We start from the raw sequence: 144,179 nt of genomic DNA, 5'->3' as shown, positions 1-144,179 counted from the left end.
ATCAATCGACAAATATTTGTTAACAAATCCAAACTAGGTAGGTAGGTATTAGGAGTTTTCGCTCTATAATCGGTTTAATCTTTCTATAGGCTTTTATTTCATTTGGCAGCTTTCATAATGATGTAGTGAGATGCTACGTTTTATCGCATTTTTCAACGATTAACTGGCCATCGTTAACTTCTAAACATCTGGAGTGAAAATCAGAAAACCGACTTTGACACTGTCATTCACTTATTACTATAAACACCAGATAATTTTACTTCCAACCTAGGTTGCATTTAAGTAAAAAAGAAAAGTATGATAAAAAATAGCTCTCTCCATTTTTATAAAAAGGACGCCATCATTATATGAATATTTTTCCACGATCATGAAAAAATCAAACTTGTTGATATCCTATTAAACACCGGCCCAGTTCCAAAATAAATCTGGCAACTGCGCGCCGGAGATGTTGTCTATGCCACATTGAATTGGATGTTTGGTGGCGTAAAGTTCGGAGGAAAACTTTGCTATTCGCAAGGCAAATGGATTAAGCATTATAGAATCAAAAGTAGCGGGAGATAAGATGTAGCGACTTCTCTATCGTAGTCCCGATTTAAAGGGGGATAGATCCTTTTGAACGGAATGGTGACCGTGTTTGTGTGTGTGTATGTATGGGGATAACGTCGAGTACGACAAGGGGGAATATGTAGCGTATAGTTAGAATCAAAGGCGAATCGGTCTCGAACGGGAATGTTTAGAAACTAAACACGTAGAATGGATTTCTTTATATACAAATATCTTGGATATATTGAAAAAATAAAGTCAATATTCCTGTTTTGGTTCAAAATTGTTCAGTTTTATATCATCGGGTAATGAAAATAACATATTGCTTTAACTACAAACGATATATTGATATAGTTTCCGTGTAGAATTATCTGAAAGAACATTCGCTGTGACAATAATAAATACTAAATATTAAAACGTTCCTATATATCCTGATTTTTCAATAGAGTTTACTATCATTGATAATCATTCTATATGTTACATTTTGCTCACGTTATCTCTTACTAGGTTTATATAATAGGTCAATTAATAGTCTCCGGCCTAACATATAGATGACGTTACTAGAATTAAATTCGTATGTTTTTTAGTTAACCCTTATTCTTAAAAGATGCGTGTATAAATTTGACAGATGTCGGATCACTAGTTTCTGAATTACAGCATTTTGAGTGAACCAACTTTTGTTATTGTGAAAAAAAAATTGGATAAAAATTAATTTCGCGTGTTGATAAAACATTGTTTTTTGAAGGAAAAAAAAATACAGTTGAAGCAAAAACTTGACTTGATGCCGAGTTTCCAGATACTGCCCAGGAAAATCAACCATCAAGAATTGGTATGCTAAGTTTAGACCTGGAGCACCGAAGACGGTGAACGTTGTGGATGCGCAAAAGAGGTTGTTACAGACGAAAATATTAAAAAAATCCACAAAATGATTTTGAATGACCGTAAATTGAAATTGAATGAAATAGCAGACACTTTAAAGATATCAACTCAGCGTGTACATCATTTAATTCACGAATATTTAGTATGAGAAGACTCTGTCCAAATTGGTGCCGCTCGAGCTCAGTTTTGACCAAAAACAACGACGAGTTGATGCTTCGGAGCAGTGTTTGAAGATGATCAAAATATTCATCCTCGTAATAAACCCGAGTTTTTTCGTCGATATGTGACAATGGATGAAACATGGCTCCACCATTTCACTCCGAAGTCCTATCGACATCCGATTCGCAACAGTCGGCTGGCAAGTTTATGGCGTCTGTATTTTGGGATGTGCATGGAATAATTCATTGTCTACCTTCAAAACACACTCACACAGAGCACTCACCAGACACTCCGATTGCCATTTGTCCAGGTATTGGATTTCGAAATGTAAAAAAGTGTTAGATAATTGGATCGCTAATGGGTAACATCATTTTTTCAATACCGTATTGTTTTGTTGTCAGAAATATAGAGAAAAATTGTAGAACATACTGGAGAATATCTTGATTAAAATATCTTGTACCAATTTGTCTCAATAAACGCTTTTTTAATACCCAATATATTTTTCTAATCAGTACGAATAGTATTGCATTAAATCACTTCAAAAACATTTGAGGAGCTCCAGCAGGTTTCTTGCAGTTAAAACCGATAACCCACACATTAGCACGACTAATAATAACCCATAATGTTATGTTGATAGATAGTCAAGAATAGCCATCTATTGGAGTGGTGGCAAAAAAATTATATTAATATATTATATATAATATTATATTAAGCATTCTATTGCTTTGATCAGTAATCTGATATACATACAATTTTAAAACTGAACTAAAGACCCTACGTAGAATACTAAAAAGTAGAAACCCGACCGGATGAATAATTGATGCAAATTCCAAGTGAATATTTACTGACATAATCAGCTCGAATTTTTCCATTTTTTAAATGGTTGAAATTACGAGGGTTTTTTAATACCTGCTCTGAAATATTGACTTCCCTAAGAGCTTTAAATTGTTTCGCTTCTAATGAAATTGATAAAATAATCATATCATACTTAACTAATTTTGATCCTGTTCCTCTTCTTTTCTTATATTTTTGTAGTTGTGTTGAAAAGTACTGCAGTTGTACATGCAGTTTCTATTAGTTAGTTATTATGAGAAACTCTGATACACCCGGGGAAAGTATAAACCTATAAAATTATAAAAGTACATAAAATTTGAAATAAAATAAAGTGTTAAATGAAATGTTCAAAATTTTAACTAATTTATTGGTAATTTTAAATTTTTCCTCTTCAAAATCTTTCAAAATATCATCCAAACTCATTAATACAATACGAATAGAAAACTTTGTAGGGGACAACAATTACATAGAAACTTTTCTTCTTTTCAATATACTTCCAATATATTATACTTTAGGAATACAAAAATCATCCAAGAACTAAAATTTTGGAAGACAAATTTTGAAAAATCATTGGACTTAAGTTCATTATATAATGGTTATTGCAACAACACAAATATTCTATAATTTTATATAAACAAAGGAATCACCATGGTTTTGCTGATACATCTCACAACATTTATTTCTTTTGGAACCCATTACTTTCTCCGAAAAACCTATTGTTTTGGCTGTTCCATTGCTTTTCTAGATATATTGACTTTGGAAATCCAAAACTCATATTTTACATTATTATTTCTATAGTGTAATATGGCTAATCATGATTCTTAGTAAAATTGATCGTTCTCCGTTAAGCCGTGCGCTGTACTTTTTAAACAATTATTGAACGGGCCTGGTAATCCTAAATATGTCCAGTGAAAAATCGGATATATCAATTCGAATAAATCTACTCTATTAAATAAATTCCAATATACTCGCATAAAATATTCTGAAAATTGTTTCCCATTAAAGTTGGATATAATTAATGACGTTGTATCGAAATTTGGGATTATGCCTATCAAGAAATACTTAACTAATAATCAATAACCAAATAAAAATTTAATGAATTTCATATTATAAAGTTCGTACGAAGAACATGGAATTTCGCTGAACGTTTACATACACATCAGGAAATATTTTTGGAAGTATCTATGGAATATATTAAATTTCATTTATTATTAAATGTACTTAAATGAATGTTATGATATTAAATTAAATTTATCATATGACGTAGAAATCAATAACGTGTTCAGATATTTAGTTTTCAAAACTTGACGGCTGTATTAATACTATGTATTTATAATAACTTGAAAACTTAGTGCCTGGTGTAAAATGAGTGGTGTTTTTAACATAAACTTAATTTGATTCACTTGTTTTATCCTTATATAAATATGTAGGGTTTAAAAATAAAGATTTGTATTATACTTTATAAAATAATGTTATTTAGTACAAAAATCTAAGCATATCTCTCATCACAAGTTTTAGTGCAGTATAAACATATCATTTTGTATTATTTAGAAATCATGGCCTTATTGGTTGCGCAATGTAACACCTCCATCCTAAAGAAAGGACATGATCGTTGTTCAACTTAAACATTTTATAACAGCAACAAAAGTTGTAGTAAAATCGTGTGTAAGTAAAGCTTATAGTTTCGTCGAGGGTGATTTGTTTTTGAACAGTAATGTATCTATTCAAATTTCCCAGTATGGAATGGTTTACCAAGTTTGGTGACTCGAATAAACAATATTCAACCTTAGAGTAACTAAACTGCAAGCTGCTGTCCAAATTCTAGTAGACTAGGTTATGTCATAGCAACTTCAATCGGCCTTTGGTAAATTTGTACGAAGGGTGTTCTTCAGAGCATGGATGTTTCTTAATTATAATGGTTTATGGCTAGAGATCCCCGAGACTCTTCAAATCATCTTTTGTGATGTTACAGCTTCAACTGTGATAAATTTTGCCGAAACTTCATCTAGCAACATTGCAATATTTCGACGTCACAAATATCCATGATGCATTGCTAAAAAAACTTTGAATAGACTATATGTACCTGAGCATTTTTCGCTGTGACTATATCAGTCAGTTGAAAACTTCATTCGATGGATTATTTGGTTTTTTTTAAGTTCATAAGTTCTATTATAAACTTCAAAATATGCATTTCTTAACAGTTCTATTAAGTCAGATGTTTTACTACGTTTTGCTCAAATTTTATATTTTATGTATTACTTTTTGTGTAGTTTATATATTTCTTTAAGGTAAAGCGAATACATTTATTGTAGTGACTAAATATAAAATGGTTAATAATAAAAAAATATCCATAAGTGTCTCTCGCACAGCTAATTCCAATATCTAATGTTTGAATAAATGAAATGTTTACGCTTGTGTGAAAATCTTAGCTAGAATAGAGAATATACCAAGTTCTGTTGCCTTCTTATGGGAATAGGATACCTGTACAAGATATAAACCCTGCCTAGTGGAGAATTGTCAACAAACAGCAAGCTTAAGCGCTACAATCTAAAATGTATCATAAAAACTTTAGTGCCAAACAACATTTTTCGGCTACCACTTCATATTAAGCAGCGAGTTATAAAACACTTCATAACAAGAACACATGGCCTAAAGGAGTACTTTCAATAACTACAAACAAAATGTTCTCGAATCGGTAAATTGAAATTAAAAGAAGCTATATTTGTAGGTCCGCAAATCCGCCTTCTAATGACAGATATGTATTTAAATCAATGTCAAACAGAAAAGAAAAAACGGCTTAGAACTTGGAAACATATCAGATGAGCATGATGAACAACTTCACCAGTATACTGAAACGTACTACAATAAAAAATGTCTAGAAGCAATGTTTGCCGATTTATGTTGGTCGATTTACCGTGAAATTTCATTTGGATATGGATTAAACTATAATACTTTATAACTTATTTGCAGTTGTTACTCTAAAAACAGCTTAAACTTCAGCTAGAGTACTTTATAAGTTTTTGTAGTTGTGCATCAAAAAATAGTGTTTCCTTAATTAAAAATCATAATATGTAAAATATATGTGCTGTATATATTTTCATGTTAAATTTGGGATATTTGAGAGAACCAAATATAACCTTATCATACATAACACTAATGAGAAAAAATTCAGACCGAGTTATAATTAACAATTAATTCCAACAAAATGTTTAAAAAGAACGTAATAACTTCTAAAACTATTCTCAAAGCAAATATGTTTAAGTTGTATAGTTTTTAATCATATTATTTACCACATTTTATGTTTGTTATATATTTTACTAATAAAATATTTCGACAAAGTTACCTGCAACAAAATGCATTTTTTTTTCGTTAAATTCCCCATCTCATTCAGACACTCCCTTACCCCCAACAAACTGTTATATTTTCACGCACCCATTTTCTGGTTTCAGCGCTAGACGTAGCCGGGACGAACTTTATACGACACCCCCGCTGAATTTGCATAAAACTGTCCAGGAATCTGAATTTTGTGTGCCGACCAGATGCCAGTTCCGAATACGTGTAAAACTTGTTGTGTCCCGTGTCTAAACCCCGTTTAAACTTGTTCGGAACTCATTTGCACAACGGATGCTCGGCGTTTTGGTTTGCTAATCAGCCGGAGACCATCCAGTTTAAAAGATGACCACCGGAAAAAAATTCCGACATAAAACGACATGAAATAAATAAATTTGCTATATATATAAATATATTATACAGTATATATATATATATATATATATATATATATATATATATATAAATAACAGGTTAATTGAAAAGTCCCCGGCCTACCATAGTTTAGGCATATACACATTTTTTTGGCAAAATTAGTTTTTTTTATTCAACATAATTCCCTTCAAGGGTGATACACTAATTATAGCGACCCTCAAACTCTTCCATGCCATTTTTGTAATGCGATTTCTCCTTTGCTTCAAAATTGGCCTCAATTTCGGCGATCACCTCTTCATTCGACGAAAATTTCTTCCCAGCGAGCATTGTTTTGAGATCTGAGAGCAGGAAATAGTCGTTGGGGCCAGCTCTGGAGAATACGATGGATGAATGTATTTTTGCCATCATTTTCACGGACTTGCGACACGGTGCATTGTCAAGGTGAAGCAGCACTTTTTTTCAAACGCGTCCGTTTCTCGGCGATTTCGTCCTTCAAACAGTCCTACAACGCTATGTAATAGTCGCTGTTGATGGCCCTTCCTTTTTCAAGGTAGTTAATGAAAATTATTCCATGCGCATCCCGAAACTCAGACACCATAACCTTGCCAGCCGACTGTTGCGTATTCCCACGCTTTGGAGCGGATTTATCTTGTGTAGTCCAGGATGACTGTCGATTGGACTTTGAAGAGAAATGATGCAGCCATATTTCATCCATTGTCATACATCGACGGAAAAAGTCGGAATTATTAAGCTTGATCATGTTCAAACACTGCTCCGAATCATCAAGTCGTCGTTGTTTTTGGTCAAAAGTGAGCTCGTGCGGCACCCACTTTACACAGAGCTTTCTCGTACCCAAATATTCGTGAATGATATGATGTACACGTTCAGTTAATATCTTTAGAATGTCTGCTATTTCATTCAAGTTCAATTTACGGTCATTCAAAATCATTTTTGATTTTTTTAAGTGTTTCCATCGCCAACAACCTCTTTTGGGTGTCCACTGCGTTCACCGTCTTCAGTGCTCATTTCACCACGTCTAAACTTAGCGTACCAATCCATGATGGTTGGTTTTCCTTGGACAGTGTCCGGAAACCCTGTACCAAGCCAAGTTTTTGCTTCAACTGTATTTTTTCTCTTCAAAAAGCAATATTTTATCAACACGCGAAATTCCTATTTATCCATTTATTCACAATAACAAAAGTTGCTTCACTCAAAATGCTATAATTCACAAACAAATGATCCGACAGCTGTTAAATTTATACACGCATATTTTGAGAGTCAGGGCTAACTAAAAACATATGGATTTAATTCTAGTAGCGCCATGTATATGTCATGCCGGGGACTTTTCAATTTCCCTGCTATATTAAGACAAAAAGATATAACAAACACGTAAATATTAAGAGAGATTTATTAGAATATATTATATAGTAAGTAGTTCAGCGGAACTGACAGAATCTGTAGTTAAACTGTCTTCTACAAGCTGCTCACTTTTCACTGTTGATATAGAAGAAGAAGAAGAGTCCCCGTAAATTCTAACCGATTTTTTTGTATGTATTTTCCTCAGGGTTCTTCCAATTCTACCAAAAAAGTTATGATGATATAGTCCCGTATAAACAAATCAGTTCGGAATATAAGTCTTAATCTTATCATCTTGATAAAATCAAACAATGTAAGATTGTTAAATATTTTTAATCCCAAATTACAATTGATATAAAATTGGTGTATTCTATAAAAATTAATAAAAGGGCCTGTTTAAGAGTATAGTAATGGGAGACACGCTTAACCAATTCTTTGCTCATCTTATTTATCAACATTCAAACATACAATGGAGATCGATAATGATTCCGACAATTATCCGACCTGAACTAAACCTAGAAAATGAACTTAGTCATGTTATAAGTGTTCTTCCTCAGAATACAGCTAATTGGTAACATCTAGAAAACAAGCGGCAGGATTAATTTGGATACATGATATATATTGATACCAGATTTGCTCCCATAAGAATGGAAAGAAAATACAAAAATCAAGACCAAATAAATAAAGTATTAAAGAAACACAACTTCAAAACCACCTTTAAGGCATACAAAATATTTCAGACGCTCTCTAACTCGAAAACTATCAGTTTTGGGGAAGTTTAATAAGAGAAACATGTAACATTAAAAATTGCACTATCAAAAAATATCGATAACTTTAACATTAAGGTTCATGTTAATATATTTGGATGTATATCCATATGCGATTATTTGTTGACTTATATATACAGGCTTGGGCATGATTCTTTTGTTGGTGAAATCAATATGCACTAAATCAGTTTTAGTCAGTTTCAATTAATTTAGATTTGCTATTTTTTTCCAGCATTGAATTTTGAAAATAGCTGTTTGTAAGTTTTCGGTTGATTCAGTGTTGTTGTCTCTAATGGCTAGGATTGCAATGTCATCTGCAAAAACATCATTTTCATTAGATAATTCATTCCATTGAAGAGAAACCCCAACGCTAGAACAGATAAAGCACTGGTCCCAATAGTCTTCCTTCTAGCACAACTTTTAGTTTGGTTTAGTCTATATAATCTTTGAATATTGTGAATATAGGGAGAAGCATTTGAATTTTATGTTTTTAAGTTCGAAAACTGTATTCTAGTGATTTTTCTATGAATCGCTGATTCAGGTTCACAGAATCAATCGCGGAATGTTCTTTCCTGAAAACAAACTGGTGATCCGGAGTAAGATGCTTTTCCTCTATAATTGGTTTTATCCTTTTCAATAAAGGTTTCTCAAATAATATAAACATTGTCCATAATAATAATATTTGCGGGGAATGACGCTGTATTATGGGGTGGCTTTCTTGTCTTAGGAATGATAATTACTTCAGTCACTCTCCACAGTTTTCGTACACATTGTAGTATTAATCAAGCATTTATTAACTTGTTAGAATGATAAATATAATTTCCTTAACAACTATGTGGAACTGATTAAAGTATGTGTTAGATAGGAAATTATTCGCTTAAGATGTTTCGCATTGACAGTCACAAGGGTTCGGGACAAATTCAGAAACGCAGATTATAAAGATATGGTGGATATGTGTGTCAGAGAAAAGCTAAACCCTTTCTTCAGAGAACTCTGTAAAGCAACGGCGCAGCAAACACTGCCAAAAATATTATGAACCAAGATCATAGAAAACGATATAAGTCATGGCATCAAAGAGATGTTCACAAGTTGTAGATGCATGTATCCAAAAACAGTGTGTAGAACATGGGGTTTTTGCATATTTCAATATACCTCCAAAATAATTTAAGCAGTTCTAGAAACACTTTCTATAAACCAGTTTCATAAACCTGAATACTATAGATTTTTCTTGGTTCAAGCTCATAGCAAGAATGAAAATCTGTAATGGACAAACATAAAATCAGACTCTTTAACTGACCAAAATTCGCCATCAAATCCCTCGACCAACTAGCCAAATTTCTTCCTCGCTGGGTGCACTCGATAAAACGGTTTCGGTATAATTGAACCTTTTCTTCGCCCTGGTTCGTGAGCGTCCCCCGCCGTCCGCCCGGTTTCCCTTTCTCGCGTCAGACGCTGAAAAACTCCCAGTAATTTCCGAAAATGTTTATCTCTGCAACGTTAAGAAGTTGGATGGCCGTCGGAAAATGGTCTCATTAACATTTTTTAATTAAATGGCCACCCTCCCGATGACGGGGGCGGCTTACTTTTGTTGGCTTGTTGAGATTATCGCGAAGACGATGGAGTCCTCAGTTGGAAAGGATTACGTCGTGTTTTTGGGATTTCAGTTTCGTATATTGTGAGTAATCTTTTTACGACTGTTTTGCATAACAAACACGGACGTGGGTCTCTTCGTCGAATGCCAACGAGAATGTTTATAACAACATTTATTAGATATGTTCTTTAAAACAAAATAATTTTAATAAATTAATAATAAACCCACTAAAAAGTAAAAAAATAATCAAACTTAGATTTTTAACTTACAATAAAATATGTACATAATAATCGTTGTAATAACTAAATAAAAATAAACAAAACCTTATTTAATCTATCTACTACATGTATTTTATATTCTACTATATAGACACAATTTAGATGAATACCTACCTAAACCTATTTATTTATTTACAATATTATTTTAAAAACTATTAACTAATCACTTTGAAGTCGGTGCCGAACTCAAACAGTTGTCTTAAGTGAGATTTGTTTTATTTGTCATTTAATTTCGTTTATTTCCCAGAAATATATGTATTCTTCAAGGTATCTTACTGTTGTAACTTATAATGTGATATTGAGAAAACTATTACTGCATATTCTAGACTATTTAATAGACGTACTTTAGTATAATCCATTTTATTACATCTCATATTCAAATAAAATTATAACAGAAAACATATTCCGACCCAAATGCAGTTTGTAAATTATTTTTTAAATCAGACTTTATTATTTTAGAACCCCATCAGCCTCTTGGGCTATTAAGGGTCGGGTTACAATGTAGTATTTAAATAAAGTAGATATCTATTAATATATTTATATATATATATATATATATATATATATATATATATATATATATATATATATATATATATATATATAAACAAAATAAAGACATTTAGGTTAAAATAATAAATAACACAAATTGCAATAGAACATTGCTTAATATTTCAAGCTTTCTACAGTCCAGAAGGATGTGCTTGACGCTCTGTTGTATTTGATATTGATCACATAGTGGAGGGTTTAGTCCTTTTAACAAATGCTCATGAGTTAGTCTGTTATGTCCTATTCGCAGCCGAGCGAGGATGCTCAGTTGGAACCCGGTAAAGTCATTAATACTAGGATATTGATGAAAGACCCTCTTGATCTCCCACAACTTGTTATTTTCCATAAGGAGATCCCAGTTTAGTTGACCCAGGTTTTTGCATAGAGTTCCTCTGTGCATTTTAGCGTCTTCCTTACTAAATAAAATGCTTAGTTTAATTGAATCTTCCTTTCTGCTCGCCAGATAGTCAGGTCTTGCGTTACCGGATATTCCCCTGTTAGAGGGAAGTGTTTATGGCACCGACGAAATCTTCCCGTTTAGAACCATCAGTGTAAAGAGGTCATTTAGGTAATTCTCTTCAAGTGTCTGTGCGAAGAGCTGTTTTACTATGGAAGAGCTAATATATTCTTTATTTAGTACCCTCATGTATAGGTTTATGGATAAATTGGAGTACTGCCAGGGTGGTATTGCCGTAGTTCTGTTGACTGCAGCAGGGATTGTTGTATTTAGTCGATTGCAAGTCCTACAAAATACTGATGACGGACTTGTATGCTTTTTTATTATAGTGTTGTTGTCTAAATTGTTAGAGAAGAAATAGCCGAATTGATTCAGCTCTGAATGAAATTTGAGGCAGCTTGCATAGTTCATGAGAAGGAGCTCTCGCCGTGAAGCAAGTGATGGAATGTCTGCCTCACATAGAAAGCTCTCAACCGGACTAGTGTGGTATGCTCACAGTATAATTTCCAATGCAGCATTCTGGACTGGGTCAAGTCTCCTCACATAGGAGGGAGCTGCAGCGACGTAACATTGCCTTCCATAATCCAGCTTACTTCTAATTAGTGTATTATATATGTTACTCAGTGAAATTCTATCAACACCCCAATAGTGATTAGAAAGAGTCTTCAATAATCTGTCAAACATTTTCCCCTTATATAGTTTATGTGAGAGATCCAATTTAGTTTGTGATCAAATATCAATTCAAGGAATCTATGTTCCGGTTTATTTATTAAATTCTTACCATCCATCGTCAGTGCAACCATCTATGGGCAATTTCTTCATCTACAAAAATGTATATTTACGGATTTATTCTAGTTTAAAACAGATACAATACTCTCTGACGTGTCCGAGCATGTAACGGAGTCAGCGTATAAAATTCATCCGGTTGCCTACAATACGCTGTTAGGAAACTGACTTAAATATAACCTTCTTGCTTCCAGATATTGCTTTTGGATTTTCGGGCCTTTGAAATACCTTTGGACTAGATGATCCCCATGAGACCTAATAAATAAAAAATTGTCAAGACATTAGGTATGCTTAGTGCAATCTTAATTTACAAATGAATTTATTACTACTGTTCTGTTGTACTTGCATTAATGTACAAGCAAAGCGAGTACGGAATTAATCAATATGTATATCCGAAAAATTAATAAATTATTCTTAATTTTTAGTCAATAATTCTCCAAAATAGGAATCATTGAGCTAAATATATTTCAATATATAACTAAATATTATTTTCTGGACATTCCATTAATCTCCCGACCGAACTAGGACTTAGTAGTAACGTGGCCAACCCTAAATATTTTATTTGAAACACAACCGTTGCTCTTTTAATCAGAACCAACCCTATAACAAGAGAGAACGCCACCCTTTAAAAAGTAATTCGAACCTTTTTGCCTTTACGAACTGCCAGTGTCACTCAGCCAATTTAAAACGCTTTTATTGCCGTCCTATTTACCTGGATTCACTTACTGCGATACGAATTGAACAGTTTGTTAACTGTCAGTCGAACTAATTATTGGCCGTTGCAACCTGATCGCTCGAAAAGCGCAGCAGCGTCGAACGAAACTTCGAACCAATTAACGATACGTAATCCCAATAAAATAAAAAGCAACCATGGCTTTATTGATTACACAATTTTACCCGGTTTTATAATATAACAACAACTTTACGCGTAAAGATGACAGTTTTAAAATATTTGTTATTTATCAGATTTTAAAGTTTTATCACACAAAAACCTTTTCATATTCATTCCAGTCAATACTATTACTACTCACGACTAGGGACCTCAGCCCTAGTTGTGAAGTATACTTTATATACAAGAAAACAACAAAGAAAATATACTGTATGTCACGAGCATATGTTTTTGCTACTTAATTTTTATGGGCCAAAAATATAGATAATTTTAGGCCTATTTTTCCACAACCTTGGTAAATTCTTCGGATGAGTAATACCTGGATTGACCGTTTAAAGAACAAAATTGCCATTCATCAGCATAGTAACATCTGAATTACTACAGACATATAATCCCAGATGTTGAACACAGGCGGGGTGCCAGCAGCGCCAACTAGAACCCGACAACGAATAGCTAACGGCAACCCCGAGACCTTTATCTGGGATGTTATTGAGGGGTATTTCGATTCATTCAGTGCTCAACCCTCGTTTGGTTTAGACATGCCACCGTCGACTGCCCAAGCCTCGTCTCCAGGTATATTTTTCACATTTTTTATATAGCCAATAAATAACGGTCACATAATGTAAACACCACTATTTCATTTCGTTTTACCTCCATTCACCGAGCCACATCATTTACCCTAAAAATTTCAAGAAATATTGAAATAACTCCTTGATCAACTTGGAGACGGTTATTCTCATGTAGCAACTTTGTCATATACTTCTTGATATAGCGCTGGATAGTCATCAAGTATAAATTAAGTTTACGATAAAGTTTCTTAGGCTTCCCCTGAGTCATATATAACTGACCGATAATTCAGAGCCAAGCAAGAAGATGCCTATTCTAACTTAGGAAAAATACGAGCAGGTGTGCCATAGGAAGTGTTTTTGGGGCAATCATTTATTTGCTGTACCCCTTAAGACTTGCCTACATTCAATGAGAATGTAGTTTCAATGAACATGCAGATGACTAACCTTAGCCTGTGGATATAACAACACTGAATCAACCAAAAGGTTACAAACAGCTATTGCCGAAACAAAATACTGGACCGAAAAATGAAAATGTTCTAAAATTAATCGAAATAAATCAGTGCCTATTGATTTCATAAATAAAATAATTAAGCAAGGGCGAGTATACATGAATTAATAAGTAGTCACATATGGAAGTATTACCTAATATCTTGGCATGAGCCATGAGGCTCAACTAATCTTAATAATTTAATCATGCCACTTCTTAAAACAATGTGAAGAATCTGAAGTACAAAATATTGTACTGAATATTGGATAAATAGTCAGCTCTGTGATTGAATAGTAAGGTTTTACTTTACGAAGTCCGAAGTACGAAGTAGAAAATATTGTGAATTCGTGGGGTTCAACCCTGGGATTGTATTAAATTATGTAATAGATGTATATAAAATCAAAAAAGATAAAATAAAGTACTGCAAGGTATCGTTGACGTTCCATGGTACACTAGTAATGACGATCTCTAAAAGGATCGAAATGTAGAAGAGTTTCGAGGGCTATGCCCAAAGGCACGAAGAGAGATTCCATCAGCACATTAATGTTGTGGATATCTAGCTTCCAGATAATGACTCCTTTGTCAGGAAACCATTTGATCCAATTCAGTGAAGTTATTAGTAAAACTCAGTGTACATTAAAAACAGCGACATATATGTTCTATAGAAATGTCTACCGTAGAACAAGTACTTTATAATATTAAAACCGTAGCAATTTAAGACAGAAACAAATAGCTTATTAGTGTTAATTTCCCCGATTGCTATGACAAATAATAAAAAAGAGACTCAACAACTTTTTGTCCTGCTATATATCGAGATACATACGAGCATCGAAAAAGATATCCTGGTGCGTAGACTGAAAACAGGCGATAACAAAAATGCATCTGGCAAATGGAGGCATAAACGTCACCGGCCTGGCCGGGGTCTGACGTAAAGTGGCCGTCGATCGGGCGCGTTCACACGGACAGCTGCATTTGCAGTTCTAATCTTTCCGCCGTGGTGAACATTTTACCCTGCGGCCGTCGGTTAGAATATGCCATCGATAACTGGCGCCGATCTATTTGCTGATTCGATTCAGACGCAGCAGCGTATTCGGCACGATAGTCCAATATGGTCGATTATGTGTCCAACATTTAACTTTTCAACAATATTCTCACATATATATATATATATATATATATATATATATATATATAATCCTCTTAAAGTTGCAGCTTTAAAATATATATGAATTTATACATCGTAATTATGTTAACCAGTTAAATGGATGTATAGTCTACCCAAAGTAGCAGTGAACTCACGTCATCAAGGTTCTTTATAATTGCCTATTGCAGTTTTTAAATTCGTTTAAATACCTGATCTTTTCTCTCCTTTTCATTTTATTCCAGATATATTGATAAAGATTATATTGATTAAGAATAGATATATTGCTGTCTCGTGCGTTTGAACATATAACCGAATTAGCGTGCAAAAGTCGCTGGGTTGTCAAAATTCTTCAAAACATAAAATGTGATAATAAAGGGTTATAAACCGGCAAGTGCTTTACCGTTTTGCTTGTTTTGATATATTCCAAATTACTGCTTAGTACTTGTGATTACTCTAATTGAAAATTCCGAACACTTCAATTGAAAATTCCCCGACCTGACACATAGATGGCGCTATTAGAATTAAATCCAGACGTTTTTTAGGTAGCCCTAACCCTCGAAATGTACGTGTATAAATTTGACAGCTGTCAGATCATTAGTTTGTGAATTATAGCATTTTGAGTGAAGCAACTTTTGTTATTGTGAAAATAGTGGATAAAAAGGAATTTCTCGTGTTGATAAAATATTGCTTCTTGAAGGGAAAAAATTCAGTTGAAGCAGAAACTTGGCTTGATGACGAGTTTCCGGATACTGCCTCAAGAAAATCAACCATCATTAGACGTGGTGAAATGAGCACCGAAAACGGTGAATGCAGTGGACTCCCAAAAATTCTGTTACCGAAGAAAACATTTAAAAAATCCAGAAAATTATTTTGAATGACCGTAAATTGAAATTGAATGTAATAGCAGACACTCTAAAGATATCAACTGAACGTGTACATCATTTCATTTACGAATATTTGGGTAATAGAAAGCTCTGTGCAAAGTGAGTGCCGCGCGAGCTCATTTTTTACCAAAAACCACGACGAGTTGATCATTCGGAGCTTTTTTTGAAGATTATCAAGCTTAATAAACCCGAGTTTTTTCTTCGATATATGACAATGGATGAAACATAGCTCCATCGTTTCACTCCGAAGTCCAATCGACAGTCATCCTGGTGGACGGCATACAATGAACCCGCTCCAAAGCGTGGGAAAACGCAACAGTCGGCTGGCAAAGTTATGGCGTCTATATTTTGGGATGCGCATAGAATAATTTTCACTGACTATCTTTAAAAAGGAAGCCCTTCAACAGCGACTATTACATAGCCTCATTGGACCGTTTGAAGGACGAAATCGCCCAAAAACGGCAGCATTTAAAGAAAAAGAAAGTGCTGCTTCACCAAGACAATGCACCGTGTCACAAGTCAGTGAAAACGATGGTAAAAATCCATGAATTGGACTTCGAATTGCTTCCTCGTCCATTGTATTCTACAGATCTGGCCCCCAGCGACTATTTCCTGTTCTCAGATCTCAAAAGAATGCTCGCTGGGAAGAAATTTTCGTCGAATGAAGAGGTGATCGACGAAACTGAGGTCTATTTTGAAGCAAAAGACAAATCGTACTACAAAAATGGTATCGAAAAGTTGGAGGGTCGTTATTATCAGTGTATCAGCCTTGAACGGAATTATGTTGAATAAAGAAAAATTGCCAAAAAAATATATTTTGTTATGGTAGGCTGGAGCCTTTTCAATTGATCTGTTACTACTTTATTTCAAAACACATTGATCTAAATCCGCGTACTCACATAATTTCAATATTTTGTTGTTTGTACGCTACACATCTTTGCTCGGAAAATATTTCTTTATACTATAGAATTGTGGTTAATGAAATTATGCGAATTTCAAAATGTTTAGGGATTTCTTGTTTTTTTTTGTAGTAAAAAACCTAGTAAACTCTTCTACGTACTTAATAATATTTTCTTTTCTAGGGCACTAATTTTACAATTATAAATATTATTACTTAAATGTTGGAGAATATTTTGCATTAACTTCCCGGATAGTCTTAGGGAATATCCACAAATTCCTTAAACTTAGGAATTCCTTGTATTGAAGCTCGTTATATTAATATTACATTGTGGTTATTAACTTATTATTTCATAATTACGGATATTTTCGATACAATAATACAAGGAAAAACAGAAGCTATATGGTTTTAAGTATAGGTAAAGGTGAAATATGAAACCTTTTTTGTTGAGAAAATAAAGGTGAATAATCAAGTTATGGCAAAATTTTGGAGCAATAATTCTCGAAAACCTCCGGACAAAGAGCGTACCCGATAAATCTATTAATATTCCGACAGCGTTAAGTTTCGATTTTCTGTCGAGTGAAATTTTTATTAACCTAATTAATCGAGTAATTTGTCTGTCTTTCTTCACCCTTTCGCAAGCTGTAAAACCCATAAAAATGGCCGGGAACAGGTCCCAGTCTTTTAGGGCCTTATATTTTCGCTTAATGGCGGCACCACTCTTAGCTAATCGACAGTCTGAGGTTTTCTTTATTTTTTTCTTGATCGATGAAGGGGGTTTTTACTTTCAGGAAGTATATCTCAATGCCGTATAACTTAAAAGCATTGAAAAGTATTCGAACGGCACGGAAACGCGAGGCGACAGAGACAGAACGACCGAGCAATTTTGAAAAAAGGTTTTACTCGTCTGGTTTTTCTTAGATTATCGTTCCGGATTAAAGGGATTTTGATAGATTTAACTCATTTATGCTAAAACAATTTTATATATTATAAGTATTAATTAATTCCATCAATAAGAACGTCGATATCGAAACATTGGACAAGGCGTAAACAAAGATCCAAAAACATATCATTGTATATAAAAAGATATTTAATTTGACTATTTACGAATACTAACGACCATACTGTGGTCGAAAGTGGACCATAATTTAACTTAAGAAGTCATGTTTCTGTCATAATAGAATAAAGGGACTAATTTTAAAATGATATGTTACTAAAAGTTATCTTAACAGCATTTTTTAAACAAAATAAGAAATATATTTGATATATAATATGAAGTAAAATAATAAAATATATATTAAAACATATTAAGATAACTATTTCAAGAACTAAAACTCACCAACCTTTTTAACATAAAAGCATTAAATTAAATCTAATTTCTACTAAGTAGTTTCAACAATAATCAACGTATTAATAAGTAATAAGCAATAATAAGTAATAAGTAATAATAAGTAATAGGTAGTAATAAGTAATAAGTAATAATAAGTAACAAGTAATAATAAGTAATAAGTAATAACCAGCAGAACCTACCAGAATAAAATATATTTTGAGCTAATCATTATTCAATAATACGTTCTTCTATCTCTAACAGTATTCTGATTTTATGTCTAGGTATTTTCAATTGTTTTCACTGGTCATTCTAATGGTAGTTCCATTCATGAGCTATCGAAGATGCTTTCTAATATAGGTACTTATTAAATATTGTAGAATACTTATTCGACGAGAAACCAGCTTAAATTGTTAAAGAACGTGCAAGAATCTTAGCAATAGACGAATCGACCACTTGTAGACCTTTACATGTTTTGGAGAAGAACTAATAGCTCATGCAACAATTATGATGGCATTTCCAACCATTTCAAGATAGCAATTTTATTATTGGTGATAAAAAATAGATATATTATAACAATTCCAAAAAAGCCCAGGACTGATCTAGGAAATCCAATCATATAGATATACATATTGTTAAAAAAGTGCTCAGCAATGAGAAACAGGCATAAATCCATCCTTTTGCATGACAGCGCTCACGGATACACTGTTGCACCTATAATGGGATCCAGCTCACTTACCAGGTTTAATATTCTCTGATTATAACTTAGATTGGTTGACTTGATTTAGATTGATGCTTGTTGTCATGGCTTAGCAGGCATGAGTTTTCGAAATCTTAAAAAAATTCGTTGACATATTCATTGAAACTTGACCATCGAACTAGATCACTGTCAAGCCAACTTCGTGCTCTCGACACGGTATCGCCCTTTATTACCAAAAGAATGGAGAACATGTTGAATATCATTTAATGGCATTAAAAAAAAAACAGAAGTTTTGTCAATTTCATGCTCTTTTTCTAGTTACTATGGCACCAACGCACTGAATTTGGTGAGAAATATTGATACTTGTCTGAATTATTGAAATAATTTTTGCAGCTGATCGTTGCAGTTGGAATCACTAAGTGGTCGTTGATCAATTTATGTTTACTGGTGTTACCTACATTTTTAGTACATTATTTAAGTATAAAAATATCAAACTCAGGTAAATCAAGTACAACAAGTATTTAAATTTTTCTAATTCTATTTTCTTCTATAGTAATTATAGTTATATACCGGAATATAATTTATTTTTTAAAAGAAAAGGAACAATTAAGTATTTAAAGAAAGCACGCCCCGTATAGGAAACGGTTCCGATCCATTTGTAATCCGACACTCTGTACACACGGTTTAATATTTCTTCTGATATCGATTTTCTTTCGCAGCTTCCGTGCAATCCGTCCGTTTCCCCTTACCCGCATACGTCTTTTAAGACAAACCGCATAAATTAAAGAGCACTTAGGATGCACTTAGACTGCGCTTGAAGGGCCCCAGCACGCTCTCTGCATGTATAGATTGTGTAAAGAAAAGTTCAAGAAACACGAACGTAGTTTTTCGTAATATGCAGTTCAAATAAGGGCGGGCGGTGATTAGGGTTGCAGATGTGTTTGTCATTTTGTCTCGCTCTCGACCTGCGGGAGACGTCGGAAATGTTCATCATCACTATCGGTGTGCAACAAGCGAAGGCTCGTTATATCTAAGTATATTTTTAATAATATCAATATCTTTTACTGAATAATTTAATAATAGGTCAATTGAAAAGTTCCCGGCCTGACACATAGATGGCGCTAGTAGAGTTAAGTCCATATGTTTTCTAGTTAGACCTAACACTCAAAAGATGCGTGTATAAATTTGACAGTTGTCCGATCATTAGTTTGTAAATTATGGCATTTTGATTGAAGCAACTTTTGTTTTTGTGAAAAAAATTAATAAAAAGGAATTTCGCGTGACATAATATTGCTTTTTGAAGGGAAACAATACAGTGGAAGCACAAACTTGTCTTGATGCCTAGTTTCCGGACACTGCCCCAGGAAAATCAAGTATCAAGGAGTGCTATGCTAAGTTTAGATGTAATGAAATGAGCACCGAAGACGGTGAACGCAGTGGATGCCCAAAAGAGGTTGTTACAGACGAAAACATTAGAAAATCCACAAAATGATTTTGAATGATTAAATGAAATTGAATGAAATAGCAAACACTCCAAAGATATCAACTGAATGTTTACATCATATCATTCACGAATATTTGGGTTTCAGAAAGCTCTGTGCAAAGTGGGTGCCGCGCGAGCGTAGTTTTGACCAGAAAGAAAGGCGAGTTGGTGATTCGGAGCAGTGTTTGAAGATGATCAAGCATATTAAACCTGAGATTTTGCGTTGATATGTGACAATGGATGAAACATGGCTCCATCATTTCACTCCGAAGTCCAATCGACAGTCACGATGAACCCGCTCCAGAGCGTGGGAAAACGCAACAGTGGTAAGTTATGGCGCCTGTATTTTGGGATGCGCATGGAATAATTTTCATTGGCTACCTTGAAAAAGGAGATACCTTATTACATAGTGTTATTGGACCGTTTGAAGGACGAAATCGACGAAAAACGGCTGCATTTGAAGACAAAGAAAAAGCTCCTTCGCCAAGACAATGCACCGTGTCACAATTCAGTGAAAATGATGGCAAAAATCCATGAATTGGGCTTCAAATTGCTTCTTCATCCACCATATTCCCCAGATCAGGCCCCCAGTGACTATTTCCTGTTCTAAGATCTCAAAAATAATACTCGCTGGGAAGAAATTTTCGGCGAATGAAGAGGTGATCGTCAAAACTGAGGCATATTTTGAGGCAAAGGACAATGATATTGAATAAAAAGATGGAGGCTTCAAAAAAATTCAAATTCTTGGATTCCTAAATCGATGCCATAACTATTCAAGAACATACTCTGAAAATGACGACGTAAAATTCCTGACCATTCAATAGATATAAGCTTTAGTGAACCTCGTCCAATCTAATGGGTGAATCGCGTGACGTAGGACGAGATAGTCTTGGAAATATTCTTAATTTTTTATAACAATAGAGAGTTTCAGTACAAATATACAGAAGTACTAATGACCTAGATAGGATATATATATTTTAAAATCAGTTTTAACTTAACTTTCATAGTGTGCGTTTTACTTCTAAAAATGTCCAACAAAAAACCCTTTTTTAAAATAGGTTATAATTTCCGAAATATTTAATAAACTTATTATTTTACAATTTTTTACCATTATCGGCAATTTATAGCATTAAAAAGTAAAAATCAGAAATAAATAAGTGTTTGAACTGAGTATTTTATACTGTGTGGGACCTGTTTTACGCATTAAAACCTAGTAATCAGTAATCGCTCATCAAATTGATAATTGCTTTGATTGCATGAAATGTTCAGAATGAGCCCGGAGTCACGGAAAAAACACGATAACGCGGCGTCTTATAAAGTAAACCCGGCCAAGCGTTGAAACCACTTGTGTGGGACATATTATCGCATTCACCAGACCTTTCCCAGTCCGACTGTCAACTTTTCGGATGAGTGGGATACGTGCTTGCAGACCAGCACTTTAGCACAGTCAATTTCGAAGAAATTAGAAGATGGCCCAATGAATGGTTTTGCTAAAGGACAAACAGTTTTTTGAGATATTACTAAAGAAATCATCCATGAATTACAAGAAACATAGGCAAGGAGTGTAGAATCAAATGGTCTATGCCTTGAATAGATAAAATTTGCCATATTCCTGAAAATTATGTAGTTTTTTCCCGAAATAACCGGTAATGACGTTCCGGTACACCTGATATCTCAAACTAAAACAATTGTGACTGACGGCCAATTGTGACGAGGTTTAATACAGTAACACCAACCGCAGCGTAATGATTGAGAACTAGATACTCGGGCCGAGGGCCTTCTATGGATTGATGATGACGATGATACGCCGAAATTTCTGAGAGTTGGTTACTGCCTATATAAACTGAACATTTTAATAATATCAAATGAAAAACTATTATTGGAGCTAATGGCTAGGATAGTTTATTTTATAGTTAGTAAATATAGTTTTTCAAGTTTCGAATTGCTAAAATAGCAACAAATTACAAAATATATGAAAAAGAGTATGCAACAAAATAATAATTTTCACGACTCCACGAAAAAATTTTCGTTCTCTGCCTTATAGTCTATTTTATAATTATCCGCTTAGTTATGAACAAAAACGAAAAGAAAATTCTCTTTTTTTGTTTAATTTTAGTTATTTTTAATACATTTAAAAAGCGATCAAAGTGGGGTTTAAACGTCCACACAGCGCTGATAGATGGCACTGGAGTGATAAACAACGATCATGTGTTTTGTATAAATCTAGAATACCTTAAAATATCGTCGCGAAAGTGCAAAAATGATGCTGATGCATTTTGTTATATATATGGGCAATTTATTAAAGTTCGAGACGTAAATTACGAATTAAATATATATCACGTTCTGTGTGAAGCCTACGAAACATATTTTAACTGTCCTGTTCGAAATTAAGACAAGATATGGGCTCCATATGTTGCTTGTAATAATTGTAAAAGATGTTCAGAAGATAGTCAGCAAATTTTAATTAAATGGCGAATTAAATATAATAGATATATTAAATTCTATTTCTATATTTTAGGTTAGTATCGAGGTGAGGAAAGATCAATGAAATTTGCAACACCAAGAATCTGGCGAGACCCAAAATATCACGTTAACGACTGCTACTTTTTCACTGTGAATCCGAGTAAAAGAAGTAGAGGTAAAAATGCAAAATCTATCGAATATCTTGATCTGGTATCCTCTTCTGCTCCAGTCCCACAAAATCTCACACGACCAGTACCTGAACCACCGAAAAAAATATCCCGAGAAAGTAGCTCATGTCTTAAAAGTTTTTATTAAAGTAATTCCGATAAGGGCATATATATTTTAAAGTCTCCTTTTACCAACTATGGGTTTATCAGGACTGGGCCTAAATTTTAACGTGGGGTCCGAACCACGGTCCTCAACATTAAGTCTACCGACTGGCGCGTGACCAACTTTAAAAATCATCCCAGAAGACATCCGGTCTTACCCAGCCTGGTTACCGGCGTGACTGGGATCATTTTCCTTGTCGGATTTTACAGTCTTGCCTAGAACATTCACAAATTTTAAACAATCACAAACATAAATTTAGGACCATGTTCCAGCAGGATTCGAACCAACGGCTATCGCAACAGTAGGAGGACCGTCGCCTTTACCACTGCGCCACTTTCTTATAAGTTATTTTGATAGTAAAACTTAATGAAAATGATTAAAATGTTCATTTAAATGGTTTCATTTTCACTTAAAAATTAACAGGCAGATTTTCAAAAATATCGTTCAAGCGGTTTCCTAAAAAAAAGAGCAAAAGTTTGTCATGCCATTTTTTTTTTCTTATGTTGACCTGTGTTATTAACAAAAATATTAATTATTTTAACTTACTAATTCACTAATTAGTTGCAACTTCTCGCTCTAGTTTGACCGAGATGAAATGTTGTAACCGTTCCGGAATATACGTGCTTCTAAAATCAACAAGTTTAAGATGCGGAAAGCGGCAGAAAACGTAGAGAAGCCAATTTGAGAACACGACCAGCCCGACGAGCCACGGTCCGAAACTTCCCTAATGCTAATCCCGAATCCCGGACGAGGAGCCCCAGAACAAAAAAGTTCCAAAGTAACTTTTTCTACATCAAGATTGGCCCATTTAAACAAACGACACTCCATCGGAGGCCTCATTTGGAGCCCCTCGAATGAATGTCTTTTTTATGCAAACGTCGTTTTAGAGGCATTAGCGATAATACAATTTCGTAGCCGTGGTGATAAAGATAGGGATTTTGCGCCCGCTGTATGGAAAATATTTTTATGCGGTCGGTATTCTTCGGGTGCCATTAAGAGACTTTCCTTTATTAAAAAAAGGAAAATATTATCGGCTCAACTTCTGATGATATTTAGGATATTCTCGTCGCAAAAAATATATCTCTACAACAATAAACGCCCGTCCATTCTTAAGTTCACATACATTATATATATATATATATATATATATATATATATATATATATATATATATATATATATATATATATATATATGTTAATTCAAAATAGCAGTAAATTCATTTTACAATCAACATTTATATTACAGTATACATAAAAATAGATAGAATGCTGTTAGAGAAGTTCGAACATGTAAGGGAATGAGCCTGCAAAAGTTGTCCGTTTGCCAAACGTCTGAAAATTCTTCAAAATATTATAATTATCATGATAAATTTGAAATCGCCGCGGTTTTTATTGAAAATATTTACCTTGCAGCTGAACTGTATATTAGTATGGACACAGTCACTAACATATCTCAAAAAATAAAAAACAATACAACCTTAAATTCGCTAAATAGAAACCGTGTTTATGCGAAACAGGTGACGAATTTAGATCAGATTGGTGTTTCAGAGATCAAATATACGAAATGTTTAAAACAGTTAGTATTTTTGTTCGATCGAAACCTAATTTAATACAATTGTCCCAAGTATCCATAAAAATCCAAAAGATATACAGTTATTTGAGGGATGTAGAACATCCGTTCATACATTGTTGGATAATATAGAATTTAACTGGTGTAAATATAATACACGAAGTGGTTTAAAGGAACTTCCAGAGATTGCTTTTAAAAGAATACTATTTTTAGAAACATAGCAAAATCAAAGAAGAAATACATCAGTTTATATATTTAAATAAGACATGAATATTTCAGAATGGTACTTTTTTGCTCATGGCAAGATGATTATAAATATTTTAAAGACAACGAAAGATGATGGAAAAAGGTAAATATTGGAATAACTATCGATTAGGTTTTGTTAGTCATAACATTTATTCATTGCACACATATAGTTCTTCATGCTGGAAACAGATATGGTTCTATTCCTGGTGCAGAGTTAGTGTTTCTCTAAGTCCAAGGGTGACTACCAGGAAGATATGAACCGTAACTTGTCTTTGCAGCAGTTTGAAAATCAGCTTTTTAAGGACTTGGAGGAACCATCAGTTATTGTTATGTACAACGCACCATATCTACCATCTATATATAGTACACTGGTGGACAAACTCCCAACAAGTTCATCAACAAAAGCCGCAATTAAGGAATGGTTTAAAGTACAATAAAATAAGATTCGAGGAAATCATGTTAAAAAACGAACTATTTCAAGTTGTTACTTGGTAAATATAAATAAAATATTTAATTGGATTTTATGTAATTTAGAGTAGTAGATCAGATTACTGAATGTTATTTCCACAGAGTATTATGTCTCTCTACCTATCACTGCATTTTTAATCCAACTGACTTGATACGGGGTATTGCAAAGAATTATTACAATAGATATTCAGGCTGAGGAGGATAATCAAACCAGAACTGTCTGGATTTATTGAACGAGGCATTGTTGAAAATAGCCCCTTCGGGTTGTGTGAGCTCGATCAGACACATTAAAGAAGAAATTGACAAATGGTAGAATCTTGAGTAAGTTTTTAATAGATTGGAAATAAACAGCTTAGTTATTCACTTGATTAGCGTTTCTGAAAATGAGAGTGATTGAATAAAACCTTATGAATGTTGGTTTAAGATTCCATGCTGGCGATTACCAAGACAGGGTGATGAAAAAGGAAACCACTAAAGGTAAGTATACAATTAATATACTTTAGATATGAACATGAGTTTATGAACATGTGGGTTGTTGTTCAGAATATACATGAACGTTTGGTTAAGATGTATGTGGAGAGAAATAACACTAACTGTTTTGCAGATATGACAAACGCATTAAGGAGAATGCAGTGATTAAATGTAGTTTTATCAAGAAAGATGTATACAGATAGTAATAAAACAAACTAAAGAGAAATATGGTAATATTACAATGACTTTACAAATATACACTGCATCAAAAGAAACAAGAAGTAAGCGTAAAACATAAATATGCTTTCTGATGGAAGTAAAATACGTTACTCAGATATACAATTGTTAATAATGTGGATGAGGCCTTCGGGGGACACCACTATATTCAAAAACGCGCCTAGAGCCTTACCGATAGCAGTGCGGAAAGAAGCTTAATGTATATATAATAAAATAACTCTAACCTATAAATCATTGCAGCTGTAAATTGAATTGTAGTTTTAAGTTCTTCTATAATAAATGCATTTGATGTACTATAATATTTAATAAAATATTTCTTCAATTATTTCATAGCATTATATATTCATAGCATTATATAAAATGTATTCACATTTACCCTGTAATTGTTAAATAATAATTCTTTCGTTATTTTATCACTGTGAATGTAAGCAAAACAAGCGTGTCGGTTGATTAAAATGTAAACTGGAGAATTTCCTTTTCGGTATCGGGCAAATTTCATATTCAAGGTCCTTTTCCGAACGATAGGTATACAGTTCAAGGATAATAAAGGCCATAAAAATTCAAATTTCGCATGTTTTAATCGAACTAAACAAGCCGCATTAGTGTCATATTTAGGAAACATACACTTTTCCTGTAGCCTGCAACTTGCGGCGTTCCCAAATTAGACTACCAAATAGCGTCGGGAACTCACAATTTCATGTGTCATGTCAGCAGACCAGGATAGGCTCGGAATACGATCCTATTCAGGCTTGTAATTATCGTTCTATAAGGACTATGCATTAAATTTATAATATTTTCGTAAAATCGAGTTTTTGCTATGAAAAAAAGTTTAATGAGGCTATGCCTGAAATATATATAGTGTTATTTTATTTTGTAGTGTAGTGCCTTTTTTTTCGTTTTTGATTGAAAAGCTCCCTTTCTAAGAGTTTGTAAGGTTTGTGATGAGTTTTATTATTTATTTATAGTTATTATTGGATATTATTTAACTATATAATTGATGTGACCTTTTTTTATGTTCGAAAGGAATATCTAAGAAACTATCTAGAAAAATACTTATCACATCTAAACATCTAAGGAGCTGTTTATAACAGCATCTTGCAGCTAATATTATGTTATTATGCGTTGTTCAGACACCAACACACAATTATATTTTTGTACTTGTCCGTATTGTATAAGTGAGTGCAATAAACATATATATTATAGATATGAAATTTATGTACTGTATTTTATGAACTCAAATAGCTTCAACTTTTCATTATCCTAATAATGAATACTTAGTCATTATTAGTTGTAGAAATTACCTATATACTAATTTACTTCACAATCTCTACCTAAGGAAATTATCTTATACCTCCTAGCATATTTGTAAATATTGGCTCCAAAATTAACAATGCTACCGAATCAAGACTTAAAAGCAATGTTCCTCGAAAAATGCATGTATAACAACATTTCTCCTTTTCAGTATTCAAATTAGTTATGTCAATTCAATTTTTAGAAACCATTGCTCAAGCAGAATCGGCTAAATACCTCGGCGTCCATCTTAAATTGGAATCATCATGTTAGACAAAAAGCAAAACACATTAGACTCAAAATAAAACAACTATACTGGTTAGTCGGAAGATACTATCAACTTGATCTAAAATCAAAGAGATTGATTTTATCAGACAATCATAAAGCGAATTTCGACTTATGGGGTGCAAAACTAGTCATCCAAGGTTGCCAAAACAAAATTCTTCAATTAATTACCAATCTCTATCTCTACGAAACCAACGAAGAACTGCACGATGACTTGAATCAAATGGATTTGCGAAGTTGTCCAAGATTTCCTCTTAAAACATGAAAGAAGATTGAAGCGAACCAAACCATACGAACTTATATAAAGTGTATATCTTTAGTGTAAACTATAGCTCAAGTTAAAGTAATTTTATAATTGAGGAATACATATTGATGTATTTATCTCGCACTCGTCTTGCTTGTGTACTACTCCAAGTACAAATGAAATATAGTAATAATTGAATTTATAATTAAGAGTATACTAAGCATATCTAACAAATATGTTATCAAAAATTTTTTTTAGAAAAGTCTTCATTTAAAGTCTACATAAAAAAATTCTAAACTGTCAAAAACATAGAATCTAACGGACGAAGTTGATTAAAATAAACGTGAAAAGCAAACGCTATGTAATAGAGTGCATAAATCTAGTACGACTTTTATAATTTCAACTTCGGAGGCGAAAATAATTCAATAATATTTCTGGTTAACAGTGTGATCTGGAAGGCAGTAAATAATATTTCAGAGGGCAAACTATTTGATGTGATAGAGGCAAATTTTCAGGCATTGTAAAGAAAGTTATATATAATTTATAATTTTATATATAATATATTTTATATATTATATATAATAAAATAATTAAATTATAAATTGAAACCTACGTGCCTGAAGGAGTTTTGAGTGAATGTATATATATATATATATATATATATATATATATATATAATAAAATATATATAATTTATAATTTTATATATAATATATTTTATATATTATATATAATAAAATAATTAAATTATAAATTGAAACCTACGAGCCTGAAGGAGTTTTGAGTGAATGTTAGAAATGATTATACTGAATTAACCCATAATTTTGCTTCGTCCACTTTAGTTATAATGGAATTATACAAAAAGAATTTCAGGTTAGGATTAGATACTAACATATCGGACATATTGTCAAAAAATTAAAAAATTATTAATAAAATATCAATACAACACCGTTCTTAACATTGGAATAAAGTTAAGGTAAAGAATGGTACGGTTTTATTTTTCAATTTTTTCTAGTAAATCCCACAACATTTTGCCCTTATATAAATAGTGGTATCCCTATGATTTCTAGCTATTTAAGGTGATATTTCATATAAAATAAGATATGTTTCGTGAGCCTTCCGTTACCTAACAGTTTAAAGACCCCTGCTTAATGTACTTCATTATTTATCGGCCTAAAGTTAAAATAGGCATCTCGCTGCATCTGATCTTTTAGTAGGGTTATTTCATTATAACAATAATTATTTAATAATCTATTGCAATTTGTATCAAGATATCTTATATCCAGAAGACACCAAATAAATTTAGCAGCACAGAAAGGCATTGCCAAGTAAATTAATTTGATTTGGATCACTCGTGATATTTATTGGCAAAACTATTAATTTTTTTGGAAATTAATTTCTCTGCTATTAAGTCAAACTATCACAAAATCACTAAAGCAGCAGTTCCCCACTGATTGCGAACAAAACAGCGCTTAATACCGCTCTGCGCCTGGTGTGTCGCGCTATCAGAAAAGGCCTGAATGGGGAAAGAAAATAACCGCACGAATAAAACCAACCAATTAGGAAATTTGAATTGCTAAAAAGTGGCCTTTTTTGGGGGGGACGAACTACGTATGTGTGTGTGTCTCAAAACAATGAGTCACTTAGTTGAGTTTAGGATACAGCGTACACAAAAAGTCATGAATAGTTAATAGCTGAAATTTCGCTCTATACTAGTAAAGCTGAAAAGGGAATAATATTATTTCGATAAATCTTGCCCGGCGCATGCAAATCGACGGGAAACGTTTTTGTATTTATATTTTCAGTATTCATTCATTTGAGGAGGTGACTAAACAAAAAATATATTATGCGAAGGTGTTTTTAGCATAATCGTATAATAAATATCGCAAAACTGTGTTAGGAACTACTGAAAAATATTATTAGATACGCTAAATATAGTAGTAATGTTACTAGTTGTTAATAACTTTATTCATAATTTAGTTATTAATATTAATACATTAATGTATTACTACCTTTCTTTTGTCTTGTCTGTTTTAGATTAACTTACTTAATAACATTACTTAATAATAATGAAATCAATATTAACTCTTTCTACAAGTTTGTTTGTGAGCAGGCTTCCTTGTCGGATTTTCCATTCTTGTCTATAAAGATATTTACATTTACAATCACAAACATAAAGTACATCCATGCCCCAGCAGATTCGAATCAGCGACTATCACAACAGTAAGAAGCTCTGTCACCTTGACCACTGCCCCAATGAAGCTGGCTTGATGCGTTTTGATTCGCTTCAATCTGTTGATTCCTTGTTTGTTAATCGGTTGTGTTGCTTACGTATTGCTACGATTTAGTAAATTTTTTCATATTTTACTCCGAACTTTTGCATAACTTTGTGGATCTATTTAATTTTGTGATTATGTAATGATAAGCATTAGCAATTTTAGATTATTAATCGTTTTGATGTCATATGCAATCCATGTTTTATTTGATGAGGTTTTTATTTTATATGAAGTCTGATCTCTTCTCTTCCCTTTATTTCATTCCAATTTAATCTACCAATGACGTGGTTACTGCTGATTCTACTTGAGGAATTGGCTTAGCACAAAAGTGGCATGAAAATATATCAGCCTATTAATAAGTATTTTCCAACCTCTATTCTATTTGTGGATCTTGCTGACCAACTCTACTCTTGTAGTTCCTCTGCAGCTCTATAGGGAGATATGTTCTTTATCGTAATGGTATAACTACCCTTCATTTTATTTCCTTCTGCACACGGAACTCTTCTGAATATACTAGATAGATCAAAGTAGTACTGAAAATTGTACAATCGGTTATTATTATTTAATTTTTCATAAGTATGTTACAACTTCCGTGATCCTAGGTCATAACAAGAGGTCACAAGGGATACAAACCCAGCATCTTTCCTTCGAAGCGAAAAAAGTTTTCAGAAATAGACCAAGAAACTGATATTCTTAGAATACTTCCAAACCGACAAAATAATAATCTCAGATTACTACTGAAACCTTTCGGATCATTGGAAGAATGTTCATGATGAAAGAGTCGACTTATAATGGTCATATAAATGAAGAAATTGAATGAATTAACATATGAATTGTTTTAAAAACGTTGGCGCATGGTAAATCAAAATTATCCCTTTTTCAGCATACTAGCCGGATGTATATTCCTGAATCATTGAGCTATAATATGTTAGTTCCAAAAAAATCCATACTGTCTTGATTAAGTAGTCTTAACCCTATCTATTTATTCGAATAATTACTCAAAATATTTTGCTCTAAATAAATGAACACCATCAGGGTAATACATTTTTAATTGATGGTACTTGAACAAATTTGTTCTTACTTATACAATTTTGCACTATTTGGATACTGAATAGTTTTGCAGCAACATTTCTCGTGTAATGAACTTTAATCCTCACTTAAAGCTACAAGTATAAAATGGTTCATCCAAGATTAAAAGAATAACTCCTGTTTGCATAGTTTCATCCGGGGGGGTATTAAATTCTGAAATAAAAAAATTGATATTTGCTTAAATAATAGCAAAAGAGATAGCTGATGTAACGATCATAAATTTCTTTCATATAATTATAAATCCAAACAGTCTGGGATTTTTAATGTTATGAACCCATTTTTTAGAGATCGCCTGGTACTTTTTTAATGGAAAACAATTTTGCTTTTCTGTATTTTCTGTGCATCCGGGCACACAACACTTCCTACATCGAGAAATATGTATTAATGAACTAACAATTTAATCTCTGAACATTATAAAAAGCTAATCGCACTTTTCCTTCAGAAGGCACGCTAGAAAACAAATAAACAATAGGCGCGGTGTTAAAAGTAGCGATATCTAGATGTTGGACGTCGCGAAACATTTCCCCAAAATTTCCCCAAAGTTAAACCTCTGTATATTTTAAAAATTATATATTTTTTTGCTTACGAATATTCTCGATAATTGTTCAACGATTGATGCTGACAATGAAATGCGAAAAGGCAGGTAATTTACAAACAAAAACTAAAATTACTCAAAAATCCTATTCACCGAACGCCAGTCGGACTTTATTGCTTAAAACGAATTTTGTTTCGCGTTTTTTCTGTGCGCAAACACAAATCTAAATCATATTTGGAAATAAAACTCGCGCTTTTCAAATATCCACTTTTTCCCACTTGCCGCGGATGAAAAAAAAACGAGGCGATAGTTTAAACCTAAAAAGGGGCAGTCAGATTTTAATAAAACAGTTTCGAAAAATCCAATTAAATATGAATTTAATAAAATATTGCACCGAATACCGTTGAACAATATAATTTGATATTAAATTTTTGATCTGGGATAATGAACAATATTGGCGCTCTTTGTTGCCGTTTTAATTGGTAATTTTTTATCTCGTCGTTGATTTGATTTTGTGTAATTACATTACGATAAATCGCACGTTGAATATATTTTTAAATATCATATGTTCCGATATTTCATAGTTTTAATTTATTTTTATATCCGCTTCATTGAAGTAGGTCTAAATTAAAGATGTAAAGTGAGACAATATTGTTTTAGTATGACCCTTATGCTCGTACTGTACACGTTTGTTTAGTAGTACTAATAAGTAGGCGCTGCAAATATAATTTATTCATATAAATTTTAAAAGGTAACAAAAAAATTGGTATCTTACAGATAAGACAACTTAATAATCCAAAGGAAAATTCAGTAAACACCTATATTCAAGAAATATCGGCATATAAGGAGGTCGAGAGGAGGCATATAATATTTATACCACCCATAAGAAGCAACTGCGGACCATGGGCCAGAGACAATGAACAAAAAGCTCTTTGCTGAACATCTTTACTCTCTAAGTTTATAAGTTTATAAAATTGTTACAGGTGACGAGTCGTGGATATATTCGTATGAGCCCGAAAGTAAACAGCAGTCGACTGTATGGGTGTTCCAAGATGAACCAAATCCAACAAAATTTGTTCGCGCACGAAGCATTTCAAAGGAAACGGTGGCCTGTTCCTTCGGGAAAACTGGTTATATTGCTGAAAACTGGTCAATGCCTCTAGGAGATCGTAGAACAGTAAATTCTGATTGGTACACAACTATTTCATTGCTAGAAGTCTTCGGTGAAATAAGAAAATCTAACAACAGACGCCGCATTGTTGTTCATCATGACAATGTGAGCTCCCACACATCGGTTCCATCAAGACACTATTTGAACACTCAAAACATCGATTTTGAAATGATGGGTCATCCGCCGTACAACCCTAATTTGGCACCCAATGACTTCTCTTTGTTTCCATGCGTGAAGAATAAACTGCATGGTCAACGATTTCCATCGCGCGAAGAAGCTGCTGAAGCGTTCAAAAATCATGTTTAGAAGTTACCTCATTCGGAATAGCAAATAGCAAATTAATAGAAGTAGAATGACTACACTTAAACGTGGACGTGATAATATAACAAAAAAAACTTGTTGGTTCCGTGAGCACCCCAATATATCCGTTATAATTCCCGTTGGTCCCCCATACACGTGCCTATTTGGCACGCGATTTTTTGTCACGTGCCTTACCTGGCCACTGACGACCACCTGATAGCTTTCACAGCTGTCCGAGGCTCGAGAAGCCCGTACGTACCGGGTTTCGAGTCTGGTTACACATTTTGGCTTCCGTATAAAGAAGGGGAAGATTGTAGGGTGGCCATACCATGAAAGCAATACGTGTAATTTGTATATATCAGTCGGCTACATAGGGAAATTAATTTATATTACCCTTATTAAAATTAAAAGGATAGCAAATTCGGCATTATTATAATGTGCAATTAAACTATAGTGAAGTCAATTTCCTTTTAATTACATGAAAATTATTTATAAAGATCATACAAACGAAAGTACAAATGGTATAACTGTAGACATTCTTTTTTCTATGTAAATAGATACAATCTATTAGGTATCACAAGAAAGGTGCTCTATGTAAGAAGCATTGTTAATCTAAAAGCAAGCCTATTATGTAGGTTATTCCAAATATTTTTGTGTCATTGTTTTTACAAAGCTTAGAATTTACGTAAAAAACTAGAATAAATAAAAAAATAAGCACCAGGCATGCTAATTGATGGAAATTAAATGATTGCTTTGCTTCCTGTATTAAAGCAACTCCCATAGTTCATTTGTTATCAAATATCACATTTTTTATGTTTTTCTAACAGATGTCCCTAGACTTCTTCTGTTAGAAGTACGCAATGTTATGATTTGACACATAAGTCATTTTATTGTACTGACACCAAGCTTCAAAGCTATACAACTTATATTTTGCGAAAGTAAACAGGTGGTAGATTTATACCTATTTAGAAATATAAAGTTTCGTGACCGAAAACGTGCATTTATTACCGTAATTTACGTGTCGCTTATTTAAACAAATAAAATACCCTCTGAAAGTAAAAGCTTGCTAGTAGAAACTCACAGTGAGCATGCTCTAATACTAAAAATACGTGGGGTGTGGTTTCGAAAATTCAAAAATAGTGATTTCGATGTGCAAGACAAAGAACTTTCTGGTAGACTGGTAGGTAAAGGCGAAATTTTAAGATTAACTGGATGAAGGCCAAACAAATCTCTCAAAAAATTGACCGAAGCTTTAAATGTGACAAAAAAATCATAGTGAAAAGCTGCTTCAGAACTATGATCGGAAGTCATTTTTGCATCGAATAGCGACGGGTAATGAAAAATGGATTTATTTTATAAACCTTAAATATAAAAAATCAATGGTTATCACCTGGTCAAGCCGGTCGATCGAATACAAGAGCAAATTATTTTGATCGCAAGACAATGCAATGTTTTTGGTGAAGCCAGAGTGATGTGGTGTATTATGAACTGTTGGAACCTGGTGATATAGTTAATAGTGATTTTTTCCGATTACAAATGATCAATTTGAACCAAGCATTGATCGAAAAACGTCCAGAACACACAGTATCCTCCAGATCTTGTCCTGTCCGACTATCAACACTTCACTTCAATAAGTCACACGTTTGCAGTTGGCGATGTATAGATTTGCTCGAAGGACAAAAATATTATATAGAGAAATTTTTTTCCGACAATAAAAGGTAATGACTTTCCTGTGTACCCGATAATTGAATGAAATGTAATATTTGTTTATATAATGTAGGGTTGAAATTACTTTCTAATTGATTTAATATACCAATATACAGCGATTGTGATTAATATTTGGTTCAGTTGGAAAGGAAATGTGTTGATATACGTATATATAAAGTGTACATGTGTTTCTAATATCAGTTTCTTGAACTGAATTTAATTATTGCCACAAATCACTAAATAATTAAGATCATCCAGATAAGATCCAATCTGATCTATATAACTTTCTTTAGAGCTCTATTTTCTTGGTACTTTGTCTTAATCCTTTCGCTTGTAATTGTTTTTATAACTTAAATTGAATACAAATTTTCTAATATACCAAAAAATTTTACTCAATATTCCCATCTATTATAATATTAAAATTTGCTAAAAGTATCTCCCTGGGATGCCTGTACCTCCTGCGCTACGCCACTGGTTCTGCCGAACAACCGTACTAATATCGAAGAAACCCCAGCTGGTTAGTCAACAATCGTAATAAGCCTAGTAAATTCGTTTATTAAAATATTTGACTAGCACAATTCGATTAGATAAAATGATCAGTTAAGAATAAAAAAAAATTACAACCCATTTAGAAGTAGAAGTATTACATGGCCGCGAAAACGTTAAATATGTAACGACAATGTAATAATTAATTATTTAACTTAAGAGTTTTACCAGCTTAAAGCTTAAGTTCATTTCGAGTTTAAATATTTACCTTTATTTAACCATCGTTAAAAAACTTTGTCTTCCCGGCTACTTAAGTTTACTCGACTCCATCGTCTAATCTACATCGATATCCAAAGAAATTATTAATATGAACACTATTACGGCAGACCTATCGAATAATTCAATACGACAAATGGAAGCCCTATATCATCGGGAAGACTATACTAGGGAACTTCAACAGGAGGTATTTAGTAATGATGATACCTTTATGAGAGCGATACTTATGATATATACGTATCAGCGTACAGGAAATAGTGTAAAGCTATATCGGGCCGGATATACGATTGTTTTTTCTGTTTCACTAAGTTTGGATGTTTGGTATTTTTTTATTGTTCCAAATATTTCATTGCAGTAAATTAATAAAGAGGTCATTATATGATTTACTTTAAAATTATGAATATTAATTAAACATAACACAAAGTATAAAATTACTGAGATATTTAAAACTCATTCTGCAAAGAATTTTTTTAAGAAATTATTAGAAAATTGAATGAAACTTAAGAGATATTTAACATGTAGACTTGAACAACTAGCAACGTGAATAAACACTGTATTCGTGCAAATTTTCTCACCATATACGTATTAATTTCCGTACAATATAAGTAACAGGGATAATTTGGTATCATTTTGAAGTTATCAATTTTTGAAGTTATTTCGTAATTGTAATTTGTGTCCAATGTTGTACATTTGTTAATTTTCCTTTAGCGACTAATTATTTTAGTTTCTTCTATTATTTATTATAACACTAGATAACTATATTGTGATATGAATCACATATGACATTAATTTTAAATTTGAGAGTACTCTTTTTAAAATGTTAGAGACCAGTCACCATTCTTAATATAGTTAAATATTAGGAAGGTATCAACAATATTCAACAGAAAAATTAATCTTAGGATCGCTAGTTTATCTACGAAACCATCTTAGAAAAACTCCACCCTCACTTGGTCTGGATAATGGCACAGCTGGTATGGTTGATCCGCAATTGAACCAAGCGATAGCCTGGTACAAATTCTGGCGGCTTCAGATTAACACAAAAATTTTCAAAAATTTTAAAGTTCCGTGTGGGATGTTGCAGTTTTGTTAATAAACAAGCACAAATAATCATATGTATAAATGAAAAATATCAATTCGGTAAGGGCGTGTGTCATCATCTTCACTGTCGAGCCAAAAAATTGGCTTTTTACAGAAATATCCAACGCGATATATTGTGAATTATTATGCAATTGGAAATTAATTCATGAGAATTGAGAGATTATATGCAAAACTCCAGTGAAATATATAACATATAATGTCGTAATGTGAATTAATTTGTGCACATTGAGGTCACATGCAATCAAACTGCACACATACTAATAATATTCCAATAATATTAAGTATTATCGGATGAAACTTGATCAGTTTTGCAAAATATTTGTTCAGATATGACCATGATCTGTAAGTTTATGCTTTATATGGACTTAGTGTAGCCCTACCTTAATGCTGTATGAACATTTGGATATAAAGACATTCGCAGCATAAAATGAAAACAAGAGAAGCTACTGTAAATAAGTAAACTATTAACCATTCTTAGCGACATATTCGTAACAAAATTCATTGTATAGTCTAACTAGTACGTTAAAACTCTTTCTAGGAGCACCAATAGCTTGTTCTAAATAAATGGAAGAAATATAATTGTAATCATAATGTGAAAGCAAATTATAGATTAGTAACTTCAATACTTTAAAAATATACGTAACAAAGGAAATTAGAAAATAATTTTATAATTAAAAATGTCTAATTTAATATTTATAGTTTATAATTTTAAATGATATATTAGCTGACGATGAACTATTCTTAATATAACACAACAATATTTTAACAATAATTATTTTAATGTGCCGAACAATATAAAATAACATAAACTAAATTAACTCATATATATTTTATTACATTTTAGTAAATGCATAAAGCTGTAATTGCTCTCAATGAGTATAGTATAACAAGTTAATTGAAAAGTCCTAGTAAAACACACTTTTTTAGCAAAATTAGTTTTTTTTATTCAACATAATACCCTTCAAGAGTGATACACTAATTGTAGTGACCCTCCAGATTTTTGATAATATTATAGCATTTTGTAGTACGATTTGTCCTTTGCTTCAAAATAGGCCTCAGTTTCGGCGATCACCTCTTCATTTGACGAAAATTTCTTCCCAGCGAGCATACTTTTGAGATCTGAGAAAAGGAAATAGCCGCTGGGGGCCAGATCTGGAGAATACGGTGGACGAGGTAGCAATTCGAAGCCCAATTCATGGATTCTTGCCATCGATTTCACTGGCTTCTGACACGATGCATTGTCTTGGTGAAGCAGCACTTTCTTTTTCTTCAAAAGCGGCCGCTTCTCGGCGATTTCGTTCTTCAAACGGTCCAATAGCGCCATGTAATAGTCGTTGTTGATGGTCCTTCCTTTTTCAAGGTAGTTAATGGAAATTATTCCATGCGCATCCCAAAGTACATAATCTTGCAAGCCGACTGTTGCGTTTTCCCACGTTTTGGAGCTTGTTCATCGTGTGCTCTCCACTCGGATGACCGTCGATTCGACTTCGGAATGAAACGATAGATCCATGTTTCATCCATTGTCCCATATCGACGCAAAAACTCGGGTTTATTACGCTTGATCATCTTCAAATACTGCTTCGAATCATCAACTCGTCGTTGATTTTGGTCAAAAGTGAGGTCGCGAGGCACCCACTTTGCACAGAGCTTTCTCATACCCAAATATTCGTGAATGATATGATGTACACGTTCAGTTGATATCTTTAGAGTGTCTGCTATTTCATTCAATTTCAATTTACGGTCATTTAAAATAATTTTGTGGATTTTTTTTGATGTTTTGATCGGTAACAACCTGTTTTGAGCGTCCACTGCGTTCACCGTCTTCGATGCTCATTTCACCACGTCTAAACTTAGCATACCAATCCTTGATGGTTGATTTTCCTAGAGCGGTGTCCGGAAAATCGGCATCAAGGCAAATTTTTGCTTCAACTGTATTTTTTTCCTTCAAAAAGCAATATTTTATCAACATGCGAAATTCCTTTTTATCAATTTTTTTCACAATAACAAAAGTTGCTTCACTCAAAATGCTATAATTCACAAACTAATGATCCGAAAGCTGTCAAATTTATACACGCATCTTTTAAGGGTTAGGGCTAACTAAAAAACATATGGACTTAATTCTAGTAGTGCAAACTTTTCAATTGACTTGTTATACCCTAGCAGTGTTGCTTCGTTCCGTATATATTTCTAGAAATTCTACTTCGACACTATTTCGATAAACATATTAAATAGAATGTATTATTATACAAAAATATTTTTCGGAGTTAATTGAAGGTGCTATTTGTTTCAAATAAATATTAAATAAAATATGTTTGATTATTATAAAATTTCTCTTAACAATACACTCTTTTTTCAATTAACAAATATAACATTTCTAAATGCATTAAAACTATGGAATTTATATTTCTTATATTTCAGTTTGACGATATATCACTTAATCACATTTCAAACTGCAAAACATATTTTAAATTAAATTTGTTCCCATTTTTCTCAGAAACAACTGCTGTTCTCAAGTAAATTATTCAAATTATAATTTTTCTTATACTTAAAGTGATTTGAATGCCTTAAAAGTATAACTTATATATGAATTTATAAAACCTATACCTAAATTTGAGATAATCGATATAAGTGTAGTTGAATTACACAAAATGTTTTATTGTATTCACAAAATGTGTTTTTTAGAAACAATTTGTGAAAAATAACTGAAGTTTAGCTGCTTTTATATATTTTAAATAACTATTTTTTATTGTTAAGACTTTCCAAATTAAAGAGATGTTTGAGCTTGTCGACAAAAAAATATAAAATAAGTTCGTCTTCCAATTGACGAATGTAAACATTTATAAATGTTTTAAAAGCTTCTGTTGAACTAGCAACCTTTAAAATCTATATTTTTTAGTCACTGTGTATAAAATATAACTATGTATAACTAAGTATAAAGTTTTATAATATGAGTAAAAATAAAAAATAAAACTTACATATGTTATAGGTTAGTTAGTTAACTAAACTTGACAATACCTTTGAGCCAATAAGAAGTCATATTGTTGGTTTTAAACTAGTAACAAGTAATATAATGAATAAAATAAGCTAATTTTTGATGTACACTTTGATTAGCAGTACCAAATGTTTTATTTATTTCTGTATTTATTCCACTTGGCCTTTGGAAAGTGGTACTAAAGACTAAAGAATTGAAAATAATTAAAAATAATGTTCCTAAATATATATTTAGATGTATATTAAATAAATATATCTTGCTGCTCTAACACTTGTAATAATCTATACTAAAAGATGGTTTAATACTCTAAAAAGGAATAAAAAATAAATACATTTTTCATTTAAACAAAATGCACAATTTCAAGATATATTTTACCCAGAAATATTGTTCAACTTCTGTGTCAATTTTTTTGTATTATATTCTATATAATACGTAGCAAACTATTGAAGGAAAGCAACAGTTACAAACCGCCATAATAGTTACATAATTAATAATTTCTGGGTTATAATTGAATATCTAAGGGGTTTTCTTATTCGATAAAATGCTCCTTCTAACCTTCATATATTTGTCAAGTGATTTTAAATATTGAAAATATAATATGATCATAACGAGGAATAAAAAGATAAGTTAATTTTTCAGATGAAAAATATGTATAATTTCAAAATATATTTTACCCACCATTTTGTTAAAGTTCCTTACCAAGTTTTTGTGTGTATTATTTTCTATTAACTACAAACAGATTGTTGAGGAAAAGCAACAGTTATATGTTAGTTTAATAATTGCAGAGCGAAGTTTACATCTGGTTTATTGTTTCCTCGATTTAACCCAACGTTAAAAAAAATTTCATTTTTTTCAACATTTGTTTTTAAAATAATTAGAATTAATTTGCTTAAACATTTAATTAAACATATTTTGAGGGGTTGGAAAAACTAATTTACCTTAAATAAATATGTTAATGTGTAATACTTGTAATAATACAGTTTAAAATATTTTTTAATACTGTAAGAAGGTGTAAAATATAAGTTAATTTAAATTAAGTTAGAAGTCATATTGTTTAGGTTAACCATCAACAAATTATATAATGGATCTAATCAACCCGTTTACTTGATACACATGTTGATTAACAATCATAAATATTTTATTTATTTCTGTATTTATTCCATTTTATCTTCGGAAAGAGACAATAATGAATGACAATATCTTTTTAAAACAATTAGAATAAATTTGCCTAGAAAATAAATTTTGAAGAGTTAGAGAAACTCTTTTGTATTAAATAAATAAGTTTTGCTGCTTTAATACTTAACTTTAAGGAATAAAAAAAGTTAATTTTAATTAAGTTAAACTTAAACTTTAACTGTGTTCTATACTATAAAATACTAAGCAGACTGTTGACGAAGAGCAACAGTTACATGTTACCATAATAGTTACAGAGCAAACTTTATATCTGGCCTATTGTTTCCTCGAATTGACCCAGCGTTTTACAACATTTTTTTCCCTTAGATTATAATCGAATATCGAAGGGATTTTTCTATTCGATAAAAACAACCCCTTCCAACGTCCACGTACTTATCAAGAAGCAACCAGTGCCACACAACATTCGTCCACCCCCTCCCTCCTCTTCTCTCTCTCGCTCATAGCCGGCCCGTCCCCTCGTCCCGCGCCCCCTCCCTCGTCCGTCACGGCCGCGTTTTGGCTCGGCGCAACAGAGCGCTCGCCAACTTTTACCCCCCCGGTTCATCCCCCCGCCGCAACTCTATATATAAAACGCGCCGCACGTCAGGGCGCACAACCAAACACGAGGGGTTGGTGCAGCTTTAGTTTAGTTCTGTCTTCGGTTTCACTGTTCTCTACACGCTATCCTGTCCTCCTATTTACCTCTCGAACGCACCTTTTAAGACGGCAACAATTTTGCGCGGATTCAAACTTTTCGACGAAACTTTCGAAACGTTTCCTTTCATTTTCAAACCTTTTTTTATCCCTTCCGGAACCGGTCCCGTCGGTCGTACCGGTACGATCGTCCTATCCATCATCGGACCGATGACGAGGACCCTCTGAATTTCTGGTCTCCGATCATAGATGATTGGACCGGACGGAATCGAGAGAGTGCGCGAAGATAGTGTGTCGTTGACAAATTAATTGTTATGTCTAAAAATGCCCCGTTGTCTTATGGCGAAGAAATGGAAATCCTACCCGTGGAGCGACCGCTCGCACCAGGAACCGGCCAAGGATGCGGAAGAGGAGGAGGAGATCATCGACGTGGTCGGAGATTCGCAGGGGGCCTGCTGGGGACCCTCTAGTCCCACCGAGGGGGCTACAGCACCCAGTCCACCACCAGGAAGTCCTAGCGGAACGACCATTCTCTACAATGGTAAGTTTTGGTTTCCTTCCTCAAGCTCGATCTCACTGTTGAATATATTTTTAAAATATCAACGCAACAGTTATCGAAAATAAAGCGCTTAAACGAATAGAGGTCAAACCTAAGGTATATTTAGCCTGTTGAATACCGATTTCATTTAAATAATAAAAAAGGTTTAGAGATATAAGAAAAACTGCTCTATTTTAATGTAGAATATATAATTTAAGTGACTATATATTTAGTTTAATAAGTAAAGAATATATTTTGAGTTTCTTCGTTTTCTTTTTTGGCTTTCCTCAATGTAAGGTTTTAGTTTCATTCATTTTCAGCATTTATATAAGATGTAATGCCTTATGCTAAAATTATATTTTTTAAGTCTTGTTCTTTTCATTTTTTTTAGCCAACATTTTTGAAGCGTGTAAATAAAAAAAAGTTTCAGATATATAAAAAATCAGGTTTCTTTCATTGGAGAAGATAATTTGAGCGACTGAATATTTATTTTTGCAAGTATATTTTGAGTGTCTTCGTTTTTTTTTTATTTTCCTCAATATAAGGTTTCAATTGCATTCATGTTCAGCGTTTATATAAGTACTGGAGATAAAAGGAATTATTCTACATCATATATAGTGCCTTTTTGCACTTTAAATTTTTCAAGTTTTTTCTTTTTAATTTTCTGAACCAAAGCTGTTGCACTTGAATAATAAAAAAGTTTTAGAGATATAAACAGATCAACTCTATTTCATTAATTTGAGTGTCTAAATACTTAGTTTAGAAACAATATTTTGAGTTTCTTCATTTTTTTGTTTGTCTTTTTCAAATTTTCAGCATTTACATGAAGTTTGGAGATATTTTTTATTTATACAAATCATATATAATGCCTTGCTACACAATACTAAAAGTATATTTTAAATTTTGCTTTTGTTAATTTTTAACCAAAGCTTCTGTTGTGTCTATTTTTATATTTTTCAGATAATTTAGATTTATTAAATATTCTACTTTAAAAATTTATTCTATTTTCTCTCTATTAAAACTACTTGTCGCCCAGTTCTACTTTTTTAACATTAGGATTTAATTTAATTTTTTTTACTATAATTTATTCATTTTATTTATTACAAACTTCTTCAAACGACCATTAACCCGTCTGCAAAAAAAATAATAGAAAACTAAAGCCATAAGTATTTATAAATAATTTGAAAAAGGCCATATATATATTTTTTTTCTGGCAACGTTCTAGAAAAGTAATTGTTTTATTAATAGAATATCTAACAAGTTCACATCAAATTTTCATAGCATTAATTTACTTGAAAATGATAATGAAGCAGTTTTTTTAAGAATAATTGGATTATTATAGATAAAATGGTTAATAGAATAGAGAAAATCTTTTTAATAGAGAAACAAATCTTTAAAAATAATAGATTATTTGTTGATATTGCCTGTTGAACTAACTATATATATATATATATATATATATATATATATATATATATATATTAGAGTTCTTCTTAAATATATCTAGATTATTATTTTCTACGATATAAAAGGGCAGTCTAGAAGATATTAAATTAAAATAGTTTTAAAATAATATAGTTCATTGGAAATAGAAATATATTAAGCATGGACTGCAGATATTAATATTTAAATTTTAAATTTGACATCTATGTTTGTTCATAGAACTCGTGGTTTGTTATTTTTATAAAAAGTGTTATGAATTATTTCTGTATTGCATAATATATCAATTATGCATTTCAATTTTATATATAAAATAATATGCATTTTCTAGACTGTCGCTGTTTTCATTTTACCAAATTAAAAAATAGGTCGATATAATATCTCCCACATTTCTATATTTTTAAGAATGTATATTAATAATAACTTCTAATAACAATTTTAGGGCTTATAACTTGAAGAAGTTGTGGCTCAAAATATTATATTGTATTATTTTCTACTAGTATATTTATATTTATTAATTTTTTAAGCCTTTGTTTTCATTGGCTACAATGTGTATATTATATCTAGGCATATATCTATAAGGACCCATTAGTCCTATATTAGTCTTTGGTGTCATAATATTTATTTATTAACACTGTTGTTTCTCTATAGAATGCACCTCACTACACTTCCCAAGATCAAATTCTTTGATCCTTTTGAGTCCGTGTCCTATTCTGGTGTTATCCAAGTCTGCCCTCATGTTAGCTTGCAGTTGGCTTGATTTTCTATGTGGGAGTTGGTAGTTGAAGGCCTCGGTGTAAATAATCAGTCTTGTGGCATCTGGGTGCACATACAATACATCTCAGGACTGTGTTATGACAAGAAAAAAAAATTATAATTCATATGTTTCAAAATAAAACGAAAAGTAAATATAAAAAATTATTGCAATATGATTCAGTATTTGAATTTTTATTTAATTTTTGTAATTTGTCAATGTCGAACAAAATTACTTACTATAAAAGTATTTTCTGGAATTCGTCGTCTTATAAGTGGAATACAGAATAATAGTAATAATTTTATTAATATAAATGAAATTGGCATACCAAAAAAAAAAAAGAAAGATTCTGTCATTCAAGATATTCACAGTTAGAATTAATTCATCAAATATTTCTAATCCATCGGCCGTTGTAAATCCCCGAAACTTTCGATTTTTACGTCTTAGAAAATCCGAAGCTTCTTAAATCTCCCCTATAAATAAACAGCCTTTTTCCCGTTTTGATTTATTAAAGTTACGCGATATAAAAAAGTTTTTATTCAATTTTATTCTATCGTCCCCTTTCCACCCCTTCACCGCTGGCGCCGCTATCGTTCCGCCGCCCCTCGCGATCCCCAAAACTCCAAAATCAATATCGAAAAATTCGGCATAGAAACTTTTATATTCAATAGATCCGACCGGAAGAACCGCGACGTTCAATCTTAACTTACGACAAACATTTATCGAAACTAGTGTATTATATATCTCGATATGGAAAAACTAAATTTTCTTTTACGGTCCTCGTGCTCGGCTTTCCTCTCTCAAAACCCCCCCGCCCATTTCCCCCATCCCACGGCCTCGTTTTTATATATGTTTTATATTACTTTGGGTGTTTTTATAACTTCGCGTCCGATTTCTTTCGCTGGGATCGATTTAATCTCGCTAGGAGGAGGCGAAAGCCGAACCGGGAAGCGTCCCGTTTTTTCCCTCTCGCTTTTCCCCGGCTCCGGACCGCGTTTTTTGTCCCGTTTCTCCCGATGCGGCGGGATAAAGACGTTTTTTATAATTCAGAACGTTGTAGTTCATATAAAAATGACCATTTGTTTACTTCCATATTGAGCGTATGCAGATATATCTCTCGTTTTATTTGACGCTTTTACGGTGGTGTTTTGCGTCGTCCTTTTGTGGTGTTTCTGTTGTTTTATTGTTGGTGATTTGATGTTTTACATCACCGAATATTGTTGAATCCGCGATATTAAACACAAGACTGAGCAACAAGTAATTCCTAGTCAAAATTTTTCTCAACGCAAGCATAATATGTAAAATGATTTAAAAATTTTAATTTTAATCATATATTTAAAACACAGATATTGGCGAACATCAAAAAGTAATAGTAAGAATATATTCAACAAGTTTAATTGACGTATATTCTTAAATAAAATTACTATGTTTAACAAAACGTTTTGTTTGTTTCTGCACTAAGTTGAAATGACCAAACATTAGTTTGTCTGCATTGGAGTATTTAAAAACAAGTAGAATTTTCCAGAGTTATCTAAACTGTTTTTATTTTAATTAAATATTGAATAAAATATACTGTTAATGTTCTTAATTAATCTACCAGATTGAATACATCAATTGAATTGAATCACACAACTAATCCAAATATGCTTTCTACAGATCACTTTTCTTTATTGTTTTTTTCTATTGCTTAATTTACCTTCGATTCAGCGTTGATTTGGATAAGTTCAATAACTCCCAGCTAGTTTCTCTCAGATACTTTCTATCGGATTTAAATCCGGTTCATATAGTGGCCAGTACAGCATTGGTATCGCACTGTTTGAAGACTACACTTTAAATGGAAATTCTAATTAGTATAAATGTTGAAGTAATTAAGAGAGGAGTTATTTTATCTTTTGATGTTTATTGATAATTTAACTTCGTAAATATTGGCTGATTGCTACTTTTTCTTTCTATTTTGACCGAAATCTGAAAACTTTAATCAATAAAAACTATAAAAATAACAAAAACATATGATTTTTTTTTAAATACTTTGTAATATTTACCCATATCAACCACCTAACATATATTTTTAAATTATTTAATTATAATATTATTACTAGTCGTCTCCGACTAACCTACAATTTGTCTTTATGGTAACTTAAATCTAGAGATGTAACTAGGACCCATCGAACCTATCTCAGTCTCTGGCGAAATAATGTTTATACATGTCACTGCTGTATTTTTTATTATATGGACCTCACTACACAACACTACACAAGATCAGATGATTTGATTTTTTGAGTCTGTGTCTTCATGCGCCCTTGCAGTTCTCTTGATTTCTTGACTGACAGTTGGTATCTGAAGATCTCGATGTAGGTATTCAGTCCTATAGTATTTGGGTACGCCTACAATACCTCTCACAACTTTGTTCTAAAAAATTTGTATTTCATTTATGTTACTCTTTGCAGAATATCCCCATAGTTGAACTCCGTATGTCCATATAGGTTTCAGTATTTGCTTATATAATAGCAATTTATTATGTACTGATAATTGTGATTTTCTTCCAACTAGCCAGTATATATTTTCCTATATTTCAATTCCAGTTTTTTTCTTTTCTTCTTTATATGTTTTGCATCTAGATTCATTCCGAGATATTTAGAGTTATTGCTATATGGAATGATAGTATTATTTAATGTTATTGGTGCTTGTACGGTCTGTTTATAGGTGAACTGCACATGCACAGATTTACTTTCATTAATTCTTATTTTCCAAGTTTGTGTCCAATTATTTATATTGTCACTTGTCTGTAGTAGTTTACGTGAGGTTTCTTCACTATTGTCTCCGACAGTTATAATCAAAGTAACGTCAGCAAATGTAGCCATCGTAATATTCTCTATATCACAAGTGTAGAGTAAATAAAGCATGGGTCTCACTACACTTCCTTGTAGTACACCTACTTTAGCTTCTTTTATTGTAGAATAAGCTTCTTCTTGTTTGACTCTAAACATTCTAGTTGTAATGTACGATTTTAATAGTTCGGTGTGTTGTTTTGGTAACATTTTCTGTAGTTTATGAACAAGGCCTTTATGCCAAACCTTATCGAAGGCTTGTGCACCTAACATATATGAACACGAGGATTCACTACTTTTCAACATCAGATTTGTTCTCTTCTTTTCTCTCTTCTCTCCCTCTCTTCTCTTCCCGCCTGGATGTATTTCTCGATTATGCATTGATTGCTATATATTTTTATCACTTTAAATCATTTTAGAGAGAAGAATGTGTAGAATTCTTCTGAGAATATTATTTATAATATCTTGAGCTTGCAGAAGTCCAGCAGTGTTTAAGACTCACTCACACACATGTTATCTTAGAGAAGCACAAGCTGCTGCACCTTGCAGTCCTTTTTTCCTCTTTTCTTTTTCTGCCAGTACTCAACCACCTGTGCATGCTCTAATCGGCTAATATAGTTGAGCTCTACAATTCCTGAGGATCGGCCTTTTATTAACACAGCCTTTTCTTGAAATCATCAGGTATATCAAGAAATTTGTATACTACGTTACGTCAGCACAATAAATACTAAATGTCCATTCTCTCCGATAGTTTTATATTGTTTATATTGTAATTGTCTGATTAATTTCTGGATATACAAGCTTAAGAATATTTTAAGATATACCTTGCTCTATAGCCTCAAATATTACTCTAGTATTGATTTGATTTAATATGAGAGTTCCTTTTTTTCATTCAATATGCTGCAGGTGCTAAGAAATTTCACATCAGTTGGTGATCGTTCCCAATTATTCTAGACTGGGACAACGTCTATTTATCAGATCGTTTTCTATGTCTCCCACCCAAAAGATCGATTTTGTTAAAGACGTATGTAAGGAATTCGTTCACCTTTGATGCGACAGATATGTCCAGACCATTCTAATACGCGCTTCCAAAACCATATGCATTTGTATCTTATCTGTGCACCGATTGTTGGATGTTGAACGAATAATTTCATTTCAATAAGATTCAATACCGGAAATAAACATGAAAATGGTGCTTTAGTATCACAATCCTACAGATATTGTACTACCCTAATAATGTCTTAAAGCATTCCCTCAATTCAATACGCACCATCTCGAGGGAGCAAGAGCTCCTACAATATATTCAATTTGAGTTCTTAAGTCCTTAATAAATGCCAGTTTCTTCTTATATCTTACTAATCCAAAATACCTGAACTCCTGCACTTGGTTTTATCTCAGTAAATCCTTTACATATTACAAGATTGTAGATCTTTAACAAATTGAATTTCCTCGATGTCCATGTTTCGTTTTGTTACATAAGTTAAAGTGATGAATGAAAAAATTGGGGAATAGTTGAAATTTTCTCAATTTGTTAACGATAATTTGACTTCAGTGTTGATGGAATCCTATTCCCGACTTCCCCGAAATATGGGACGTTGAAACACTAATCAGTTTAAATTGTTTTTCAACGCTTGATAATACCCTTTGAACGTTGCAAAGCTAGAAATTTCAATTTCAGTAATTTAGCTAGTAAACAAAACAAATGCACTCGCAAACCGACTGATGACAAGAGAGGGGTGCAGGTTGGAAGCGCGAAAAGTAAACAGAATCGACGAACAGTGACAAATTAAATTATCACCTCTGGCAACTGGTGGAGGTAAAGCATGAAGCGGTATCCATTTTAAATGGACAATAATCCGTAATTCCATTAGAATTAATAGAATTACTATGGCATTCGTTCGGTAGTTCATGGTTTTCTGAAACGGCTACATAAGGTTTGCGTAATTCTATAGCCATTTCGAACACTAAATTTAGCTTTATGTTAATTGCCGCTTGTAGACGTTTTAATTACTGGGGGGTCGTAATTACTGTTTCAGCAATTATGTTTCCTCAAATTATAAGGTTATACAGAAAGTAATTTTCGTTGACTTGCTCTGAGGACGACGGAAAAGAATACTTGAATGTCTTAAGTATATTTTGAGGGTTTTGTTTTGTGGTTTTCTCTCACTTTTGATTCATATTCAAATTCAATTCTTTCAAATTTATTATCATTGTGTTACGTGTGTATTAGCATTGATCAGTGATGTCTATTGTTAAAAATGCGCAGTATCAATATAGGAAATTGTTAAAAAAACCAAACCTAACTATTTTATTTGACGATTTTGATATTTTTTTAGATTAAATAACAGTATTTATTATTCATTTTTTTAGTGTATACCACACTAATCAACCATAATTGCACTTTCGAAATTCATTACTTTTCTTGTTTGATTTGAAGGAATCTGGTGCTGAAGTCTATCTAATGTTATGCCGCGGAATATTATGTCATGGCAGACCAAAAACGAAGGAAATAAATTGGAAGGGCAACTGGATAAAACAAATTCCAAATTCATAAACAACTGTCAGAGAGCTTAGCTTAGGAGTTGATGAATAAACTGTTTTCAAATGTTTATATATGATGGGAAGGGTTGAGAGGGAGAAAAAATAGCTATCACACGAACTGATTGAAAATGCAATAATAATAAAGTGGATCCATTACGAGAGTTCGAGCATAAAATCTGGGTTAGCCAAAAACACATGTTGCAAGAATTGGAAACAAAAATAAATTGTAATGTTTTAGAAATATAGGAAAAAGTCGTAGAGAAGAATGATATGAAATATAGATTCTTCTTAAAAGGATAAATGATCAGATTACTTGGAAGAATAATAGATTCGACACCACGGCCCCTTATCTAATTCATCATCCTTCATTCTATGTGAATTATTTTCCATGTGGAAAACCCATATCGAGTAAGGAAAATATACATGCATCTCCAGGCATAGGATATTCACCATTCAAATTCATTTCATTCATCCCCTTGTCACCGTCAGAAACTACGTCAATCTCAAATTATTTCAATATCAATAGCAATATTTATATCAGTCTATCTTTTACTGATTACATGCTGGATCTGCTGCTATTAATATCAGTTTTAATTAAGTGGTTGCTGTATGAGTTCGGTATATATCTCTTTGAATTACTGATTTGGTCTATATCAAATGCTCTCAGGATTTTAGCTTTATATTGGGTTAGAAGACATTTGATGTTATATTGTTTAATATGATCAATGCATCGCATTGTATATATGACATGATTGTTTTATATATATAATATAGGATTTTTTTGATAATATCTTTATTAGATAATTTTAGCACAATTTTAATTATAAATTAATTTATTACTACGATTCATTTGTACTTGGAGCAATTCACAAGCAAGACGAGTGAGAGACGAATACATCAATATGTATTCCTCAATTATAAAATTATAATAATTTAAGCTATAGTTTACACTAAGGCTATACACTTTATATAGGTTCGTATGGTTCTTCTGACATCCTCCGCGTTGTCCAGTAGTTGTATTGCTTCCACGTTAGTATGATTTAGTAATCTTCTTTCGTGTTTTAAGGCGAAATATTGGATAACTTCGCAAATCCATTTGATTTCCAGGTCGTCGTGCAGTTCTCTGTTGGTTACGTAGCGATAAGCATTGGTAATTAATCGAAGAATGTTGTTTTGGCAGTGTTCACTGACTAGTTGATTTTAATTTTTAGTGCAACTCCATATTTGAATGCCATAGATCCGAAATGGCTTTATGATTGACTGATAAATCAATCTCTTTGATTTTAAATCAGGTTGAGAATATCTTCCGACTAAGCAGTATAGTTGTTTTATTTTGGTTCTAATCTATTATGCTTATTGTCTAACTTGATGTTATATAAGATATACATTTACGAAGTTATCAATACCTGTCTTATTATCTCATTTACTTTATCTACATAATACTTGTACATTTGATATATTAAACATATAACAAGTCAAGGAATAACAGAATCGTATTGAAATCAGATTGATATATCTGACAATAGTTTTTATTCACGTGTAAGTTGGTGATTTTGTATTGTATCCACTATCATATAACTGGCCTTTCTTGTTTTGAGTAAAAAATCGAAAAATATTCAACAGGTTAACATGTTTGTATTATTTAAACAACCATTAATATTTAAATTTTTTTATAAAATTGTAATATTTCTCTCTTCTAGTAACTTAAAGGTAGCGCTTCACATTCTTGCAAAAATATTTGGAGTTTTATTATATGTTTAGTTAAAACGTTCAAAATAAACGATGCTTACACAAACGCGTCTGAATTCAGTAAACCAGCCAATAGAAGTTGATTTTCCTGGTCCAGACTATCCACAGTATTTCAATCAAATCTCTACTTGACTCCAGCAATATGTTTTGCCACCAAAGAAACTATACATAACCAACATATGAAGTCATTTTTATCCGCTACTTTGAAAGTTATGAAATGTATTTCCCTAAAACCAATGTATATTAATATAATAGAATGACAGTGATATTTGAAAGTAATTGCTGTCCAATAAACATGTACTAAAAATGTTCTAAGTCTTCGGAACCATTCCAGATATGATCCTAGCTTAAATTATGGTAATATCAATAATAAATAATGGATATTGTTGTTAAAGTTTATCAAAAAATACTGTTAACAAGGAACTGTTGGGTAAAATCATATATCACCTATTAACATACTGTTATTAACATATTTGGCACAGCTACTGTATCTACTAGATTTGCTGTTCTCTCGTTATCACTTGTTGAGTGATTTTCTGACAGAAGTTTGAAATAATTATTTTAATTTGTATTGTGAATGGGTATTTCCTTAATGCAGACTCCCCTTTTCACTTAAACCATACGAAAGGTTACTGTTTTCCAACATATTAACCATGCTCTCCCTAAATCTAATTACATCAACATGAACCAGTTGTAGCAAATCCCACAATTTACCCAATTCTTCAGTATGGAAAGGGAAAGAACGCCCGATCCCAACTAACGGTAGTCCACGCAAAAAGGGTAAACGCTAGCGCACAATAAAAGATATGCCGATGATACGAAAACAAATTTATGCTTTTCATTATCGCCCCTGGGGTGACGACTCAATAGGTGGATGATATTTTACCACCCCTGCGGCCCCCTTTTTAGAGCAGCTCGTCGTCTCGTGCCAGCTGTCGTCTAATCTTCTCAATTTAATTAAAAAGGGCGAGAAAGAGAATTTGCCCACACCTAGGTAACAGCTGTTGCTTTTCAGCTTCGCCCTGCATATAGTTACATCGATATTTTAAGGGCCCTTTTCGGCGTTGTTTTGTATATTAGATGTTTTAATTAACCTTTTCGCTACCCGTAATTTGTCGGTGCAGAAATGGCGACCTTAGAACGCGAAGCTATTCAGGAAGTTCACGATCCGGAACTCGATGTGGTAGATGCTGATAATGATTAAATTATTTCGAGGTATATTTTTATAGGACCAAATTTTGCCGTTGACTAATCATTCTCTCTCATATTAAATTTCCTTCAACATTTAAATTAAGCACTTTACGCCAGGGTTTTTTCATACTAGTAATCGTCGTGTTGTCGAAATTCGACCACAATTTATTGAGTTAATCATCTTAAGAGATGTAACAATCTCTCATAACGGAGTCACGGAAAAATGTTAAAATGATACGTAACTAAAACTTGTTTTCACTGTATTGTCAATATAAGATCAGAGAAAAATATTTAACAGAAAATATTAAGAATTAAAACTAACCTTTTTAAATGGCAATTCATTAAATTTAATTTCAATTAAGTTTTAATAATAAATAAAGCAGTTATAATTTTAAGTTACTACACCTTATCTCAAAGTAAGATTATTTTCAAAACTGTAACAATTTCAGACATATTATTACTTTACTTTTATGTCATAGACATAAATATGGAATAATAAATTAAATTATACGTGTTTGTATATCAAAACAGAGAATATGTGAATAAAACAATTTAGAATTTTAAAATTAGAAAACAAAGTTAGAAATATATGTATAAGGGAATCTTTTTACAGACATTAAATTGACTATATACTATTGACTTTTCAAGACTTAGGTCTATAAAGTATATAACAAAAATATTTGATACAAAGTTCAAACAATTAAATGTCATATAGCCACAATTCATTATTTCTTTTACTTTCTTATATTATTGTTCATTACATTATGTTAACTGCTGTATATTTCCATTACTTCATTTATGTATTCCTCTAGTCTTTATCTTTTTCCATATTTCTCACCTAACATATATATTGTAAAAACAATAAATACACCACACTTGATTGAAAGAACAAAAAATGTTTGAACTGATATGGTTGAAGTATGTATAAAAAGTATACTACATTTTAAGTATATTATAATGGAGTACACCAGTGGAGTACACCAGTGGAAGAAGAAATTGGGGTCTGAAAACCTATATCTGAATAATAGGAATCTGGATATATTACTACATAGTTTATAACTAGTTGTAATATATGTGCCATGTCTAAGTATTATTTAATAAGCTATGTGACATTAATAAGAATATGTCGGTAAAAAAAAAATGGAAAATGGCGGGCGGGTGACTTTAAACTAAAACATTACTGTTTAGCTTTACCTTAATTTCGACACTTGTTGAATTAGAGAGAAAGCAAGACATTTTTAGCGTGTAAAATAAGAGGCTAACTATTTTTATGTTACTTGGATAACTTTTAGCTTTTTTCGTGTTTATTTTTAGAAGTATTTCAATAACTAAATCAGCAGCTTCGAATCAATTTTATAATTGAAATGAACGAACAATTCAAAGTTAATAGCTCGTCCCTTCTAGATTTAACTTTAATTCATATATTGCCAAAAAAATTCTCAAGATTGAAATTATTTTGATTACTAATTTATTAAAAAAACATATCATTAATGTACGAGATACAATTATTCATCAATTTGTCAACCTTTTCCACTTTGCCATCGTCGACCAAAATGCCATACCAATAGAAATATTCGAAATAATTGACATATATTATTATTATTATTATTGGTTTCTTTTATTATCAATAAAGTTTTATCTAAACAGAAAAGCCTAATAACCTTATTTATATTTATTAAATTTATTTAAAACATCTATTAAAAGAATCCGAAGCAAGAATACTTACACGCACACACACAAAGTTCGTTTTCGCGTAATCCGCCTTCCCGGATTACATAATTCATCGATTTTCCAAAAATAACTCGAGAAGAAATTATATGAATATTTAATTCGTTTTTATTGAAAATAAATAAAACGAAAACGGAAAAAATTCACCCGAACTTGATACAGCATTAACCCAACTTGGTTTTTTTTCTCTTATTAAACATTGTCGTGTTTTGTACTATTATTTATAGTTTCGATTTTAATTCGCCGATAATGGATCTAATGACAGCACGCGATGCCATGGAGGACAATGAGGGAGCTTAAAAAATCCGTCATCGGGTGTCGTAAAGAACTTAAATCCTTTTAAAACTTTTTTTCGACATTTTATAGTTGTGCAAATATTACATAATCGAAGATATTCTTAATCCAATTCCAAAAAGAATATTCACTGATCTGCTCAGTAACTGATAATTTGTACCATAGTTTGCCAGCAATAATTTAATATTATTATTTGAAAAAAAATTATCATCAACTTGTTGCTCTTCCATAAAATTTAACATATTCTTGAATCAATTAGACTTCAAACAAATCATAAAAAAAATATGATTTTTAGTATAAACACGTCGCAGAAAGCTCCTTAAAATATATTCAATACAATAATAAGCGGCTTCGTTGACGCAGTGGTAAAGGCGACAGGACGGTCAACTACTGTTGCGATAGTCGCGGCTTCGAATCCTGCTGGGGCATGGTCGTGAATTTATGTTTGGTATTGTTTAATATATGCGATTATCCCAGGCAAGAGTATAAAATTCGACAACAAATATGGTCTCAGTCAGGCCAGTGTCCTAGCTGGGTAAGACCGAATATCTTCTGGGATGATTTTTAAGTCGGTCACTTGCGAGTCGGTAGGCTTAATGCCAAGGACCATGGTTTGGAGCCCACTTTAAACTGTAGGTCCAGTCCAGATAAACCCTCGATGGTAAAAAGGAGACTAAAATATTTTAAAAAGATACAGTAATATTATACTACAACCAATGTCTATTAAACTCTGCAGAAATAACATAAAATACAAATTTTTAGTGAAAACCTTTTTGAGTGAATGATTATTCCAGATACCCTAACCAAGAAATGTACTAAAATGTTAAAGCTAAAAAAAATTAAGTTAAAATACTGTCAGTATAACACTTATTAGTATTAGTATTTCATATTTTTCATATTTATAATTACTCCATATTTGCTAAGACAAATCCAAATTGCATCAATGGCAAACCTTCCGAAAAATCTTATGCTAATAATTTGAAGATACAGATGCTAATGTAGAGTTACCAAAATATAGTTCTACATAGTTGGCAGTAACAACAACATTTTTTATAATCATATATATTTGATGATGGCTTGACTTTTTTAGACTTTTACCAGCTCTGTGGAATGAAAGAGGTGTCCGGCAGTGTACCAAATCAGCTTTCAATATTTGGGTAAATAGAATGCACAAATTGTGATTTTGAAGTTCATTTTTAGAATATTCTTACCAAATTATAAACACATGCATCTGCAATAATTTATTAAATATATATTTACATTTACAAAATCGGTATTTAGACATGCTTTAACACATTAAGTTCTCCAATAAAACTTTAACTATATATCTTAGTTCAGTTTGTTTTAACATTTACTTAACTCAAGTTTTAACATTTGGGTTCATATATTGTTCATTCGTACGTATTTTTTCAAAATGTTTGAAACTTCTGTGCACCATAAGACACACATAGCAGGCTCTAAAAAATTGATAAAATCACATTGTGAAATCACATATGTATCAGTTACCTTTAACCTGACGAAGTATAGCCCATCGAAGTATTTGATGTACAAGAAACCGAATATTAGACATTAACTTTTTGTAATCTGGTGTCATGATAGGAATTGATTGACACTTGTCGAAGACTTGAATTTAGTTAATATTTTTCTTGGTATTTCGATAATATATGGCCATGAACATTCAGTAGTGAACAACAGTGAATATTCAGTGACTTCAGTTAGAAATACATTTTATTTCATCTGGTTGGCATTTGAGTGTTGTAGGAATATATGCTGACTTCATACAGACTTGTACCACTAAACCTATCACATTATATTAATTATATTTTTTCCATATTCTTTGGTAACTAATAAAAGAACAAAACTATTAGGGACTTAATTACATCTTAGAAACAATTAAAGGTACTTGAAATAGTAAATACTTACATTATGGGCTTATTGCTGGGAATAACTTACAGATGTTCAAACTACACCGGCTTATTCGCGCCTTGTAAGATTTACCTGCATTTCTCTAATTCTTTTTCTGGCTTGGTACAAAAGTACACAACTTATTTCGACTTTCTAATGATGTATTATTTTATTCGGAGCCTTCACAGGTTTGGATCGACATACATTAGAATATGTAATTATGACGCTAAATTATTATAATAATGTGGACATAAGACCTCTACCCATTCAAACCTCCATTACGACCAAGACAAAATCACGCAAAGATTTGTAGCGTTTTAGTGCACATATAAAATTCCAAACGCTAATTTTTCTTTCAAGTCATTTTTTTGGGGAAATAATAATTATGGTAAAATAATTTTTCAACATTGGTCATCTAGCCTATTCTGTTGAAAGTGTAGCTGTTATTCCTCTAAAGATATTAATTGTTTTTAATAGGATTCCAATAATATATTGATTACTGAATGGCTATCGCCAGAAAAATATTTTTGTGATCTGTTGTACTTGTTGATTTACCCTGATTTCTTCTATACATTATTTGTCGTCATTCTCGTTGGAGAACTAAGCGAAATTAATGTAAATTCTAACGGTTTCGGCGCCAGTCCCAGATAGAATTTCAAGTACCACTAAAAGTTAATTTGAACTGAAACTTCCTCCACAACAGTTAAAACTGCATCTCCGCTGCAGTGGAAATGGTCTGAAGGGCTTCCAGTTCCGTTTTATGGAGATTTGTTTTGTCTTTCCCGTGGAGAATTGCTCCTATTATTTATGTGTAAAGTTGTGGGGGACAGGATGCAGTGGTGTAGTTGATCAGGCCGTGTAATTTCTCATGCTCATGTTTATCAGGAAAGATGTGTGTAGGGAATGTTCAAAGCTAACGAAGGTCCCTATTTTCTTTAAATAAAATATATTTACAAAATTTATTTTCAACTGTGATATTTTTTACTTATTCTTCATCATTAGTCACTAATTTTTTATTTTTTTGACAGCATAAACCATTAAACGTTTATATGAACATGTGCATAGAATATCGAACACGTTTATTATAAGATTCTAGTCAACTGTATAATAATTACCATTCCCAAATACATTTTCTTTATATAGACATTATTAACAGTTCTTTCTTGCATTAAAGATGAATGATAATGTCGCTTCATTTTGATATGAATAGAATATTTGATATGAATTAACAGACGCGTATTGCCCGATATATTGAGTTGACCAAAAATATTTATATTTTTAGAAAAAAAACTTGAGTTATATTTAATAAAAAAGAACTTAGCAGAACTGTAAAAATGGAAAACCTGATGTGGAGCTATCAAAAATTATATTCGTTTTCATTACATTTTTCCTCCAATTTAATGAGTTAAATGTCATTCACCACCTTTGCCACATTCACACATGCCAGATGTTGAAAGAATTCATAAATTAAGCTCTTATCTCCATGTTAGTTTCTACTGGTCCCGTTACATTAATGTTTCCGTCCAATTGCTCAAATCCTGTTGTTAGTACCGGGTTGGTTGGTAAAAACCCACGAAAAATTCATTTTAGATTCCAAGGAACCTACTCCCATGGACACGTTCGCATTTCTAAACCGAGTTTACACCATTATCTTTTGTCTCTTGTTTTGAAATTAATTCAAATTCTATAATCGATTTGTATATATAGAAAAAAAAACGATAGTAAAAACAGTCAATTATTGAACATTTAAACTTTTCTTTTTACATTTGCACTTGAATGTGTTTAATGAATGCGGTACCTATTGTATATATGTAATACTGCGCGACTGATATAGTCTTGTTTGTTCAAGAAGAAGAAAAGTTCTTTAAAAGATGGTGCGTTTATGTTAGTCGGGAACTGTGATAAGTAAAATGTCATTTATTTCCGTTAAATAAAATAGTGCTAAGTTGAAGGCACGTTTTGTTTTTAAACCCCAATATATTTTATAACTGGCTCAGTTCATAGAATTCTATAAATCTGAAACAACTTTCTTATCAAGAAAATAAGACAGGTTGACGTTCAATTGGTAATTTTTCTGCGATTAATTGAAGAGTCTTCTTGCATAGTTAAGTGAAGTTTGGGTAAAAGTGTCGTAGTTGATCCTAGAGGGAATAAAAGTTGGACTGAAGGTACTTCAAGCCCCTGGATAATACAAACTACTACAATTAGGAAACAGCAATGGTTTGTAAAACAAACCTAGTCAGAGAATTCCTAACACAATCAACCCAGTTCAAAATACAATTAAACCAAAGACTGATTGAAGTAGCTGTGAACTAACATAGTCTACTAACTACCAAAGGTGGATTACCTAGTAGTTCAGGTATAGAAAAACTACTAGAATTTGGACTTGGAAAACCATTCCATATAGGGCAACGACCACGTGAAGTTTTTTGGTCATTATTAATTTTATCTTTTTGAAGTCTTGAAGAAACTTTAAGCATTTCATAACTCGCATTGCTTATGCGTTTTTTAAATGTTCATAATAAATTTAAATTTATCATGATCTTTCGAAAACAAAATTCTTGTGAATTGTTAACGAATGGAGGTTGATTTGGAATTGTTTAAATAACAGGAATACCATCTATATTTGATCCAAAAGTACCAGACCTCAAATTAATTCCGATGCAAATTACAGGAAGGCTCTCGAAACATAATGGAGCGAGCCGCACAAAAAAAACGGGGAATGATGAACGTTTATTACACATCTCCAACCGCCAGCAGATAAATTCATTTTATATAATCGCTTTCATTCGACATGCCAGCGTTCTACAACACTTTAAACTTTTTTTTGCGCGTCCGTATTACCCTCGTCCCGTCTCGTCTCGTAATTCCTGGATATAGAACCGAAAGGGCGCAACAGTTTCTTTTATAACGGCCTGGAAGAACGTAATTTCTGCGGAGAGCCTTTTTATTATTGATGATATCGCCCGCTGGAAGTAGCGAATGCAAAAGTTTCCTAAATTATGCGGAAGTAACGGGAACGGTTTTAAAGATTCATAAAAAAACCGACTGCCGAGCCTGAAAGATGTATATTCGAGACAACCCTTTCGAATTATGTAGAGAGGAGAGCGAGACTTGTGACGCCCTTTTCTCACCGGCGCACTCCTTCGGGGAGAGGCTCTCGGGGGTGTTGCTTTTAAATTTACAGGTCTTTCACAGTTTTATTTTATTGTAGATGTTAATAGTCATCATTATATATTACATATAGTTTAGGATACTGTACCTGGAGTATCGGAAAGTCGATACCGTTTTCTCGTCTTTTCGAGAAAAACAAATGTATATATAAAATTGTATTTATTCAAAATCATTGGTTATTTTATTCTATATATCTTGGCCATCTTTCAGGCACTTTACTGATACCATCCAAAAAAAACTGTTTGTCCTTTGAGCATTAAGCGCTGCTCTGAAAGCTCGCTTCCCATTGGTGGGAACGGGACAAAGTCTGGCATTTTATCATCAAGAAATTGCTTCCGAACACAACTTTACAGCATTTCACAGACGATTTTTCGATTTTTATTTACCTGACATTAAATTGATGTGGCATCCATTTTCCCATCTTTTGGATTTTCCCCATAGCTCGTAATCTGCCGCTAATCATTTCCTGGACAATATTTAACGCTTCTATGAATTATTTGGTATATGTCTATATCCAATAACTCTTCCAGTTTTGCATCTTCAAACTTTTTAGATCTACTAGAACATTCTTTGTTTTCAATTGTAGAAATTTCGAAACCACGATTCAGATTTTTCTAAGGTTCGAGCATTCTCACTGCAAACAGTTTAATGAATTGAAATACCTAACCAAAATCTGCAACTGTAATTATTACCTATAATTTCTTCTTATTTCTATTGTTTTTAAGAAGAAGAAATTAAATATTGTTTCATATTTTTTATTTTTAAATATATACTTAAACTAAAACTTATTTCCAATAATTATAGTTTTTTTTAATTGTAATGATCATATGCCTTAAACTGTCTTCACAAGGGAAATAGTTGAAGGTCATCGTTTGTCGTCAATAGTCACGAATAATGAACGTTCTGGTAAAAACTGATTATTCACTTTGTAGCCACCTAATGAACAAAAAGAAGGCAGATCATGTAAAGAGACTATTAAACTTATCAAGCTTGTTTCCTATTTTAAAAAATCTTAATAATAATTGAAGAAATTATCTACATTATTGAGAAAACGCAATGTTTTATGCCAAAATAAACAAAATTGGATTAGTAATTTAAAGAAAAACAAAGTTTTAAGGGTTAAGGTTGGAATAAAACTTTTCAATATCAATAAAGATATTTAAATTTTTTCAAAAAAACCATTATGAAAACGTTGTAAAGATTTTGTTATTTTAAGAATGTTTGATCATAGTAACATACATATTTTTTCGATTTATTTTACCACCCACAAATATGTTTATGTTTGGAATATATATAATAGAATGTGATAAATTATTATCACCATATTTTCCATATATAATATGTCAAATTTATTACAAGCTACCAGATATAATTTCGAATAAATTTACTGTTATTTATTTATATTTGTTCATCCTTGCAGGCAGTTTCAGTTCATTTATTTTTATAAATAATTTATCTTACCAACAAATAGTTTTTACTAAATAATAACAAGGATAACAATTAAACAAAGTTTTAGTGCATTATTAGAACAAAGACTGCAATACGACTCTGAATGAATGCAATTCGAAAATTCGTACGCAAATAACACCATTGAAGAGTAAATAGCATGATTTTTTTATGGATGTTTCAGCGAATAATTGGATGTCCTCAGTTATATTGGACCTTCAGGCTAATAACATGGACCATCTAGCATGTACTCTGTAGGGTAACTTTCCGATTTTCAATGCATTGTTTTCTTCGAAATATTTATTGAATTTAGGTTATATCCAGATATAAAAAAACTATTGGTTTAGTAAATGCTGTTTTTCAATTTAAGTTCTTAGGGAAAATCATATTTAGGTCTTCATCAATTTTAGTCTTTTATTATTACTCAATTTTTTTTTATTATATTTTCAATCCTATCAAATTATAGGCATCAACAATAGTAAAAATCATTATGTTGTTTAACATAAATTATATCTCTAGAGCCAAATTGTCGACCGAGTAATATCTTTCTCACTGTTTCTAAAAACCAAAATATGTAATGTGTTTCGAACCGAATCAGAGGACACCCTAATATTATATGAAAAAATCCACCGATTGTTCTTTAAGCTGGAAAAACGTTGATATAATGCCATTATATCCAATGGTATTGTTTTAAAGAAGGCCAAATAAATATCAAAGAACAAAATTAACCATAAGCATCGTTTCGTTAATAGACATATCTTAATAGTTGTGTATTTCTACGACGACTATTAGTGAATTTTTTATCGACCTGCATTATAAAAAATCAGATATCAAAATATTGTTACCAATTAGAACTGTTTTGTCATTTTCGTTGTCTGTTAAATGTTATATTGAAAACCAAACAGCTTTTTGGGATGACATCCATAAACTGCCTGAAAGATGGGCAAAATATACAAAATCAAATGGCCGATACATTTTCCTCAAAACCGTTAATGGCGTTTCAATCTTAGTAGCCTGTCAAACTGGTTCTATATAACGCAATATCTTCAAACTTAAAGAGCCTGTTTTAATATAAATTTACGTATATAATTATTGAAGATGACATTTAACAAAAATAGTAATAATACAGTAATCATTTGACGGTATGACTAACTGTACGTTTGGCTAACACCTGTTTATTTTTGTTCCAGGTTATCTCAATGATCTCTCGCCTTCAACATTTACCACCTATATACCAAAGCCAGAACACGGTAACCAACAGTCTGTTTCACCGCCATCGTACGTGACACTCGGTACGGTTATCGAGCACACGAATCAAAACCAAGAATACCATCAGCCGGTCAAGAAAAAGTCCTTGTCGATGACCTATACCAGCACCGGGGCGCAATTGAGCCTTCCGCCGAAGAAGAAAGACATTTACAGACCGTATTGTCTCGATGATAAGCCAGCGGAACCCCCGCTGCCGTTTCTCACCAACCAACCGACGATTCGGGTGCCGGCTGAGGAGGATTTGCACGCCGCTCACGCCATTTTGGACTTGAGCGCGTCAACGACGGTGTTCTTGCCGCCGCCCACGCCTCAGGTGATCGAGGTACCGCCTCCCAATGAACTCCAGGAGCAGGAGAACATCAAACCGGGTTCCCTGGCGGGGAAATCTGGAAAAACGGTGGCGTACACTTACGAGGCGTTTTTCGTCAGCGACGGTCGGTCGAAGAAGCGACTGAATCCCGACGATCCCACCTCGGTGATTCCCGCGAAGGTGACCAACGATAAGCCGAAGTACACCTGCAGCGAGTGCGGGAAACAGTACGCCACCTCCAGTAATCTATCCAGGCATAAGCAAACCCATCGCAGTTTGGATAGTCAGGCGGCTAAGAAATGCATAACGTGCGGCAAAGCGTACGTTTCGATGCCAGCTCTGGCGATGCATGTCCTGACACACAAACTGGCGCATCGATGCGGCGTGTGCGGGAAACAGTTCTCCAGGCCATGGTTACTTCAAGGTCATCTACGTTCGCATACCGGTGAGAAACCCTATGGATGCGCGCACTGCGGAAAGGCTTTTGCTGACAGGTACGTTCCATTTAATCCTAATTATCAATTAAAGCCTCTGTATATTAGTCTAAATGGTCTTAGTTATCTTTCTATTAGTGTTTACTTGTTAAGCACTCAAGAAAACCATGTTGCAAATGAAATACAATTTATTTTCTCTCTTCCTTGTGTAAACTAATGCATAAATATGAGTTTGTTTATTTAAATCAACTAGTGATTATCCCGTGCTTGAAATTCGACCACGATTAATACATTGTGGATATTAATAACAGGTCAATTGAAAATTTCCCGGCCTGACACATAGATGGCGCCACTAGAATTAAATCCATATGTTTTTTAGATAGCCTTAAAAAATGCGTGTATAAATTTGACAGCTGTCGGACCATTAGTTTGTGAATTATGGCATTTTGAGTGAAGCAACTTTTGTTACTGTGAAAAAAAAATGGATAAAATGGAATTTCGCGTGTTGATAAAATATTGCTTTTTGAAGGGAAAAATACAGTTGAACTAATAACTTGGCTTGATGCCCAGTTTCAGAATACTGCCCCAGGAAAATCAGCCATCAATTATTGGTATGCTAAGTTTAGACGCGGTGAAATGAGCACCGAAGTCGGTGAACGCAGTGGATGCCCAAAAGAGATCCACAAGAAAATCCACCAAATGATTTTGAATAAATTGAACTGAGTTAAATAGCAGACACTGATATAAGATACTAAAGATATCAACTGAACGTGTACATCATATCATTCACGAATATTTGGATATGGAAAAGCTCTGTGCAAAGTGGGTGCCGCGCCAGCTCACTTTTGACCAAGAACAACGTCGAGTTGATGATTCGGAACAGTGTTTGAAGATGATCAAGCGTATTAAACCCTAGTTTTTCGTCGACATGTGACAATGGATGAAACTTGGCTCCATCATTTCACTCCAAAGTCTAATCGATAGTCATCCAAGTAGACTCCACACAATAAACCCGCTACAAAGCGTGGGAAAACGCAACAGTCGTCTGGCAAGGTTATGGTGTCTGTATTTTAGGATGCGCATGGAATAATTTTCATTGACTCTCTTGACAAAGGAAGGACCATCAACAGCGACTATTACATATCGTTATTGGGCCGTTTGAAGGACGAAACCGCCGAAAAACAGCCGCATTTGAAGAAAAAGAAAGTGCTGCTTTACGAAGATAATGCACCGTGTCAAAAATCGATGAATTGGGCTTTGAATTGCTTCCTCATCCACCGTATTCTCCAAATCTGGCCCCCAGCGACCATCTCCTGTTTTCAGATCTTAAAATATTACTCGCTGGGAAGAAATTTTCGTCCAATCAAGAGGTGATCGACGAAACTGGGGCCTGTTTTGAAGCAAAGGAGAAATCGTACTACAAAAATTGTATCGAAAAGTTGGTGGGTCGCTCTAATCAGTTTATCACTCTTGAAGGGAATTATGTTGAATAAAAAAAATTATTTTGCCAAAAAAATGTGTTTTACTGTGGTAGGCCGGAGACTTTTCAATTGACATGTTATATATATATATATATATATATATTATATAAATATATATAGTCAAAAGTTATTTTGTGACATTCATGCATCATTTAAATTTGTGACATCAAAACGTCGCAATGTTGCCGCATCAACTCTGAGTATTATTTCAGTTTGTCTTTGACATACAACAAAATTCTAATCTAAATAAAATAATTGAACAAAAATGTTATAAAGTATAATTTATTTTAACATTATACTACATCAAAAAACTACAGTTAATTATACAGCTACAATAATTTATAGGTTAGAGTTACATTCTCTTATCACTATTGCTTGCAAGAATATTGCATTTGTCAGATCTAACAACCGAACGACTTTGACAGGCTCATTCCTTTACATGTTCGAACTAATCAGACAGCATCGTATCTCTTTTTAAATAGAATAAAATAAGAAGGATTCTGAAACGAATTTACAAATTACGGAAGGCAATATATTAAACCTCTTGATAACGTATGTACAAAAAAAACTTTGAATAGACTATATAAATACATTAGTTATGTTTCTCTCATCAAAGTACAATGACAAATTTAAAAATGATATGTTACTAAAAATTGTTATTTCATTATATTCAACATAAGCTCGGAAATGTATTTGATATATAACATTATAAAATTGCCCGCTGGCATTTTTCTGTACAACGTTGCCATATTTCTCTTTTCAAAATTACGCGACCGTAGTTAATTTACGTTCAACAGGTTAACAACGGCAATGGCGAATAATATACCGAGTAAGAGTTGGAGCTGGCAACGCATCGGCAAAAGCCTAAAATGTTTGTTTATATATTTGGCACCGATCTGATAGCTATCCCTGGTTGCTTGATTTGGACTAATTTCGATTTATTTTAAATTTATTTATTTGTAGCTCATATTCAACAGAGAGTTGTCGTTCGACCTTCGTAGAGTAAAGACGTGTTTGGAGCGACGGTCAGTGTAATAAATTTGAAAGTGTACTACCTGTGCCACAAATGCGATTTTAAAAAATAAGTAAAAACCGTGACGACAATAACAGTGTTAAAACTGCGCGTTAAATGTTTAGTGAAAATGTGTTTAAAACGATGGTCACTGCAATAAAGTAACAAAGGTAAAATTTTGGGGGCTGTTAAGGGTCGGAGGTGCATCATCTGTACCACAAATGCGGCGTTATAACGGTTCTGAAACAAATACCGGTACTGAAATTTTTGTAAAAACGTGAATTAAACTATTCATTAAATAAAAATGATTAATAGAGAGAACCAGAGACTAAATGAGATGGAAACACAATCCTCAACGTCAGGTGAAGCTTATCTGGCACAACAGAATCAAATCTTTTGTCAAGAAAACCATAAGAGAACGCAAAATGAGCAAGCTCTCTATAATGCGTATATTAACGAAAAAACAGCCCGACGGAATCTGGAAATTGCACTAACAAATATGCAAAAACAATTAGATGCACTACAACTCCTAATAAAAAACCAAAACACATACAATCCAACTAGCATTCCCGTAGTGAACCAGTGCACTGAAAACAAATTGCCTGTAAACTATGAAACAGACGAGGAAGAATTGCAAAAAGAAGTAGGCTGGATAACAGTTAAAAGAAATAAGAAACGAAAAGCAAACTATACACCTGAAGCTTCACCACAACAACCAAAAACCATTAAAGCACAAGAATTGAATAAAGAAATAAAAGTGCCGAGACCACCTCCAATTATAGTAAGTAATGTCACAGACTTTGACTTGCTATATGAAACAATGAAAACAAATAATATACTATTTAGAGCAACAACATTAAACAATGGACAAATCAAATTAAACGCCGAATGTCGTAAAACTTTTACGAAAATTGCTGAGTGCTTGGAATTCCTAAAATTACAATGGCACTCGTATGAAGATAAGCAAACCAGAGACATTAAAGTAATGGCAAGAGGGCTTCCACCGACAGCTAAAACTACTAAAATAGTGGAAGAGTTAATAAAAAATGGACTTAAATGTACTGACGTCACAAATATCCTGAAAAAAGAACGAAATAAAAATAACAATGGAGAAATAGTTGTCCAGAAGAAGCCTTTACCACTGTTTATGTTATCATTCCAACATAACACGGACATAAAAGCAATTTATGAAATTAAACAAATTCTAGGAGTCGAAGTAAAAATAGAACCTCTTAGAAAGGCAAATCTTGTGCCACAGTGCAAGAGATGCCAATTACATGGACACACACAAAAATTCTGTAAAAGGGAACCAAGGTGTGTAAAATGCTCAGGAAAACACATCACGGGAGAATGCAAAAAACCCAAAGGAACAAAAGCGAAATGTGCGAATTGCAATGAAGCGCATCCAGCAAGCTACAGAGGATGCGTAGTTGCGAAAACATTCCAAGAGAGAAGAAATAAAATCAGTCAGGCTAAAGAGCAAAAAACAGTGACTCAAAATAAACAACCAAAAATGTACAACGAAGTCAACGATGAAATGACCTATGCTCAAAGCATAAACCAAACCGCTCAAAAAGAAACAAAAAAAGAAGACGTTACAACCAACGAACTGCTATTGAAACTTATAGCAAAGCTGGACAACCAGGAAAAGATTATTGAATCGTTTTCTGAAAGATTACTTAAACTCGAAAACAATAGGGCGGTGGCCTCAAGAACTAAAAATGGCAAGTAAAGACATCCGCATCGCAATTTGGAATGCTAATGGGATTCAGAAACATCACGCTGACCTACAAGTATTCCTAGAATTGCAAAAAATAGATATTTGCTTAATATCTGAAACCCATTTGACAAAGGAATCCTTTATTAAATTTAGAGGATATTACTTTTACCACACCATTCATCCAGCTAACACAGCAAGAGGAGGAAGTGCAATAATAATAAAAAATAATATATGCCATCATCAAGAACCCGGACTCAGTTTAGCAGAAAATCAGGTAACGGCAGTAACTGTTATATCTAGCAAATACAGGGTTACATTAGCTTCCATATATAGCCCTCCAAGATACAACCAAAAAAAAGAAAATTACTTGAATGTTCTAAACAACCTAGGAGAAAAATTTATAATCGGTGGTGATTTCAATGCTAAAAATACAAGATGGGGATCTAGAATGACGACAACTAAAGGTAATGAATTACATAAAGCAGCTGCTGAGCTAGGGTGCAGTTACATGTCGACAGGAAAACCAACTTATTGGCCTACCGATCCAGAGAAAACTCCAGACCTGTTAGACTTCTTTATAGCTAGAAACATAACCACTAACTACATGGAAGTTGAAGAAAATTTTGACTTAAGTTCAGATCACACACCTGTGATTTTGACGCTGAGTGAAAACATTATAAGAAAACAACAAAATCCAACATTAACCAACAAGAGGACAGACTGGGAAGGATTTGTTGAAGAAATAAACAATCGAATTCAACTAAATGTTCCCCTTAAGACAGAAGACCAATTAAATTATGAAACCGAAAAATTCGTTGCAGACATCCAACAGGCTGCTTGGAATAACACTCCAGAAATTAAAACTTCAACCAAAGGAATAAATTACCCGAAAGAAATCAAGGAAATGGTAGCTGAAAAACGAAAACTACGGAAAAAATGGCAGCAAAATAGAACACCTGAAAATAAGAATATCTTAAACAACATAACACAAAGGTTGAAGAGGGAAATTTTGGAAATTAAAAACAATTCCATAAATAACTATCTACGAAATTTAACAGACGACAAGAACACAGACTATTCGCTCTGGAAAGCCACTAAATACCTAAAACGATCCTGTCTACATAGTCCTCCGATAAGAAACATGCATGGAAGTTGGGCACGCAGCAACCTGGAGAAAGCAGAAGCATTCGCTGACCATTTAGAGAAAACTTTCAAACCAAACGAAAGTGAAATTGAACATACTTTACCGGACATAGACGGCGAAAATTCGACAATTCAATTAACAACTCCGAAAGAAGTCACCAACGTTATTAAAACTAACATCAAGCCAAATAAATCACCAGGCTATGATTTAATAACAGGGCAATTGCTGCACAATCTGCCAAGAAAGGGTATTATAAAGCTCACTAACTTAATCAATGCAGCATTTCGACTGAAATATGTCCCAGACGTTTGGAAAATGGCTGAAATAATAATGGTTCCAAAACCTGGAAAATCACCAAATGATATAAAAGCTTATCGACCTATCTCACTGTTACCGATGATAGCTAAGGTATTTGAAAAGCTCCTCTTGAAAAGATTAAAACCAATTATAGAGAGAAAAAACCTAATACCAACACACCAGTTTGGGTTTATTACCAAACATTCAACGATTGATCAAGTGCATAGAATAACAGATGTTATTGAAAAAGCCTATGAAGATAATAAAGTATGCTCAGCTGTATTCTTAGATGTAGCACAAGCTTTCGACAAGGTATGGCACAAAGGCCTCGTCCATAAGCTACAGAAAATATTACCGAAGCAACACACCGAACTATTAAAATCTTACATCACAGCCAGAATGTTTAGAGTGAAACAAGAGGAAGCTTACTCTACAATAAAAGAAGCTAAAGCAGGTGTACCACAAGGAAGTGTACTGGGGCCAATTCTGTACCTACTTTATACATGTGATATACCACAAATCGAAAACATTACAATGGCTACATTTGCTGATGATACTGCTATTCTTGCTGTCGGAAACAATAGCGAAGAAGCAACCCGAAACCTACAACAGGCTACTGACGCTATAAATAAATGGACCCAAATCTGGAAAATACAAATTAACCAAAACAAATCTGTGCATGTTCAATTCACCTATAAACAGGCCGCGCTTACACCATTGACCATAAACCACACTGTCATACCATACAGCAATAATGCTAAGTATCTCGGAATGACACTTGATGCAAAACTACGGTGGAAGGAACATGTCAAAAAGAAAAGAAAAGAACTTGAGTTAAAATATAGAAAAATGTATTGGCTAATTGGAAGAAAATCTCAATTAACTATACATAATAAATTACTTCTATATAAACAAATATTAAAACCTATATGGACATACGGAATACAATTATGGGGATGTTCCGCAAAAAGCAACATAAATCTAATACAAGTTTTCCAGAACAAAGTCCTAAGAAGCATCGTAGGTGCACCCAGATATTACCGGACCATTTATTTACATCGAGATCTTCAGATACCGACTGTCAATCAAGAAATTAAAAGAATTGCAAAGAGACATGAGGAGAGACTTCACTCTCATGTTAATTTCGAAGTATTACAACTCTTGGACAACACCAAAACCGGACGCAGACTCAAAAGGACCAAACCATTTGAACTTGTGTAGTGTGTTGTAGTGTAGTGCAGTGAGGTGCATTAGAAAAAACTCAAAGTGTTAAAACAATTATTATTATGTTAGAGACTATGTAGGACTGATGAGTCCTATTAGATATATACCTAGATTTAAGCTATTATAAGGACAAATTGTAGGTTAGTCGGCAACGACTAGTAACAATGTATATAATTATAAAAAAAAAAAAAAAAAAAATATTCAACAGAAATTCTTTCTCGGTGACGCCGTTTTCTTCATAAAGGGAGGCAAAATTTTCGTTAAACCGATTAATGTATAGATAGTAATACTGTATTGGTGTTAGTCATCATTAATATACGTACACCATTAACAAGTAGATGTGATTTTGATTGAAACGAAGCGACTTGGGCATCTGGTCATTAATAATTGTGAATGTATACAACAATAAAATATACAAATGAAATATGTTCTGTATATCCCCCGAAATTAATTCACAATTTTAGTATTTCCTTATGTAAGATATATATAAATTTAAAATAAAAACTATATAAATAATCTTTCTGGCAACATGGCACCGTATCGAAAGAATGATGTTGGTTTGGCAACCTTCCAATCACCGATCCAGATCGACGCTTCTTCAGTATTTTGAAACTTTGTGCCTGCCAAGCCGTACTGCACTGATAAGTACAGGTGGTAGGATAACCTTGCGCTTATCACTCGCTATAATTGGTATTTTATCCGATAGACATTGGCAGCAGTTTTATTCGGTTCCAACAGCCGGTATTACCCCATATTTTGATGACCACACCATCATATAGACAGCATCAGTTCCAATAAGGTGCAGAAAACTCTTCCCTTTTGCTTATCAAACAAACCGTGATATTGGAACGGCTCTAAATTTTATTTTCATTCTATTAATGTGTCCATGTTAATTTTGCTTTAATGCGAAATAATAAAAACTTAATTATATCACTCAATGGGTGCCAGATTCCTCAAGCAGAATCAGCAAAATACCTTGGAGTCCATCTTGACGGTAGATTAAATTGGAAGCATCACGTTAGACAAAAAGCAAAACACATTAGAACCAAAATAAAACAACTATACTGGTTAGTCGCAAGATACTCTCAACTTAATCTAAAATCAAAGAGGTTGATATATAATACAATTATAAAGCCAATTTGGACCTATGGGGTGCAAATATGGGGTTGCACTAAAAATTCAAAACAGTTAGTCATACAGCCCTGTCAAAACAAGGTTCTTCGATTGATTACCAATGCCTATCGCTATGTAACCAATGAAGATCTGCACGATGACCTGGAAATCAAATGGATTTGCTAAGTTGTGCAGGATTTCGCCTTGAAACACGAAAGAAGATTACTAAATCATTGAAATTAATGATTGAAACGAACAAAACCATACGAACTTGTGTGAACATTTAGTGTGTATTATTAGTGTAAACTATAGTTTTAAGTTAATAATTAATAACTAATTATAATTTTATAATTGAGGAATACATACTGGTGTATTTTCTCTCACTTATCTTGCTTGTTAATTAATCCAAGTACATAGGAAAAGTAGTAATAAATTAATTGTAAATTAAGATTGTACTAAGCGTATCTAATAAAGATGTTATAAAAAAAATCTATTATTGTGGTCGTAATTTTCGCTTTTTTTCAGTCACCTTTTCCATCGAATTTTAGACATCTGGAAACAGTGGTTCATCAAGTGCTAGGCTGTCGTAAGACAACAGTAGATTTCCTTATAATTTCTCACTGGAGTTTTTTGTCAATTACAGTTATGTATTTGAAACGATATAGATCATTTTATTTACAAATATATTTTTGTTGCAGATCCAATCTAAGAGCACACATGCAAACCCATTCCGCGGACAAGAACTTCGAGTGTCCGCGCTGTCACAAGACCTTCGCTCTGAAGTCCTACCTAAACAAGCACCTGGAGTCGGCTTGCCTGAAAGAAGAATCCATCGTACCTCAACCAATGGTATGTCTCGACGAATCAAAAAAAGTTCTTCCCAGTCCCGTGCAGGATATCTTACCCAACTCCGTGCCAGTCAGAGTGTATTCCGGGTAACCAAGTTCAGTGTGCTCGACGCGAGACCTCGGCAAAACAACGTCCTCAAGCGAAAATCAAAAAAACCAAAGAAAAAGTTCACACGAAAATGCAAAAACATTAATTTTAAATCCGCGGGACAAGTCAGTATCGATTACGAAACAAATATAAATATGTATAGTAAAGAAATAAACTATAAAAATTGACCTCTAAGAGATATATATAAATATATATTTTTGTTAGGAAGTAGAAATTTAGGTGTCTTATAATTTTCCATTTTAACGTAGGTCATTTTTGATTAAAATCGTATTGGGTACTGCCTTTCCCCGCCACTAACAAGTTCGTTCAACGAATATTCATAATTCTAGTCATCATACCTCTAGTCAAATTTGTTCTAGTTCCCTATTATACAGGGTAAGTACTAAAAATTACCTTGTATAAAGACTTACTTAGCTATAACTCTTACGCGATTAAATAAACATATATACAGAACGTACATAAAATAAGTTAAAAAGATCTCACTAAATTCAGTTGAAGAAAAAAGAGAAATTCTTGAAATAAAATTAGTTATACATCAGTTTTTAATTAACAACTGAAAATCTTCAATAATAATATTGAGATTCGATTTTCAGCAGTTGCATTTAAGATTTTTAAAAACAACGATTTTCTGTTCGTTCTGTGTATTGATCTTTTGTATTCCACCTCACGAATGGAATACGACAGATATCCTCTTAGATGCGGCCGAAAAGCAACAATTTTTACATTACCTCGACCGAAAAAATCATTTCTCTTCGATTACTCTCGCATTACCCTTCAAATTCAACTTATATCTACTGAATTATTGATGATTTTTTCCGTCTAGCTTGTATATAGTCCCTCCCAAAAGAGTAACATGTCACAGATCGCTATACGTCCACTAAATTAGGTGTAGATCATAAGAACACAAAAGTATATTAGATTTAAAGATGCGGATCTACGACCGGGAACCTTCTCGGATCCGGTCCCGAGTCCTGTTTCGTTAAGGGATGTACATAGGCTGCGTTGAAAACACCAACTGTAGACCCCCTAGGTCACGGATCAATCTTAGCTTTTCTTAAATCTTCATTTTAAACTTTCTCGTCCCGTTCAACAATGAAGATTGAACGGCTTGCAACGTTTCTCAGACAACGAAGATTAATAATTAAGAAGAATAATGTTAAACGTTAAAGATATCTCTAAGAATTATTTAGTTCTAAGTCAGGCCTTTATTTGTTCTTTAAACGAAAAAGAATCTATTCAAATCTAGTCGCTAAATAGTCCCGATATACTTATACTCTCTTACCAGAAGTTTTATTCTAGCCTGAAGTTTATATAGTCAATTAATTTATCGTCTAACTTAGTGATAGATGCTGGGATAAACGCTAAACAACATAGTGTTTAACGTTTATCTTAAACTTGTAGATATCTAAATATAAATATATATTTCTGTAGATACTAAAAATTTAAAAAAAAAACAGAACCCTAAAAATGCAAAATTAACTTGTATAGTAACGATTAAGTCACAAAAAAAGCGTAAAAACTGATAAAAAGTTAAATGAAAACACTCAAATGAAATTAAATGACAAAAAACCTAGTTTTTGGCGATATTTTTGCAGAAAAAAATGTATAGTATAAATAGAGATCTAATATATTCCAATATTTATTAATAGAGTTATACTGTGTGAACTGAAGTTGGTGTGAATGGTTGGTATGTAGAGGGAAAATGTTTCACAAATTGGGCCAGTGCAATTTTTTAGTCTTAATAAATGAACCAATATCAAACATCAGTTATAATTTTCAAGCGAAAATAATTAGTTTTTATTTCAAATTTAAATCGAAACTTGAAAACTAATTACTAATTAACAATTATTAGTTGCCAATGTTAAATAGATACTGGATATATTTTATTCTATATACAGTGGATAAATTTAGGGAAGCTAAAAAATATTGGACCTTATGGGGTCTGAGCACTGGGCCCTAAATCTGGCGAGTGTGTTGTCTAGTCAATGGCCAGTCTTGTAGTGCCGGACCTTCAGTGAAAGGTGTAAATCTAACGAATGCTCAATTAAATTATAACATCCTACTCAGACACTTATAAATCGCTCATTGAAAAAGCTATTAGCAATTAAAAAATATTTGCGTGTTTGTTGAGATTTTCACCGATCACCAGCAAGTCCAATGTAGTTAAAGATGCAAAGCGTATATAGTAGAGATGCAACGAAGTTAGATAATAGGTGATTTTTTTGACAATTTTTATATTTTATATTTAAAAGTTCTGGCGTTATTTCGGGGGAATAGGAAAATGTCGAATCTAACGAGAATGATGAATCTTTATCGAATTTTCTCGAAAACAACGAATCGAAAATTAATTATTAATGTACAATCTTAAGCTGAAGCAATATAGGAGAAATAATAGCAATAATATGAAAGCAATCTTTTGTCAAATTCGATGTTCAGTGTCAATAGATTTTAAGGTTAATGTACTTGATGTCTTTTAGTATTGGATGGGCGATATATTTTGTACTGAAACAAAAATGCAACTACATTTAATATTTGTCATATATACTTCACTGGAGCAACTGATTAAAACGTTGTTTCTACATCATTATATCTTCGAATAACGGAGGACCGCTTGGATATGGTTTTGAAGAAAATGTTTAACAGGTTTTTTTGAATTTGAACAGTTTTGTATACGTTTTATAGACCCTGGTAAGTATGGAAATTTTGTTAGTACTCCTGTTAACGTTAGAATCACCTTAAAAATACTAATTACCATTACTGAATCAAACTAATCTATCATTTATTAATTATCAGTTATCGCTATCATGTCTTTCTCTTTTTCTTTCTCTCATTCATTTTCTTTCTATTTTCCTTTATTTCTTAAAGCATATTCTATAGCTGTTTAAAGTCATCCTTTCTGTCAATCTATTTATTTGTCTAATTTAAGTTCTATATGTATCACTGATTATTTTTCATTCTCTTTTTGTTTCTAACGTTATAAGTTTCTAAGTTCATTTTGTTCCAATTTCTCATTGATTCTTTATGTATATTTCATTATATTGTTTACATTTTACACCAATATCTCTGTATTTAAATTCGTAATCTAAACATTATTTTATTGCTCTATGTATTTTGTAGTTTCTCTATGTGTGAAACTTTTTGCAATTAGAGATTTATTGACGAATTGGCTGAAATATTATGATATAGGCCCTTGGTAGGTTTTTTTGATGGTTTATCTTCAGTGTGTTAAATTAAAAGCAACCGTTAAAGGTGTAATTGTTTATTGATATTTGTTAGTTCTAATGTTTGGGTCATTAAAAATGTGTTATTAAAGATTTAACGATTTGTTTAACTGTATAGGAATGTAAAATGTCAAATAGTTATCCAAAATCACTTGCTAACGATTAAATTCTTTTATTAATAAGTTTATGTCCGTTCTTTGGATCACCTGAACTAAATTAAATGTGTGAATTTAATTTATTCCGGACTTTTGTGGTTATATGTAGTTGTAGCAGTTGTAAACTAACATATTCGAAAGATCTTAAAATAAATTGTTGCCCGTCTTGTACTAATCTGCCAGATCGAAACAAAAGAAAGCAATAAAAAGAGCAATATAGAATAGTCGTCAATTTTATTATGATAAACTAAAAATCTAATCCAGGAGGATGTGGCAGAACAGCTTCTTCTTCACTTGAGCGGCGTATGGAAAATTTCTTCGAACATTTGTGATTTTCTCTAGAATCGAAATTTCTGACTTCCGACTGCCGGGTATTCAAAAGCAATAACATTTAGGATGGTCAGAGTGGCCAAGCCTCTTGAAACCATAGCAATATAATATAGATAACGAACTAAAAATTAAGTATTAATAATAATAATAATAATAATAATAATGATATATCGACAAATTTTAAACGATAGGCATTTAAGAAGAAAAGGGAAATGGAAAATTTACAAAAAATACAATTTTTAGAGGCTTTATCGATTTTGCAAAAGGCGTGCTTCCGTCAATTAGAAACCTTAATTCATTTAGTTATATATCGAAAACCAATTAGCACTTAAGACGCTCACTTTAGTTGCATACATAATGTACTAATGATTTACAGAGCTGATTAAAAACAACATCGTTATTTACTACAATATGTTGTGATAATGATGTGAATTTTATTCAGCCAATGTACTGTTAAAATTGTATATATTAATTAATATAGAAAACATTATATATAAAAATACAAGGAATTGAATATGGAAATATATAAAAAAAAAGTACTAAAACACTGTTCGCAATAATGTTTGTCAATACAAACCAGCACTCCTTTTGCAAATCCTTCACTTAAGTTAGATATACAAAATAATAGTGATTAACATCTTAACAGCAATATAGGTTTGCATACTTTATAATTAGGCATAATAAAAAGCAATACTCTATGAATACTGTTAGATATTAGAGTTATATATATATACATAGAAAAAAATCCATAGCCTCTAAAAACTTTTACATAAAAACTTGTAATACTATTAGAAATTGAACTGTAATATTACATAGAGATATTTTCAAATAAATAAATAGAAATTATTTAATAACTATTGAACTAATAGACTAGTTCATATTTATGTATAAAAAAAAGTATAAAGACAAACTCTGGTAGTATTATCTGGTAGTGATATCAACATAGATGTCGCTTTTATTCATAACACCTCATCGATATTTTGCTGTAAGAACAATATGTTTAGTTGAGTTTTTGTTTATATCACTCACAAACTGTATCAAATACACAATAGTTATTGTGTCTTGGATATATAAATACAATGTGGTCGAGTGATACAGATTATTTGACCACCCTGTATAACGTAGTAATTAAGAACAGGCCTGTAATGTAAAAATTCAGTGCTGTAGTGTATGTAGCTATAACGTCCATACTAAAACTAGAAGCATGCCAAAGATTTTTGAAAAAATTTACAACGAAATATATTTAAAAATGTATTTTAAAAAATATATATTTAATATATATTTTCTAAGTACTGGTAACTGCTAAACAATGAACTTCCTTGGCCCTTGAGACTCTACGAAGTTCATACTCTGTACTGGTACTTTTCTTAATAAAAATAACAAGTTGTAGATTGCTATATCTAAGTGACTTAGTCACAATGACTCGAACATCTCGAATGCTTATAATAAATATTTACATTAAAAATACTACAAAATAATTATGGCGATATGCAACTTACTGAAAACCAAAGAAAAATGTACTATAGAAATTAACTGCTGTTATTTAAAAACAAAGTTATTTAAATGAAAATTGGCTAGTGCATTCTAGCTTGCTAATTCTGTATACAAAATGCAGTCCAGTAATTGACCACAATATTATATTACCAATTATTAATTCTATATTACACTACATAGGAGTTTTGTATTATATTTTCATAATAAATAGACTAGAAAATATTATATTAATAGCGTATTATTTATTACCCCCTTAACCATGCATCATTCATATTTAATGGGTCTTGAAACTTGAATCTCTCATTACAAAATTTCTATTTCAAAAATAACAACCTGATAATGAATTGATTTGAACCCGGGACTTCTCGCACCCAAAGCGAGAATCATACCCCTAGACCATTGAGCCATAACAATTAAATTGTTTCTGTGAATAAAGGCTTAATTATCACTAAAAAAACATGGCTCGTTGGTCTAGGGGTATGATTTCCGCTTAGGGTGCGGGAGGTCCCGGGTTCAAATCCCGGACGAGCCCAGTAACTTTTTTTAAATAAAATTAAGAATTATATAAAAAGATTCCTATAATCTGAATTACTAACACGATATAATGAAGGAAACTTAGAGAATTCAATAAATTAAAAATAAACGAGATCTCAGTATAATATCACAATGGACAAGAAGGTCTTACATTAAGAATTTTTTACGTTATTAGACAATTCTATTAATAAAACACATATTGTCTGAAATTTTATTTTGTTTTATGTACAGTTATTATATATTTTGCATTCCACTTTTCATAATAAACTTTAATGATATGTTTAAAATTTCAAGAAAGTACGCGAGGAAAGTTATACAAGTTAGTTAATAGTATTCATATTAATTACAATAAAATTAAAAGAAATAAATTAATGGCATAGCTATTAAAACTGAATATACCAAATGGTTTTGATTTTAAATTTCGGTTTACGTAATATGTAGAAGAACAAAGGTTGTGAGGCTCAATGGTCTAGGGGTATGATTCTCGCTTTGGGTGCGAGAGGTCCCGGGTTCAAATCCCGGTTGAGCCCAACATTTTTTATTTATAATTGGGCTATAATATTGATATTTGATATTTTCGTCCGAGAAATCATTAATAAAGTTCATAGTCATTATTCAACAACATATACTTAAACGATTTTAAATTACCATATCAATTCGTTAATTTTTTATGTTGGTTGTTTAATAAATAGTATGTATATTGAAGCATTACAATGCCTTGAAAATACGAGTAAAAGTAATCCTTTCATCGATCATTATTTGTTGACTGTTCGCCATTTTCATACCTTTTCAACAAACCCATAAATTCTCTACTCCACTAAATACAACCAACAAGTAATCGATATGAAATTTATTTAATTGTCTTTTTATATTTAAATGTGATCCACTAAATGAAGATCTGAAAAAATAAATGCTCCGTTTTGCTTTTATTTATATTGCTGTGATTAACTTTAAAATTGACAACAAAGATTCCTCTGGAGAGACAATTGAGCCTCATTTCGCTTTTAATTAAAGTTATTTGTTTTGTCTTTCCAGGAATTAATTAAATAAATTAGCTCTGTTTCTTTTTCTATATTTCAACAACAATTAGGAGGGTATATTGTGTTGGTATCCTAAAAAATATATATTTGTTTAGGATTTATCGCAAATTACTCAATATATTTAAGCGCAAATTTGCCGCTTGTACAAGTTTTGTATAAGATATTGTAACAATTTCTATAAGCCACTTGGAACATTTCTGCCCTTAAAATTAAAAGCTAGTAAGTGGATAAAGGTGTCGTAAATACGTCGCTTGTTCTCCAGAAGTACGTAGAGCTTTTCGTTTCCTGTTTTTGATCATTCCCAAATAGGTTTTAAAGAAAAGTTATTTAGTTTTTTCTTGTTTTTGAGCAAGAATTAATTTCAAACTATTTGTTGTACTTCCCATTACTTATCTATGATAAAAAGCGCAGTTTATCTATCAGAGAAGTTATATTAAAATCAAAATCGAATAAAAAAAACGCTGTTTTCGTCTTTTGTTATCACCACACATCCATCCCGCTGAATTCATTATTGATTTTTTTAAATAAATCCATAGTTATCTGGCTGTTTGTCTTCTGTATGACTATTTATATATACATTGTGTAATTTGAATATTCTTTTGGTTTTCACTTGTTGTTTCTTTGTTGACTTTTGTATTGTGTATACTCATTAGTGTATATTTGTTATTAGTACTAAGCATTGATCACTTTCAATTGAGCTTAGTCTTGTGCCCACTGCCTTTCTCTTGTTTATGTGTATATGTACCTTCCTGCTCTACTAATGAAGTATTCTAGAATGTATAAATTTTCTTTAGCTGAAGTGTAACCAGTTATCATAATTTTTGCTAAGTCTTTCTCCTCTTCTTTACACATTCCCATCTTTCACACTTTTCTCATCTTTTTATTGTTATGTCTTATTTGGTCCCGCATTACGACCGTGCTTTATTTATTTTCTGTTAAATTCATGTCTATTTACTGCCAAATTCAATGGGTTTGACTTTGCCCTAGATAAAATAAAAGTTTTCCATTCAGTGTTATTGGCTGATTCAGTGTGTACTAACGATTATCATATTGTTTGCATTATATATTCCACATCCCTTACTTTGTTGATTGGTTCAAAGAAATTTTCTGCGGAAACCCATGAAACGCATTTGGTATTTAGGGTTTCTGTAAATGGAGGTAACACGAAATGAAACATTGGTGTTTATCATCGAAAATACCCTTCAATATCATCCCAGATAAACGTCTGAGGGTTGCCAGATATTCGTTATCATTTCGTAGTTGGCGCTGCTAGCATCCCGCCCGTGTTCAACATCTGGGATTATATTTCTGGGTATTTTGTAGACAGTTATTCCACGATGTAAAATTCGGCATGCCTCAAGGTCACTACAGGTAAATTATAGTGGCGCTGCTCCATCAGATGCCAATACTGGAATTGATATCACCTATTTGCAAGTGCTGATTTTAATACTAGTGCCTCATACAGGGAATATTCTTTATATTTTCAACCCAATTTCTTATAACAAGTAATTTATTTGTGATGCACAGAATGATATACAGCGATTGAATTAGAAAAGCCGGCATTGTGAAATGGAGATGCTTTAATACTTGTATTTTTAATGAATACATGATTAAATGCCATTACACTGCATCGCATTTGAACTTAAATGTACCCTTAAAACATTCAATATATACGTAGAGATCAATTGAAAAATACTAGTTGAACAACTTTTTGTTGCATATATTTGTTTAATTTTGCGTAATATATAAAAGTGAATGTTGATGAAAACTAAATAAATGTGTAGTAGTAGGAAATGCAGAACATTACTGTAGTTCAGGCAAATTAAAAATAACTTACGAGATAGAGTTGGAAATGTGAATTTGAATAATGATCAAAAATCAAACAGTCTATTTAAAAAGGTACAGGGCAATGAATTTGATATATTTGTGTGAATAATTATATGATAGAGATAACTTATGAGTAATATAAATAGATCTAATATAAATAAAGTAAGTTGGTAAGTATTTATTATGCATTATTTTATCACGCAACTTTATTCGATTTTGTCACAAAATAGCTTTCATGATGCATTATATAAATTAGTACAATAATCGGAAAAATCCAAGATAATACATCCTCTTAAGAAACAGATAACATACTCCGTGGGTAACATTCCACTCGAATATTTTTAAGTATTATATATGATAACATTTTCTGAATTACTAACACGACTATTTAAAAAATGTTGTCCGTCAACACTCAACATATTTGAAATTATATAGATCCACTTAGATTAATATGAATCAAATATTTTCAATGATACCATATTAATTACATCGATAACACAAACAACTTGAAATTCCAGAAATACCTCATTTGTTTTGTTTTCGTTCCCGTAATTTTTTTTCTAATTAACACCATTCGACGTGACATGGATGTTACCAATCTAAACTTGTTGCACGAACCTCATCGTTGCATCTGGTACGTGCCAACCTTCAGCTGTTTAAGACACCTGGCCAATCCCAGACGGAACAGCTGACAGAAAAAAAAATTGAACATCTGGATGATCGTACGTCACGGCCTGTGCGATTAGAACAATGACCCCATATAATGTAACAATATGGGTGTTTTGAAGCGTCCGATATCGGTTTGTTTATTTATAAAAAGGGTTCGGGTGTAGGGTATTTAGTTTGTTGAACTTGTTACGCGTGATTAATGGAGATATCGTTGGTTCGAACGAGCCATTACCGTTTAGGATTTAATGAGGTTAGGGCTTTTTTGTTTCATTCACTGTAATGGATATGGAAAATATAATGAGTATAAAAGTAGAACCTGTTACTATTGTGTTAATTATACAGCTAATAAGTGTAACAAAAATTTATACGGATAATAATGTTGTATAGGGTTCCACTTATATAAAATTGTTTATAGTAACATATATTTGTTTCACTTCTCATAACAATATAGCTTTTTGCTGTATTAGAAATATCACATTGTATATTGAAATATCATTTTCGTTATTTTATCTCTTGTTCTTGGTAATCATAACACTTGAAAATCTTATTTTTGCTCAAGAAATTGTGGTTTTGAGACGAAAAACCACAACGAGAAAACCTCTATATCTGAAATGTGAAATGTGTCCAACTGGAGACATAATTGGACAAATATTTCAAAGTCTAACACAAGAGAAGCTTTTGAAATCATTGCTGTTAAACAATCGACCATTTTCAAACATCTGAAAGTCATGGGAATAATTCAACCTCAAGAAATTTGGGTCTCACGTGAATTTTGAAGTTAAGACTCAATTCTAAAGCAATTTTCATATGTGAAGTGACATCATGGCAATGCTCAATCACTTGTCATATGACCAATTATAAATAATTTTTAATATAATGCGAATATCACCCTGTACTTTTAAATAAATTTAAAACTGGCCTAATACTTTTCAAGACTGGGAAAACTACCATACCATAAAACATTCACAAGGTATAAGGGAGGAAAAGTTGAAAAGTTGGACAATAGTATGAATGATGCATAGAGTCATGTTGATCTTGAAATAAACTTATTGAAACAATAGTCATGAGCCTCATGAATATAGTTCATTCAGAGGCAATTTTTGATGTGTAGCTTAGCTCTCCTTATTTCCAACGAGTTTAAACACACATCAAATCTTCTGCAAGATAAGATCCTCCTCTACATCGCTAATACAACAGTTTAAAATGCTTGTTTTGATTGGATTTTTTCACTCAATACCAAGTCTTCCTCTGACTTGTTGTCTTCAGATTATTATTTGTTCAACTCTCTACTGGTCTACTGTGGTCACTAATGAGAAACTTGGATACATCGAGCAAAATACTTGATATATGAGCTTATGAAAATAAAATTGTTGATACTTACAAATATAGGGTAGGACAAAGGTCCCGCTACCATTTTGATTGCGCATTTCTCTTCAAACAGAATAATACTCATCATACATAACTGTGTGGAAACAGTAGATTCATTGGTTGTTAAAATGATTGAAAGATCAAATTCATTAAGAGGTTGAACTGGGTTGTTGCACAATTGGTCAGCAGTACCATGCAAGCCGTTTATTGTCATTGACATCAAAAATTCATATATGGTAGAGAAAAATCACGAAATGTTAAAAGTTTCTAAAATATTCCATTGGATTTGGCAGCAAATGTATTCAAATCAATAATTAAAAGTATTGAATGTTGAAAATGCAAATTTCAATCTATTCTAATTTCAATCCAATCCATTAATCTAGGCGTCTGTACGAACTGAATTACTCAATAACACTAGAAGGATGCTGTTATTTTACGGAATGCAAAAGGTTAACAATCGTCGAATATAGCAGTTATTTTATTAATATTTCGTACATTTACCAATAATGTTAGGTATAGCTGATCAGAATACATGCTAGCACCTAATATAACATATATTTTGTGGTGTATTTTCCTTGTTTTAAAAACCATTAATGTCCTCTTTTATATTGAACACTTTTATAATAATATAAGTAACTACTTCATTTTTATATTACTAAGAACCGAATAGAGATTGTAAATCATGACCACTTTTGAAAATATGGATTATTTATTTACTAATTATATTTCGATGGTGAGAGTTAAAATGAAGATAATCTATTCAGAATGAAGTTCTAATCAATACTAAAGAATAGGATTGGATTTTTAGTGTAATAAATATTGTCTCCTTTTAAATAAAAAAATTGGGCTCAACCGGGATTTGAACCCGGGACCTCTCGCACCCAAAGCGAGAATCATACCCCTAGACCATTGAGCCGCCATGTTTATTTTGTGAAACGGATTGTTCCCTGATTTGGTATTTTGCAGTTTTGATGTGCAAGTGGTCATCTGATTTCAGTACATAAAAATTAAATATCCTAAACATATGGCTCGTTGGTCTAGGGGTATGATTTCCGCTTAGGGTGCGGGAGGTCCCGGGTTCAAATCCCGGACGAGCCCTTGAATGTTTTTTTGTCTATTGGATGTTATCTTTTATGGATTTTAGGCAATAATTTGAAGTCCCAGCGGTTTAGTTTATGAAATCCTTTACATATGAAAATTAAATATAATTTAATATATTTAAATTTCCGATTAATAACTTTTCAACTACTAGTCTCAGATACCTATCTATCTAATAACAGACTTCTTGAGGAAACCGTTTGTTGATTAATAAATAGTAGAACATTAATAGTAAAAATACAACAATAATACATTCCAATGTTATTTTTAAAAGATATTTTCACATTATGAAGAAGCTTTGAATATTTTTTTAGAATTTTCTTCATTCATGTGTTTTGTAATGTGTTGAAGTAATAAATTCAATAATCTGAACTGGAACATTTTGGAACAACAGGGAGCAAATTGAAATGGATTGAGAACAAGGAATTGAGGAGTATAGACTACTCAAAAATGTCAATCTGCAGTAGTCCTGAAAAATTCTGTACTAAAAAACGGTGTTTAGCAAAGGAAGATGTAATAGCTGTCCTATTTTACAATTCCGCTACAGCAACTGGATGAACACCAAAAGAATCGAGGATAGGAAATATGAAAAGTATTGATATAATTATTTTGAAGAACTTAAATGTGCTAATAACGAATTTATGCGTTTTGATTTTGATGCATTTCTCATTGATCAGTCAGCTTTAATCCATTGCCAACACCGTACATCGATTAAAATCATTAGAAATTGCACCAAAATAAGAGCACTGACCTACACGACAGGATACGCTATGGCACCTCCAAGCTGACCTCACCCTTTGGTGGAACCAACTAGGTATCATGTACCATGAGATGTTAAAACTTGGCGGAAATGATGACAGCAATAAGTCAACAGTTAAAAGTTATGTTTAAACGCTAAAACCTGATATCCAGCACTATTCCCCGTAATCTACAGATATTGCTCCTTCAGCTTATCATTTACTCTGGTCGATGGTATATGGTTCAGTTTTGTTCTTTTGAGGATATCAGAAGCTGGGTTGATTATTGGAAGTCCTAAAAAGAGACGCATTTTATTGACACGGAATTCGCATATCCGCATATCCATCCGAAAGTTGATCAAAATTGCAGATAGCGGTTAATAGTGTAGCGAATTGAGGCATGTCGAATTTTACATCGTGGAATAACGGTCTACAAAATACCCAGAAATATAATCCCAGATGTTGAACACGGGCGGGGTGCCAATTGGAACCCGACACCGAATAGCTGGCGGCAACCCCGAGACGTTTATCTGGGATATTATTGAAGGGTATTTCGGTCATTCAGTGCTCAACCCTCGTTTGGTTAAGACGTGCCACCATCGACTGCCCAAGCCTCGTCTTCAGGTAACTCCACTGCCATCCATTTTATTATTTGTATTTTCACATTTTTTATATTGCCAATAAATAACGGTCACATTATGTAAACACCACTGTTTCATTTCGATTTACCTCCATTCACCGAGCCACATCATTTTAACCCTAAAGTGGTGACCCCGACGTGATCTTTCGCAAAATTGGGTTTGGACTCGTGAATGGAGGGTACGTAGAAAATGGTGTATTTTACGTGACCGTTATATTTTCTTTTGTTTCAAAATTTTAAATATTTTTTTAATTCGATTCCTTTTCAATTGTACCTTCAAGATTCATTTTCATTTTATTCCGATTAATTTCATTATTTCCAATTCATTTTTTAAAATTTTTTTTTTGTCAAAATTTTTATTTCACAATCTTTTGGAATATTTTTACGTCACTGCTTAATCATCAGCGTCTCGGCTAAACATTTCTTTCGGCGCTATGTTTAAATCATAATGTCTTCCTTCGCTCGCCGTCTCCGTCATAATGGCAGATATTTTGATTTAAAAGGCTTTGGGCAGCTTCGGTCGGATACCGTCGTTATTTGTTTTTTCTGAATTAACCTAACGTATGTGACTACGGATTAGTCACAGAGCAGCTCCAGAAGCTAGGTACCGATTGCAGTCACCGTAGACTCGTTATGTCTTCGCCGAAGTACCAGAATTGCTAACGTCTCGTCGTCGAAGAAAATAAGCTACCACGTCGTCGAACAGTCGATCCTCCCACAGCGTCGATTACGGGAGCCCTGTCTGAAGAATAGCTTGTTTTCAACGTCGTCGATGGACCACATTCAAGTGCCAAAGCGACGATGATGTAACGGTATCTGTAGGACCGGAAGATATCAACAGCCGTACCAGATCACAACCGTTTCGAACTATCATATTTTTTCAAAGCCCAGTTTACACAGCACATTTTGTTTGGTATATGTTTTTTTTTGTATTTGATATTTTTTGCAAACATTTTTGTATTTTTGTTGAAGTAATTTTATGTAAAATTCTGGCAGGGGAGTATTGTAGCGAATTGAGGCATGTCGAATTTTACATCGTGGAATAACGGTCTACAAAATACCCAGAAATATAATCCCAGATGTTGAACACGGGCGGGGTGCCAATTGGAACCCGACACCGAATAGCTGGCGGCAACCCCGAGACGTTTATCTGGGATATTATTGAAGGGTATTTCGGTCATTCAGTGCTCAACCCTCGTTTGGTTAAGACGTGCCACCATCGACTGCCCAAGCCTCGTCTTCAGGTAACTCCACTGCCATCCATTTTATTATTTGTATTTTCACATTTTTTATATTGCCAATAAATAACGGTCACATTATGTAAACACCACTGTTTCATTTCGATTTACCTCCATTCACCGAGCCACATCATTTTAACCCTAAAATAGTATAAACTAAGTAAACATGTTACTGGTTCTGTGCTACTAAGTTTTAAAACTTGAAAAATAACTACTAACATAAAAGAGTTCCAAAGCTATTAATCAAACATATATTAAATCAAAAATGATCTGTTTTAATATTAATATTACGTAGCTTTAAACCAAGGTTTGAAACTCATAATGTTAAATGAATGGGAATATTTTTTAGTTCAAGTTCACGGAAAATGTTATTTTTATGCAAGTTAATTATTATAAAGACCAGAGTTTTCAGCTGCCCAAGACATATGTTTCATAATTAGTAGTTGTGTACTTTTTCTCATGCTCTAGTTTAACTGTTGGTTGAAGTAAAATAATAATATTGTGCACTATACTCTGTCATGCACGATAGAATATGTCATGTGCAATGAGTGGGTTTCTATATTATAGCATTCAATATCTACCCCTTTACGGTTTATTAAAACATTGGTTATCATCACAATTAATAACTACTAAGTACGAAAAACTAAGTACCATGAATGCCCAGGATTCTTGATCGAAGTCAACATTTGCTAAGGGCTATTTTTTCCTACTTGACAGGTTAGACAATGTACAGTTAGGACAGTTTTTTGTCTCTCCCATATATAATACTTTTATGGAATAAAAGTCTTAAATTTCTTTCATAAAAAAATATCGATATGTGAAAAAATTGACTAAACAGGTTTAAGCATCAGAAGATTGACGGAAATATTTAGTATAGATCAAACAATGGTTTTCAGATGCTTGAAGTCCACTAAAATGCTCCAAAAGTACGAAAGTTGGTTCCAAACAAATTTAGAAGTTTATTATTTATCTGAAAAAACTGTTTAAGCATTTTCAATTGATTTTCATGTATTTTCGTTTCGTTTCGTTTTCGTTCATTCGTCAGGTTTTTTTCCATAGAATGAGCAAAATGAAACCTTCAAAAACCAAGTCTGCTTCATAGTGAGTGTTTTTATGCCTCCCTACTTGTAGATCATCATGTGCACATCAAAGAAACCTATACAAACCTGTAATTGAACAAGTAGTTTTATCGCCATCTTTAGTGGTTTATAGATAAAATAATATTTTTCAAGTTTATTCTCTTTTATTTTATTGTAATAGCTCATTTAACATAGTTACACATTTTGTCAAGAAACTCTGACAAAAAGTAAGTCATTTTCGGATTCAGCATGATTACGTCATAAAACCTAAACACCTCATCGAGCTTAGAAAATTGTTGCGAGCATACATAAACCCATTAGTTAATAAAAAAAACAACTATCTAAATAGTGGGAAAATAAAACAAAATATAAATTCCAATTCCAATGGATAAGATATATTCATTGAAAAAAGCAACGATAACTTCCCCATCTTAACTACCATAAAATAACTTAATTTTTTTGAAAATATATAAAGTTTTCAGCCATTTGCATTATACAAGCCCATTTACATACTATAACATATTTTTACGATAATTTTAGTAATTTTAGGGTAAAATTTTATTGCAGAGAATCTGTGTCTCTCGTTCCTATTTCAAATGAAATGCAAAACATGATATTTAGTATCTAGTCACATAATATGACGACCTACATCAAAGTATTTCATTTGTTTAAGTGTATGATGATTTATTCAGCTAAATAAGTTATTGATTTTATAAAATATACTGTAAAAGATATATAAAGTAAATATATAAGGCGATTTAGACCTCTAGACTTATATTACCTAAAGTTTATTAGTATTATAATCATGTTAAAGTTTTATATATAAAAATATTGATTTGGATCGGGCTTTGGATTAGATAAACAATTTCATTTCAAGAATAAGAAGTGAAGTTATATCTACTGAAGCTCTCGATGGTAGATTAAATTGGATAAAAATCAGAGCAGATCAGACTGAAAATGAAATAATTTTACTGCCACCAAATTGTACTTGCTAGTGTGAAGATACTCCAAAGTTGACCAAAAATTAAAGGGAACCGCGCATGTCATGTTTGTGTATTGGTACAAATACAAGAGAACACCAGCAATACATTTATTTTATATATTATTATTGCACTAAACATATATAATATGAGACGTAATTATAAAAAATCGGTATAATTAATATGTAACAGTATTACCTGTGAAATGTTATTACCAGTATTTACCTTTTGTTTTCAGCCCATTAATAACTTTTCATTTATTAATTCAAGAATAAAACCCATCATAGAGAGAAAAAACCTAATATCCACACACCAGTTTGGTTTATTAACAGGCACTCGAACGAAGCCTACGAAAATAAAAAGTATGCTTGGTTAAATGCTTAGATGTAGCACAAGCCTTCGATAAGGTTTGGCATAAAGGCCTTGTCCATAGACTACAGAAAATGCTACCGAAACAATAAACTGAACTACTAAAATCATACATCACAACCAGCATGTTTAGAGTCAAACAAGAAGCAGCTTACTCTACCATAAAAGAAGCTAAAACAAGTGTGCTGGGACCAATGCTTTATTTACTCTACACTTGTGATATACCACAAATAGACAATATCACGATGACTACATTTGCTGATGACACTGCGATTATAGCTGTCGGAGATAATAATGAAGAAGCCTCACGAAAATTACAACAGGCAAGTGACGATATAAATAATTGGACACAAGCTTAGAAAATAAGAGTTAATGAATGTAAATCTCTAAATGTGCAGTTCACTTATAAACAGACCGTATAAACACAACCATATAGCAACAACGCTAAATATCTCGGAATGAATCTTGATGCAAAACTTCGCTGGAAGGAACATATAAAGAAGAAAAGTAAATAACTGGAATTGAAATATAGGAAAATGTACTGGCTAATTGCAAGAAAATCACAATTATCAGAACATTATGTAACTTATATGGACATACCGAGTTCAATTATGGGGATGTTCTGAAAATAGTAACATAAATAAAATACAAATTTTTCAGAACAAAGTCCTGAGAGGTATTGTGGCCGTACCCAAATACTACAGGACTGATTACCTACATCGAGACCTTCAGATAGGGACAGTCAGTCACGAAATCAAGAGAATTGCAAGGAGGCACGAGGAAAGACTCCATTCTCATGAAAATATTGAAATATTGCAGCTTTTGGATACCACCAGAACAGGACACAGACTCAAAAGAATCAAACAATCTGATCTTGTGTAGTGTTGTGTAGTGAGGTGCATATAATATATACCTAGATTTAAGTTATAATAAAACAAATTGTAGGTTAGACGAAAACAACTAGTAACAATGTAATAATTAAATAATAAAAAAATATAATTAAAAAAATTATTAATTCTTACTTTTAGCTAATTATTTTTTTAAATCTAGTAATTTTCATAATGCTTGCTCCAAATGTCGTGGTAAAATTGCATAAAAAATTAAATACCAAATACAAATCAATAAAAGAACGATTACCAAGACCCAGTTATGGCATTATAGTGCGCCGATAATTATTTTATGAAAGCACTTAGGTAAATATGTAGGAGGAGAACATTGCACATTGAACATCGAAAAATATACACATCAAGAATTTCACCAGCCGTTAATAGAGAAATAAAATAGCAAATTGCACATACATGATATGTTGAAATGACAAAAATACCTTCATTATTAATTTCTTTTTTGGTATTTCCTTTTATACTCGGCATTTTTATTAAAGTAAAACAAAAGTAAATGTGGATAAAATTTCTTCAACATACTGATTCTGTTGGTTAATTATGTCTGGAACATAGTTTCTCAAAAGTTTTTTGGAAATATTGGAATTCGTTTTCCTTTCTATTAAATTTTTTAGTACATTTTTTGTATTAAAATTGATAATTCTATTAAAATATGCTATCGCCTTAAACAAAAGTAATACAAATTATTTGATCTTGAATCATAGAAGCTTAGAAAGAATAATATTTGAGAGTTTGCAAGAAAAACTAGCCAACACAACATTTTCAATACAACAAATTACATTTTTTCTCAAATTATAAAAGTTCACTTCACTTAATTTAAATAATAACACGTTATACAAACAACAGATCAGGTTCTAAATCAAATAAATGTACTGGTTAGTTGGAAGATACTTTAGGGTAAATTAGATGGCTCGGTGAATGGAGGTAAAACGAAAAAAAAAGTGGTGTTTACATTATGTGACCGTTATTTATTGAAGTAATATAAAAATGTGGAAAATACAAAATAAATAAAACGGATGGCAGCGGTGTTACCTGGAGACGAGACTTGGGCAGTGGTGGCACGTCTAAACCAAACGATGGTCGAGTACTGAATGAATGAAAATATCCTTCAATCACATCCCAGATAAACGTCTTGGGGTTGCCAGTTATTCGTTATCGTGTTCTAATTGGCGCCGCCCGTGTTTAACATCTGGAATTATATTTCTGGGTATTTTGTAGACAGTTATTCCACGATGTAAAATTCGACATGCCTCAAGGTCGCTACAATACTTCCAAATCTAATCACCAGATTGATTCAAATATGGGATTGCGCTACTTATTACCAATACTTATTGCTACACAATGACTGCACAATACAATGATTATCCAATTAACCTTAATATACGAAATAAAGTTTATAATCCTTTACTTTAATTTTAGCATAGATATTCTAAAACTCCATAATAACTTCTTTATAAATAGATTTGTGTAAGTACAACAAAACAATAGCAATAAATATACTATTATAAATTCAGTTAAAAAAAAACAAAAATGTTGGGCTCAACCGGGATTTGAACCCGGGACCTCTCGCACCCAAAGCGAGAATCATACCCCTAGACCATTGAGCCGCCATATTAGATTGTTCCAATATAAGTAGACGTAATTCATATATACGATGAAATTTGTCTGAAACTTTCACTAATATATAATATTCAAATAATCGGGGGTCAACACATGCTACGTTATCTAGTATTTCCATTGGATTGAATGAAAGTTTCATTGCAATAAGGATTAGGGAATTTAACCGCGCTTGTTTTCTGGTTATCTTTAAAATTAATTTGTCTTTATGACGTATTTATTTTATTTTTTAATTAATGTTCTATCCTTCAAGAGGATACAATATGCTAGTTAATACCAAAGTTGAGTAAAACATGGTTCTTTGAATGCTGACTGGGTACATAATTCTGATGGAGGTAACAAAAACTAAAGAAAAGTGAAAGTTGAGATTACAGTGATGAATAATTATGCATCTTAAATCTTTATAGTATATAAAATATATTGATTCTACTAATGTCAAAAAATCTTGCATCATTTGTTTGTACACCATAACCGTATATTGAATCGTTGACAGACCGTAGATCTTCTTGGTGTCTCGACACAACATTCTGAATTTAGATGGTATTATTTCGAATTGAAGAAATTTCTTTTACAAGAAATATTCTATGTACGTTTTAATTGTTTTCTACACGAGATGATTTTGCCTTTTTTTTTAAATATATATTACAAATGGAATCCTTATGACAGAGTTGTAAATGTTCGTAACCAAATGGCATAACCAACTCAACAAAACCACGAAAAATAAAGAGCACTCCTGTAAATTTACACAGAGTGCAATAACGTTTAGTAGCTCAACTTAAATAATATCATTAATTAAAAGTATTACATTTCTTTTCTGATTCTTTCTGATAACTTGACATTAAATCAATTACCCTGAAAAATAGTTTTTATTGTAGTTCACGAACTATATAACAACCTAATTAAAAAAATAGCCTAATTTATAAAAACGGCCCTTTTTCTATTTTCAAAGTACGTAAATTGAGAACAGTTTATTCGGAAAGACATTAATAAACATGTTAAGTCCTTGAATCAATTTTAAGACCTAAAAAAGTGAGTTTTATACGAAAAAAAATTCTCAGGTTATCAAAGAGAATAGAAAGTGTTTCACATGACGGGACCTTTTCAAACTTTCAAACTTATTTCTATATCAGTTCCACAAGGTAATATTTTGGGATCACTTCTATATCTGCTCTGCGGTGCTGATACCCAACAACAAGAAAAACAGCATTTAGAACATTCCCACAGTAATTTTGACCAAAGAAATGTCTCTACCTACGGCTCTGAAAAGTTACCGTTCGTCTTGCTTGTTTATTAGTACAAATACAAAGTAACAGTAGTAATCAAATAATTTGATTAAGCTAAACTAAGATTGTGCAAAGCATACCTAATATAAGATGAATTAAAAATCCATTTCAACTATTATTGTTATAACATCTTATTAAAATTAAAGTCAGCCTTTTTAAGGACTCTTTCTTAGTTTGAGTTTCTGGTTCAATCAATATTTATTTCCTTTTTATTTGAAAACTGAATTTTTATTACTTCTTCGTGCAATAGTACGTTATAACAAACAGTTTAATGAACCCAAACAGTAATATTGTTTGTTAGATTGTTTGGTAAACAACAACAAAAAGTTAAACTCCATGCCGGGAATCGAACCCCCGACCTGCGTTTGAGAGCTAAATGCTTAACCGTTACACCACAGATGGTGTCTACGATATCTACGAGGTCTTGTATGCTACAGTTAGTACTTAAAGATCAAATCGAATGGCTTTTGCGATGAACGACTTTCGATTTTCCGTCACATCTGCTCAGCAATCACGTTACACGCCAATATCTCATATCTTATATTATACTCTAACAAGAAGTTATTACGAAAATAATGCGACTAGTTCTTCTTGGTTCGGAGATATTTGATTTGTGCTGATATTATATCTCTGTAATAAACTATGATGTAAGTGACATATACACAAAATTAAATCACGAACAAAACAAATCTAATTTGCTGCTCGGTTGGTTCGTTCAAGGAAAGTTATGATCTAATGGGAGTAAAGTTTTCACATACTATAACAAAAAGAATTTTCCTCCTCAGGTCATGACTTGGTTCCAATGGGACACTTCGGAAGTGCAATCTTTCGAACAAAAAAAGAATTTTGAAAATCGGTCCATAATTGACGAAGAAATCGGGGAACATATATTAATATATATATATATATATATATATATATATATATATATATATATATATATATATATATATATATATATATATATATATAGCCGAACATAGAACTTTCTCCTTTTTCGAAATCGGTTCAATACGGTAAGAACCCTGAACTGGACCATTTTACTTACATTCTAACAAGAAGTTTATTTGAATATTTTTTTTTATTACGAAAATAATGCGACTTGTTCTTCTTGGTTTGGAGATATTTGATTTGTACTGATATTATGTCTGTGTAATAAACTATAATGAAAGTGACATATACACAAAATTAAATCACGAACAAAACAAATTTAATTTGCTGCTCGGTTGGTTCGTTCTTTTTGTTATAATATGTGAAAACTTTATACGTGCCTTTGAAATTTGAGGTTTTCCCTTATTTTTACTGCTCCCCCCATTAGATCATAACTTGGTTCTAATGGAAGATGGACCTCGAAAGTGCACTCTTTCGAATAAAAAAAGAATTTTGAAAATCGGCCCATAATTGACGGAGAAATCGGCGATATATCATCACTACATAGTATAAAACAAAGTCGCCTTTTCTGTCCCTATATCCCTATGTGCGCTTAAATCTTTAAAACTACGCAACGGATTTTGATGCGGTTTTTTTCAATAGATAGAGCGATTCAAGAGGAAGGTTTATATGTATAATACATGCATAATATACTAAGGCAACATTGCTAATTTTAGAGGTTTCTAACGTGATGTCGTAAATTAACCTATTTTTAGGCTTATTTAGCAATTAGCAAAAACGCTGCCTAACCCTACGAGTTAGATCAAATTAATGTACTACAGTATTGTACACCATAAAAAGGTCTACAAAAAAGTCCGCGATGGTATATGTTTATCTTTTAGGGATAACCCACATTAACCATTTTTATTGTTTACTTTTTACGTGAGAAAATGGCTTATTTACGAAGCTATTTTAAGCAATACGGCATTAATCCTTATCGAATTAAGTACCTTAAATACAGTGTGCAATTAATATAGATCAATATGGTTCCTTACAGCATGTAAATTAAACAAATATTTTCGGAGATTATTTTAATTTTATTAAATAATTTTAATAATATTAATTATTAAATAATATTTAATTTTTAAACGCAAATTTAAAATTTGCGTTTAAAAATGTGTAATGTAATAAAAATTGTATGAATTTAGATATTCCAAAGATAGCAGAAAATCTTCATAGTAAGTATAGGGGAAGAGGAATTGGTTTACTCCAAATTTAGGCATAGGCCTAAATATATAGGCATATATATTTTATGCCCGTGCAAAGTCGGAGCGGGCCGCTATGTTTTTATATACAACGTTCATATTTTTTCTGTAGTGTATTTAATTTAGTATCAGCATCATCATATATATATATATATATATATATATATATATATATATATATATATACATTGCAGAATACAATATGCACAATACAAAATATTGCGAAAACATTAATAAATTGTTGTCTAATTTCGACCACAAGGTTTAACATAATTCATAATTACATTAAATTACAAGATTGTCATGCAAATAACCAAATTAATTAGAAAAACTAGTTTATTAAACAGTTCTACTGTGGATTACCCATAACGGCCTCATTGTCTGACATGTTTTTTACGACAGTCGTTCGGTATTGTGAGTGTACAAAGCAAATATATATTCCGGTAGTTATTAGGGTTGTTACATATTTACCCCCTTCCCCCTTCCTCCTAAATAGCAAAATTAGTCTGACGTCCTGTTGAAGCACGATATGATGATTTATTACCTACCTATATTTAAACAAATGACAGGTGTAAATAGAATTTACTGCCGCAAGATGGCGACCTTATTAATCTGTTACAATAAAGGGGACTGGTTATGTCATTAACAGCTGATTTGTCGTCCAACAGTTTCGAAACTTTGCGCAAATAACTTGAACGTGTTTGCTCATGGCTGGTTTACTTTTAATTATTGTAAATTATATGCTGTTATTGGTAATTCATCTTTATTGTCATAATTATTATCACGCTTACTTTTTTTTACTATTTCACTGGTCAAATAAGCTATAATCCTAAGTATATTGAACATACGAACTCATTATCTCAATAAAGGAAATGGTTCCTGTCTTTCAAACGATCGAAGCTTATATGTTTCATTCTGCTACCAAACTGATGGGTTAATGAGGCTATTTTCCACAACTTGTACACCTAAAGCATGTCGTGGGAAAAACAGACTGAATAATGTAAGTGCTTTTACAGTCTAATGATATAAGTTGTTTATTTCGTTGAAAGCATACTATCGATTGTTAAAAGTTTTGGTGATGTTTGCCGAATGGAAGGACATATGTGTCAATTAACCTTTCGATAGCATGTCCAAGAAATATGATAAAGATTCTTTGCAAAACAGGAGACTAAAGTAGTCCAAAGCCAGAGCGGCTGCTGCTGATCACGCTATTTGCTGAAGAATATTCCTCTGGTATCAATAGTCGTATATTGGTTGAGAACAATTATGATATTCCCATATATTAGCAATTATCATTTATAATTATAATCACATGTGAATGAAGACCTAGAACCAAACGGTGTTTTGCTGATGCCGCTTCCGATTCGGGATAGAGGGGCAGAGTAGACGGACTAATATTTTATACAAACTCGCTTTCTGGAGGATTGGAAGTTTTCTTTTTCTGCGGAGGAGTGAAAATTGTAGGCTGTAAACGCCATTGCCTTTGAAAATGGGGTGCTGGATTTGAGCTAACCATTAGAACCTACGGTCGCACTGGAGACCGAGGTATGATACTTTCTGGAGCCAAGGGATAAGAACAATTTCGATTTGGAAGCGATATGTATGGAACTCCTTCTTACGGTGAAACAGAATAGCATGAGTATTGCTGAGGTTAATCTGCAGCCGCCAGAATGTGTACTACGCAATTGCCTGATTAAGTTGGACTTGAAGTCTGTCACGGATGGCGTGAGGACTGCAACCAGTGGTGAAGAAAGCTGTGTCATGTGCATAAAATGTAGTGTGTGTATGTTTGAGGACTGGGAAATCAGCCATGTAAAGGTTGAATAGGGCGGGAGCTAGATAATAGAGACTGCATCGGGGATCTTTGCGACGTGAGCAGCTTGATGGACGCTTGTTTGTTTGGTACGGAAACCGATGATTATTCATTCAGGACTATGTGGTGAGCGTCAGTGAAACTATTTAAAGCGTGTATCATCGCCTTCTCTACAAGTTTGGAGTGTGAGCTAATCAGGCTGATGTGCCTATAGTCAAATGGATTTGACTTGGCTTTCTTCTTGGGGATAATAGCGACAAGCGCGTGTTCTCAATTTTTTGGGAAATGCTTTAACTTCATGGTGGGGTTAATAATATTGGCAAGATCTACGGTTGATTACTGGTGAGGTTTTCTAGGTAGTTTACTGTAATATCATGTGGGACTGGAGTCTTTTTCGAAGGCAGACATTTAATTGAGAGCCGGAGGTTTCTAGGAGAGACCATTATATTTAGAAGATGGTCTTACGGGAAATGTTTCGTCTTTGTTATTGTTGTATGGGGAGTATGTACTAATGCAGACTCTCAAAAAAAATTAATCTCAAACTATCTTAGAAGCAACAAAGATAAACATAGAATAAGAAGAAAATATAGAACTGAGTTTGAAGCACCCTCAGCAAGAAAAATATAATGACAGAAACTAAGTTGGCTAGCAAATATATTGTTACATTAAAATTGCAAATGATGATGAATATGTAAGTATATTAATGTGACCAAAATGAAATATTAAATCCAATAACTATAGTGAGTTAGTTTAAGGAAGTGACACGCGATGCAGACAAAGGGGCCTGGAAGAAAATGTGTTAATACTTAAAATAACCACTGGGTAGAAGCTGATGCACATTTAATCTAAAAAAAATTAGAGAATGCCTTATTACATATCATATAAATGATTTCTCAATCATGTTAGAATGTGTGAACATTTCATTATTAATCTCTATTTATCAATTAATTTGTTCTCCAATATGCGAATTGTTAGATGAAGAGATTTAAGCAAAAACAGTAGAATAGACGGTAGGTATCATATATATTATTGAAACCTATGTATTTACTGCTAATGATGAATTTTGAAAACATAATTAAAACAATGGGCTCAACCGGGATTTGAACCCGGGACCTCTCGCACCCAAAGCGAGAATCATACCCCTAGACCATTGAGCCGCTATGTTCACTATTTTATCGCACGAAATATCTAAATTTAAATATCGAGATTACATTAAAGTATCCACTTTCACTTTATTTTGTATTAATCGACACAAGTTTGATAAAGATCGTCATATTATAACAGTAACTGTATTTTTATAATTAGTTAATTCGTTCCAGATATTTTTAAGCTATATTGACCAACATGTGATATTAATAAGTAAATAATTCTTCCGTTCAACAAAAGAATATGCAACCTGTTAAACTTTTATGTTTAATAATATAATTCATTATATTTGGAAAAATTGGATTTTTTAATAACCCTGTAAGGTGGCAACACTTTTCAAGGGAGAAATACATTCAGCAAGATTTATTGTACGAATTTCTCTAGACAAATCAATTTCAAAACTGATTTGTGCGTCCTATATATGGATTAATCTATATATATCAAAAAGATCACCGAAATGTATGTATGCTCATGACTTTTCAACCACTGTACCAAATTGTGTATCTTTTTTGTCGTGTTCTTTATTGTCAGGGCAAGGTTTGCGGAATTGTTTAAATTTAGAGAACAATTGACAAAACATTAACACATTGATGTTTGTTTTACATTGATCTGACTTAAAATACTGATGAATATATACAACTAAATTAATGCATTCAGTCAAAAGTAAAAAGAAAACGATATTTACAAGTATCACACTAAAAGATCTAGAGAAGTTAGTAGAAAATGTACCCTATATAGTCATCATGAAGTACGTAGAAAAGTTTTTGACTATTACCCTACCCCGATCCTTTGAATTATCCTTACCCATCAGAATTTGTTTTCGTAACATTTTCTATGTACGATTCGTAAATAAAATATAATCTCTCAAATGATGTTTCTCGGATAAATGGAGTAAATACTTTAAATTCCGTGCTTCGAATCCAGAACCAATACCTTCAGCGATATTACATGCAATTAGTATATTCAAATTCTAAATACGTCTTTATTATTCTTTTATATTTATTCCTATTTCTTAGATATTTAATAGATCAATATATCTATATCTATATATATCTATCTATATATATATATATATATATATATATATATATATATATATATATATATATTGATATATATATATATATATATATATATATATATATATATATTGATATATATATATATATATATATATATATATATATATTGATATATATATATATATATATATATATATATATATATATATATATATATATTGATATATATATATATATATATATATATATATATATATATATATATATATTGATATATATATATATATATATATATATATATATATATATATATATATATATATTGATATATATATATATATATAATATATATATATATATATATATATATATATATATATATATATATGTATATGTCTATATATGTCTATATAAATACACATTTTTTATACTTTCAATGTTATACGCTTTTTATATCTTAATATATTCCTGTCTAACACTCTAAGTTTCTTAATTAATATTGCTTCATTATATATATATATATATATATATTGATATATATATATATATATATATATATATATATATATTGATATATATATATATATATATATATATATATATATATATATATATTGATATATATATATATATATATATATATATATATATATATATATTGATATATATATATATATATATATATATATATATATATATATATATATTGATATATATATATATATATATATATATTGATATATATTATATATATATATATATATATATATATATATATATATATATATATTGATATATATATATATATATATATATATATATATATATATATATATATATATATATATATATATGTCTATATATGTCTATATAAATACACATTTTTTATACTTTCAATGTTATACGCTTTTTATATCTTAATATATTCCTGTCTAACACTCTAAGTTTCTTAATTAATATTGCTTCATTATATATATTATATTATATTTATTATATTTATAATTTGAATTTGATAAGACAAATAAATGACAAGGACAAAAATTTGATTTGGACCAGAGCCAGTCTGGATAAGACGGGCAAATTCAGAGATGGTCTCTAAGGTACTTAAGTGTTGAAGTAATGATGATATGGTGATTACAAATATACAGGACTGTGATTTAAAACCCGCGTGAAATATTGTATTCAATCCAAGTAACCCGAAATTGATAAAAGGGAGAAATAAAAATGGGCTTTTAGAATCTTCATACATATAAATATCAATATATGTTCATGAAAAAATTTATATATGTCCCATATTAAGGCAAATAAAGAAAATAATCATCGCCAAAACCAAAACAACGGGCTCAACCGGGATTTGAACCCGGGACCTCTCGCACCCAAAGCGAGAATCATACCCCTAGACCATTGAGCCGCCATGTTAATTGGTTTATTATAAACAACAGGTAAATGTAAGTGGCGAGATTGTAAAAAATCTATCTACTCGTACTTTCACTTTGTTGAATTTTAATAGGTACGAGGTCTGATACGAGTACGCTTGATATTTTTGATCTATAATTCAGATTAGAATAGTTTCAATTGTTAAAATAACAGTGTCTTGTAGTACTAAAATAAAAGAAACACAAGGATATTGTAGGAAAACAAGGTATAATCGTTTGTTGTTATTGATTGAATAAGGGAGAACTAAAAACATTCAGTATTATTACTACCACTCCAATGACTAGTATGAGAGTAATAAAAAATGTTCCCTTTCTTCAATACTTTAAATACAACAACTCTTGTCATAAACCATTGAATATATTCGTCACATTCTATGGAGCTAGCTTTTAGCAAGTTATATTTATTTTCAGACGTCAAGAATTTACTTCAAATATATAGAGATAGACTGATCTATTTGCAAAAAACATATTGTTTTCTTAGTTACTGCTATCTCGGATTGCAATAAGAGCAACTTGCTCAGACTGTGTTCTTCAAATACGTTAATCTAAATCTTTAACAAATCAAAATTATTCAATTATATTTTACTGAAAGATATGTCAGTGAGAGATGCAGTAAAACATATTTTAACTTCAAGGGTATTTATTCTAGCGCAACATAGAAGAGCGTTATTATAATTATAAACATTTAATACTACTAACAGTGAAGTGAAAGAGCTCTTGTTAAAACAATGTTCCTTTGAAATTCAGATTCTCCATATCAAGCAACAAGAAATAGGATCGTATTTATTTATAATCAATTATAGCTACGCAACTGTAAAAAAAATGTGAAAAGTTCTTGAGTAACGAACGTAGTCTGATAGATCAGTTTCTAATCTAATTTTTCCATCAAATGCGACATATAGTCACCATTGTTAACAGATTTATATAATTGATGTATTATACTAATCTTTCAAAAATATGTCTATATAAATACACATTTTTTGTACTTTCAATGTTATACGCTTTTTATATCTTAATATATTCCTGTCTAACATTCTAGGCTTCTTCATTAATATTGCTTCATTATATATATTATATTATATTTATTATATTTATAATTTGAATTTGATAAGACAAATAAATGACAAGGACATAAATTGGATTTGGACCAGAGCCAGTCTGGATAAGACGGGCAAATTCAGAGATGGTCTCTAAGGTACTTAAGTGCTGAAGTAATGGTGATATGGTGATTACAAATATAGAGGACTGTGATTTAAAACCCGCGTTAAATATTGTATTCAATCTAAGTAACCCGAAATTGATAAAAGGGAGAAATAAAAATGGGCTTTTAGAATCTTCATACATATAAATATCAATGTATGTTCATGAATAAATTTATATATGTCCCATATTAAGGCAAATAAAGAAAATAATCATCGCCAGAACCAAAACAACGGGCTCAACCGGGATTTGAACCCGGGACCTCTCGCACCCAAAGCGAGAATCATACCCCTAGACCATTGAGCCGCCATGTTAATTAATTTATTATAAACAGCAGGTAAATGTAAGTGGCGAGATTGTAAAAATCTATCTACTCGTACTTTCACTTTGTTGAATTTTAATAGGTACGAGGTCTGATACGAGTACGCTTGATATTTTTGATCTATAATTCAGATTAGAATAGTTTCAATTGTTAAAATAACAGTGTCTTGTAGTACTAAAATAAAAGGAACACAAGGATATTGCAAATTAGTTATTAAAAAATTAGCGCAACAAACATTTTGTTTGAAAACAAACTCGTTTGTTGTTATTGATTGAATAAGGGACAACACTCCAATGACTAGTATGGAGAGTAATAGAAAAAAGTTCCCTTTCTTCGATACTTTAAATACAACAACTATTGTCACAAACCATTGAATATATTCGTCACTTTCTATGGAGCTAGCTTTTACCAAGTTATATTTATTTTCAGACCTCAGGTATTTGCTTCAAATATATAGAGATAGACTGATCTATTTGCAAAAAAACATATTGTTTTCTTAGCTATTGCTATCTCGGATTGCAATAAGAGCAACTTGCTCAGACTGTGTTCTTCACATACCTTAATCTAAATCTTTAACAAATCAAAATTATTCAATTATATTTTACTGAAAGATATGTTGGTAACATATGTAATAACACATATTTTAGTTCAAGGGTATTTATTCTAATGCAACATAGTAGAGCATTATTATAATTATATACATTTAGTATTTACCAACACTGAAGCAGTCAGAAGATATTGGTCAAGACATTTAATCAGATACAAAGAGCTCTTGTTAAAACAACGTTCCTTTGAAATTCAGATGCTCCATATGAAGCAACCAGAAATAGGATCGTATTTATTTATAACCAATTATAGCTACGCAACTGTAAAAGAATGTGCAAAAGTCTTGATTAATGAACGTAGTCTAATATAATTTTTCCATCAAATGTGACATATAGTCACCATTGTTAACAGATTCATATAATTGATGTATTATACTAATCTTTCAAAGATTCATATCATTCTATGAAGAATCAGTTTACAATCTACACTGATGGATCTAATTACAATTCCAATGTTGATAAACATTGTTTTTATTGGATAAAATAATTTTAAAGCCAAGCAATTTCTAATTTACAGTTGTTTTTGAACACTCATTTTTGCATGTATCTTATTGAATGTCTGACGAGTATCTGAAAACAAAACTGAACACAGTTTAGGAAATACGTGATGTGAGGACGAGTAAGTGTCGGATATTGGGAGAAAATTTATTCACTACCTTGCAATAATCTCACACAATGGGAAAACTTTGTTCCGAATGAATGCCGTGGTTGAACATATTCGATCAAATAAGACAGAAAAATCTATTGCTTTCGAATATTATATGAAATTATTAAATGGATTGAATGTAGCAATGAAGAGGAAAATACCACCGTTTTGAACCATTTCAACATAACAATTTCTAATTTCTGTTTCTCATTGTTGCAGGTGAGCGAAAATTGATTTCCGACAAACCAACATCGTTCTTCCTAAACGGTATCGCCATGTTGCCAGAAAGAACAATTGTTAAAAGATGGAAAATATTTTGTCTAATATATGTTATCAAATCAATTTCTATCTATAAATGCATATTTTTAAGTGAAATAATGATCAGAATACATACAAGCGTTTACAGAATAATAAATCTAAACATTTATTGTTTTTTTAATAAATTTTACGAAACGCCACACTGTTTTACATTAATAGAAAGTTTCAAATAGGAACCATTTGATGTCATTAATATTCGGTGAGGTTTCGTCTAACTACGGACGACTTGTTCTAAGAGCATTAGCTGATAATGTCTTAGAAGTTTCGTTTCAATTTTAATGTTTCTAACGGTATATTTTGTCAGGAAACCTGTTGCATATTAAGATGCTCCTTGTTACCATTCGCGTCTTTTGTTTCCAAGAAGCGCGGGCATTAACTAGTCGGCAATTTGCATTCCGGGCATTCGTGTTTCATTTTAGAATAGATAAATAAAGTTAAACTTATTTGAAATTTCATTTTTATTATTTATAACAAATTTATTATATGAAAACTAACAAGCTAACTAATCGTTATATTTCATTAATATTTGATATTTCATTGCATTGATATTGCTGGGCTATACGTTTTAATCTGCTAATTCAGCTGCAACTTTATAAGCACACAATATAGCAGTTTATTGTGCTTAAAAATACTTTACTTACTAGTTAATAACACTAATTAGACTATATTAATCAAAATATTATTTTAACATATTATCATAATATGTCATTATGTAAAGATTTTGGTTATTTCATAATTTTTTTCAAAAGAAGTTGGGCTCAATCGGTATTTTCACCCGGGACCTCTCGCACCCAAAGCGAGAATCATACCCCTAGACCATTGAGCCGTTGTTGAGCCTAGTTGCACACCTGGAATTGTAATAAAGTATTTTAAAATAATTACAATTAATGTTAATTTATTTATAACTGTTAAAAATAAAGTTTAGTAAAAAAATTGAACATGGCTCGTTGGTCTAGGGGTATGATTTCCGCTTAGGGTGCGGGAGGTCCCGGGTTCAAATCCCGGACGAGCCCGGGAATTTTTTTAAATATTATTAATTGTTTTATCGTGCTACAAAGGCATAACAAACTGATTAGCGTATACCAAACACTAAAATTCTTGATAACCAAATTATTTGTATTCCCATTAAGACTTGATAAGTATTCTAGTATGTACTTTTAAGTTTCTTGTCTGTGATGCAATTATTAGCCTATTATTTAGGATTTAGATATATATTAACAGTTTTAAGTGAAATGTTAATCTATTAGAATATCTGCTTTTTTGTGAATCCATGTATATATCAGTATGCATATATTAAATGCAGTAACAACATAGCAATTATTTCAAATTAGCAAAATGTGATAGTCGAAAAGAGATTTAGAAGAAAATAAAGTAAACCGCTTTTACACTAATTCTTTCAACATCCAGTTCGTTTATCAAAATTTTGTTCCTCTGACTTTTATTGACTCTCATACTATTTTTTTAAAGCACATATTACAACTAGCTATTAATTACAGCTCTCTAGTAATGTTTCCTTTATATTTTTCTTAAAGTCCACATCTAATATTTCAGACCTGAACTTAATTAGGATTTTATAGATGTATACCAGCTGGTCCTCTCCATATAGTTTTAAGGCACGGTTTTTGTCTCTTCAACCTCCGGTTAAGTCCATCGTAGTCTAGCAGTTATGGTGGCGTCGACGTTTTAAAATATGCGCATTCACCATTTTTCTGAAAAACCTCATTTAATTAAGTCTTTATAATGTTAAGATTTGTCTCACTAGTACATTTCCAAAGTTTGACTTTGTTAGTTGGGGAAGTTATAGTGAGAGTTCAAAATATAAACATCAGATTACCTAACAAATAATGGTTTTTATCAAGGCTCTATAAAATATTGTTTTAAAATAATTTAGTGTTAAGGTTTCTTATTTATTATGCAAGAATTTGTATTTTTATATTAAATATATTCGTTTTAATATATTTCTATTTAATGTACTATTTTTGATCGAACGTAAAAGACGACAAGACGGTCTTCTTGCTGTTAATATAGTCGCGGATTCGAATTGTTGCTGGGGCATGGTCCTAAGTTTATGTTTGTAATTGTTTAATATTTGTGATTGTCCGAGGAAAACACTTCCAAACCCGACAAGGAAAATGATTCCTGTCACCCTAATAACCAGGTCGGATAAGACCGAACTCTAAAATATTTAAAAAACGTAACAGATGAGCAAACAATTATAGTCAGCTTATAAAATATTTTTAAAATATATATTTTTTTAATTTGATTTGTAACGATAATTAATGAAAGTAAGAGTCTTTTATTATTAAAAAAATAAACTTTAAGAGTGCAGAATATTTGGAATTTCAAATTTATTGATATACCCTTTTGTAATCATCAAATATTGAATTTCAGATTCAAAATTCATTTTGAAATCAGATTTGAATTCATTTTGAAATCAGATTTGAATTCAAACAAAGCGAAATAATTATAAGACTTACATTTTCTGATCGTCGGTTGTGACGTTAACCACTATGAAGATTTGGGTTGGTTCAGAAGATATTTAGTGTTTATGCCGCCTAACCAACAATTCTTGCGGGCTTGGTGACGCAGTGGTAAAGGCAACAAGACGGTCCTCCTACTGTTGCGATAGCCGCGGGTTCGAATCCTGCTGGGGCATGGTCGTAAATTTGTGTTTGTGATTGTTTAATATTCGTGATTGTCAAGATCGGCAAGAGTGTAAAATCCGACGAGGAAAATTATCCCAGTCACGCCAATAACCAGGCTGGGTAAGATCGGATGTCTTCTGGGATGATTTCTAAGTTGATCACTCGTCAGTCGGTAAGCTTAATGCCGAGGATCGTGGTTCGGAGCCCACGTTGAAATAGTAGGTCCAGTCCGGATAACCCATAGTTTAATGTAATATTTGTAAAAAATAAAAAATAATCAACAATTCTTTTAAATTAAATACTATGCACATTTTTTACGTTGTCTTTATTTTAATTTATTAATTAAAACTGGTACTGGTAATCATCGTCACATAGTAGCTATATTCTGGATTAAGTCGTTAAATATATTTATTAATTTGTCACAGTATTTACCGAAGAACATTCGCTCTAATTCATTTCAAAGTGCGTACGTACGGTCTGACCAAAGTTATTGCACCAATTTTTTATAATATAGGAATTTTATTTTATCTACCTGCCCATATTTTATTAGCAAAAGCAACGAATGTCGTCTTTTTTACTACACGAAACTGAACCACAAGGAAAGTTATCGTGTTGAATATATTTTGTTTAGTTGATGTTATGATTCTTTGATATACGTAGTGTTTGTGATCCATCGGAAATCTGAAAGAGCTATGGTAAGGTATTATTGTACGAAGAAATTACAGAGTTCTTGTATTTCTTGTTGAATTTTATGAAAGAGAATTGACTTTGATAGTGTTAAGATGCGGGAGGGAAAACAAGGTTGTAAATTAAATACAGTTTATTTTCTCTCTTCCTTGAGTAAATTAATACCCAAAGACGAGTTATTTAATTGATAATAAAGAATACATATATATACATTTAAAAGATATTAATTAATACGTCATGGGAAAAGGATTTTGATTCAAATCACATGTACTTACTATTAACGAAAAGTGTACATTGGCTAATTTAGACAGGAATTCTATGCTTTCAATAATACTTCAATTAATATAATAATTTCTTCAATTTTTCCTCAATTAATGCTCATTCAATTCAACACTTTATTCTTGTCATTTTCAATAACACCCTTTTCCTTGGTGTTCATGCAAATTACTGTCAGGCTTCTTCCCGTTGTGGATGCACAGTGTTGTGGTATTTAAGGTTATAGGCACCTTAAGGACACGTTTCGTCTAGTCTCGCTACTTAAACCCTCGTTATCCTAAACACTCGACAACGAGCCGATGGGAATTATCTTTGTTGAACAAGTCTGTTCTATTTACTTGGTATCTCTTTGCCTGTCTATATTTACCAGACGCTCAACATAATGCGAACGATATGATTTTTATCAGATCATAATTGTTTTCCATGTCATATGTATTAAAAACTTCAGTTAAAAGGTCTAATAAATTAGACCCTCTAACAATAGAACCGAAAGAATTCTACAATTAGCGTAACTTACATTTTACATGGCTGTCCCAACCATTCAAAACCATGTAAAAGATAGTATTGATTACATATAACTATTTTATTTATTTAATTGTTCTATAATTCGTAACCATCAGTACACATAGCCGAAATACAAGCCACATAATCATAGTTTGTTAAAAAAAATGACTCTTAACATACATAAAACTGTGTATTAGTACAATATTATTATTATTAATTCAAAATAATAACAGTTCATGTGGAGCAGATTAATTAGATTAATAGATATGCAGAATTGGCGATATCGAAAAAACAATCTGGGCTCAACCGGGATTTGAACCCGGGACCTCTCGCACCCAAAGCGAGAATCATACCCCTAGACCATTGAGCCGCCATGTGTAACTATTGTTTATAAAAAGTTTCATAAAATCAGTTACCTTCACAGTTGATATATATATTTAGTTATCAAGTTATTCCCTAATATTTATTTACTAGTTTTGAAAATTTTGTTTTCATGGCTCGTTGGTCTAGGGGTATGATTTCCGCTTAGGGTGCGGGAGGTCCCGGGTTCAAATCCCGGACGAGCCCTGTAATTTTTTTTTATTAAATTTACGTTTTATTATTATCTGGCTTAGTTGCAACGTACCTGAATATTAAATTGACACGATTTTAATATAATTTTGCCTTTTTAGTAAGCAGTTTTATGGAATAATATGAGGGTTCTATCTTGTAGCGTATTCGTTCATAAGATTTTATCGAAATGGGTATAAATGCTGTTTAATTTTTTATAAAACTGGTGACTCTTCAAGGCAACTAGTTTTCGGCATAGTGCTGTAATTATACATTCAGACAAATTATAATGAAAATTTGAATCTTGAAATAAACCTTTTCTAGTTATTTGTCATGGAAATAAATTATGAACTTTTTGGTTATGACTGATTTGATTGATTGTGATAATACAATATTTTCTTTCATATTTTTTACAGCATTTGAATTTTATGCCATGGAGAAAAACTCACCCACAATACCATTTTCGAACCAGCAAATTTCCAGCATTTTCACCAAAGGATAATTGAGGTAGGAGGTACTTTGTTATCACTTTTAAATATTCTTTTGCTGCTTTTTGGGCTAATAACTGTACATCTTGGTTATCTAAAAAGTACATGTAATGTCAAATATTTGAATAATGATATTATTAGCAACATATGTTGCTAATAATATAAGTCGAAAGTCAGACAACTTAAGGGTGTTATCTCCCCAACCGAAAAAATATTAATTAAATGGCTCTAGTTTTACTAATATTTGTTTTGTTAATAATTTCGAATAAAAATAAATATATAATGCCACCTAAATTTTAATACATGTATTGACATGTATGACACGTATTGTTTATATAATTTAATGAAATGTGTTGTGTACTGACACTTGATATATTTTTGTATTTTCCCAGTAAAATTAAAGGAATTTTGTTAAATTTCCCGCAAATATTTTTACTATTAATTTTTAAATTTCCCGCCCAAATTTTTAAAATACCCACCAAAACATTTTTAAATTTCCCGCCGTAACTAACTGTCATACGTCGCATGCGTAGAACTTAGAACCAATATTGGAGATGCGCTTCTAAGATACTTTATTCTATGATTAAATCCAATGCAAATGCAAAGAAATACACGTCAACTTAACAATTCGACAAAAGAATGTTTTTAAATTTTCAAATGTATTTGCTGCATGAAAAGTTTTAAGGTGTGAAACTACTTGGCAATACCAGTATCGTGTGACTGTTCTTTATATATGAGATCAGATACATTTTTGATTCAGTACGTTCAACTTAATAATGTATATATTTTATAGACCAGCAAAAATATTATTTCCAACGCAAATACCAATCTAAGTTATTATATTTTGAATGAAAATATTACATATATTGTATAATAAAAGTAGTTTCTTCACACCAATTTACCAAAATAGTATTTGGCGACTTGCGCGGTTCTGATATATTAGATCTTTAATATATTATTAAAAAAAGTTGGGCTCAACCGGGATTTGAACCCGGGACCTCTCGCACCCAAAGCGAGAATCACACCCCTAGACCATTGAGCCGCCGTACTCAATTTATCAAAAAATCGATCACTGAGTTGATACATTTTATTTTTGTTCTATTTTAAATAATTTATGTACTTATGATCACTTATGAAGATATAGACAAAAAGTATACATGGCTCGTTGGTCTAGGGGTATGATTTCCGCTTAGGGTGCGGGAGGTCCCGGGTTCAAATCCCGGACGAGCCCTTGTACTGTTTTTGTTCTGTCTTGTATTGGCAGCATTAGTAGTGTAGTAGTGTCTCAAAAATTATTTTTGAAAATGTATTAATATATTATTGCTTGTTATTGCCGACTAACTCACATGATGTCTCTACAGTAACTTTTACTTAGACTCTACACTACATGACTACAGATGATCTTATGGTTCGGTTCTCTTAAGTTTGCATCCTAGCTTAATGTTGTTTAAGAGTTACACGGGGGTGGACTCTTACTTCGTTGTTGGGAAACTCTTAATTTTTCTTTATGATAGTTGGAATCCGAAAGTTTCGGTATAGGAAATTGTTCCAGTGGGGCATTCGCAATTCTTCTCAGGAGTATATTCTGAAATACTTTGTAATATTTTGGTGCTACTTCTCGCAGAACATCCCCATAAGTGAATTCCAAATAGGTTGCAGTATCTGCTCGTACAGCAGCAACTTTGTACATGCGACTAATTTAGATGTTTTTCTATATAACCAATACACTTTGTTGTATTTTAATCCAAGTTCTTTTTTATTTCTTCTTAATTGGCTCCTTCCAACGAAGCTTTGGGTCAAGATTCATCCTGGCATTGTTTTTATATTGAATAATGAATAATGAAGTATGAATTCATTTATATATATATATATATATATATATAATATATAAGATGCAGGAGCTTACGAGTTCAATGTATTGACTTGGTTTTATTCTAAGAAGAAGAAGAAGAAGATGTTATAAGTCCCTAATACCAGAGTTTATCGAAGACTTGCGCTACATCCAAGAATATACGAGTATCTGAGCAAACTTCTTTCTCTCTGTAGGACTTTTTAATTAGGTCTGATTCTATTAATTAGGTCTATTCTACTTGGTCAATTGTTGTGCAGGTATTAGATTTTTCCTATCTATGCTTGCCTTTTCATCTTTAAAACAAAATTGTACTGCGTTTGGTGGAGTCACAATGACATCAGCCATTTTCTAGATATCCACGACATATTTTAATCGAAATGTTGTATTAATCAAGTTAATGAGTTTTATAATTGCCTTTTTATTTATTATTTTCAGTGTTTTTTTTTTCGGGTATTAAGTCAGAGCCTAGTGGATTGATGTCACTTTCTACAACTTTGGAGACTTTTTTTGGTTTAACAAGTTTTTCGTACTCACTGATTTGGTTTGAAGGTTTATTCTAATTGGTCGACAAATACCTCAAATTTTTCTTGATTATTATGCGCCCTATTGCCCCCTATTCCCCCTAATTGATGTATTTGTTTTTTTTTTCCTGGAAATGATGATTTGTAAAATTAATCCACGAATTCATTCTTATATTTTTTTTTAAATTTTTATAACATCTTTATTAGATATGCTTAGTACAATCTTAATTTACAATTAATTTATTACTACTTTTCCTATCTACTTGCATTAATTAACAAGCAAGACGAGTGCTAGAAAATACATCAGTATGTATTTCTCAATTATAAAATTATAATTATGTATTAATTATTAACTTATAGCTATAGTTTACACCAATAGTACACACTAAATGTACACACAAGTTCGTATGGTTTTGTTCGTTTCAATCTCCTGACATCCTGCGCGCTGTCCAGCAGTTGTATTGCTTCCACGTTAGTATGATTTAGTAATCTTCTTTCGTGTTTCAAGGCGAAATCCTGCACAACTTCGCAAATCCATTTGATTTCCAGGTCATCGTGCAGTGGTTCATTGGTTACATAGCGATAGGCATTGGTAATCAATCGAAGAACCTTGTTTTGACAGCGCTGTATGACTAACTGATTTGAATTTTTAGTGTAACCCCATATTTGTACCCCATAGGTCCAAATTCGCTTTATAATTGTATTATAGATCAACATTGATTTTAGATCAAGTTGAGAGTATCTTCCGACTAACCAGAATAGTTGTTTTATTTTGGTTCTAATGTGTTTTGCTTTGTGTCTAACGTAATGCTTCCAATTTAATCTACCGTCAAGATGGATTCCAAGGTATTTGGCTGATTGTGCTTGAGGAATCGGGCATCCATTGAGTGATATAATTAAGTTTTTATTATTTCGCCTTAATGCAAAATTAACGTGGAGAGATTTGGAGCTATTAAGTTGAATTTTCCATTCTTTCGTCCATTTGTAGATTTTGTTGACTGAAACTTGCACTTTTTCTATTCCCCTAGGCACAGATATATCTTTTGCCATAATGACTGAGTCGTCAGCAAAGTAATGCATTAATTATTTTTTAAGTTAGTTACGTTAGTTTAAGTTTCAATTAGGATCTGCTACAGCTCAGTTAGCTTTGTTTCAGAACATTCAGTCCAACTAAGAGTCGATGTTTGTCACACCAAAATGCTCTTTTGAGAGAACACATCGGTAGTACTTAAGATGTATAACCGCCAAAATAGTTTCAACAGTGATTAGTGTGTCAAAAGATTTTCCTTGTCTCTTGCTTTAGATCTATTCTTGCTTAAATACATTTTTTGTTAGGATATGACATATATCTGTAATAGTCCTTTCATTATGAGGTTAGAGATATTTTTAGTCATATTAATTATAACCTTACATGTATTTGTTAAAGAAAAACATTTTTTTATAGTTATTGGGAATATATACAAAAGATAGGCCAAAATAAAAGAACCCAATATATTACACTAGTTTTCCCTCCACCTCACTCTTACTTTCGTAAAAAATAATTGCATATTTTTTAACACACACATATGTGTTTTATTATATTTACAATTTAAATCTCAGATATTAGATTACTTATCTGCTGTTAAGTAGTTACATCCTTTTCGTAATTTAGTTAGATACATATTTCAGTATTTTACAGTCATTTTTATGTCATGATATAAATATTTTCTAAACAAACTCAATTTTATCATTAATGGCAGACTACAATATAAGATTTTATTAGTGGTTCCATCATTATGATTATTTTTTCACTTTACAAAGGCATTTATTGAAAAAATTGGTACAACATATACTGATCATAATAATTTCCATCATTTTCGATAACTATTTTCTACCCTTGTGGTAATATGGCGATACCGTGTCGAAAGAACCCTGTTGGTTTGGCAGCCATCGATCCATTTTTACACTTCTTCAGAATTTTGAAGTCGTGTCCAATTCAAACCGTGCTGTATCGATCTTGACAGATGGAATCATTTGTAACACGTGCTGTGGCGAAAAAGATGACTTTGCATCTGTTTTTTTGCAATAATTTATTGATTCATGACGCCAATAGACATACGATTATGTTATTCTAACTTTTGAACGAAGAACCTTTGCTTTTAATATGACTATTTGGCAGAGGTGCGCAGGATGTAACATGCAGGAGGTTTTATTACATTTTTATTTATTTGAAATAATGTTACTTCATTAGTAGTCTCTAAAAGATATTATACAGATTTGGTGGCGCTTCTTTGAGTTTTACTGCTTATTTGGAACTATCCTTTGGTTTTGCAGCCATTTGTTTTGGCTTTGATTTCCACAAAATGTGATACTGGGCTAGATTTCAGGCAAATCGTGTTGAGCTTGTAGGTAGTGTTATTTTAGTGACTGCTTGACCATATTAGTGTATTAGGATGATGTGGACCCGCTATCTCCAAAGTTATCTTGGAACAGTTTATACTAATGGTAAATTTTTGTCAGATTTATTCAAGGTGATATCTAACAATTTAAGATTTTCTTGTACTTTTTACACATCACACATACAATTTTTTCACATCATTTAATGCACATTTACATTACAGTACCAAGCATGTGTTATTCTTTTAGTATCTGGCAAAAACGTTCCTAATTAGTATTGCTAAAACCGAACTAATGGAGTGTGTAGTTTTTGTTATTTTTTGGACCCACCTTGTGTATTCATAATTTATCAATCCATATAACAATAATCGAATGGCGGTATCAGGAATTTATAAGAGCTAGGTATAAAACGAATAAGTGAAAACAAAATATATAAAACTTAAAAAAAATAAAAACTATAATTTTAACGAAAAAATTTGGGCTCAACCGGGATTTGAACCCGGGACCTCTCGCACCCAAAGCGAGAATCATACCCCTAGACCATTGAGCCATTGATTTTATGTTATCGAAAAAAATATTTCGTGAAATAGATAACTTTCTTCTTCGATCTAGATATAAATGATTTACATATTAGAAATCACTGCGTGATGTGTATTAGCTCACATTTCCCACATGGCTCGTTGGTCTAGGGGTATGATTTCCGCTTAGGGTGCGGGAGGTCCCGGGTTCAAATCCCGGACGAGCCCAGTAACTTTTTTAAACTTTACTTAATTATTTCATACTTATGTCTTTCTTTGTGATTACCTTGAATCCTAGTTAGTGTTTTATTGTTATATATTTTTTTAATTTTGAGTCATGTATCGACGCCAGAATTCCTCATTGCTGTTCCCATTTCGTAAAAGATGTATTATACCACTCGGTGTGCACCTTAAAAGAGTAACGAGTATTTGTCCGAAGGCAAAAAGGCAATATCTTTCTAGCCGAAAATAAATACATCCCATTTATCCGCCCATTATTGGAATTTTTCGGGTAATATACCAAAAAGCACGTCACAGGGACATTTTCCAATATGAGCCACATGTTGAATCGCTCGGAATTAGTCAGCCAGAAATAAAAACGACAAACGTATATGCGGCGTAACAACGGCAAATTTGTAATGGGTAATAATATAGCTGCTGTTTGTTAGACGTAGCGGCATTTTGACTTTTAAGTCGTAATCTGTTAAAGTAAGGCAACGAAACAACCCTCTGAATAGCTTTTACTCAAATGATAATTAATGTTTCTAGTTTATTATTCCTAAGTTATGTGGTTCATTTCACTTTATCTACATATTTTCATTAATTAATTTAAGAATTTAAATATTATAAAATAATAAATTGAATAAAAACCAGACGTATTTGATAAAAGAATAATTTCTTTGGATGGTTCTTTAGTTGTTTAATCTACTATTCAATATTTAAAACAGCACAATAACAAGCATAACATAGCACACCAAAACAGCAGTCATATTATTTGCTGTCTTCTGAGCTAAATCGGGTAGATGAGGAGATTGCCTTTAACGACATAACTAATGTAACCAAATCGATTTCAATCTAATACGACCAATCATGTCTATCAATGTCGATACCAACGAAAACCAAAACCGCACCACTACCAGAACCAATGTATAGTCCGTCCAAAATAACAGCCAACTCACGGCATTATCCCAAAATTTGTTTTAAAATTAGACCGTGTTTTTTCTATATGATTTTATTCCAACTTAAAGGAGATACAATGTCAATAAACTTAATCTGTTTGTTAAATGGCCGCAAAGTTCTTCGAAACATTAGTTATAATAATTGGCGATTATAAACCGGCAAACGTTGTTTTGTCGCTTGACTTGTTTTAATAAATCGTTGCTTGGTAAATGCCAAAGCCAATCAATAGTCACAATCAGAAACAGAGTGCCTCCAGTTAGTCATTTTGAAGAGGTACGATATAATGGGAGCCACTCATTTCTGGTAAGTTTTACGTAATCATAGATTTTGACGACTTAAATTCTCTGTTAATTTATAGTCAATTTAGATGAATTTTATATTTCTGAGGAGATACCTTGCTCCTTTAAAAGTTATCCACACAATAATTCAAAGTTTACTACCTAAAAACAGTTGGCGACAGGAAAGGTGTTGGAGTTACTGCTGAAAAAAATCACAAATTCTGTCTTTAAGTGGAGAAAATTTATATCCATCTGGAAAAATGCCTATATTGCTGTTATTTCGATAAAAGAAAACAAATCAGTTCTCTCAAACTAGTGTCCTTTATATTGTTAATTGAGTATTTGGAGTAATTAAAACCATATGTAATATAATACAAAATAAAGCTAATGAATCCATTGAGGCGCGAGCTTAACAAGTAAAGAAACCACATGAGAAGAGCGTCATGGCGGCAGTTTTACTGGACCCGACGAGAACCGTCAGCAAGGTGTGTAACTAACTAAGATGATCTAGCTTTGAAGGCATTCAAGGCTTGATTTTCTCAGTAATCTTGAAAACCTGATATATTCATACTTGGAAATCGATTTGGACTGGGAGATTTATCCAGTTTGGAGTTACTCAGGTTTCTCTACTCGCTCTGGTACTATTTAATATCTACATGGCTGAAATATCTAAGGTTGAAACAATAAAATCTGCGTTTTATGCGGATGGGACAACTTCTTTTGCGCTCTCAATTTTTCAGTCAAGTACGTACGCTTCAAAAGTATCAAATTTTGATACCAATAAAACACAGTCATATTTATATCAGAATGTACTCAACATGTATTACTCAACATTTGCTTTGGTTATAGCAACTTCACTAAATGAATTGATTTTATCACGCTTAACGTTTGAGAACTCTTAAAGTAATTTTTAAATCTTCAATTCTTTCTTTCTTTATTTATATTAAAAAACGAATTATATTGATTATTCATGCTATTATCTTAAAATATGACACATATGGAGACAAAACAAGTGATTTGCAAAAGGGTTTTTTATTACCCTTGTAGTTTTGTTTGGACTCATATTTATTCACATGTGTTTATATTGAAGGTCTAGCAATTTATAATAATAGATTTTCGTAAAGCTTTGTTCGAAGCAAACAGATTAGAGTAGCGTTATTGCCACTACAAACTATAGAGTTTTCTTATATGGCAACTATAAAGAAATTGTTTCGTTTGACAACATAAATTCATATTAATTATAATAACATAATGAACAACAGTCTGTTATAGTTTTTCGTAATATGTAAATTTAAAATGATAAATTATTTTATCAACATTGTGCTTCTTGCTGCATAGTGCATGTAACAAATGGACCCCATTATAGTACAGGTGCACTAAAAAAACCCGAATGGTATAAATAAAATGTCTCAGCAATTAATTAACAAATAAAAGGAGAAACTATGTAGCTATCGAATTGGTATGCAGAAAATTCGAAAGGAATTTTATCACATAACTACTTTCACACACATAAACACTTAAGGTATATTTTGCTCACACATTGTTTGCAAATTAATATTTAAAATATTTAATATGGCGGCTCAATGGTCTAGGGGTATGATTCTCGCTTTGGGTGCGAGAGGTCCCGGGTTCAAATCCCGGTTGAGCCCACTGTTTTCGTATTCCGAGGATATTTTTTTTTCAGTTTTTCCGATTTAGGATTTACATAAAATACAACTAGTAAGTATTTTTATAATGTTTCCTTGCCTGACTTAGTATTGTGCTAAGTTACAACATATGATCATATAAAAAGTATTGTATAGCTGAAAGTTATTTAGTGCTGCTTTACTGGTTTTAATACAGCTTGCCTATTACAAGCTTGCTTTTTATAACTTTAATTAACAATTACTTAATTACATCTTATATTAAATATACTTGGTACAATTAAAATATATAACATTCATTTGTTACTATTGTTTGTTTTTACTTACATTAACTTGAATTATAACACAGTATGTAATTCTAAAATTAGAATTAAATCAGTATACTTAAGTTAAAATTACGATTATACGTAGTGGTAAAAGAAAACTGGTACACTATACAGGTTCATTTGGATTGGTTCTCTTCAATCTTCCGATTTCCTGACTGTTAATGTTGTATGTTATAACCAATTTCTTTGATTTTAAATCAACTTAGTTTTCTAATCAATCATATATAAATAAATATATATATATATATATATATATATATATATATATATATATATATATATATATATATAAATCATTAGATTTTTCCTGTTTAATCTGTTATTTGTATTGAGCTTTATTGGGACGTAATATACCACTCTAAAATTATTGGAAAGTTGTTTTGCCCATTTCATCATATACGTGAAAAAATTGCTTTTATTTTTAATATGCTAACTATGCTGTAATTGTGTTGGCAATTTATTCATCATATTTTTACCACTGTTTGACTAGAAATGAGGCTCTATATTTTCTTTCTATGACCAGAGTTTGTATAATGGTTATGCTAGATAAGTTAATTACTTAACAAACTTAAATGAAAATAGCATGTGTTTTACTAATTCAATATTTTATTATTATATTTAATTATTTAACCTCAACAAACAATTTCCATACCAATCTAAATCTAGAGTGGCCTAGAAGCTGAATGTGTATAAGGTATGCGCATAATTTGAAAGGAATTTAATCACACTCACTTATATAAAAACTCAAGAGATAATATGTCGGTAAATTTCGCATAAACAGTGAACTAAAATTGCTATTACTGCGGCTCAATGGTCTAGGGGTATGATTCTCGCTTTGGGTGCGAGAGGTCCCGGGTTCAAATCCCGGTTGAGCCCTATGTTTTTGCTTAGTTTAGGTTTTATTATTTATATCTAATAAATATTTTGATATATATTTAAAATTTATCATATTCCTTTTGTTTATAATCTAGTAAGTTTTTTCTTCTAATCAGGATATACCTACAGGCTTTATTTCAGGTCATCCAGTAAACCTCAATATTTAGTTGCTGTATGTTTCAAAAATATAGCTTGACTTTCTGAACCATATCTTGCTGATTTTATTAAAATAACTATTAATAGCTTAATTTGAAACAATAAGTAGGGTAGTCATGCTCTTATATTGGATCATATCTTTTATATGATGAAATTTTGTCATCAACCATTGTTTCATATATACCACCTTGCAGTTGGCAGAGTCCAATGATGGTGGTGTTAGTTCAACTAAGGTTGTATCGGTTAATCAACTAATACGTTGAAATGGCTATAGTTATATCAATATTAATGATGTAAAATAATAAATAGATATGAAGTAAAAAGGTAGAGCTTCCCGCAAATGCGATTTGTTCGGTATTAATTCAAACATATTAATCGTACTGGAAAAAAGCTTTAAATTTAATTTATAGGCCTGTAATTATCCAGTGCCTTTTGCGCGAATCGTTTTGTTATTTTACTAAAAACGATCAAAGTTTGGTTCAGTTCTAACATAGAACGACGGCCTCGTGACGTTTTTTTTTGTTGTTTTCGCAAAGAGGCGGGCTAGCTTGTTGCATTAAATAATTGCGGAATGTGTCACGCAACGTCCAAATCAACTTTCTCGAATGCTAACGGTCCTTCATAGGGGGCGCTTTTGTGCCGGCCGCATAATTAGGTGTGCATAATTCAGTGGTAATTTTGACCAGAACAAATAGATGGAAAATATGAAAGTTGGCGCAGAGGACGGGTCCGATGATTAAAAAGCAAAATTATTAAAATGATGCCGGGGGATGTATGCCGTCGAGCTACAAAACGGGGATCACGCTTGATTTATATATAGTTCTGTTAAATATTTAAACTCTTTTTTCCATAAATATGAAAAGAACGTTTCGTTACCTGAATAAAAAACTGGAAAGTGAAACTGAGTAAATATCGAGAGGTTGAATATTTGGCGTTCTAAACGGAATTTGTTATACACGACTTGCGAAAGATATTTTTTTATAAATTTTACACAATTAATCAAATCTCAAATGTTAATATTATTGAACAATCTATTATGCATATTAATATTTAATTAATGTATCTTCTATATTTGGAATATATAAACTATATTTTATTTCTGTATAAAGTGTAGACTCATTTCTTTCGGTATAATTTTAAAAAATCATTAAAAAAAGAGACTAAATAAATACAGAATAGTCGTATACTTAGCGTTCGAAAGGGTATTAAGGACACGTTCGAAATATTTTGTTGATACATTTTACGCAATTAGTTATTTAAATTTATAGATATCGCGGCTCAATGGTCTAGGGGTATGATTCTCGCTTTGGGTGCGAGAGGTCCCGGGTTCAAATACTTAATTAACGGCATTTAATACTTAGTTAATATTTTAAAACAATATATTAAGTTGTTGTCCGATAAGTTGATTGATTAGTTGTACTTTTACTATTGCTGGTGACTTCTGTATCAGGAAAAAATGCGTTTCGCATATACGTTGTTTGATAAGGGACATAAAAACTACTCTCTTAATTCATTCATTCTCGCGATGGTTTCTCGCTCTTTGTGAGGTTATTCTCTTCATATTATGGAGATTATACCAAAGATTATGGTAATATTCTGAATTGTTCATTGTTTATTATTCCTTAAAATGTTGTCTGCATTAGAAAATATTACGAAACACTTACTACTTCTTGACCATAACTGGATTCCAAAAGTTTCTCTGTCCACATGAGTCTTTCCCCATCTAATTGTGATACAGGCACATAGTTTTTGTCTCAAGTCTCATTCATAACACCGCGACGATGCGCTAAATCTAAATATCCTAGAAAACCTATTTGAGTGTTCATTTATTCCGTTATTACTGAATACAGTTTTTACTGAAGGGTAGTATGGAGTACTGCCAACAAAAATTCCAAACTAAAACATTGCTCGCAACGTCTAATACAGATGAGAGGCTATATAATATGAACAGCTTCCAATGTAACAACACTTGTTGCATGTTGGTAACACGGCTTTATATAAATAATACGATGCGTGTGTATTGTTCAGTTTAACATACATACCAAATCCCCTAAGATATTTTAACATACGCCTTGTCATACGACAGTTACGACTAGTGACCGGTGAAATATGTGATATGTCAGATTTTGAAAGAGGGTAAACCGTTAGTTCTATGTTAACGAGAACAGCTGAATTGTTCAATGTTCCACGAGCGACAGCGTCAGTAACAATAAAATGCAAAACATTATTTGAAAACAGGAATAGTGCACAAAACCTAAGCTTAATATTAAAAAGGATTGTGGCGAGACAATATAAAACCACCGAGGCAAAAGTGACAGTAATATTCAACAGTGACTTGAGTAATACTGTTTCGACAAAAATAGTACGACGGGAGTTCCACAAAGCTGACATTCGTGGAAGGGCTGCGAAACACTTTTATAAAGGAAGCCAAACACTAAGCTGCGAAAGAAGTGATTTAACGATTGTAAAACCTAGATCCTCGATGATCGGAATAATGTGGTATGGCTTGGTGCACGGTTTAAATTGTTTCCTTCGAACGATCGAGTTTATATATAGAGAAACCGAAAAGAAGCCTACATTCCGGACCGTCTATCTCCTACATCAATGCAGTTGACATCCTCAATGGCGAAGTTTTTACTATGACTAGCATATTGCCAAGACGATAATGCGCCTACATTCACAGCCAAAATTTCAGACTTGATTTGGGAAGGGTCACAATATGATCAAAGATATTTCCTCGCCAGCACAGTCGTCAGACCTCAACACAACTGAACCGTTATGGGGACTTTTAGAGCAGAGACTGAGGAGTAGATTTCCATCTCCAACATCACTGAAACAATTGGCGGGTGTTTTTTTACAAAATGGTATAATAATCAGTTTTAAACTATTCAGGCCTTCTTTGTATCTATTCCGCGAGGACGTGCAGCTGTAAAAGCAAATGATAGTTTAATATCTTATTAATAAATAGATATTGTGTATATGTAAGGTGTTCATAATTATTTTGTCCTTCCCACTTTTGGTTAAAGATGCATGAATCTGAGAGTCTCATCTCTTATTAAATATAAATATTATTGAATAATCTATTATGTATATTAACATTTAAATAATATATCTTCAATTTTGGAGTGTATGAACTATAGTATATTCAAGTTTTTTTGTACTACGTCATCAATTTGTAAATTCCCATATTATTCTAGTTAAAAAGAGACATTTCAGAACAGAACAGAGAATTTCAAAATTCTTGAAGGCCATAATAATAAAAGGTTATAACTCCAACATATAAACTATTATGGCTGTATAATTAACTGTAGTTTTTAAATATATTATAATGTTAAAATAAATTATATTTCATATAATTTTTGTTCAATTATTTTATTTAGGTTAGAATTTAGTTGTATGTCAAAGCCAAACTGAACTAGAACTCAGAGTGTATGCGACTATATTGTGACAATTTGACATATGTACAAAATAACTTTGAATAGACTATATATTCCTTCTATAAAAAGTGTGAATTCATTCGTTTCTGTATAAAATTAAATGGATACTTCAACAGTTGAATAATAGATAATTAACGAGATATATTCGTTATACATAACGGTTGTATGCTTACCGTTCGAAACGTTATTAATTAAAAACACTTACCAAAGATTTTGTTGATAAATTTGACACCATTAGTTATTTAAATTCACAAATATCACGGCTCAATGGTCTAGGGGTATGATTCTCGCTTTGGGTGCGAGAGGTCCCGGGTTCAAATCCCGGTTGAGCCCTATGTTTTTGGTTTATATAAATATTTCTCTGCATTTTAAAACTTTTATTTTGTTTAAATTTAAAACACATGGCCGACTTATTGGGAATAAGAGGTGCTAATATTTAAAATTTATATATTAAATTGTTTGGAAGGTTTTGTTGCCCAATAAGTTGAATAATTGGTTATACTTTTACTATTGCTGGTAACTATTCCTTCAATGAAAACTGTTTTTCGCATATGCGTTGTGTGATAAGTGAGAGTAACCAGAATTCAAAGGAAACTACACACTCACGGTTTCTTGCACCGTGTGAAGTTATTATGCATATATTTTGTTTTTTCTTCTAGGAAACTTTCAAATGTTTATATTCTAATACTCTAAAAGAGTATAGTAATATTCTAAGTTAGTCATTGTTTATTGTTTCTTCAAGTATTTTCTGCATTACAAAGAAACTACAAACACTAAGTTTTAACCATAACTTGCAGTAAAGAGTGAGGAGTATATTTCCATCTCTAACAGTATTGAAGCAATTAAGGGATGTTTTATATAAAATTCCGAAAATATTTCATTGTAAACCACTCTGGAACTCTACCTATCAATTCCGCAAAGAATTTCAGTTCTAAAAGTAAATGATAGCTCAACATCTTATTAATAAATATATATATTGCGTATATGTCAGGTGTTCATATTATTTTGTCCACCTTCTGCAGATGCTTGTTGACTGCAGTAAGTCTCCTTTGGCTAGAAGACAAACGATAAACCTGTGAGTCCAACTTCTTATCAAATATAAATAATATTGAACGATCTATTATGTATATCAATATTTAATTAATATCTCATATATATTTGGTAGATTTGAAATATATTTTCTTTCTCTAAAAAAGTGAAAACTCATTCCGTTCCGTATGAATTCAAATGGATATTTGAATGATAATTAAACCGAGAAATTACGTAAATATATCATGGTCGTTCAGCGTTGGAGACGATGTAAGTAGACACTTACGAAATATTTGATTGATACATTTGACGGCATTTGCTATTTAAGTTCATAAACATGGCGGCTCAATGGTCTAGGGGTATGATTCTCGCTTTGGGTGCGAGAGGTCCCGGGTTCAAGTCCCGGTTGAGCCCAAAGATTTTGCTAGTTTTTTATATTGTATATAAATATTAGCAATGCAGAGACAGATAGCTTTTGAAATATTATGCGTTTATTTCGTATATTTATTATCAGTAATTTTCGTGTCCTCTCTCTTTCTACCTGAACTAAAACAGGACTTTATAGTTTCGTTGGAGACAGCAACTGAGTTACTATGCCAAGCGATGTACCATGTAAATTTTCTAGTAATTTTGCTTTGTTAGATGTAGGAAAGATGTAGTCATCTTCATTCATTCAATGTACTCAAATTCTAGATATAATATTTTTTCATGAAAACGAGACATTATGTAATTACTGGATTACTATAATTTATTTATTCTTCAGTTTTTTCATATTTGTTTCGATAATTTTTGGATTTTTATGTATTTGGAATTACGATAGAGGCAGACCAGGTTAGATAAGTTTTTCATATTTAAGGTTGTAACTAAATTAAGAAGGTGGTAAAGGCGACAGGACCGTCTACTTATTGTTGCGATATTAGCGTGGTGGCATGGTCGTAAATTTATGTTTGCAATTGTTTAATATTTGTCACGCCATTAACCAGACTGGGTAAGACCGGTATGTCTTCTGGGATGATTTCTAAGTTGGTCACTCGCCAGTCGGTAGGCTTAATTCTGAGAATCGTGTTACGGATCTCACATTAAGCTGTAGGTCCAGTCCATATAAACCGCTAGTTGGTAAAAGGAGACTTTAAAATATTCAAAAAAAATTAAGTGTTTAATGTAAGTGATCATAAAGGAGGTTTTTGGTTATTGAGAGATACCGTTGTTTCGAACATATTTTCGAAAAATATTTTTTAACTTCGAATGATCAGTAAACAAAAACATAACAAGGGCTCGTCCGGGATTTGAACCCGGGACCTCCCGCACCCTAAGCGGAAATCATACCCCTAGACCAACGAGCCATGTGAGAAACTTGAACTAGTAGGTCTCACGCAGTGATTTCTAATATATAAATAATTTTTTTCTAGATGGAAACAGAAAGTTATCAATTTCATGTAATAATTTTTTTCCATGAAATAAAATCAATAGCGCGATGGGCTAGTCGTAGTATGGTTCTCACTTTTGGTGCGAGAGGTACCAATCCTGGTTGAGCCCAATAATTTTTCTTCTTGACTGTATGGGAATTTTACTACTGATTTGTATGAATCTTGCGAAGATCCATTTAGTAGTCCATTTAATTATCTAGTATCAATATGATGATTTAATATGTATTGCTTCGACTCAGTACTTTTTAAATTACAATATCAACTACACACAAAGACTGGAAAGGATAAACAGCAGATTAGTGCTAAGAGTAACTTCAGTGTACCGAACTACAGCTATTGAGACACTACTGGTATTGACTGAACCGATACAGTTTTTAGCAAGTTGTGGGGTATAAGAAGCACAGAGAGGCAAGAGACAGGGACAAGCGATGAGAGCCAGTAAGTCGCAATAAAGGGACTCATACACGAGGTTAGCTAAAACGGTCTTGGTGAACGTAGAATGTTAGGATAGGACAAAAATATCCCTGGACTATTACCTGAGGCAGGATTAGCTAGAAAAAAATAGGGAAAGCAGAGTCAGATGCCTCTTGGTAATGTGAAGAGGTAGATACACCTTCTAACAGCTTATTTACTTGCTCAGTGTGGGAACAGAGGAGAACAGAGGTCGATAGGGTGACGGGAGGTATAATGAACGAAAGTAATATGGCGCTTCTTGATCGAAAGCAACTCATCAGGAATTACAATCATAAATATGATGAGGAACATAATGATGATCAAATGTGAGGCAAAAAGGGAATCCGTGTTCTAATACAGATAGGAGACAGGCCATGAAGTGATACCAGGATGTGGTTCAGGAACATGTCGAGTTGTTGTATATATTTTAGTTTGTAATCAATACATAATCATTTATTTAGTTTTGTTTTAACACCACGTATTATCCTGGTCCCATACATTTCTGAAATTGAGCCAACGATATATTGGTTGTGGCATTAGAAACATCCCTAATACAAAGCCTAGTATGGTTAAAATATCTAAGAATGGATTGTAGTAGATACAATGCAGTTACGTGAATATTGGTTTTATCTTCTTTTATCCGAAAGGAATGAGTAGTTGAAAATAATATCTGTCTATGAAAAATAGATTTACGTATACTATTTACCTAGATATCATTGTCTAATTTTATTTTCAATATTATAATGTCGAAATTTTCTGCTTAATTTCTGGTAAAGTCATCTCACACAGTTTCTTATTCTGTAAAACATAGATGGCCAAATTCAACTAAACCATATTACCGTTTGCAGATTGTATAAGGCAAAAATAGTATAAGGGCTCGTGCCGGACTTGAACTCGGGACCTCCCGCACCCTAAACGGAAATTAAACTACTAGACTAACGATCCCCAAGTTTTTGGCATATAATCAGTAATAGATAAGTTTTTAAAAATAGGTCAAAAATGGAAGCTAACAAATCAGTGAACAATTTTTTTTGATAGCATACCGTGGCGGCTCAATGGTCTAGGGGTATGATTCTCGCTTTGGGTGCGAGAGGTCCCGGGTTCAAATCCCGGTTGAGCCCGAACTTTTTCTATCAAAATTTACTAGCGAAGTGTACAGGGAGAAACATGCTTCCTCGTATTATTTTTTCATTGAGGGAATATTTTCTGGTACCACGCGGAATGCCCAATCCTGAAGGAGAAAACTAAGGGAACTCCATGGTTGTCAGCTTAAAAAAACCTGTGTCTAGGGTTTAAATCTGAAGCCATAGTTATAGTCATTGTTATATGTTATAGGTTCGGAAAAAATAATCCACATATATCAAAATATATTGATCTGTAATATATTCGTGTGATACAAGCAGTACCTATGCTGAGTTTCTGGTTAAGACCAATGCTCCTAAAACAAATTAGAAGAATACAGCCGGGCTTAAGAAAGATGGTATTGAGGAAGATATAGTAAATATTGAAAATTAATATAAGTTATATTATACGAAGTTTAATAGTTTCTATAAACAAAGAAGCGAAACTATTTAATGCTGATCACCCTTTGAATAGGGTTCCGATGGATCTTCACAAACAAGGTATGGTGAAAATTACCATAAATAATATTCTTTATAAAGAACAATTGACTTGAGTGTTTTTAACGTTTTTGAAATATCTACATCTATATCACATTTCTGACACGACCTACAGAAAAATAGCATAAATATAATAAAGCATAAAAGTAATAAAGTGTGTTCATTTCTCCATTATTATATATATGATAATTGGGGATGGGCACGTGGCAAAGTGACAGAAAGTAACGGAATTATTTATAGTTTATTCGAGTGATTAACAAGTTACAGTTGACGACAAAGCTACTCGAGGGAATCCGAAGAAGGAGAGACCGTCGAGATTTTTTTCTTGTTCCAGGATGAGCAGCTAGAACCAAATGGTCTTTTGCTCAGGTCGCTTCTGGTTCGGGATAGCGAAGTGTTTTGCGGGCGAAAGAGACCTTGGGTTACGACTGGGATTGTCATAGTTGGTAATCCACCGAGGTTTATGGATTTTATCAAGATGTTGTCATGTACTAAGGCGCCTAGGGAGAACCTTACACTGAGCATATTCGTGAAACTCTTCACGAACGGGATGCCTGACTCGAGGTGAGTGTTGACGCTCGTAATAAACCAAGGGCATTGAGTAACGCGCGGACATTTTTGGATTGGAATAGTTGGAGTAGTGCAAGTTGTCTCTCAAAGACGTACTTGTGCTCTGAAGAGGCAGACTGGACGGACTAGCAGTTTACACACAATCGCTTTCTATGGTATTAGGATTTTGCTTTTCTGTAGAGGAGTGGGAAGAGTAGACTGTACACGCCATTGTCTTTGCAGATAGCGTGCTGGATTAGGGCTGACCATTGGAAATCTCGGTCAAACTGGAGACCGAGGTATGATACTTTCTGGAGCCAGGAGATAGGGACATTATCGATTTGGAGGCGATAAGCACGGAACCTCTTCTTGCGATGTAACAGAATAGCCTGAGTTTTGCTCGGGATTATCTGCAGCCTCCAGAATTTGTACCACGCAATCGCCTGGCTCAGTTAGACTAGTAGTCTCTCGCGAAAAGCGTCGGGACTGTAACCGATGGTAAATAAAGCTGTATCATCTGCATAAAATGCTGTGTGGTAATGTTTGTGGAGTGGGCAATCAGTCATGTAAAGGTTGAACAGGGCAGAGGTTGGAGAGTGGATCACCCTGCGGAGACTTGTTTTCGAAAGGAGACTGCGTTACCGATTTTCACTTAAAATGACCTATCGTTCAAGTATGAATCTATCAGAGAAATTAGGTCATTTGGTAGACCACTATGTTTTGTTTTGAATATTAGACCGTTGTGCCATATTTGATCAAAAGCTTTGGATTTTCGAACTTTTCTTAATGCCTGGTAGACTGTTGCTGCGACGCGCGCAGCTTGAAGGCTTGACTGTTTGGCACGCGAACCGAATTGTTCATTTAGGATTATGTGGTGTCCGTCTGTGAAACTGTTTAAAGCATGTAATATCGCTTTTTCGGCAAGTTTGGAAAGTGGACTAATCAGAATAATGGGCCTATATTCAGATTCTTTGGGAAATGCTTCAACTTCAGAATGAAATTGATGATGTTGACAGGCTCTGATAGTTGCTTGGTAGTGAGGATTTTCAGATGGTTTACCGTTATACCATCTGGGTCTGGAGCTTTTTTGGAAGACAGACGTTTTATCGAGAGCTGAAGGTGTCTGGGGAGACTATGCTCTTCAAGAGATGCACTGATTGGCAATTTTTCCTCATCAGAGAGGGGAGAGTGTCGTTTGCGATGGACAACGTCTATTGAGGCGGGCCAAGAGATAGATTGCATTTCATTTGGTTCTCAAATGAATTAGTGAGAAGCTCGGCTTTTTCCATGTTTGTTTGTTGCGAAGCCCGTAGAGGAATCGGCCTTTAGAGGGGAAAATGTGTTCGAATTTTTCCTCATTACGCCTTTGGCGGCGCGCCAAAAGACAGGGTCCTTGATTGAAGGCAGGACTTGAGTATTTTCTCTTTTAGTGTTGGGAATTCCATAATTCTGTAATATCCTTTTGTCTCCTGGTTCTCCATTGGTATCCTTACCATACTATTTACCAAGACCAATTCAGATTCTTGTTGTCGCTAACTGTTCTGATACAGGATGGATGCTCACATATATTTCATTGTAGTTAGGTATTTTTTTTGTGTTATACTGTGCACAAAGTAAATAAAACGCTACATCGAAGCGCAGTATAAAAACATATTTTCCATTTATGGACACTTATATTTAGAATGTGGCAGAAATACGAGTTGCCAAAACAAAATTATATTATAAAACATCTGATGACTGGGTAAATGTAATTTGTGATGTTGGTCAGGAGTTATACCATTTTTGTATGATTGAAATTGATAAAAGTTTGGTTTGAAGGAGTGTGTAAATGTGTCCCAGAGAACTATGTTGATGACTCAGAATTTTCACTAAAAGAATTAATTTATTCCATACATTTCGGCCCTTTTAAAGTTTTGTGAAACAAAAAAGAACTGTTCTTGCAGATATGATACAATGATGCTTAAATATTAACTAATTCATGGATACTACTTATTTTTTCCATATGTTTTAAACAAAGAAAAACATTTATTATGAACACAATGTACACATATTTTCTTCTAATTCAAGCATTAATGTACTTTTTCTCAAGGATCCGAAAACACAATTTATCAATTTCTCAACACTTCGCATTAACGTATTTAATTTGCACAATATTTTGTAATGAGTGTTAAGTGTTATTAAAATTATGTATACTAAAAATGCGTGCGTCCGCAATTGATAGCTCGATGGTTGGGCCGATGGCAACTGGATGTGTGTTGGACAGCTGTTGTTTTTGGGTCATATGCCGAAAATCATCACGGGGTCGAATGGCATCTTGTTGAATCGCATTAAATTATTCAATTAGATGGCATATATTTGGACGGATTTTCATTATGAGACGTTAGCCTCGCAAAATGAGTGTAATCAGGCGTGTTCATTGAAATTCATCGGGACATATGCATAGATAATTGAAATATTAGATATGGTAATTTGTTTTTTTCGTTCCTGTTGATTTGGTTGGAGTAATGTGAATCGTCATAAACAGACGGAAAAATGTAACTAGATACCCTGGTTTACTGTAAAATATACTAGGACTAATACTTAGAAGAATATTATATTAGCTGTTTGCATGTATATTAATTACGTATCTGTATTGGTGAAAATACGAAATGTCTATCGATAGAACTCTTAAACAACATTATTGTTAAAATTGATAGTTTTTTTTTGCAAAAATTAATAAGTTTCTCTTTGGTACTATAAATTGCATTCTTTGTATTTTCTACATTTATAACATCTATTGTTTTATATCAAGAAAACTGCTGCCGAAGCCCGTTAAACACTTTTAGAAACTTATGGTGACGTTGTTTAAACAACAGCCTGGAGGATCAAAAAGTTCGAAGACTTATTGTAGGAAAACTCAGATCAAACTTTAAAAGTTCATGAATTAACTGCTTTCAGACGTTTACATGCAATGGAAAAATGTATAATAGAAAAAACTTCCTCTCACAGCTTGGCTATCAGTTTCCATTGCAATAAAATGTTGAGCATTTCCTTGAATCAAAATCATTTTGTCATTTCAATGTTTGTTAATTTAATTTTACATTTTAATGACTAGAAATTAGCCATATCTTTTACTAGAATTCTTGTTCCTGTCGATCCTGCCAGATGTCACTGGTCTTTGTAGGGTTGCTTTATTTATCTTTTTTTTAATCGTAATTTTTTAATCGGTAAATCGAGGAAAAACCTCGAATTTAAAAGCCACGTACAATTTTTTCACAATTTGTTATCTAAAATAATCAGATACAATATTACCGCTGAACTGATGTGACGAAAAATCAAAAGTAGTTCAGTATAAAAATCAGTCAGATTGTTTTTTGGGCACTAACCATATCATATGAAACGTCGTAGAAACAACGTTGAGCTCACACGCGGATTCGATTCCCAACAAGGCAGCAATTTTTTTGTTGTAGTTTAATAGGAAAATTTGTTAAATCACCTAGACTAGGTAACGGGACCCACAGCCTGAAACGTTACTATTTAAATGTACTTATTATTTTCATTGTTCAGCCAGTTTCATTGTTTCACTTCGAGCCTAAACAATACAAAAATAATAATACAATTTTGTGACATATACACAAAATTAAATTACGAACAAACAAATTTAATTTGTTGCTCGACACTGACTTCAAAATGATCAGTTGGTAATAGTTGAAATAATATTGCAAGTAAATAAATCGGTTTTAGTACGTTCTAAACTAAATTGTATGTATATGGTAGAATATAAAGTACGTGTAAGAGATAGGTTTTTTTTTATTTCTCTTCGTGAGTCCACAATCTGCCATATTGTCAATAAGTATTTCTTATGTCTATATTATATATACATGGCATGTAGAAAATCACTTCATTAAGCAATCTTCTGTATAAAATATTATCCTAATTAATTAGTCTTATTCTAAAGCTTATTCTAAAGTCTACATATGTCCAGTAATCAGATTAGGTGGTGTTAAACGTTTTAGTCTACGCACTTCGCTATCACGTCGCATATTTAGTTGATTAGCGAGTACGTTACGAATTACACTCGTTATAGGTTTTAGAGGATTATCGCGTTGTATCACTTTATTTGAAATATAGTACGGAGCATCAACAATGGCACGCAACACCTTATTTTAGAACCGTTGAAATGGATATATTAGATTTACTAGCGGTACCCCATAGTTGTATTCCATATGCCCAAATGGGCTTGAGTATAGACTCATACAGCAATACCTTGTTATCTAATGATAACTTGGATTTGCGCCCGATGAACCGTTACATTTAATATAATTTTAGTCCCAGTTGTTTCTGTTTAGGGAGTAGGTGCTTCTTCCAGGTTAGGCGTCGATCTAAGTGCATACAAATATATTTAACATGCTCTGCTTAGGGGAGTTGACGATGATTGATATTCAGTGGTGGACATGTTCTTCTACGCAGGGTAAACGTTATATGCGTGGATTTTGTTTCATTGGCTTTAATGCGCCATGTCTTCAACCATAATTGTATTTGCTCCAGGTGGGTTTGTAGGTTTATTGATGCTGTGACTGGATCTTCATGTGATGCTAGGATTGCTGTAAGTAGATAGGTTAAAAAAGTTTTTGTTCATTTTTATTTAGTTATTACAACGATTATTATGTACATATCTTTGTTTGAAGCAGAAATTGAATATTCAATTCAGTAAAGACTAAAACTAAAAACTTATAATTTAATAAACTAATAATAAATAATAATAAAATACTAATAAATAAAATTCACTAAAACTAATATGGCCTACTATGGTAAAAACGGAGTATATATATATATATATATATATATATATATATATATTTGCAATTTTTCTATGGTTTTTGTCGCTTAATGTGATCCTAAAGTAATCTTGGCATAAACCACAACATAAACCAATAAAGCGATACGATTGTGCCCTAAAAGATTGATAAATACATCCAATTTAGCTACAAAGCCCCGAAATCGAAGAGCGAAGGATTTAGCTGAATGGCATGTGATTTGAATTGACGACATCATGTTTGTCATATTTCTCTAGCCGACGAGCTCGTGGGGCTGGAGGTGTCCTGAATGAATTGGATCGACTAAATTCGCACTAATCTATAAAATTGGTTGTTTTTTAAACTGTATTCCTTAACCAGTGTTTAGTTTTATATTGCAATGGTTTTAAAATATATCATTTAAGCATCGATTATAACTGTCGTGTACTACACATATATTAGAGCAAGTTCTTGGTAAACAGTTGTTTTATTATTTATGTTTACCATCTCTGGTACGGTAATGTCGTTGATGTCACCCAATATAGGCAACTGTGCACAAATGTTAACATAGACAGATCGTTGGCTAAATGTAGATCGGCTATTCGCTATATTGGATTTAACCCTACAGGCGAAGTTAATAATTCCAATAATGATTTCTCAAATGCTGTATAAACAATGGATAATATTTTATATTTTATACAACATATTATAACCACAGTAAAAATATCTTATTAAATAAAAAAATATCGTTTTATGCCCGTTATTCAATTTAATATTATGATAACTACATCGAGCTAAATTAATATCTATTTATTTTAAAGATTTGCAATATAAAGACAATATGGATATTATAGATTCAATGTCGCAAAATAAATATTTGGGGTGCGAGAATAATCAGAAATGGAAGGCATTTGGTTTCAAAATATGACGGCTTCAAAAACAATTTTATATTTTATTTTTAATATATTTTGTATATTGCGGAATGAAGTGGCGACATATTGAAATGCGAGCATAAAATGAAACTACTGACTTAATTCTATTTCAACATGTACCAAAACCCTATGTGTACACCCTGTTCAAACACACCGTTGTTCCACCTGGGCATCTTAAATAGTTGTACTAAAATTATTTGTGAGTATGGCCTATAACTTCGTTCGTCAGTTTGCTTGATGATCTTCTGGGTAGCATAGTAGTTTTATCTAAATTTGCATGATATTTCTATTGTCTCTAAATGGTTTTAAAGTTTTAGAGATTATAAATTCCAATATCCGAATTTCCGAATTTGTTAGCTTTCGACCATGAACTGCAAACTTCTGTTCAAATTCCAGTAGACAATATTAATTCACAACAACTCCAGTTAGAACATTCTAAAATGCGATTCTTATACCAAGAATAGGCAGGTTAAGAGTATTTTCCAAATATGGATGTTTCCTAACTAAAATAGTTATCGGCTAGGAGCCTTCCACTACCTTTGTGACAAGAAAACCTAATTATAGAGGTTTTCTTGATAGGCAGTTTTATTCTAGTTAATTGTGCTAATTCGCAACCCTTATGACCATCCTGGAATTATACCGACAGCGTCTGTTATAAAATTTAACGTGTATTAAACAATAATAATTTTCGTTGAACTTTTAGACGTCATCACCTTTTTCAGTATAACATAAATACAACGCCTTGTCGTTTCAAATGACCAGTGCCGCATCAGTTGCGTTTTTTATAGTAGTTGTTTGATATATCTCTTCTAAAATAGGACAAAAAAGTGTGCTACATTTCCATGAAAGTTTAAACAGTATAATATTGCCAAAAAAAAAACATTAATTTTTTATTTTACACTTTACCATGAAATGAAAAAACATTATAATAAAATAATATTTGGATTGGGATATCCTTAATTATTTATAGTTACAATAGCTAATTAGAGATTTTTATTTGAAGTTGCTTTCTGTTACATAACTTGCCAGACCAAATCATTAACTATAGTTTCATAGTAATTTGGAATTAAATGTCTTCGTATTTGCATGTTGAGATAAATGTCAATTTAATTTTGAAAATTATAGTCTTTTTATGGGAAGAAATATTAACATTTATAAAGTGTTTTTCCTTGTTTTTATCGAGATGAAGAAAAATATTTGTTTCGCAGCATAAAGAATTGCAGAGATGTTGGTATTTTTTATATAAAATTAGAAAATATTTACATTTTCGGGTGATGTTGCTTACTTGAACAAATTTGGCCTTAATCGCGCTGACGTATTTGGCTGCTATTCTTCTTTCTCTTGATGAATTTGTAGGAGCTTTCAGACTAGCCTTCAATTATAATATAAAACTGAATCAAATATTTTTAAGAGTTGTTAGAATTATATTGCTTAACTTGTTTCTGTTAAATGTCTCTTAAATTGGAAGTCAATAATAAGATAGAAGTTTGAGTAATTTTTTGAAAGTGTACGTTTTATTTTAGTGAAACAACAATCCAGCTTTATTAAATTTTGACAATGATGTTAGTTAGTCTTAAATAAAACTAACGAATCAAAGTGTGCTTGTAGAAATTATTTAACGTATTTACATTAAAGGTTACATTTTTGAAAAATTGCATTAAATTCCTTTCCGTTTTGCGTATATGGAAGAGGTTGATCCAACATGATTTGTTGTACCCAGAAGAGTTTTCTGCCCAGGAAGCTAAACGTTAGTGAAAGACAGTTCTGCAAGACATTTTGGTAGCTCCATAAAAAGTGTTATCACCACCGATGTAGATAAAGTTGTGATTGTTTAAGAAATTCGTAAAATGACTTTTTGAAGATGAAGATTGCTTCAAATATACAGTTTCATAGTTTCCGGGTATCTCGAAAGCAAAGGCTACGGAAGGTATTTTTGTCGGATCAAACATTAGTTGGTTGATAGATGACCCACAATTCACGATGAACAGGACGGAACCTCAAAAAAAGAGTGACTTGGTTTTAAGAAGGTCACAGATAAAATTCTAGGTCATATTACAAACACTTTAACTGATTTTAATCAAATCGACCAAATAATGTTAAAAGTATTTTGAAATTTAAGCTTGGTGAGTTTAAAAGTAGAGTTTCTTCATTCTAACCTCGACTATTGTGTGAAATGACTAACGTCCAAATTTTGGGAGACGTAAGTATACAGCAAAATGAACAATTTCACCAGGACATTAAAAGGATGAAGAAAATATACCGGGGAATATAAAATTCTACCCACAGGCAGAAAAATATTAGGGGAAGCTTCAGTGGGAAAAAAGAAAAGTTGTTAGTGTGTGTTGGTGAATATATATTAGTTAAAAAATATGTGTAGCTTATGGATTGTAAATAAAATAATAGTTTTCAAGTCTATTTGTCGTGTATTTTAATATAAAAACTAGTGTTGGGAACTGAAATCGACTATCGACTGTTCAGTAATTGACTTCTTTTTACTATCGACTATTTCAGTCACTATTTTTGGTTCGACTGTTTTTATTATTACTATTTACTATCGACTGTTTCAGTCGTTTACTTCTAGTTACTATTTTCGGTTCTACTAGTTCATTCGATTGATAGTTAACATTCTGGCCTTCCGTCCTAACCACGACCTTGAAAGTAAAGCGCCGAATTTATGCTTATATAGATTTATATGTAATATATGTGGTTTTATGATTTTTTTGTAGTTTGCTTGTGAATAACTATATATTGTAAATTAATATAGCAGCATTTTGGAACGCTAGTTTCGAGAGCAAAAAAATTTAATTGTGAATGATAAATAGTAAGATACTTTTGACTGGAATAACAGGTAACTGTAATAATTTTGGTCCGGTATAATAGGTAATACTTTTTTCATAAACTTTCAGGATTTTTGTCCAAGCCTCTTGTTTGTCGAAACTTTTTCCCTAAAATCTTGAAAACTAAAATTAGGTTCCAAGGGTTTCAAAAATTGCATAGATCCAAAAGATTTGAAGAGGTTTTTACATTAGCAGTTGTTAAATTTCTTTTAAAAATGTTAACAATAAATAAGTGATTAAAGTATATTAATTATTTGTAATAAATACATTTTCTGATAGGAAAACTCTACTTTCATATTTTGTTGGCTATTAAGAAGAGCACCACAGTTTTTATTTGTTAATGAATGGACTATCTTAACAGAAAGTGTTCAACTTTTAAAACCCATTGAAATAATGACGACCGAGTTATCTGGTGAAAGATAATGTCTTTAATTATACGTTTAAAAAGAGGACTGCAACATTCCATCAAATCCAGGATTTTAACAAGTGAATGGGGAAAAAATGACAAAATTGTCTATTAGATTGTCATTAATAAAAGACTGACAATTTTAGAAAAAAATACGATATGCGGGAAATCCACATTTTTAGACCCTAGATTTTAAAAAGCAGGATTTGGTACTGCAAATAATGCTGAGGCGATACAAAAAGTTATCACAAAACAGGTATCTTCCATTCTAACTTCAAAAAATACAAATATAGTTCCACAATTCGAAATTCAATACAAAACTACTGACCAAGTATATATTGACATCTGGAGATATTTTGATAAAAAATGGTTAGAATGAAACAAGTAATTACTCCAAGTACTGCAGCAACTTTACAGATTTAGCAGTATTTGGAAATTCCATTTATTGGGCGTTTAGAAAATCATGGATTAGATTTATCAATGATTAGATATACGTTTACATTTTATTTAGTAGTTATGATTATTGAAAATCATTAGTTCTTAGGTTTTATTTAAGTTATATTGTGCTATTTATATTTACTACTAGCGACCCGCCCCGGCTTCGCACGGGTGCAATGCTGATACTAAATTAAATACACTACAGAAAAAATATGAACGTTGTATATAAAAACATAGCGGCCCGCTCCGACTTTGCACGGGCATAAAATATATATGCCTATGTCACTCAATGAAAACATGATTAAAATCGATCCAGTATTTTTGGTTCATTCATTACTGCCCTTGGCCTGCACGCATTAAATTTGGAGTAAAACAATTCCTCTTCCCCTATACTTACTATGAAGATTTCCTGCTATCTTTGGAATATCTAAATTCATACAATTTTTATTACATTACACATTTTTAAACGCAAATTTTAAATTTGTAATATCTCCGAAAATATTTGTTTAATTTACATGCTGTAAGGAACCATATTGATCTATATTAATTGCACACTGTATTTAAGGTACTTAATTCGATAACGATTAATGCCGTATTGCTTAAAATAGCTTCGTAAGTAAGCCATTTTCTCACGTAAAAAGTAAACAATAAAAATGGTTAATGTGGGTTATCCCTAAAAGATAAACATGTACCATCGCGGCCTTTTTTGTAGACCTTTTTATGGTGTACAATACTGTAGTACATTAATTTGATCTAACTCGTAGGGTTAGGCAGCGTTTTTGCTAATTGCTAAATAAGCCTAAAAAAATAGGTTAATTTACGACATCACGTTAGAAACCTCTAAAATTAGCAATGTTGCCTTAGTATATTATGCATGTATTATACATATAAACCTTCCTCTTGAATCACTCTATCTATTGAAAAAAACCGCATCAAAATCCGTTGGGTAGTTTTAAAGATTTAAGCGCACATAGGGATATAGGGACACAAAAGGCGACTTTGGTTTATACTATGTAGTGATGCTATGTTATTTAAAAATAGCAGTTAATATATTAAAACACGATAAAACATTTGTGGTGTTATTATTCCATTCCTTTTTACACATCCACAGAACATTCAGTATAAAAGTAATCCTACTTCCTTTAAAATTATATTATTTATTACATGATAATAGAAATCAGTAATTTTTTTTTTAGTTATTACGTGAATGGATATATATATATACATCTCTGTCTCGTTTATACTACCATTGGAGAATATAAAGACATTTAAAATTCACTGCTCCAAGCATTTATCTCCGTCCTTTCCTATCTCACATTTTATACAGACAAGAATCCGTACATCTTCGTCTGACATCACGAATGGAAAAAAAAAACAGTCGAATCGTGCATTTGACTGAAAATAGTAATTACTATTTTCAGTCGCTATTTTTTGACTATCGACTCTTTCGACTGTTTTGCGACTATCGACTGTTTCGACTGTTTTCAGTTGATAGTTCCCAACGTTAATAAAAACTCTTTAATATAATTTAGTCTACTTTACCGACTGTCGGTTGAAGAAATTACAGTATATTCCATAAAGAATCCAGTCTTACCTAGCCTGATTGCCGGCGTGATTCAAATTAATGTTTCTTACATGATTTTATAGCTATATATATTGAATCGTTACATATTGAACATCATTCACATACAGAATCAACCAATTATAAAATGTATGTATATTCTTATAAAGAGGGCTATTGATTCATATTGATCATTCATTGAATTAGTTCACTTAGTTGTAATATTCTCAGTATCCATATAAATCAAAGACATATAATTGTTATGTAGTAATTTTAATGTATATATCAGTTGGATTATTTTTAAATAATGCTTGATTGCACCAAAACAAAGTTGTTGCACAATTATTTATAATAAAATATGCATATGCGGCTGTTAAAATATTTACTGTTGCGTTTATGTTCTCCGAATCATAAACAAGTTTATTTTTAAATGATTACTCCTAACAATATTTATAATTACTGTATATAATTAAATATTGCTACGTTTCATTTGATTACTTTTGATAGTAGCACCGTTCACAATCTATATCGGTGCTGGAAATTGAACTTTGTGGGTTGAGGCATTCTCTGCAATAAATCCTCTCGATTTTGCATATATCGTTCCTGGAAAGGCAAACATATTTTTAATAACTTTAATGAAAAGGTTTTGTTGATTATTAACAGATCAATTGAAAAGTCCCTAAACTACCATAGTAAAACACATTTTTTAGGCAAAATTAGTTTTTATAATTCAACATAATTCCCTTCAAGGGTGATAAACAGGTTATAGCGACCCTCCAACTTTTTGATACCATTTTTGTCGTACGATTTGTCCTTTGCTTCAAAATAGGCCTCACTTTCGGCGATCACCTCTTCATTCTACGAAAACTTCTTATCAGAGAGCATTCTTTTGCGATATGGGAACATGAAACAGTCGCTGGGGGCCAAATCTGTAGAATACAGTGGTTGAGGAAGCAACTCGACGCCCAGTTCATTGATTTTTGCCATCATTTTCACTGACTTGTGACACGGTGATTTCGTCCTTCAAACGGTCCAATAACGCTCTGTAATAGTCGCTGCTGATGGTCCTTCCTTTTTCAAAGTAGTCAATGAAAATTATTCCATGCGCATCTCAAAATACAGACGCCATAACCCTGCCTGTCTATTGTTTTCCCGCGCTTTGGAGTGGGTCCATCGTATGCAGTCCACTCGGTTGACTGTCGATTGGACTTCGGAGTGAAATGATGGAGTCATGTTCATTAATTGACACATATCGACACAAAAACTCGGGTTTCTTATGCTTGATCATCTTCAAACACTGCTCCGAATCATCAACTCGTCGATGCTTTTGGTCAAAAGTGAGTTTACGCGGCACCCACTTTGTATATAGCTTTCTCATATCCAAATATTCGTGAATGATATGATGTACACGTCCAGTTAATATCTTAAGAGTGTCTGCTATTTCATTCAGTTTCAATTTACGGTCATTCAAAATCATTATGTGGATTTTGAAATTTTTTCGTCGGTATCAACCTCTTTTGGGCGTCCACTGCATTCACCGTCTTCGGTGCTCATTTCACCACGTCTAAATTTAGCATACCAATCCTTGATGGTTGATTTTCCTGGGGCAGTGTCCAGAAACTCTTCACTCAAAATGCTATAGTTCACAAACTAATGATCCGACACCTCTAAAATATATACACACGTTTTATATACACGTTTATTTCTAACTTAAGTTACCATAATGTCAATATTAGATTGCTTATTTTGTAAATATTCTTGCATTGATTTTTTGTGATTTCTGCAATTTTTTATGAATATTTTGTTGTTCAATGTAATGTAACTAATGTTAAGTAATCACTCGTCACGTTCACTTTCTGTCATCCCTAGAATTATTTCTCCATCTTTGTTATGTCTTGATCGAACAATTCCCTCTGTCCCAGTTTTCAAGAAATGTAAAAATGTTTGAATATTTTAAGGCTTATTCGATAAACAAGAGTTAAAACTTATCTATGCTGCAAATTAGAATGAATTTATAGTTTCAAACAGCCAATAGTACTTCCAATAGAACAGCTAAGTACGTCATAGATAATATCGCATATGCAGATGCTAAAATGTAAAATTCGCTTTCAACTTGGAGCGTACTTTTCCTTTTCATTTTACCCTGGTCAAAAAGAGATAGAACGCTGTCTGATGCATCGGAACATATAACCAAACCAGTATAATATTAGATAGTAGGTACCATTTTGAGTAGGTACTGGTCAAACCTATTATCAAATTCTAAGTTAATGCGGCAACATTGCGGCGTGTCGATACATTTTGGTGACATGCCCTGGCTCTTTTATTGGATATACTATTCTAAGATTTTCCTAATGTTTCTTTATGCAGATTGCTCATACAGCGACTCTATTAATAGAACAGCTTATACATGCAATAAAATATAAGTATATCCGTTATGAAATAATAGAAATACTAAACATTTTTTAGCATTTAAATGCCAAAATGTGGGAAATTAGGGCATGATAGAACGTATTTACTTGTTGGCTTGTGTTGATCTTGTAAAAATAATATACCCAATACATTCGTGAGGAATAAAGCAATTGATACTCAAGCATTCTTACCTGCATTTAAGCTTTTCATAATATTCTCGTATTTTATAAGAAGCCCTTGTATTAAAGTAACCTCTAGCATAACCAGCAGTGCATACGTGACCACAGCTTAACATTTGGTAACATTTGCCCGTGGGTTTACAGCTCGGTAAGATGCAACAACCGGGTGGAATTATTCTAGCATCATTATTGTTCAATATATTTGTGTCGACTTCATTTATATACCGTATCGGAGAACTTGTCGTCAGCACTATAGAGAGCGATATAACTGTTAAATAGCTTGGCCCACCTTGGTTGATAAACATCTAAAATAAAAGAAATATAAAAATAAAGGGTTGTTCCAACCCTTATTAATAAATAAGTATTATGTACATAACAGATGAATTGAAAAGTACCCAGTCCGACACATAGATGGTGCTACTAGAATTAAATCCATATGTTTTTTAGTTAACCAAAATCCTCAAAAGATGTGTGTACAAATTTGACAGCTGTCGTATCATTAGTTTGTAAATTATAGCATTTTGAGTGAAGCAACTTTTGTTATTGTAAAAAAATGGATAAAAAGGAATTTCGCGTGTTGATAAAATATTGCTTTTTGAAGGGAAAAAATACAGTTGAAGCAAAAATTTGGCTTGATGTCGAGTTTCCGGACACTGCCCCAGGAAAATCAACTATCAAGGATTGGTATGCAAAGTTTAGACGTGGTGAAATGAGCTCCGAAGACGGTGAACGCTGTGAACGCCCACGAGGTTGTTACCGACAAAAACATTTAAAAATCGACGAAATTATTTCGAATGACAGTAAATTGATATTGAATAAAATAGCAGATAGTCAAAAGATATCAACTGAACGTGTACATCATATCACTCACGAATATTTGGGTATCAGAAATTTCTGTAAAGTGGGTGTCGTACGAGCTCACTTTTGACCAAAAACAACGACGATTTGATCATTGGAAGCATTATTTGAAGATAATCAAGCGTAATAAACTCGAGTTTTTGCATCGATATGTGACAATAGATGAAACATGGCTCCATCATTTCACTTCGAAGTCCAATCGACAGTTATCCGAGTGAGCTGCACACGATGAACTCGCTCCAAACCGTGGGAAAACGCAACAGTTGGCTGGCAAGATTATGGCGTCTGACTATGGCGAAGGACTATCAACAGCTACCATTACGTAGCGTTATTGGACCGTTTGAAGGACGAAATCGCCGAAAAACGTCCACCAAGACAATACACCGTGTCACAAGTCAGTGAAAGCGATGGCAAAAATCCATGAATTGTGCTTCGAGTTGCTTCCTCATCCACCGCATTTTCCAGATCTCTGGCCCCCAGCGACTATTTCCTGTTCTCAGATCTCAAAAGACTGCTCGCTGGGAAAAATGTTCGTCGAATGAAGAGGTGATCCTCGAAACTGAGGCCTATTTTGAAGAAAAGGACAAGTTATACTACAAAAATTGCATCGAAAGGTTGGAAGGTCGCTATAATCAGTGTATCACCCTTGAAGGAAATTATGTTCAATAAATAAAAATAATTTTGCAAAAAAATTTATTTTACTATGGTAGGCCAGGGACTTTTCAATTGACCACTTATCGGATGTTTATTTTATTTTGTTCTTTCCTTGTACGTTTTTATCTAGAACCATAGAAAACACACGAAAAGTAATTAATAAAATTAACAAAATAATTCAGGATTAAAAAGTACAGCTTAACAGCTCGACATATATCAATTTTACATTGCCTTCAAACGACAAACACACGAGGGATTTTAAATTACTCTAGTAGAATGAAATAAATCCCACCGCTCCCTCTATGCTAATTAGATAAAAAGTTAAACGGATCAGGCTCATAATTAAACAACTGTACTGTTTTATCGAAATATACTGACAAGTTACCTCAGGATTTAAGATAAAATGGGTGAATAATAAAGTCTATTAGGACTTTCAAGGTGTAAACTATGTTCCATCAATACCGACCTCGAAATCAGTTATGTTAGAATTTTCGCTCAAGATTTCGTTATAGAATATGAAAGAAGCCTAAAGATCATAACAACGAGGAAGTAGCACAAGTATTGGATAAGGATGCACGGAATCAGAGGATTGAAGCAAACCAAACCTCACGAATTTGTATGGATTGCATGTGTTAGTTCAATATTATTCTAATTTCCGAAATACATCCCGCACTCGTCTTGTTTATACAATAGGAAAGTAGTAATATACTAATTAGGTTATCTGGTAAAATATTAATAAGAAAAGACAACAATCTAAAAGTATTAAAAGGTATGGATTTAATATAAACATTTATTTAACTGTTCAAACTATTTAAAAAATCTTACCTCTCTTTTTTTATGATTATCACTGCTTCAGGCAACTATACTCAAGATTTTTCAATTTGCATTAATATCACAAGTTAAAATTGAAGTAATATAAGTAGTCCCATTAATAAAACTAAGCTGATTATTCCACGAATTTAATACAATCTGTTTATGTAGCGTTTTTAATCGGGATTTCTGATAAAAAATGAAAACCGATAAATCTTCTTGGCCTTTCGCAAAAAGATAATTAAATGAAAACAGCATTGTCTTAACAGTAATTACATACCGCTTAGAAGTAACTAAATTTCCGCCAGCTTCATCAATATGAAAATAAATACTGCGATATGTCGGTTTTGGTTTATCATCTGCCTTAATTAACGGTGATTATGATTCACAATATCGCTGTTACATTAAATATTTAATTTATGATGTTGCAATGTAAATAATAAACAATTTCTTTTTCATGTTCTCGGTAAAAGATCCAGTCAAAGGTTACAAAATATATGTTTATTATACCAGGTATACCGGAAAGTCATTACCGGATTTTCTAAGGGAATATCACTAGGATTGCGGTTTGACACACATGTTATTTTATTTTACTAACATCAAGCTTTAAAGCTATACATCATAGAGTATATTTTTTTTGGAGAAATCACATTGGGTTTTATTTCAAATTTAATTGGTCAATAGAATATGACGTCAGAGGTTGGTCACGTGATTCGTATAAAATCCTCAACCAATGATATGCTTTCTTAATAAAATATTTTCTTCACAGGTTCCTGTAATGGTAATTTAAACTAACCAATGTAATGACATTCTCAGCGCCTTCCTGCTGAGACCACCCAAAACAATTCTGAAATTAAATAGATTAGGTTAACATTCTATTTATTACTCTATGCTATACATGTCATATTTTGCGAAACAACACCGTTATAGATTTATACCTCTTTGAAAATGTTAAGTTTTATGCCTGAAACTTGCATTTTAATAAAAAAAAAACAGAAATCTGCTGTAAGCCATAAAGAGCTCTAAGCTTAAAAACATGTTTATCGTGGTAAGGTATCGAAAATTAAAAAGTGGTAATGTCGATGTGCCAGATAAGGAACATTATAGTAGACCCAAAAAGTTTGAAGATGCGAAACTGGAAGAGGTATTGGACGAAGACTCAACTTAAACTGTCGGAATCTTTAAATGAAGCCCAAGAAACGATTAGCGACTAAAACTGAAGATAAATTATAACCAAATAATGGTGACTATAATTAAGTTACAAACATGATGAATATAGTCTATGTCAGGCACATAAAAATAGCGTAATAAACAAACTGAGACAAATCATAGAATCAAGCAATCGTGCTATAGAAATGAATCAAATAACTTTACAGAACCAATCAAGAAGTGGTATCAGTGCCTGCAACGCCAACTATTTCCTTGGTTTTGCCTGTTTAAGTTAAGACTCTATATAATATTATATGCAATAAAAATGTTGTTTTCGCTATTTTCCTTGACTTGATATATTTCCC

The 144,179-nt window shown here is 32.2% G+C and overlaps 2 protein-coding genes and 21 non-coding genes across 24 annotated transcripts; 13 read left to right on the top strand and 10 right to left on the bottom strand.

Annotated features, from left to right (window-relative positions):
- Positions 1 to 41,623: 41,623 nt before the first annotated feature.
- LOC143199202 (uncharacterized) lies at positions 41,624 to 77,622 on the top strand. The gene is made up of 3 exons (XM_076409026.1): positions 41,624 to 42,189; positions 62,427 to 63,309; positions 71,939 to 77,622. Exons 1-3 carry the CDS (start codon positions 41,973 to 41,975, stop codon positions 72,177 to 72,179), a joined length of 1,341 nt encoding a protein of 446 aa, XP_076265141.1. The 5' UTR covers positions 41,624 to 41,972; the 3' UTR covers positions 72,180 to 77,622.
- A 235-nt stretch (positions 77,623 to 77,857) lies between these two features.
- On the top strand, positions 77,858 to 77,929 carry TRNAP-AGG (transfer RNA proline (anticodon AGG)). The gene has a single exon. It is a non-coding gene; the product is annotated as a tRNA-Pro (tRNA).
- A 460-nt stretch (positions 77,930 to 78,389) lies between these two features.
- TRNAP-UGG (transfer RNA proline (anticodon UGG)) lies at positions 78,390 to 78,461 on the top strand. Its single transcript has one exon. It is a non-coding gene; the product is annotated as a tRNA-Pro (tRNA).
- A 5,218-nt stretch (positions 78,462 to 83,679) lies between these two features.
- Positions 83,680 to 83,751, bottom strand: TRNAP-UGG (transfer RNA proline (anticodon UGG)). Its single transcript has one exon. It is a non-coding gene; the product is annotated as a tRNA-Pro (tRNA).
- Positions 83,752 to 83,861: 110 nt separating this feature from the next.
- TRNAP-AGG (transfer RNA proline (anticodon AGG)) lies at positions 83,862 to 83,933 on the top strand. The gene has a single exon. It is a non-coding gene; the product is annotated as a tRNA-Pro (tRNA).
- Positions 83,934 to 91,410: 7,477 nt separating this feature from the next.
- On the bottom strand, positions 91,411 to 91,482 carry TRNAP-UGG (transfer RNA proline (anticodon UGG)). The gene has a single exon. It is a non-coding gene; the product is annotated as a tRNA-Pro (tRNA).
- A 6,326-nt stretch (positions 91,483 to 97,808) lies between these two features.
- TRNAP-UGG (transfer RNA proline (anticodon UGG)) lies at positions 97,809 to 97,880 on the bottom strand. Its single transcript has one exon. It is a non-coding gene; the product is annotated as a tRNA-Pro (tRNA).
- A 2,350-nt stretch (positions 97,881 to 100,230) lies between these two features.
- On the bottom strand, positions 100,231 to 100,302 carry TRNAP-UGG (transfer RNA proline (anticodon UGG)). The gene has a single exon. It is a non-coding gene; the product is annotated as a tRNA-Pro (tRNA).
- A 1,459-nt stretch (positions 100,303 to 101,761) lies between these two features.
- Positions 101,762 to 101,833, bottom strand: TRNAP-UGG (transfer RNA proline (anticodon UGG)). Its single transcript has one exon. It is a non-coding gene; the product is annotated as a tRNA-Pro (tRNA).
- A 2,526-nt stretch (positions 101,834 to 104,359) lies between these two features.
- On the top strand, positions 104,360 to 104,431 carry TRNAP-AGG (transfer RNA proline (anticodon AGG)). The gene has a single exon. It is a non-coding gene; the product is annotated as a tRNA-Pro (tRNA).
- A 3,397-nt stretch (positions 104,432 to 107,828) lies between these two features.
- On the bottom strand, positions 107,829 to 107,900 carry TRNAP-UGG (transfer RNA proline (anticodon UGG)). The gene has a single exon. It is a non-coding gene; the product is annotated as a tRNA-Pro (tRNA).
- Positions 107,901 to 108,025: 125 nt separating this feature from the next.
- Positions 108,026 to 108,097, top strand: TRNAP-AGG (transfer RNA proline (anticodon AGG)). The gene has a single exon. It is a non-coding gene; the product is annotated as a tRNA-Pro (tRNA).
- Positions 108,098 to 109,537: 1,440 nt separating this feature from the next.
- Positions 109,538 to 109,609, bottom strand: TRNAP-UGG (transfer RNA proline (anticodon UGG)). Its single transcript has one exon. It is a non-coding gene; the product is annotated as a tRNA-Pro (tRNA).
- Positions 109,610 to 109,726: 117 nt separating this feature from the next.
- Positions 109,727 to 109,798, top strand: TRNAP-AGG (transfer RNA proline (anticodon AGG)). The gene has a single exon. It is a non-coding gene; the product is annotated as a tRNA-Pro (tRNA).
- Positions 109,799 to 113,794: 3,996 nt separating this feature from the next.
- On the bottom strand, positions 113,795 to 113,866 carry TRNAP-UGG (transfer RNA proline (anticodon UGG)). The gene has a single exon. It is a non-coding gene; the product is annotated as a tRNA-Pro (tRNA).
- Positions 113,867 to 113,990: 124 nt separating this feature from the next.
- Positions 113,991 to 114,062, top strand: TRNAP-AGG (transfer RNA proline (anticodon AGG)). Its single transcript has one exon. It is a non-coding gene; the product is annotated as a tRNA-Pro (tRNA).
- Positions 114,063 to 116,868: 2,806 nt separating this feature from the next.
- TRNAP-UGG (transfer RNA proline (anticodon UGG)) lies at positions 116,869 to 116,940 on the top strand. The gene has a single exon. It is a non-coding gene; the product is annotated as a tRNA-Pro (tRNA).
- A 1,124-nt stretch (positions 116,941 to 118,064) lies between these two features.
- Positions 118,065 to 118,136, top strand: TRNAP-UGG (transfer RNA proline (anticodon UGG)). Its single transcript has one exon. It is a non-coding gene; the product is annotated as a tRNA-Pro (tRNA).
- Positions 118,137 to 121,990: 3,854 nt separating this feature from the next.
- TRNAP-UGG (transfer RNA proline (anticodon UGG)) lies at positions 121,991 to 122,062 on the top strand. The gene has a single exon. It is a non-coding gene; the product is annotated as a tRNA-Pro (tRNA).
- Positions 122,063 to 123,100: 1,038 nt separating this feature from the next.
- On the top strand, positions 123,101 to 123,172 carry TRNAP-UGG (transfer RNA proline (anticodon UGG)). Its single transcript has one exon. It is a non-coding gene; the product is annotated as a tRNA-Pro (tRNA).
- Positions 123,173 to 124,029: 857 nt separating this feature from the next.
- TRNAP-AGG (transfer RNA proline (anticodon AGG)) lies at positions 124,030 to 124,101 on the bottom strand. Its single transcript has one exon. It is a non-coding gene; the product is annotated as a tRNA-Pro (tRNA).
- A 1,586-nt stretch (positions 124,102 to 125,687) lies between these two features.
- Positions 125,688 to 125,759, top strand: TRNAP-UGG (transfer RNA proline (anticodon UGG)). Its single transcript has one exon. It is a non-coding gene; the product is annotated as a tRNA-Pro (tRNA).
- A 12,252-nt stretch (positions 125,760 to 138,011) lies between these two features.
- LOC143198319 (uncharacterized) lies at positions 138,012 to 143,055 on the bottom strand. Of its 2 annotated transcripts, none has more exons than XM_076407463.1 (3): positions 142,946 to 143,055; positions 140,356 to 140,648; positions 138,012 to 138,358 (listed from the first exon to the last, which is right to left on the bottom strand). In XM_076407463.1, the coding sequence occupies exons 2-3, from the start codon at positions 140,646 to 140,648 to the stop codon at positions 138,250 to 138,252; spliced, it is 402 nt and encodes a 133-aa protein (XP_076263578.1). In that variant the 5' UTR covers positions 142,946 to 143,055; the 3' UTR covers positions 138,012 to 138,249. The 2 variants fall into 2 exon arrangements, with proteins under 2 accessions (XP_076263578.1, XP_076263577.1); XM_076407462.1 differs by lacking the exon at positions 142,946 to 143,055 and adding an exon at positions 142,681 to 142,854.
- Positions 143,056 to 144,179: the final 1,124 nt, after the last annotated feature.

Source organism: Rhynchophorus ferrugineus, unplaced genomic scaffold (assembly GCF_030347505.1).
Source record: "Rhynchophorus ferrugineus isolate W39M unplaced genomic scaffold, kcgeb_rfMv2 rfM6, whole genome shotgun sequence".
Taxonomy (NCBI): Eukaryota; Metazoa; Arthropoda; class Insecta; order Coleoptera; family Curculionidae; genus Rhynchophorus; species Rhynchophorus ferrugineus.
Note: the sequence above shows the minus strand (reverse complement) of the source record. Positions and strands in the feature narration are given on the sequence as shown.

What these genes read in the sequence shown, in the direction of transcription:
- LOC143199202 (XM_076409026.1), top strand. Translation starts at nt 41,973, where the DNA reads ATGCCCCGTTGTCTTATGGCGAAGAAATGGAAATCCTACCCGTGGAGC. An exon ending in AACGACCATTCTCTACAATG is followed by an intron (nt 42,190 to 62,426) that starts GTAAGTTTTGGT and finishes TTTTTGTTCCAG; the next exon opens with GTTATCTCAATGATCTCTCG. An exon ending in GGAAAGGCTTTTGCTGACAG is followed by an intron (nt 63,310 to 71,938) that starts GTACGTTCCATT and finishes TTTTTGTTGCAG; the next exon opens with ATCCAATCTAAGAGCACACA.
- LOC143198319 (XM_076407463.1), bottom strand. Translation starts at nt 140,648, where the DNA reads ATGTTTATCAACCAAGGTGGGCCAAGCTATTTAACAGTTATATCGCTC. An exon ending in TATGAAAAGCTTAAATGCAG is followed by an intron (nt 138,359 to 140,355) that starts GTAAGAATGCTT and finishes TTGCCTTTCCAG; the next exon opens with GAACGATATATGCAAAATCG.